Raw genomic sequence first — 103937 nt, forward strand, 5'->3', positions numbered from 1 at the left:
TTAAAATCCCACTTTGACTTAAGGGATATAACAAATATTAATGGGTCTTAAGGGATATTTAAAATCCCACTTTGACTAGGTCATTAGGACTGAGAGTATTACATGTAAATAAAGGTAACTTATACAAATTTCCCAAATCTATATGCAGTTTTGTAAAACGTGAATGATATATCAGTAAATCTGTATAGATTTGAATGTAGCAGGTTTTGTTGCATACTTTAAAGTATAAAATAAGGATCCTGAGAGCAGTAAATAAAAGTTTATTCTAATAAGTTGTGATTGAGTTCTTTGAAGTGCAAATCAGTAATCTTGAAATAGCAAGAACTGAGTCATTTTTATCCTCCTAGGTAGGCCATGGCAGTAGTTCCACCACAACATGCTGCTGCTGCTTTTGCAGAGCAGTGAAGATGCAGCAGTGCTGTCTCCTGGTGTTCTGCTCCCGAGACATGCAGCCTTGGAAAAGCACACATTGTGTTTTTGTAGAGGCTCTGGGTCACTGTCAGCCTTCAGTGCTGGCCAGCCTAGAGCTGCTGAGGGGAGGCCCCTGGGCAAGGCCACTGACCAGGTGAGGCAGGGCCAGGCTCCTCCCTGCTCTGGGAACCTTCCTGGCAGGAGCACAGCTGGGTGGGGAGTGGGAGAGGGGCCCTGAAACCCTGACCAGCAGCACGTCCTTTCTGTGGGCTTTAAACTAAGTTTGTGGGGGAGCGGTGACAGCAGCTTGTGCTTAAGTAAAGGAGAGCTTGGTGGTGCTGAGTATCATGGGATGGCCTAGGTGGGGAGGGGACCTTGAAGATCATCCTGTTCCAACCCCCTGCCACTGGCAGGGACACCTTCCACCAGACCAGGCTGCTCAGAGCCCCATCCAGCCTGGCCCTGAACACTTCCAGGGATGAGGCAGCCACAGCTTCTCTGGGCAGCCTGTGCCAGCGATTCACCATCCTCACAGTAAGTTTGTCCTAATATCTAATCTAAACCTACTCTTTCAATTTGAACTCATTCCCTCTTGTTCTGTCACTACATGCCTTGCCCCATCTATCCTGTAAGTTCCCTTTTGGAATTGGAAGGCCACAATTAGGTCACCTTGAAGCCTTCTCTTTTCCAGAACAATCCCAATTCTCTCAACCTTTCCTTAGAGAGGCCAACCCCTGGTCAGATGGGACAGGGTGATGGGGGAGAGGCAGCCTTTGTGGAGGATGGCACAGGCTGAAGGGGGCCTGCCTTGTGTGCCTGAGCACAGAGGCAGCCAGGAAAAAGCCAGGGAGGAGTAAAAGACGTGGCTCATGTTGCTGGATGGAGTGAGGGCTGCAGAAGGGCCAAGAGGCGGGTGCAGACCCTTGTGGGAACATCCTGGTCAGGACTTGCGCTAGGCTGCTGTTTGTCATGAGCAAGGGAGCAGGGTGGGGTTTGTAGCTTGTCAAGGAATTCTGGAATTGTAAACCCTGGCTCTTAGGGGAGACTGAATTCCCCCACATCTGTGGGCAGGGCAGTGCAAGGGGAAGCAGCCTGGGAGATTTCTGTAGGGGGTCATGGACAGCCAAACAAGGGCAGTCTTGGGCAACCAGGGAGGTGCTCTTTGGGATTTGCTGCATGACTCTTTGCACTTGTACTTTCTGCACAACAACCTCTGTATTCCCTGAAGCACATACACAGGAAGAGGGGGAAACTCCAGAGACACTCCTATGAACACCCATTTTTTTTCACCAGAAACACAGTTCTGCATGCCCGCTGCAGATTTCTTACTGTGCCATTGCAGAGGAGAGGTTAACAGCTGCTTCCTTGTGAGCCAGCAGCCAGCTCTGTCTCACTGATTTCATTGCTCTTAACACCCAGGGGAGGGGTAAGGAGGAGGAATTTCTCAGGTAGGTAAAAGCAAATCTGCTGGGGAAAAACATGGATAGAGAGTTGATGTTTGGTCTGACTTTGTGCAGATCTGGTTAAGAAATATTGATCTATGAAGAAACTGAGAGATGAGAAAGATCTTGAGAGAAATGTACATTCTAGGGCAGAGGATGGATCACAACAGGAGGCAGAGGATGACTGCAACAGGAATAGTTTTGCTTTTCTCATCTTTAAAAACACCACACTGAAAATTTAGGTGAGTTTGTGGTTGCAGTTTTCTGGGCTGCTCCAAGCTGGAGAGCTGTAAGCAAAAAGTTTCCCTCCTGTTGGTTCTGGTTTCTGCAGCTCACTACTGATTCCAGGAATCTTGTATAGAACCTGGAGACTCCAGTGGAGGCTCTGCCCAGGATTTGGACTCTTGGCTGGGCTGGGAGTGGCCCAGGGCCTCCCTGGGCACTGGAGTTGGCTGTGCCAGGCCCCCTGGGGTCAGTGGCTGATGGGGCACAGCAGGGATGTGAGCTGCTGGAGCAGGGGTTAGGTGTGTTAGGATGGTGTGAAACCTCTGGGAAACTTTTCAGGGGCTGAACTTCCCTAGGAAGTTAAACTATTCCTGTTGCACATTTAATAAGGCTGTTGGTGGTGTTTATTTGTGTGTTAATTTTTACAGTTATATAGTAAAGGGTGTTTCTGAATAAATAAATAATAAATTTGTTTGTTTATGATCCTTTTGAAGGGAATTTATTTAGCCTAAAAAAGGTAAGTATGTAGATTAACCTCAACAAAGACTTGTAGTGGAAACTTTAAAATTTCTCCTTTACTCTGAAGGTAATGTCTGCGTAACTCTCTGCAGTCTGGTGGTAGGGAAATGAGACTTTAGGCATGAAGGAGACACATTCAACACTCACTTGGAGCTTTGGGACACTGGGTGTTGTCGCTTTTTCCCTTCAAAATTAATTGCTCTCAACAGGCTGGGTGTTACTGGATACAAGTCTCTCAGTTCTCGAGGTGGTGCAGGTGATTCTTCAGCACTCTGGCTGCATCATGAGGTAGAGCTGTGGGTTAAGAGGAAATGAAAAACAATTTCAATAGAAAGTGCCACTGAGTCTTCACTTATGCAGTTTGAAGAGCACATGACAAATTCTTTTTAATTGCTATTAAAAAATCACATCTGAAGCATATCAAACAAATTGGGTATTTTTTAATTAGAGACTAGGGCTAAATACATTATAGAGTGGGCAAAATACATGAGTGTAAACTACTAATTTTCATTCTTTATCCTGTTTCTCTCTCTCTAACCTCACTATTTCATACATACACTTACTTTTTAAGCTATGTAGTGCCTTGACATTTGTTCTGTAGATCCATAGCACAGTTTGGTGCTATTTCACTAATTGATGACATCTTTACAAAAATCTGCACACGTGTCCTTGAAATGCATGGCTGCCTCTGGCATACTGTCAGTGTGGGACGTGTCCTGGATCAGCACACATTTCCTTTTTTTTTTCCTTTGTGTATTTTTTTCAGTGCAATTGCAGCATTACTTACCAAATACATGATACTCATCAATTCCCTAGGCTGGGAATTGCATTCTGGCAATGATAACATGCTAAAACATATGAAATACTTAAAACTGAATGTGTGTACTTTTAAATATTGTCTTCATTTTACTAATTTCTTGTGGGGTCAAAAATAATGTCAGTTGTTAAGAGACAAGAATCTTCTATCTGTTATTTTTCATGCTGTCTGTTCATGTGTGCTTTCTGTTTCTCATTAATTAGTTTGTGGTGCTTGAGTTCTTCACATAGGGTCTTATGATATTATTTTTCTATGAGATTTTGCTTTTTATCAGGCAGTTTATTTTAATATCTCCCCTTTTTTATGAACTATTAAAAGACTCACTCTGCAGTTCTAATGATGTGAACTGTGAGGAACTCATTTATCTGCAGTCTGACCACCACCAAGGAGCCATACCTCTGGTGGCCTAGAAGCATGTTTTTGAAATGTCTATTCATTTAAAAGACAACCCACATGTACTATCTTCCGTGGTTATAAAAGGGAATTAAGCATTTAACAGCTGCCATTTTGCTCTGCAGCATCACAGAATCAGTAGGAGATGCAAGCACAAGCTTTGGTGCTCTTATACTAAATCATTTTTCTTTGAAGTGGAGACTTAATTGCTTTTTCTCTGTGGAACATATATCACTAGCACGCTAATCAGAATACAAACAACTCACAAAGGGGATAATGAGGGAGAACTTCCATGTAATGCTTGGTTTATTGTCCACGTGATTCTGTAGAAAAATGTTTTGTTTTGCTGAGCTGTCCTTAATTTGAGGTTTCTTGCTTAATGAGACTTGAAACAAATTTTGCATTGAAGGTTTCAGGTTCTCATCCCAGAGAGAGGCTTGGGATTTTGGGGAGGGGGAGGCCAAGTGGCTTGGAAAACCTAAACAGACATTAAGTAAGTGAGCCTGCCTCTTGAAGAAAGACAGATAAGGCAGCTTTCCCAAATGTGACAGAATGTGAAACTTCCCATCGAAATACACCAAAGTCTAAAAACATACATTACAATTTGTTTTTTTTAACCCATTTTGAGCTTAATTCAATGGCAAATGTTTTCATAATTGTTGGCTTTTCTGATATTTTCTACAAGCTGAAATATTTCTGATAGGGGTTTTGTTTTGAGGGCTGGGAAGTATGACCTTTTAGAGGCTGTGAATACACTTCCTTCTATGCACTGCTGCTTGGGAGTATGCAAAATGCTAAAGGTTTAAATCAAATTGCCCTGAGGACTGCTTACTGACCTTTTGAATGCAAAGCTGTCAAAACCTTCAACTAGACATCAGCTAGAGAAGAACATTTAAGGCAGATCAATGCAAATAGAAAACAATGTGGTTTTGACTTTTAGTAATTCCTAGTTAGTGAGAAACAGTTCCTGTGCTGCAAGAGCTGCTGGAAGCAAACCTGCAGTGTGAATGAGTTGCTGTGAGTAACATGTAATAGTTATTTTTCAGAGAAAACCTTTCATAATCTACTTAAGAAATTAGAAGTTTTCATTAATTGCCAAATCCTGATGTAGTTATCTGAGCAGGATGCTTCATTGACTTCAAAGGGATTTTTGTCTACTTAAGGAATGCAGGGTCAGGCCCTTAACTAGTGATAACTTTCTTCAGTGGGTTGTCAGATATGACAAACTATGCCACTTTAACAGAAGTTACCCAGGCCAGGCCATGCCATGCCATCCCTTTATCTGGAAAATCTGCTTTCTTCCTTTGCCCAAGTAAAGGAATTTCTCTATAGAAGATATTAGAAATTACTCTCTAGCTGAAGCTGTGGTTAATGAGAATATATTTTACTTATGATGAAGAGCTACAACACATTATTTTCTAGTTATGATAACTATATAATAAATTCAGTTTCAGAAAGTGTTTGATGGAGTTATGAGCCTCTCCATTCTATGTATTGCTGCCCAGCAATTAGTTGTCCATCCTTAATAGATTTATGCCTAATTAGTTGTTCATGCACTATTGCTCACTGTAATGCAGAGTTTTAAATAAATGCCTGCCTCTCTATGTAGACCCACAGAAATGGGCCCAAACCCAGGGGACTGAGAAGCTGTTCATTCCTATTTTGGGTCTCAGTCCGGTAGTTAGAGACATCCTGTGCTGAAGACTCACAGAATAATTAATTTCACAGGTTAGTAAAAAGTAATTCTTTGTGCTTTATCAGATTGTTATAAGTGCTTTTCTTAGTATAATTAAAGGTTAGCTATCAAAATGTGAGGTGCTGCTTTATCCAATATAATACAATTGAGCTCTATTAATATGCAGATAAAAAATATTATTTTGCAAATTAATTAATTTTGCTATTCTCCACACTGAGAATTTGGGGTCTGACTGTAAGCCCTTCTAAGAACAGGTTTTCATTTATATAAATGTCTACAATTCTGTGAAGATAAGAGGTGAAGTTGAAATTTTGCATACTTACATAGACCTGAATTTGGAAAACAAACAACATTTCAGTAAATGCTTTTCTGTACTGGAAAAGGTCCAGCTATTTAATTGACTCTGAAGGTGCAAACAGGCTGGATCAGTTGATCTCCAACTGGAGAAAGAAATTAATCTTGATCAGGCTGTGTGTGATGGAAGCAGCTCAATCAGTTGGTGTGGGGCTGGGCCGTGGTGGGAGTGGGCTCCAGGATGTGGCTGGGGCTGTCCTGCCCTGGAGCTGTTAACGGGGCAGGCTCCTCCTGAAGCCAGCAGCAGTTTGAAAATCCAGCAGCAGTTGGAGGGCTGCTGTCTGTATGTTGAAGGTTTGCTCTGGTTAGGCATTGTGCTTTGGGTGCTGCAGCTTGCTGAGGCTGGTGGGATGGCCCCAGCTGCTCCAGATGGGACTTGCACTTTGTGACTTGAAGTGTCCTGGTCCTCAGTGAGCACATTAGGCCAATTTAACTCCCTAACTTGTCATGACCACCCCACACACATGGCACACATCCTTTTTTCCCCTAGTTACTTAACATGAACATTTTGGTATGTATTCCATATGTGTATTATTTAAACAATACAAGTTCTTTCATGTGCCAGCATCTGGCCTCTGTGGTTTTACAGAGGTATCTGAACCCAAATAACAGCAAAATGTTATTTAGCAAACATAATCCTGTATACTAAAGATTATCAGCACAGATAGCAGCACAGTTACACTATGAGCAGCTTTAACTGCTGGTTGCTCTCCTGATACATTATGCAGCCATACCTGTGTATACCACACATTAAATTGAACCAGGGAATTAATTCCAGCCAAACAAACAAAAAAAAGGTTGTAATTTGCCCCTCAAGTTATTTCTATCAGGATTAGTTCTCTTGATTCCTCACTTGGCCACACAACCTCTTTGCAGCTGGCAGTGCCTATGCTGGGATGGAAAGTGCTGCATTGCATTGAACTGAAGGCCTCTGGGGATGTGCTTCCAGCAGAGCCTCTGATCTCCTCCTGCTGTGCTGGGCAGAGACAGCTGGAGACCTAAGGCAGGTTAGTAACAATGCAGGGGAAGGAGGAACTGGGGTGGGCTGCTTTGTTTCCCCACAGTCCCTTGGGCCACGCAGGGCACTGTGATCCAGCTGTGTCTCCTGCCTTCATATCCTGTCCAGCACTGGGCAGAGCAGAGCCTTTAAATAGGGGAGATCCCCACAGGCCCCCAAGTGACTCCTGCAGCCCAGCTGAGATAAAATCCCAGCAACTGCAGCTGATGGAGGCAGCAATTTGGGCATCAAAAGAAATCAGGCCTACCATGGCCAGCTTTTGGCTCCCCTGGGTTCCCCCCCTCAGCTCCTCCTTGCACCGGGGTGTTGCCTTTAGCGGCTCAGCCCGAATTCTTGGCCAGGCCGTTTTGGTGCGAGTCACAGCTTCGCGTGGCCCTTCACAAACATCTCGGTCTGCATCCCCAAAGCCGCCTTGTGCACAGGGGCATTTGCAGGCTGAGCCTCTGTGTGCATCTGAGGGGGGAGGAGGTGGTGGGAACATGCCTTGAAGCCTTCAAATCTGTTTATCTTCACACTCCTGAGAGGCGATCGCTCTCCCGTGACAGGGCAGCGCGCTGGAGGGAGCAGCGCTGGCAGCACCAGATAAACCCATGGGGCACAGCCTGCTTTGGCCAAGTGGCCTCTCCCTGACCAGCAATTCCTTATGTCTCTGGGAGATGAAATGGGACAAGAGCAGCAGGAAGCCTCCCCCAATCCTTCTTTTTAATAGTTCCTTGGGATAAATTGTAGATAAGAGGAGAGACCACATTGGTAACATGCTGAGAATGCAAAGACAAAGGAAAGGAATCTTTCACAGCAAAAATAAATAGGTATCTGTAGCACGGTATATTCAGCAGTATATCCAAGTACTAGCTAGCCTCTGACTTGCCTTGTTTTTAATTTATTTTATTTCTAACATTTGTTTTATCATTGTAAACATATAGAGGAAAAGAGGAAGAAATTATTTGCCTGTTTCCTGTTGTAACAGCAAAATGAAGGTAACATATAGGGATGAAAGGAGACCATATTTCATGCCTGTTGCTAAACAAATAGCTGCAGAACAGTGGGTTATCATGATAAGCATGACAGACTAACAAAAAGCTGCCTCTGAGAGATTCTTTTGTAGATTGAAACATAGAAAAGGGTAACCTAGGAGATATTTTCTTTCTGTTGAGTTATTCTTGGTCTGATACTTATTGTATCGACCCAGTGCCTAAACACTTTGATTTATGGAAGATAACATCAGAATACAGTACTGCACCATTTCCAGGATTTTGGTTGTTTCCATGCTGTGGAAAGGGTTGAGAGAGGGGACATGACACTACTGAGCCAATTAAAAAATATATACATTGCAAATGCATTTTATGGGACAGCTCCCATAAAATGGGAGTCTCCACTTACTGGCTATTCCTGTGCCTCACACTTTCTATGTGTGCATATAAACCCTTTATGAAAATATTCTATGTGTTTCAGTGTGCAAATTCCAGCTGCTGCTGCTGCCAGTCTGCTGTCACTTTGGTCCCATGCCAGCCAAGTGGCTGGCTATTCCTGTGCCTCACAGTTTCTATGTGTGCATAAACCCTTTATGAAAATATTCTATGTGTTTCAGTGTGCAAATTCCAGCTGCTGCTGCTGCCAGTCTGCTGTCACTTTGGTCCCATGCCAGCCAAGTGGTGAGGACCTTCCTCCCAGGAGTCCTGAGCACCCATGAGCTCAGAGGAAGTAAATGGTGCTTAGCTCCTTGTTTGGAAACCCAAGGTGGCATGGCAGAAGTGTGCAGGCTCTCTGGCCTGGGAAATGTTCATGGTGGTTTGGCTGACCTGAGCTGCTGTCCCACGCTACTGCCATACCTTCTGCTCCATGTTGCAACCCTGGGTGTTTCTACACCTGAGAGCTAGATTAAGGAGATTAACCAGGAAAAAAAACAAGCTCTACTGGGAAACAGAAAGGCTTTTCTGGCAGGTTATGTCTTCAGAGAAATTCACTGAAGCACACGAGCATCAGCTGTAGCATGAAGGCCAGGAGAGAGAGCTTGGAACTGAAATAAATCCAAACTATAAAGTCTTTACACTGTATGTGAGGGCAAGAGTGCATCCAGGATCAGGTATGTCCCTTTCTCTGTAGCTCTGTGGTTTGTTAAAAGTACCAACAAGATCTGGTGCCTTGTATCTAGGAAACAGCAGACTCACTGACCAAAAATATTTAGGTATTTTTCACACCTTCCAGTAGCAGAAAATGGGCATGGGAGAGCAAGGGAATGCACTTTGCCAGATCCCTGTGAGATTGCTCTTCCAAACTGCCTGTGGTTACCTCCGGCAGCAGGGGAGAAGATGATGGGATGCCATGATGGATGACAATCCATCTCCTGCTGTAATTCATGGCAGGGTTCCTCTTCATTCTAGTGTGATGAGCCTTCAAGGGTAGGGGTAAACATCTGGAGGCTGCCTCTGGGGCACTGTGAAATAATCTGGCAAAGGTACACCACTGATTTGGGCCAGTGAAGGTTCCTGGAAGGGGAAAAAATGCTAATATAGCAAATAAAATCATTGCTTTCACTTTGGAGTTGTTTTATGATGAGATGAGAACTATGTTAAAATCCCTTTGTCAAGGTGTGCTTTTGCTATACATGAAGTCTGCCTGGAGAGAAAGTTCAGTAGCATCCCAAGGGCTCAGCCCAAAGTGTCCTTGCCCATCTGCTCATGGAAGGACTGACTCTCTGCTGAGAAGGTAATGGAGATGGTAACTGTACACAGGTTTAGAATGAAACAGGAATCTACTAAGTGACCAAATGTGCCAAAAGTAAACATTTTTATGGTGGGTCTTAATAGACTTAGTGTAACATATTTGAAATCTGGGAATACAGTTGTAATTGGGCCAGGAGTTTGGCATGAGAAACAAGAAAGTGTCTAAACATGCTTACAGTGACACCAGATCAAAAACACTCAGAGCAAGAGCTGAAAGGACAAAAGGGGCTACCCTGAGAAGAAGAGTTAATGACACCCTGCCAGGAGTGCAGCGTCGTGGCAGCCCCTTAGCTGGGCTTTGGGGACTCTGAAGGCAGAGCTGGCTGGTGCAAATTGCAGTAATTCCCCTGCAATTAATGGGTTTCTGGCAATTACCACTGCTCCCAGCCTGCCCTGGGCTCCTGCACTGCCACAGCCACGCTGAGCTGCCTGTGCTGCAGGAGCCTGTGGTGCCTGCAGCTCCAGCTTCTCCACACCAGCAGTGACACCCAGCAGCTCCTACCAGCAGAGCTGGAGGATGAGCTGGGACCTGGCACTGGTAGCTGGGAAGGGCTGAGCCTGTGGGGGACTAGATAATGATTATATGTCCATTTAAAAATGGATTTGGGCTCTGGGACCCCACTTCCAAATCTTATGGGCTACAGCAAATTGAGGATCGTGATTGCACATATTCCAGTGGGGACACTTTAAACTGCTGTAAATAACTCTCTCCCCACCTCTCATTTCCCACCCATAGGTGCTCGTTCCCCTCCTTTTCTGTTCCATGACATTGTGGTGTTAGAGCACAGCCATATGAAGCCAAAACAAGAGAAAAGATCATGTGGGCAAAACCCCTTTCCCATTTCTGAGCTTGTTAGATCAGGTGGGATGCAGCAGCATGTGGGAACCCAGCTCCATCCATGCTGTCTGTGACAGCTTTTTCAGACCACAGGGATGAAAGAGCTAGCATGATGCTATTCATTTTCTCAGATAGGGGTGAAATGCTCAGAGCAAAACTGACCACAGACTAAACAGCTGGTTTAGTCTGGTTTAAGCTGAAGGAAGTGTAAATGTTCTAACATCAGAAAAATAATATTCTAATGTGGAAAGAACTGCATTCTCCATCCTGGGTTTGCAGTGATCTCATAAATACAGAGTTCACATTGGGAAGGTCCAGATAGTGAATTTCCAGCTTCCTTCCTTTTCCTGAGGCTGCTACATTCCATCCCAGGGAAGACTCCTGGCTATCAGTTTGCTTTCTAGAGATGTTGGGAACACTTTAGACAAAGCATATAAGCACCACAATCATGAGATTTCATTCATGTTTGGAGAATCCTGGTCTTTGGTTCATAATAATACCAAAATTCTGGATTTTATAGCCCTAGCTGAGTTTAGCACTCCTGGATGTATTGACAGCTGCCCATGGAGCAAAACATTGAGTCAGATCTGTTCAAGTCAATCTGATTTTTCAAATCTTTCTTTCCAGGAAGCATATAGATCAGTCTGGCCAGGGCTGAGGCTGAAATGCAGCATAAGGTAACTCAGGTTATTTACAACAGCAACCTCAACAGCATGCTGTTGTTCCAGCTGTTGATAGCACTTCAAAGAGAGTTCTTACATAAAAAAGAGTTTCAAAAACTGGGGAAGTTTGGATAACTGAAAACGCAGCTCGAGTCAAGCAAAAAAATCTGTGTTGGTGACAGAAGAAAAATTGCCGAGGTGCAGCAAAGTAGGCATGGCTTTGTTTATGTTGGCTGCAAGATTTTGTACTTCTGGACTGCCTTTCTGTCTTTCTCAAGATGCTTGAGAAATGGTTGGCCAAGTAGATAATTGTGTTCACTGGCTGCATATTTACAAATACAGTGTGTTTGATAAAGTTACAACTGGCAGTGCCTTTATGCTGTGGTTCAGTGAGCTTATCAGTTCTGTACGAATTTAGATATGTTATCACAAGTCTGCACTATCTCTTACCCAATTAATTACTGGGAAATGTGTTAAAACAATGAATCCTGACAAATTAAAGAGGGAGAGTTTATACTCATCTAGATATTGAACTGCTTACTTCTAGTAGGAATTGCATTACTGATTTTGTTAAACAGAAATGTGAAAATGAAAATATTGATGTTTGTAGCTGCCCAGACACAGGCACAAGGAGCGTTCCAGAGGGAAGCACTTGCTTTGTTAAGCCATTTAAGACAAATACTGCATTTGATCTCATGAGTCAAAATCTCCTGCTGGCACAGTGTAGTTCAGGGAGATAGTAAAGCACATTGCTCATCACAGCAGAACACAGCAGTGAGCACAGATGACAGACAAGGCAAACCAGCCCACAAGTAGGACAGGACTACAACTTGCTCTCTCTCTGCTGGCTTTTCTTTTGTCCCCTGCTCAGCTCAGACCAACTTCTCCTTCAAAAAGGGCTAGTGAATTGGGCAAGGAGGTGTTCCCCTGGGACAGGTGGGATAGTGTCCAGTGCTGGGCAGTACAGCTCAGCCACCTACTCATGCCTGCAGGAAGCAGTGCCAAGGTCTGCAGGGAAATGACCTTACATCTCCCAGGGACAGCTCCAGCCACCTCACCAACTGACTGAGGCATCTGGCATGGAAATGTTACTGGACATTGCATTCTCTACTGGGTTTTTCTTGTAGGTGTGCTGAGCTCCTCTAGTAAATCTCAAATGCAGGTCACACTGATGAACCAGAGTTTAGCATGAACTGCAGATGAAAGTTTTGTGTTTAGCACAAGAAAGAATGAATACTTAGTCCTTAATGCTCAAAAAATAATATAAACAAAACTGCTTGTGATTTTTTTTTCATAGTTCACACTTTTCTGATTAGATAAATTAAAACACCAAGGAAAATTGAAAAATATTTGCTTAAGTGGATCCTGTTTCTGTAACTGGTCCTATTCAGACACCAAAGCAGTGCAAAGTGGATGCTTTTTGGGTAAGTGATTTGCATGTAAAGCAAATATTTCCTAATTGTCTTCCCTGAAAACTCTGCTTATGTATTTCTGACAAGTGAGGAAGGTGATGTAGATCAACCTATGGTTTACATCACATTTCAGTAGTTCTGATTTTCTCCTGAAGACTTTCAGAGGAGTCACTGATTCAGGCTGTAGCCAGTCCTGGTGATGATGCAGCAGAAGGGACTGGTTTGGCTGCCAGCTCTCAGCTCTGTGAGCTTTGCAGGAACAAAAAGCAGTAAAAACTTGCCTGTCACTGAAGTCAGCAGCTCTCACAATGAATGCAAACATAGGGCAAATCTGCTGAGTAAGAAGATGCCTTCCTACACGGTAACTTTAGAAACTAGAAATCTGAACAGACAAAAAAAGGGACTAGAAATTGCTGGCTGCAAGCATGGAGTAAAATCAGGGATGGAACTGAAAGCTTAAATGATAGTGGCAGCATCTGATGCTATCTCCCATACACATAATCCAGAGGGTGCTGATAGCATAAATTCTGAAGCCATGTGTTCTGTTTAGGTTGCATTTTTGCAAGCTAGTTCGAGGCAGATGTAAACTTAAGGCTGTTTTCTGAGGATGTAAGTAAAGGGCAGCAGCTCGTCCTCGACAGCACAGCGCTGTCCCATGTGGCCTGCTGGAAGTGGTTTTATTGGTGCTGTAGGATGTGCTCAGTGAGAATCACTAACAAAACTGGCCTTTTATTTCTGATCAAGGTCCATCCTCATGTCATGTGTGGGAAGGCCGGTTTTAATCTGGGTGTGAGGATGCTCTGGCACACCTGGGCAGCTCAGCACCTGCGCCGGGCAGTGCAGGGTCCAGGACTTGCCGGCTCAGCACTGCTTCGGTGCTCTGGGCGGGGAGCTCCGGCACAGCCCCTGGGTACCGCACGTGTTGCCGATGCTCGCCACGCCGGTGAGCCGCGCGGTGTCCCGGGGGCAGGCATGGCCGGCAGCTCCAGCCGCGGCTGGAAGGCTCAAGTACCACAGCCGGCAGCGCCTGCCCGGCTCGGGGCTCGGCGGCGCTGCCGTCGGGTCCCGGTGCCGCCCGGGAGGGGCCGCGCTCGGCCCAGATGGCGGCGCGGCCCCTCGTGCGCGGCCGGCCCCGCCGCATTGTCCGCCGCGACCCCCGCCCCGCGGCCCGCCCCGGCCAGCCCGGCCCTCCCTCCCTCCTCCGGCCGGCCCTGCCCCTCGCCCCTCTTCTCCCCAAAGGCCAATGGAGACGAGATGCGGAGAGTAGGGCCGGGACGGGCGCGCCGGGGCTGCTCCGTCCGTCCGCAGTCTCCTCCCCTCGCCCGCTGACCGGTGTGTGGGGCGGCCGGCGGGGCATGCCAGCCGCGTCCCGCTGAATGGCGCCGCTCCGCCGCCGGCCGCTGCTGCTGCTGCTGCTGCTCCCGCTGCCAGGTGAGTCCGGCCGGCCCGCGCCCCATTGTCCGGCCGCCGCACGTGGCTTTATTTATCCGGGACCGGCGCGGAGGGAGCGGGAACCGCGGCGGCTCCGCGCTTTGTTCGCGCCGCGACGGGGCGGGGGGGGCGTGAGGGGCGCGGGCGGTGCGCGGCCCCTCCGCGCTCTGGTGAGAGGTTTTTGCTAACGATTCCTTGTAAAATCAGCCTTTTTACGACGCGCTCCGCTCCGGCTGCTTTGGCAGGCTTGTAAAATTAGCGGGCGGGCCGGGCGGAGCGGTCGCACCTGTGTGGCCGCCCCGGCGCTGCGCTGCCCGCGCCCTGCGGCCCCGCGGTCACCGCGCCCCCGGCCCGTGCCCTGCCGTGCCCGGCTCGGTGTGCAAGGCGCTGCTTCTCTGCTCCCTGGCTTCTTACAGCCTGGGGGCTTCCCGCCGCGTGGAGTCAGTACCAAGTTTCCGCAGAGTTGTCGGAGTTGGGAGCGCTCGGAGCGTGTGCGGGAGCGATGGCTTCACCTCGTGCCGCGGGTGGCTCGCAGCGCGCTCGGTAGCTTGCATGTCTCTGCTTACATGGCTGTCCTTACAGGCAAAAAAACTTTTTTTTTCCCTTTTTTTTTTCCTTCTCTCTTAGGAGTGCTCTCTGCTTACATGGCTGTCCTTAAGTCAAAAAACCTTTTTTTTCCCTTTTTTTTTTCCTTCTCTCTTAGGAGTGTGGTGCTTTAGTGAACTGTTTTTTGTGAAAGAGCCTCAGGACGTTACTGTGTCAAGGAAGGATCCGGTGGTTTTAGACTGCCAAGCCCGTGGTGAAGCTCCTATAACTATTACATGGCTGAAAAATGGAGGCAAAGTGTCTGAAAATGAACGGATCTACACTTTATCCAATGGCTCGTTGTATATCAGTGAGGTAGAAGGAAAGAAGGGAGAACTGTCTGATGAAGGATTTTACCAGTGCTTAGCTCTGAACAAACATGGGGCCATTCTCAGTCAGAAAAGTCACCTCACACTAGCAAGTAAGTCCCAGCTCTTGTTTATTAACGTGCTCCTGAGTTTGTGACAGCAAATCCCTGAACAGCACACCACAACCTATCGCTTTGTGTACCTGAAAAGTTAAAATGCAAAATTATAGAGTAATTCTAGAGAACCTTTATTTCTTTTTAAACATATAACTACTATGGAAAAAACTTACGGTGGTCCCTTTTTCAGTCCCTGGTGTGGCAGAAGTGGCACAGGCACCTGTGAGACCTCTTGGGCAGTGGTGCCTTGTGTGGGTGGCTGATGTGTGTCACCAGTCTCTGGAGCAGGTTGTGAGGCAGAGTCATGCTGGCTACAGAAGTCCTGGCTCTTGTTTCCCAAGTGCTGTTCTAGCAGCCTTACAAGGGTTATCTACAGATCTGATTAAAAAAAAAAATTCCTTGTTCAGTAGCTTGACGTTGTGTTGTGCCATCTTGGGGCAGGGTGGAATGATTAATGTAGATGTTTATCTCTGGGAGAAGAAAGAGGGGAAAAGTTTTGTGGGCAACTGTAAGGTCTTGCTTTTCTGACTTGTGTTCAGCCAAGCAGATGTGGGTGCTCTCCCTTTTGCTTCCTCTGGCACCTCCCATAGGGGCCTGTTATGTGTTTTTTTCCTTCCACTGGGAAGGGAGAGGTGCATTTCTGGAGTGACTCCCTACTGCTGGGAGGTGAATGGTGAAGGAAATAGTTGTGTCTAAGTGCCTTTATGGCTTTAACAGACTGACCCCGGGTGTTTGTTGCCCTCCATTTTCCTATCATCTTTAAACATTGAGCAAGAGATGTGTGTGAGGGATGGAATGCTGTGCCTTTTTCCATGGCAGAGCAGAGCTTTGCCACTAGACTATTCTATAATATGATCTCCCTTTGCTTCCCAAAAGTACATGGGAATGCACTTTTCAAAGAAAAGTAAATTTTGGCAAAGTAAAGAAAACTTTCATTTCAAAGAAAGTATAACACAGAGTACACAGTTTATGTAGTCTTCTCATGTTCCCTCTATAATGGGACTTAACTGATGAACTTAATCTAATAGGAAAAGACTTCCTATGACCTCTTCGACCCTGTTCTTAGTAGCAAGTTGAATAAAACTAGTGCTGGTACCTCAGTGAAAACCTGACATTAATTCTAAGTTACAAGTTTTATTAAATTCAATCTGAAACTAACTAATGAAATTGGTATATTTGATTACATTAGAAAATGTGTGAATGTTGACATTTGTTAGTTTTTTTATGTGTGCTACTGACCTGATTCGAAGTACAACCTGATTCTGTCCACGAGACCCCCAGGAAGGTGTGAAAAGCCTTGTTCAGTGAGCCAGAGCACTGGGTGGTTCTAAACCATCCTGGGAGCAGGTGGCTCCAAGTGAGTGCTGAGTTTTCACGTGCTGTAAGAGTGTGAAACTCTGAAGTCTCAATTTCAAAAACCTGCCTACATATTACTTTTTGACTTGCTCATGCACAGGATTGAGAGACTAAGTAATTTGTGGGTGCTTTTGGTACAATGGTAAAAAATGAAGTATTACAGTTTTTAACATTTAATCTCACTAAGTTTCAGAGTCTCAACATGATCAAAAAATTAGACAAGAAAACCCTCCTAAAGAGATCAGGATTTTTTTGTTGTTGTTAACCAACATAAAGCTAAGCAGTGGCTGAAGGATTTTGTGGGTAGGATGGAAAATTCAGGGCCACATTAAATTGGAGACATTGCAGAATGAGCTCTAAGCTTTATACCAGAGAACTTCTGGAATAGTAGAGAGCATTATATAGAATAGCTTGGTAATGCAATTGTAGTGTTTGATTTTATTCAGACAATACTGGACTTCTGTAAATATTTGTTTCTCACATGCACATTATTTTGTCAGAAAGGTGGTTTAATTCTGCTGATTTTCACCAAGAAGTTCTTGTGAGCCAATAGATTGCATGCTGTGGAGTGAGATTCTTGTTTTGCAGCCCTTTTTTTTTCCTCCCTCCCCTTCTCTGTAAGACTGTGACAAAAGGTTTCTTTTTCTTGTTTGAATACTTGAAAGGCTTTCTATGGCTGTTGGAGAAAACTGGAAGAGATAGCGGATCCATAATGATCACAGTAGGTGTTGTTGACTTAGTGATTAAGTGGTTAACTAGTGGCCAAACATGAAGTTATCCTGTGTAGCAGTCTCTTCTCTTTAGTCATGCACCAATCTGACCCGTTTCAGAACGTCAGCTTTACTGTAAAGCTGTGAAATTGGGCAATAATTTGTATTGTGATAATTTGGAGCCCATAAAACACGTGCAAAATTAGTTTTCTCTCTCATTTTCAGTGTTTCTGCCTGCTCCCATGAACTGATTGAACTTTGCAGACATTTAAAGTGAAATAAATGAAAGTCTTGTGGGGGATTTTGTAGCCTTACAATTTTTCTTTTTAGAAGAAGTTGTCGGTTGCTGCAAAGGCAAATTACCTTGTGGTCAGAGTACAGAAGGAACTATACATATTAAACAGGTGGAGAATAGGCATTAAATGGGCATTCTTTCTTTGGAGGAAAAAAGCAAATGCTCTCTTCAGTTACTGGTAGCAGCAGGGTGTGAGGATGTTCTTTTACTTTGCCTGGTCAGAGGTTTTGCCAATAAGCTTATCTTTTGCTTCAGAATTGTAATGTTTAGTGTTGCATTTGGAAATCAAAAACTTTAATCTGTCCAAGAGTTTAAGATGTGAACACACAAGGAGATCAGGTCTTGGTTTCTAAAGTTAGAAACTGGAAGCTGAAGGTTGCACTCTTAGCAAGAATTCCATTATTCATGTGCAAATTAAGAATTCACAGGGTTAAAAGGTTAGAAACTGGCCAGGATGAGGTTTACCCTTGTGATAAAGAGCAGATGACCCTCATTCATTGGCCAAAGCTTTCATGTAGCTCCTCTGCAAAGTTAGTGATTGCCATGAATTGTTCTTGAGGAATGCAGAAATTCAAATGTGAGCAGGCCTTTCCTTAAGTGTCACTATGGAGCCTTATCTCCCGAGCACATCAGAGTAGGTCTGCAGGGACAGGGTTCCTCCCCAGAGGCCCCAAGGCTTTGCTTTCCTGTTGTTCATCCATGCACAAAAGAATTTGACTAATTTAGGGCTTTTTTTTTTTTTTTGTGAGATCCCCCTACTTTTTTAAAAGGAAACTCTGGTGCTGAGGTAGTGCTTAGGTAAAACTAAATATTAGTTTCAGTACTTGCTGGTAGCTACTTCCAAAGCCGGCTGATTGATGTGGGGGCAGAGGAGGAGGTCCTGTCTGCTTCTTTGTGAGGGGAAATTGGTACTACTTAAGAGCATGACTTACTCAAAATTCGACTTTTGCCACTGCTACTGAGAGAGATCTCTTTAAACAGAATATAAAGGGAATGTAGATTTCAGAGAAAGTCCTTTTGCTACAACTTTGAATCAGTAAAAAGTACACAAGCTGAGATTGTTTTCCTGCATTTAAAAATTTTGATTATTCAACCACAGTTAACTAAGATTCTGTCTAAAAATAGAGCTAGACTTCCAATAAAATATTATTCAGGAGAAATGGAGAAGGTAGATCATGTTCTGAAGCTGGTAGCATGGGCATTGTGCAGTGATGGGATAGGTCACTCACTGTTTATGTACTTTTCACAAAAATAGAAATTGATGTACGGGTTTCTACATTTGACAAGAGTGAAAGGTGATGCAAGCAGAAGGTTTCTGGGAACATGGGCCTGGAGGGGAGCTGTGTGTGTGCCCACTGCTCTGCAGCTTGAGGGATGCTGGGCCCTTCACACAGAGCAGGCTGTACTTGGAGGGAAGTTCATAGCTTTGCTTGCCTGCTGAGGCACTGATGTGACTTCAGGTCCCACTGTCCTGCCAATTTTTGGCCATATTTATGTTTTTATAGCCTAACAGCATCTTTTGCTCTGCTTTTAAATATTTGCACTGAAGAGTGCATGCAGCTGAGCCTCTGTGACAGTCATGTTTCCGTAGCAGTTCCAGCCGTTTGTTCCCACTTTGGCATTGTGCTGTTCCTTGTGTGGGCACGGCTGCATGTGTAGCTAACTGAACAGGGAACTGGTCTGGGTTAAAATAATAGAATTAAACCAAAAGATGGTGTTTAACCCAGATGAGTTCCCTGATATGGTTTGTCTTGGAGGCACTCAGTGACTGCGCTGGTGTAACTGAGAGGACTGAAGTGGAGGTGGGAAGACTTAGTGGGGACAGGGGAAGGTTAATGAAACTTACACTCATCAAACTATGGCCTTTGTGAAAGCTGTAGGCAAAACTTTGCCCCTCTGCTACTGATTTTTTAAAAAAATAATCTTCATATTGCCTTCAAATAACAGGATTAATAGCTGTGGTCTATCAATACAGTTTTCGCTTTCCATGGAATCTGTCATTTCAGGTGTCTTCCAAGTGCATATAGAACTCAAAGTTATGTTTAATTATTTTAAATAGCAGTGGAGAGAGGTACAAATTGTGAGAAAGGGAGGTGGTGTTAGGGGGTAGAAGTGGTTTTGGACTGAGGTGGAAGTGAAATGGCAGATGGCAGCTGTAGGCAATATATTGTATTGAAAGAGAGCAAAGTCTTAGTGCTGTAGAGCTGGTGTGGTTACAGACAGCTCGAGGAACCTGGTGGTCTGGGTTTTGACAAGTGCTGCCCTACTGCTGTTGCTTTGATTAGTTGATTGAATATCCTGAGAGGAAAATTTGTTTCTAAGCTGAGAGTGCACACGGCTGACTGTTAGTGCATTTAAATTTCAGTGCTTTTAGGCAGGAGGATGAGGTTCCAATGTCTTAGTCAGCAATGTCAGTTGATAGCAAGAACAGTAAGATTTTTGTTCTTTAACTGAGATATCCTGAAGAAATAAGAAAAGTGGGAAGTACTATCTTGTTAACCCATTTTATTGGAGTACTTTCCTCTACAACTCCCCAGGCGTCTTTTGACCTGAAGTCCTGCAGCACCTCGACAGAAGACAATTATCAGCATCCTTTTAAGACATAACCATTAGTTACTTTTTTCGTTGTCGGTGCCAGGGCATTCCCTCCTTTTTCAGCAATGATTTGCTGCACTTTTAAGAGCTCTTCCACAGAATGAGGAATGGGCTTTTATATTGTTACCAAGATAAAAAAAATGGTAGAAAACTTTGCTTAGTGCACATGAACAGTGTTTGTTTCCAATACCATGTCACTTGAGAGGTGAGCTTTTTATGGGTTTCCTCAACACCTCAGTTTCGAATTTGTGTCAAGCCTAATGCCAGACTGAGACCTTCCATGCCTTGCTTTTCTTCCTAGCTAGTCAGACCAAAGCTGTTAGGGTTTATTTACCAGTTTTTATCAGGGTAACTTTACAATGTATAAAGTTTTTACTAGCTTCTTTGTTAAAAGAATGCTCAATCTTTTTGGCAGTACACTCTGTAGCTAATAAAACCTGAAGGAAAGGCTGAAGGAAAACACGGTGCTGTGCTAGATGCTGTTCAGAGCTGTGGCCAAAAGCACTCACTCCTCACCTGGTGTGAGCTGTGTGTGCTGTGTGCACAAACCTGTGGAGATTCCTTTCCTACTTGCAAAGCAATGTATGGCAGCAAAAGATGCTGTTCTGTTCCTGCAGTGTGGTGCTCCCCCCCCCACTGCTCCCTTTCTTCCCCCTCCCTTTTTCTCTGCATTTCTTGGTGTAGAAATTGTTGAAAGGGCATTCAGTAAGGCCCCCTTTTGTCAGCCAGCTCTGATTATCCTAAAGAAAAGGATCTCACTCGGAGCAGTTGTTTGCCTAGAGACTTGTTGTCACGTCTTCACAATTTAACAGCTGTGGCTATTGATGGTGTGCAGAACAATTTAAGACAATGACAAAAGAGAATCTTGGAGGAAGAATTTAAAAGTTACTAAGCGTTTTCCTACAGAAATATGTTCATGCTCATTGTTGGACAAACTTGTGCTTAGTATTTGTTTGTTTTCCTCAGCATTTTGGGTTTTTTCCACACTTTATCTCCAAAATTGTGAACATAATCTTTATTTAGTTTTGCATTTTTTTTGTTTTTGTTTCATCAATAGGCCCAGCTGTTAAATTGGGATTGATTACTTCCAGTCTTTATAACTGGTAATCACCACCTAAGTGAAAAAGTAATCAACAATGTCAAGACTCCACATTTTGTTGAGTAAGTGTGGGTTGTATGGTCAACATTAGTTACTAAGGTCAACCTCTAGGTAGCTTTTAAGCAGCAGCATTTTAAGCAGTGTCTACATTTTAAAGTTGATTGTCTCAGCAATTGAATTAGAGGTGGAAAAAAAATCGCTCTAGATCATTTGTGTAGGGAGTTAGATATCCATCTGGCAGCCTTCCAAAACCTGCATCTGTAGTGGAAACAATTTTTGGTTGTATGGATTAAATGATTACTTTTTAAAGACATAAACAGCAGACTTAGGGAATAGATGTCTGTTAATCCACCTGAGCATGGACAGTTTGCTTTTGCCTTAGTGTATGGAATTATTGTAAAGTCCTCCTCTGTTTTTTTGTATGTAAAAACTTTGGAGGGAGATGGCCTTCCTAATTTATTAGAGGAAAATATAAATAAGCATTGCTAGATAGATTTTTTTTTTCTGCTGCTTTTACTTTGTTTCATAACTCTCAATAATAATTCAATAGGTTTTGTTTTTTTTTTTTAATGAAATCAAATTTGGTCTTAGGTGAGTGGAAGTTTTTTTTTTTTTGTTTCTAACAACATAAGACATCAAAGACAAAATGAACTAAGTTGCATCCGGATAATACAGTTAACATCTCAAGGCCCTGTTCAAAGTGCTTGTTTGTCAAGTGCCCATCTCTTGTAGTTCTGGTAAAGGTTTCTGACATACCAGAGCATCTGCAGCATAGGGAAATAGAATCTTGGTATCATTTTCCCAGAGGCAGACAGGTCTGCTCCTGAAGTTCACTTAGATTCTTATTATCAAAACCCAACAATGACAGAATGTGTAATCTTTGTATTTTATCGGGTAAACATTTCAGAGTTCCTGAGTCTTTCTGTGCCAGTATTGCACTAAACTTTTAAAACTCCAGATGTGGTCTTCTGACTTTGGCTGATGAGAAAACTTATTTAGTAGCTAAGCTTGAGCAAGTTTGGTTCCAGCCTGAACATTTTAGCAATAATATTCAGTAAGTAGCTGCTTGTTTACTGGATGTCAGAGCAGTAGAATGCAATGTGAGAAATGAAATATTGAAAATGAACTTGTTATAAAAGACATAGGAATGCTGACAGCAAGCTTTATATCCAAACCTTTTATTAGGATTTATTAATTTGAGGCAGAAGTTGCAATGTACCAAGACACTACTTCTCCATCTCTGGCAGGGTTACTGGGGAGGGAGAAGGTCAGCAATGAATTGTTTAACCTTCTTGTACTGAGGATTCTTGCATTTATACCTGTTTTAACTGACTTCCTCTTCTGGTTAAAGTGGTGAGAATACACCCTTATTCTTGTAAATTATTGAAAGTTTTTTTATAACATTGTTTCTGCATGTGGGCAATGCTCTGAGGAAAGGAATGACTCCTGGAACACAAAAAATTATCAACTCAAGACCTCACAGCCACATTTTAACTTGTATTTTACCAATTTTTTTCAATGGTAGAATACTGCTGAGCAAATGACACCTCCAGTCATGGAGAAAAACTCCAAGCAGTGTCTGCCATGAGAGTCCTGGTACAATTCTCCTGGACAGTGAGGAGTAGGATGGTTGTTGTTTAGAATGGTGGCAGAAATGTGTTGTGAAAAGCATGAAGCCAGCTGCACAGAGGGTCTTTGATCTATTTTCCCATCTACAGAATCTTAGGAAGAAAACTTCCTATGTACCAATTGATATCAGGGGGCTGGTGGTTGGATGGGTTTTATCTCAAAACATTGCCACTCACTGTATCTGTATTCTGGTGTGGAACATCTTTGCCAAGCACATGTTTGAGGTAGATGGTGGTGTGGGCAGCAAGATGTGTGAGACTTTTGGAATTGCAGCTTTAGGTGGAGCAAACAGAGTGTTTCAGAAAGGAGAAGAGTCTGTCTTAGCTGCAAGCTGCTCTGAATGGTGTATTGATGACAAAGCAGCAAACTCATCTTGTCCTAGTCCTCTAGCCTCAGAACATGCTAAAATTGTGATTTAGATTTTAATAATAGCAATAATTTACCTTGGCTGACAAGTGTGTTAGAAATTTGCTCTTTAGCTCTGAGTAGTTTAATTTTGAAATTATTTGCTGATGAGAGGGAGTTTTAAAAGAAATAATTACTGATTGACCAGGCTTAAGAGGTACTTTATTACAAGAGGTAATAAGAGGTAAGTTACTACAAGCATTAAACATGTCATCAGGTGTTCTTTTAATACATAGCTGGGGGAAAGTCAAAATAAGTCTTTACAGCTTGTGGTGTGCATCTTGTATATAGTGATGAATGAATGTTGGAAACTGGAGAGAATTCCATGAACAGAAGCGTCTTTATATTTTTATACTTGATTTTTGTTGTCTTCAGATAATAATCCTGATCACATTGATTGATTACATTGTTTGTTCTCATTGCAGTAGACCAGAATTTCTTGTGTAAAACCTTCATCATTCCCGAGATTTTCTTGGCTCTACTTTGAGCCATTTCAGATTAAAGTCCAAACAAGTTAAAATAAGTTTAGAAAACCAGGTTACATCTCAGCCTTTGCAGCATGTGCAGTAGCAATGCTGTCTTCTCCCTCTAAAATCATAACAGTTATGTATCAGCATGTCCATATCACCATATGGTACAAAGTGGGTTCATCTGCCTTTTAAACTGTATCAAGACACTTTCTGTACACCTTAAAAAGGAGAGGAAAACATCAAATAGCAAAGCTTTTCATTGATTTGCTGATCTGTTCTAACATTGAAAATTTTCTCATAATTTGTGTTCTCTCCCATGTTCCCACTCTTTCTTCTTTCTCTTGTCACGTGCAGGCTGATTTTTCTGCATTTAGTTTTTGATTTTTTTCCTTTTCTTTTATGAGTTGTCATGTATGTGCTACATCATTGCTTTGGATCTACAAAACAGCTTCTGCTGACCCTCCTTCCTTATTCCTGTCTGATGCCTGGAAGGAGGTGCTGTTTTCCAGTGGAGCTTATTTTCACAGCTGTGGCAGAGGAGGGAAGTGTCATAAGATACTTTGAGGTCAGTTTTGACCCCAAATTTAGATGAGGTAAAAATGATTCTACAGAAGTATAATATCTTGTCTCAAGTGGTCTGCCTGTCACTTAATCAAAATTATTGCCTGATTTTAAGAAAAAGCTGTTTTAATAGCCCTTGCAATAATGTACAATAAAATCAGGTCAGTGTTACACAGTATTGCTTTTTGCTTTACAACTTGTTACAACTGGAAGTTTTCAAATAACCCGTTATCTTTTCAAAGAAACCTTAAAATTCAAGTCTTTGAACATGCAGAAGAATTTTAAATGCTTACTCCTGCTTGTACAATCTTGAACATATTAATAAATTGCTTAGATGACTTATCAGCAAATTAACTAGGGTAAATTATTAAATTACCATTTCACCGTCCACATCAAGATCTCTAGTAAACCTCTAATAACTGTACCATGTGCCTCAGGCAGAGCTGTGCATTATGTATGTTCTTTGTAATGAGAATTCGTTGACTTTATGAAGCCATTGACAGCCATTTATCATTTTGTTCATTAAACTTGTCTGTGACATCCGGTAAATTGATGTTAACTGGAAATATTCTCTGGGAGTTCTGGCACGGCTCTGTCATTTTGCCTGAGGAGAAACTTTGTACCTAGCATGTCCCAAATTACAAGGGTGAAACTTCCTTCCCCCACCTCCTCTCCTAAAGCCTAAGTGAGCATATGACCAGCTCTTTTTTCCCCTCTTGCTTTTAATGCTTATTTATGCAAACACCCCTGTAGCCCGCAGTTTGCAAGCAGATTTATCATTGATCTTCAATAGAGGTTGAAAGTGGATCCTGCTTTTATTAGTTCAGCCAGTCTGGGCCAGGAAGGCAGCTCAGTTTTATCCCACAGTGTACAAGAAATTAACTGTGGAATTCTTGGTAGCACTGATGGGAGCTTTGTGCCATTCCCAGCACGTGGCAGTTAGAACTTGTTTTTAATGGTCATAATCTTTACCCAGTGTTGCTTTACTGCTGATTCTTAACAGTGTTTGGTAGGTGACCAAGTGCATTGCTGAAAGCCTTTATAATCCTGCTTTATGTGGTCTTTTGAAATTCCTTTGTTTGGAATGATGAACAATATTTCATTTTTTTTTTCTGCTCCTGAGCACCCAGTATGGAAAAAAATGCCCACTTTTAGCACCTGCCAGTGTGTGATTCCTGTGGGATAGCTGTGTCTGGCAGTGGTGGAGGTAGTTAATAGGATATCTGCCCCCCTTCTAGTGCTCCTGTTGTGCTACCTGAATCCAGCTGTATCAGGGATCTTTCGAACAGAAATGAGTGGACTCACAAATTGTGCTGTAACTGACCAAAATATTTATTAAAGGGTCTAAGACACCATCAAAAAATTGAATATGCAAAAAATCCATTACATAAAATTTTTGTCTTTTGAGCGAAAGAGTAGAGCAGTTGGCTCTTGAAAATATATTGTGTCTCACTACATAATAGTTCACTGGATTAAATGAATTTATTGATTTCTGCTTCTTTACTGACACACATTTATGAGCAGTTTCTTTGGCACCATGGCCACATGTCAAAGGTCATAACTTTCCTTCACTGTGGAAGAATAAAAGCTTTCAGATGGTGAATCCCTGAAATCTAAACAGGGCTTTATCGTCCCTTCCCCCCTCAATATAATTACTGGTTTTGCATGGATTTATTTAAGATAAATACACAATAATAATAAAAAAAACTGTACATACTGAAGGAACTATATTAGCTATCATAAAATAGCTGCAGGAAACTATACATGAAAGGCAACATATCTAATCTTCAAATAGGTATCATTATGGAGCACATGGTAGTAGATTAGGCTCCTTTATGGTCAGAGATTTTAGTGAAAATAGTTCCTTTTTAGAACAGAATAAATATTTTTCATGAAGGATTTTATTAGCTATAGTTTAGAAACAGTATTTCTTTCCCTTTAGAGTTGTGTGTACTTTGTGCACCAGAGGAGATCCTGGAAGTAGATACTACTGAGAGAATGAAGCACGTTCAAAATCTGTGCTTTGTGTTTAGATGAATGCTTATAATGCTGATATTTTCTTTAATGGCCTTCATTAGTAGTAAGTAGCCTGTGGGGGTTTTTGTGTGTACTAGGTATGAAAGTCCACTCATGATGCAAACATGAAGTTATTAAAAAAAAGAAACTGCAGTGAAACACAAAGTTAAGTTTAATCAGTGCACTAGTTTGTTAGAGGTGAGTAGGCAGGAGTAGTGAGCGAGGCTTTGGGTCTGTCTGGGAAGAGCTTGTCTTCTCTTTTTGGCAGCTACTGACTTGTAGATGAGCTCTGACCATCTCAAGAAATAGCAGTGTGAAGGTAGTCTCACAAGGTGTTGATGTAAAATAATTGAAATATTTGTGCCAGATAAGGCAATATAAGTTAGAATTGTTAATGTGGTCTGGCTGTGGTCCTCTTAGCAAGGATGTTTCTGAAGGAACAGCACAGCCTAGAGTTCTATCAATGGGAAAAATACCCCATGGTTTTCTAAGAAGGCATAAAAAGTAACCCCACTGTCTGCCCTAAGAAAGAATAATTTGCCAGACTTTATTTTTGCATAATCGAGATGAAACCTTTTGATGCTTTTAATCATGTTTCTTAAAAATAAATATCAGTGGTAGACTTTTCTTCTGCTCTAATATTTGTGTGTGTATGTGTACAAATGGTCTTGTTCTAAGTGGGCTATTGGCACCCTGATCTTAAATTTACCAAGTATTTATATTGTAGAACTGTAGTTGTTCATTTTCTGACATGTTAACTTTTTCAATAGAAATTTGTCATGTCAGTATTCATTTCTGGTTTTTAATTTTTCTAGTACAGTATATTTCATGAGGACTGTTTATCCTGTTCCCTAGAGCAAATTGAAGATGAAACTTTTCTCTGTATTTTTTTTTTTTAACTAGGACAGCATGGAAATGTCTACTTAGGGAATGGAGACATGGAACTTGTTGGGGTCTTTGCATCTGGAAGTTGTTTTTGTTGTTGCTATGACTAGAATTGGTTGTCCTGAAAGTTCTTAGGAAAAATCTCGAACTTTTTTTTATTTTGGCGTATGTTCACACATCTTTACTCAGCTTGATTAGCTGAAGACAAGAGGTGACGTTTGTGCTGAGCCTGTGGGTTGTGAACACCGAGCTGGGCTTTCCCTCTAAGCAGTGCTGGACAGATGCAGACCTGCTTTTTTTTCCTGTTCTGCATTAATGAGGAGCTGAAGTGTGATCTAACACTGCCTGGAGAAACCAGCTGGCATGGAAGGCTGGAAACAATGCTCTAATTACCTGGAGAGGAAGTTTGGCAGGGGAAGGGGGTGAGGTGGAGGTGTGAGTGGTCTCATGTGTCTAGAGGTCAGGAAGGGGATTGGTGGGAAGAGGCGAGTGCTGAGGAGGAGAGAGGGGACCTGGGCTTGGCAGATTGCCGTGGGTACAAGTCCGGAGTGGAAGAGGGATCTGGCAAAGGCAGACCAAGAGAGTGTGCCCATCAGAGCAGCTGATCTTGCAGGACCCAGGAGGCCTGGACTTCCCTTGGGAAGTCAGAAAGACAAAGAATAATCTCCTAGTGATACCTGAGCATCACTAGTCTGGGGATCATTAGAGTGTTAGAAATGCATTTCTGCTCCAGCCAGAAGCTTCTGCAATATGTGACACGAGTCCACTAGTCCCAGTTTTTCATGGGAAATATTTGATTGCATATTTCTTATGGCCTCAATGTGTGATACGAGTTTCTGAGCTCTGGTCAGTTGGAGCTGCAGCAAGCTGGGGGAGCTGTCCATGAATGCAACACACGGAGCACTGTGATGGATCAGTGTTGTGTCTTGCATGTCTAAATTTAGTGAATATTTCAGTCCCCCATCCAAATGTTTGTCCATACCCAACAGTAGAATTGAAATAATAATAGAACATAATCTCGAGGTGTTGTGAAAGTGGGTGCAGTGACATTTGTGAAGAACTGTAGTGCAGAGCCCTGCAGGAAGGCCAGAAGGAAGCTGGTAACTCTGTTGAGGGCAGTGTTTAACACGTGTAATAAACAAGGAATGAGGCCACACACTGAACAGCGAGGAGAAAACAAAATATTGAATAGATGCTCAGTATGTGAGCACCATTCATTTGGTGCTGTGAATAGTGGGGGAAGTGTGATTGTGCACTTGTATTGTTTCCTAAAGCATGTATATAAACAGAGCAAATCAGTTACATAAACAGAGTATTTTCTTCAGTTTCCCAATTTCTGAGCATTTGGGAAATTTTCATCATGTGTATATATACACACATGTAAGAGATATATTGAATGTCTGAGTGGGAAAGTTTAGGGATTAGCTTCATGTAGCTAATGATGTATGCAATAAAAAAATGAAATAAATATGCTTGAAAGTACTAGAGCTTTATATGGGCAGGATGCAATGAAAAAAGGTTTGTAACAGAGTGTCTTGTGACAACTTTTTAAACGAGTAAGTTTGTCAGAACTTTTTGATTCAACCAAAACGTGGGCTGTTATCTGAGCATGTATTCAGCAATAACTTTAACTTAACAATACTAGTCCTCAGTTAATATTTTTATATATATACATATGTATACTCATTTATGCACTCTCTGGTGTTTGTCAGTACAAAATTTACTTTCTGTCATCTGACTGAGATGAAATCAGGTGTATTGCTGGTGCAGAGGAGAAGAGCTTTTTTTGAGGTGCCAGGAAGGACTGTGGGCTCCAGTGCTGTGGAGGAGTTTGCCCCTGTGGGTTTCACCTCCTCTTTCATCTGCTCTGTCCCTTCTCTCAAATATTTACTCCCCCACATAGCATAGACTACCACCTGCTTGCTAGACTACAGGTCTTATGTAGAGCCATAGGGCAGTTTTTTGGAAATACAGCCCTGCAGTCATGACAAGAGAAAAGCTCCAGTACTTGTTTGTTTGTTCTTTGTTTTTTTTCCTCGTTTTGTTGCTTTTCCTGATACATTTATGTAAAGAATCTCAAAGGCAGTATTCAAGACCTCTTGCCTTTGATGCAACATGTACATCTAGGTCCTCTTTGGGATCTGTACCTTTGGGTGCTGGCACCTTTTTTCTCTGAGGATGTTTTTCACAGGCCTGTTCAGAAGCTGGAGTTATGGGGAAGTTTAAAGCATTATTTTTATTTATTTTAATTGTTCCTTTCCTCACTATTTAGTTGCTGCTGCGTTCACCATTGTCTTCCGTTTATCTAAATAATGGTTGCCTGGCCTTTCACAAACTTGTGATGGAGAAAGATGGTGACCACCTGAAACAATAATATCTGTGGCAGAATAGCCTGAGAACTTTAAATAACCAAAGGGGACCGTTTCCAAGGCAGCTAAGTGACCTTTGGATCCCAGGAGTAGACTATTCATAGAGGCAGAGCCTTTGTCCTGCTTTGCCCAGTGGTCAGTGAACTCTGGCAGGCCCCTCGGCTCACCATCTTGGCCCTAGACTAGCAGCTGGTGATTGATTCATTTAACTGTCCAGATTCACATTCTTCTGTCAAGGACTTGTCAAGGAAGAAAAAGGTTCTATGGAGGGCTATTCATTTTACTTAAAGGAAGGGGATGCATTATATGATTGAGTGGATTACTTTTGGGTCAGAAGAGTTCCTGCATTGCTCCGTTTTAATTCGGCCTTCAATCAAAGAGAGATTTTGTTTATCAGTATAGTGTTGAGCTCATGTAGAGGGACAGATAATTTCAATTCCATCAGAGCAATAGGGTTGTTTTGTTTTGTTTGTTTTTTGTTGTTTCCCCCTGTCCTTTCTGTGATTGTCCACCCCACTGTGTTTCTGCCAAAAAAATCTGTAGATTTTTGTGGTTGGTTGATATGACAGAGTTGAGTATTAATTACTATTAATCTCACACTTAGATTTAATGTGTGTATTATGTGAGTATTAATGTTCCTCACTACCTCTCATATATGGTTTTGAGCAATCCAGGAAAGCATCGAGTAAGTAAAAGATTAATGTGTTATCTCTGTTTTGGATGAAGAGAAAAGTGAGAATAAATTCAGGCTCAAACAAATAAATTACTTTCCTCTAGAACAACACAAATGATGGTAAAGCTGAGGGTAGAACCTTGTATTTTTTATTTAGTGTCTGTTTCCACCTGAAATAATAGTTTGTTGTAAAAACTTAGCATTTTCTGAATGCTCAGGGGAGCTGTTTCCTTCTGCTAGTTTAGGCTGCCCTTTTTTGTAAAAATAGGAAGATGTTTCCATGCATTATGAAACTTGAATCGTGTTTTCAGTTCTACAACTAATGTGTCCAAAAAAACAACTTTGAGTTGTGCTAGGGAGGTGTGTTTCAGCTTTGGTGTGTTCCCAGCTCCTCTTTCCATCTGCCCTCCAGCTGGGTTGTGTTTCCTTAGCATTAGGATTTCCTTGCTGCTCCTCTTGAAGTACTGAGCAAAGTGTGTCGTTGCTTGGCTCCTTCCACTGGAAATAACAGGCATTAGCGAGCAGATCCTGCCAGTTAACCTTCTGCCTCCCTTTGAATGAGCACCATGAGCTGCAGCAGATGAAATACGACCTTCAAGTTTCTTTTCCCCACTCTCATAAGCTATGTATTGTTTTGATTTGGCTTATTGAACGTATTATGGGGGATTTCTGATTGGCTCCAGGCCAAGGTACTTCTACTGATGGAAGAACAAGTGCATAATTTAGAAGAAAACACAGTGAAGCTTGATCTATCTTTTTCTCTCCATCTTTTTTTGGGGGAAAAGGGAGAATTTTGTATTTGTCAAGGTAAACGAATGGCTTAACTACCTTAAGAGCACGGGGAAGATGGAAGTCAGAGATAATCTAACCTTGCTAACGCTTCTCTGTTACACACCTCTACATATGTGTCAGAAACCTGGGATAAGTAAAACACCTGTTGAATAGGTGGCCTCCTTTCATGGAGGCCTCGTGCTGTTCCTCTCCTGCTTTTCCCAGGGAGCAGTCCCCTTGCTTGGGACTGCTTGTTCCAGGCTGGAGTAGGATGTCTGAGGTGGGGACACCAGCTTCTCTGGGCGCCTGATAACACTTCCCTCAGTGCTTCCCTGGTGGCTTTGGTTCATGGCCTTGAGTTAGAGACAAACAATGTGCTTTTCAAAATCATGGAAAGGAAAAATGGGTTGTCATTTTTGTCTTGGAAAATATAAGTAATCTAATAACTAGATGTATTACCTACTTAGCAGAACATGGCTGTTTGGTTGTGCTATGACTGAGCAAACTGGAAATCCGAGAGTCCAACAATTGTGTCCCCCCCAAGCAGTCAATACCCATAGCAAGGTGATTTCCTCTAAAGACATTGAAGGCAAAATAATTTTTTCTGCAAGCTGCACTTCTGATTTTTCACATTTGATTAATGTGAAAATTGCAAGAGTTGTAAACACTTCCCCCTCCTGTACCTCTAGAATTTTTCAGGTAAACATTTAATTTGAAGATTTAAGTAGCTTCAATAAATAGGTAGTACTGACAGTGTCTTTTGTTGCTTGTTTTGTTTTTGTTTTTTTTTGTGTGTGACATTTGTTTTTGATTTTCTCCCTGCTGCTCTCAAAGTTTAGGACGTTCAGATTTTAACTGTTAGTTACTACCCTGAAAGATTGTTCTTGGGTGAGATCTCTGGGCTGTGTAATGCAGTAGTGGGGCATTTGGTGACAGGGAAATGAGCTGCAGGCATTTGGCCCTTGAGAGTAGAGGCATTTCTTCTTTCCTTCCCCGTGGGAATGAGGAAATGTTGACATTTGGAGAGGGGGCTGAAGGGCTTGAATTCCCAACACCCCTGCTCAGCGTTTTGCATTGAAATGGTCTTTCATCCTGGGATGCTGATTCCGAAACGCTGTAAGCAAAAAATGGAGAGTGCTCCTATCTCTCAGGAATAGCATTTCTGACAGTCTGGAGACTTAACAGCACCACCATATCAACTTACACTCATTCATATGGGGATGGTGTCAGTTTGCCACTGTATGAAATGGAACCCCTTCCTCTGCCTTCCCCCAGATGTGAGCGGAGGCGCAGGGTGGGTGGTGCAGCACAGGAATGTGTGGGGCCCCTCTCCTGGCCTGGGATGTGCTCTCTGGTGCTTCCTCTGATTGATGAGCTAGGCAGGGTGAGGTGAAGAGTGGGTTTTGCATTCTGCTTAGGGTCTAGTTTTATTTTATGCCAGGAGTAGCATTTATTTATTTATAGTGATACAAGACCAATAAATGGAGGTCTTACCCTTCTGCTGGCATCTGCAGTGAAATTCATTGGTCAGAATGGGGCAGATTTATGCTTCCAGTGCTGCAGATTTTTGTTGCAAAGTGCTGAAATTGTCTTTTGTGTGTTGCACTGAGTGTTTATTAAATTTTTCTTGTTATTTGAGGAACGTTAGAATCATAGCAGTCAATCTTTCATGTTCTATTTTGACTTGTGTGGGTTTATTTTGGTTTTGTTTGGTCTTGTGGGGTTTTTTTGGTTTTTCTTTTTGGATGCCAGATTAGGTTAGTTGTGAAGGGACATGTCTTTTGTTGCAAAATCCTGCTTGTGTTCTGATCCTTGTCTTCGTGTTGTAAAGTGCAAAACTGCTGGATGTTCCCCATGCAACAGTTGGGCTATTAAGCAGAACTAATTCTTCACAGAATGGCAGCAACTCCAAAGAAAGGCATCTGTGGGATTAAGTATAGATACTAGAAGGCAATCACTGGGCAAACTGCTGAAGGAAATCAGTCCTTGCAGGGAGAAAGTGGTGTGTTCTTTCTCCTGAATGCATGCAGCCACACAAGTAGAGCAGCTTTGAAGCTGGTTAATGTGGCTTACTGTGTGCCTTTTCTCTCCTATTTCCTATGCTTCTTGTCTGCAGAAGAGCAGAAGGGGATTCCTTGATAAGTGCATTAGCATTTATTGTGCCTTCTGGGGCCACACACTGTTGCCTGGATGATAGATAGACTGAGAAGGGAAAACCCCAGCTGGGATGCCTTCAGAAGTGAAAAGATCAAATCTCTCATGCTTGTTTACATGGTTTGGTAAGGAATGGCAGTCACACCATCAATAAACTGTTGAATATATAGAGCCACATTTTTCAAAGCCTCAAGCTTTTAATTCCTTTAAAACAGTGCTAGTGATAACTCCTGAGGTGATATGTTTGTCTGCTTTTGTTGGGAGGGGTGGTAGTGGTACATTTTTTGCCTCCTATTAAGTGATTCAGGTGTAGTAAGGCAATATGTGTCCTCATGTGAGTACTTGCACATAGCTGCAAAAATGGTGACATTTTTGCAATATTGGTAGCTGCTTCTACCAAGGTAAAACAGCAAGACCTGGGTGTATTACCCTGTACTTTCTTCCCTCACAGGTTGAGAATTCTGATGCATGCCCTTGCATTGCAATATTGGATTCTCATCTCAGTGTGGCTCTAAGAGCAGCTGATGGGCAGGAGAACAAACTGTAAAATAAGTGTGTCAGTGAGGAGCCTCCTGTTATTTTCTCTGGCACATTGCTGCTGCCCAGGGTCCCATTTATTGTCACAATTATGTTAATATGGCATGGATAACAAGCTCTGTGGCTGTTCCAGTGGTTTGAAGAAGTGAGCAGGGAACAATACATTCTAATAGTCGCCTTGTCAAATTGTGCCTTTCTGTTCCTGCATGTGTGTTTTTGCATTGAAGAGATCTTCTTGATGAGTGATTATCCACTTCTGAGGAGCCAGTTTTCTTCAACTGTTTTAAGATTTTTTTTTCCCATAACATACTGAGTGGACATGCTGATTATGAACTCTTTCTGTTGCTAAGGTTAACACTTTCCAAATTTTAGTGCTGTCTGTTTAGCAACAGAAAAGAGTATCTTTCTTAAAGTACAATATATCCTGAGAAGAAATTACTGCTTTTAGCCTTGAAAAAATTGATCAGTATCAGAGAGATTCCTGATGTATTGTGATGCATTGAGGTATTTCTTCTTAACTTGTCAAGGTTTTCCTTCTTTCCTGTGAACTGTCTTCAAGATGCATCCACTTGAGACCTCTTGACTTTCTGCACTGGAATTGACCAGAAACTTGCTCACAAAACTTCTGTTCTGTATGTGGATATCATGAAACTGGGACAGTGGAGAAGACAATATATTTTCCCACTTTCTGAGAATACTGTAAGAATGAAGGAATAAGGATATAGTGGAGCAAAGAAAGGATAAATGACTACATTTCCCTAAAAACCTGGCCCAGAATAGCCCAGTTGACTTCCAGGATTTCAGGAAGAGAAAATACTTCATATGAAACTTCAGACTGGTCCCAACTTTGAGAAGCTGGTGGTGCAAACTGCCTGTGTGTGGCCATAAGCACTTTTATAGAATCTAGTCCCAGCCCAAACGATGGAGAGCTGAATGATCTTCAGTGACAAATTCAGACTTGGTTATTCCTGTACAGGGATTTTTAAAATGATCATTTGTCAGCCACTGAATTAGGAGCTTTAAAGAAAGGAGCAGGGGGACCTGAAAGTGTGTGAGGAAACAAATGAGATTGCAGCTGACATCTCCAAGGGAACTTTTGTTCGAGGGTGCTCAGGCTGTTGACCTCTTTGCTTCTCCATTTCATTGCCTTTAGATTATAGCATTCTTCAGTACCAGAAGAGTAGTGGGTAGTTTGTGAATAGACAATTTTAAAATTTTTGCCTTTTAAGCAGAGACAGTGAACATTGCTGTACGAAGGCTTTAATGCACAAAGAAGCAGTTTTGCTTTGTATTTTATATAAGTAGGGTTTTGTATAGGAGGCAAATGATTTCTTTCCACCCTTGTCAGAGATTGGAGAGTAATTCCTGGTGATCTGCATCTTAGTTTGGAATTCACTGACTCTAGTCATTGCACTTCTTAGATACCTGTGCAAGCAGGCAAGAATATGAGGGAGGAATGGAAAAATGAGAACAAACCTTTGTTTCTTACCTTTTCCATACTTTCTTTGTTGCATTTCTCTCTCACTGCTCAGTTTAGTGTGGAAGTAAGTATGTGATTGGCTTGGAGTAATTGTCTTTGCAAGGTGACCATAAGTTTCAGCAGAGCAGTTTCCCAAATTGTCTGGCACTATGTTGGAGGCAAAATGCAGTAAGCTGTGCAAAGGAGTTCAGCTTTTAGCTGAGCAGTCAGGGCTTTGGAGATTTGTCCAGAGCAGAAGTAATGAGTGGAGAGTAGCAGAAAGGACAGATGCCTCAAATCCTCACTCATCACCTCATCTGGGATCTTCTTGGTATTTATCAGTGAAAGCTTTCCTTAATTACCCCTATGTGCAGAGCATTTTCTGGTCCCTCCAAAACTCAGAATGTGATTTTGAAAGGGTTTTGCAGGTTAATGCTTCAGAAAAATTTGCGTCTTAGATACAGCAGTACTGTTCTGTGAACTGAAACGTGAGGAGCACATGGTGTGAAGGATCAGTTTTGTCTAAAGGGAATGTCAATTTTCAGAATGTCAATTTTCGTGACCAAACGTGGCTCATATTCTGTGCTTGTGTCTTTCATGCTGTAGAAATGGTGTTTCTAATCTTGTTAGCTTCTTTCAATATTTGGACTTTTTAAATTTTTTTAAAAGTATTATTATTATTGCTTAGGTTTGTGTTTACAGGAATCCAAGTTGTAGTGCTAAGCTAGCAGCTCATAAAAATGCACTTCTGTAATTTCCCACTCTGCAGGATTTTCCAAAGCATCAGAATGATTGCTGTAGAATATCATTGTGTTCTGTACAAGCAGTAATTCTGGTCCAACTTCTCTAAAATGTTAAAATGCCTGCTAGGAGATTCTAAATGGCAAATGGTTAAAACAGTTGTGAGATAGAGAGATCATTAGGTTTCCCATATAAATTATTGATAGTGTCAAATCAATGTGGCAGTTTCAGTCTCATTTCATTTAACCTCCCTGTTATTTAATTGTGAGGTAATAGTTTGAGTCTGGACTCCTTTTTCAATGCAATTCTGAACCATCATCCTTAAAACTGCTGCTACAGTTTTCATACTAAAGGGAAGGATTTTCTTCCTCAGATTTGATATCAGTAATTCAAGGCTGCTTTTTGATTTGGTCTCTCTCTTATTTTTCTTGCTTCCTTCAAGTATTTCTCTTCTGTTGCATAATATCATCATTTCCTTCCACACTTTTTCTGTGTAACCTCTGGATTTCCCAGGAAAGTTATTTTGTTTTTCATATTGAGAAATTATGTGTCATAGTCATGGCAAACCAATGTGTTTCTGTCATATTGTCTTGGGTCTGTCTGTCCTGCCTTCTTTCTGAGTTTGTAGTAAGCAGCTTCAAAGAACAAAGGAAAGGCAGGAATTAAAGCTAAAATAGGAAGTTGGGAAGCAACCCGGAAAGGTAAAATGAACCCACTTTAGCCACATTTCCAGGCAATTTGAGTGCATACTGATTTTAAAGTCATGTCTAACCGTTTAGTGTTAGTACCTCATGAAAATCCAGGGATTAATAGCAGCAATCTCCTTGTTGTACATTAAAAGGATTTAGTTTAATTCAGGATTAGAGGGTACAAGGTGCCATTCTAGCAAAGCTTTTCCCAAGGTATCAGTGAGGTGAAGTGAGAGCTTCAAGACTCTGGTTTTTCTAACTATTGCAGTTATGCTACACACACACACGCATGTATGGATTTAAAAACTGGTGAACTGGTTCATTAATCCTTTAAAATGTATGCTACCTTTGGAAGTGAAATTGTCTGGAAAAGCTTGTTTGAAGTGTAAAGAAAGGCAGTTGGAGTTGGAAAGGCACTGAAGGTGTGGTGGGACCTGGGTTACTTCAAGGACATTAAAATCGGTGGGTCCTGGTGTTGGAGATTCCACCTGTAATCAGGACTTCCCTGTGCATTAGATAAGGATAACGTGCAGCATTCTGCTCTCCTCTCCTGCAGCTACAGGGGTTGGAACAGGATGGGTCATTGTTCTCCTCCCCTTTTTCCCTCCTACAGGTGTTTCTCAGCATGCAAGTGAGAACAACCACCCTGAGAGCCTTAAGTTATATCTGAGAAAAGGCTCATGAGCACCATGGTCCCCTCCCTGGTTTTAGATTTTGGGGAGAAGGACAGAACAGTTGTCGTTTAATTGCTATCAGTTGCTTTTTCTTAGGCTAGCACAACTCATTAACATAGCAATATGTGATAGCATTTACTGCCAGGGATTATTAATACAGAGAAATACAAATACAGTTTGAAAATTCTCATGTAATAAGTTAAGCACCTCATATAGCATTCTTCAGAATTTTCATTGAGTTTTTAACATGTGGGCAGTGATGTCAGCAGCCAGTATGATTTATCTGATTATTTATTTATTTAGTGCTGCCTCTGATTTTTTTTTTAAAAGCAACTAATTTTGTTCCAATTAAGTTTAAGTATTAGGCTTTCAGCATGGTTTGGTTATTAATTAAAACTAAGTATATTAAACCAAAGTTTTAGTCAATAGTATTACAAAACCATGCAATTTCAGAATATCTCTTTAAAATGGAAGGTTATAGAAAAAGTGTATTTTAGTTAAGCTTATTTTTCCAACCAATTGGCAGAAATGAAAAATAACAGTAACTTTAGTGAAAAAGCCACACTTCAAATTTTATCAGAAGGGTTAAATCACCAATAATTTATAAGAATGCCATTACCAGGATGCTGTTTGAATTACAGTGTTTTATAACAGTCAGAATGAACTGACACTTTTCCTTTGTGCCTGAAAGGGCCAAATGTGTTCTGGATGGTATCACTTCCTCTTACAGATGGAGCTCAGTTCCATCTCAGCTCAGTTGTTTGCCTTAAATAATGGCCATTAGAGGAGGGAGATGTGCAGACAATGAGTGAGATAAAGTCTTTGCAGATGCAGTTGCCTCCCTTGTTTGCCTGCTCCCTGCCAATACATTTCCATTCAGCAACCTCACCTGAACTTCCCATGCTGGAGCTAAAACCTCTTCTTGCTTTTTCTGGTCTTCCAAATATACAAAGAAGTATTAGGGAAAACAGGGAGCAATGACTCTCATTAATCAGTAAGACTATCTCTCCTCTCTTGAGATTCCTTTCCCAGAGCTAATCAGATCCCAGCACTTTTGAATTTTCCTTACAGGTCAGGTTCTTTTTCTCCTGAAATCTGTTACTTTTATGCCTCACATTTTAAATATAGTAATTCTAGGTCAAACAACACTTGATTAAATTTCTAAGGGTCAGTATAAGAAACCACTCTGCTTTTGGTAGAGCATACAGGATGCCCTTTTACAGTAATCCCTTTTCACTTACAGTTATGAAAATATTTACCCATATTGCTGAATTTGTGTGACATTCACCTCTGAACTGTATGTAATAAGCAGAACTTGGACTCAAAAAACTTATTTTTTTACTGGTTCTCTTGGGAGCCTCAGGGAAGATTCACCCATTGTATCCCTTGATGACAGCCCCAGCTCTGTGTATTCCACATGCTTGTTCAGAAACGAGGAGAAGGGCTGTGTGTCTGCAGTCTTGCCAAGTGTCTGGATCTGTCAGTGTATACTCATATAAAGTTTATTCCAGATCCAGATCCAGACCAAAGTGTGTCATTTGAGCAGCAAATCATTGGAAATGTGTGTCTATGTAGCCAAGAGACATGGCAGAATGCCTTTCATAATCTCTTTAAAGCCTCATTCCTACAAGAACAGAGAAACTGCAAAAACTCCAAGAAAATATGTGCAAATTGGCTTTGGTGTTAAAATATAATACACATGTATATTTCTTGGATTTTTCAACCCTGTTTCAGAGAGAGTGCGTCACAAAAACTAGATCAAGACAAGAGTTGTCATGTGCTTCCCTGAAATGTATTCCTTGGAAAAAGCCATAGCTTATCTTTAACATACAAGTTTATTTTTCTCAAATGAAATCTCTTCACCAGAGTTTAAAAAAATGGGAAGATTCTTGGCTTCACTTGAAGAGTTAGGGCTGTTGTGAAATTCTCAATAGCATTAACAGATGCCTTGTACAAATGGCATTATGCACTTTTGTTCTTTCCACCTGAGGAATTCATCTGTCTGAGTGACCATTATCTCTTGAGAAAGACTAAAGCATCATCATTGTGTGCTGCAGTTTCTCAGTATTTGGTGTTGGTTGAGAACTGTGCTACTGTTTCAGTTCTGGGTTTATCTTTCATTCTTACAGGTTTTTTATTTCACAGTTGTAGTCCAGTCTTGGGCTAGGGTCAGCTGTAAAACAGTAATCAACATGTAGGTTGTTGGAATTTCTTTTGCCTCTTAGGAAAATTCATTCAGAAAATGAATTCATAATGGCATGAAGTGTGTAAGCAGGAAGTGCAGTGTGTAAGGGAACAGGTCACTGGATTTGTGTTGCAGCAAACTTCAGGACTTCATTTCAGGAGGGAATGAAGTGGGTGTGTGTTGTTCTTTTTTGCTTGATTGCTTGATTTGCTTTGGTCTTTTTCTTTTCATAATTAAAGTCAGTGAAGGACTGCTGCTGCATACAAACAAACAAAAGGTGTGAAGCATGAGCTTCTTAAGTTTGACTTCTTCATACCTTAATGTATTCAATCCATGTGCATCAGCAGCAGTTCTCTAATACTTCATCAGCGTGTCACAGAATGCATCTTTTGGGTTTTGAACCTGTGGATATTTGCCTCGATGGTAAATGAAGGAACTCATACCTGAACTGAGGTCTGATTTCTCTCTGCATAGATAACATTGGTGGCATAAATCACACAGTTCTGCCCAGTAAAGATCTTCATTCTCAGAAGTAACTGTACAAAAACCTATCACATAAATTTCAGTAATTTATGCAAGTAAATGCAGTTTCTAGTTATTGTCTTCTGCTTCTTTAAGCAGCGTTTGGTATCTTGCAAGTTAAAAAGGGTGAGAGCATCAGCTTCTCAGAGTAGCATTAATCATTTTCTTTTGGCTATAAATCTGGGAACAAAATGATTAAATAGACTGGAGAGGAGAGGGGGAAACTCAAATAAAAAGGCACTTACATTTATTGCGTTGCAGGGTTGTTTTTGGGAGCAGGGTATGTCTCTTGAGACTTTGTTTCTTATCCATTTTATAGAGCTCTGGCCTCTTAACAGCACGGCTTTAATGACTTATTCTTGGGGTTCTGAGTTGGAATCAGTGCTTGCCAGGAAAACAAGCCTGTTACAAAGAGGTCAGATTTCATGAGACAGCAATAGACTTGTAAAAACAGATTTTACTGGAACAAATAAAGTCAGAATTAAGAAGAAACCAGAGGTGTATGTAAAGAAAGACACAGAGGGAGCAAGTATTGAGCTAAACTGATAAACAGTGTATGAACTTAGATAAGAGGTAAGCGGGGATTTTTTCTTTCTAAAAATTCCATTTAGTAGCATTAATAAGTTTTTTTTGAAGATTTTGTGTAGTTCTTTATAGTTGTGAATTTTGCTGTCTTTAAAGATGAATTTTCAGGGGAAATACATCCTGCTCAGGTGGAAAAATGTTCTTTGCATATCAGCTTATATTAACAACTTGCACTGGACTTTCTATACAGTGTAGCTGAGCCTGTTCTTGCCTGCTATTGTGATGGCATTTTGTGGTCTGTGAAATTAATTGCCCTCAGTTTGTTTTGTAGTTCTGGACAGTGTCACTTCTTCTACAGCTGTAATGTACTGAGTGCATGGAAGTAAATATAATTATTTTTATATACATAAATGAAAACCTGTATTGTGTTTCATTTGTCTCACTGTGTCTCTGTAAGTAAGTGTACCAATATAAGAAAATTCTAGGTAATTTACAGTTCCAATGTAGATGAAACTTAAAGCTGTGAAGGAGCTTTGCTTCAGTAAGCCTGTATGATTACCTTTCTGCCTTGTTGCAATGATCCTTTTTCATGCCACTGGCTGTGCTGCAGCTGTGCTACAGAATGGTTCTGAAACTCACATTGCATTGGTTTGGATTGTTCATATCATTTATGCCTTTATTACATTCCTAGAGATTCTATTTTGAAATGTGAGCAGACTTGTCTACTTTGCTGCATCATACTTTCAGTGAATAAATGAAGAATGCAAAGCATTGTATTTTTTAAGAAAGAAAATCTGTTAAGAATGGCACTAGGGAAATATTATTCTGAATCCAGTTGAACATACATTTGTGTAGGGAGAAATTAGAATGAAGAAGAAGGGAAGGAAGTAACACTTCTTGTGAAGCTTGGATTCCTTTTATTCCAGTTTCTTCTTCACTTCCCTCACCTCTCTACTTTGTGGTGGAACACTACAGGAGAGCTGGATGGCATCAAATCCATCACAAAGCAAATCCAGAAAGTTTAGAGATATGGGAACAACCTGCTCTATGTGTAGGTCATTTGCCTTGTACTGAATCTATTTTGTGAAGTGAGCTTTTGTAAATAAGTCTCTTTTACTTCTGATGATTCCTTTGCAATCAAAAGAAAACATGTTAAGAACTGCTTTTGTGTCTCTCCAACAGGCTTTAAATGTGAGAGTTCTGTTGTAACATCTTTATGCATGTTGTGGGGGTCTTTATGTGTTCTTGATTGAACCTGGTACTGCTAAAAAGTGAAGGAGCAGAACAAGGGGTACCAGGGGCATCTCTGCTCCCTGTGTCCAGGGGGCTGAGCCACGTTCCAGTGCCAGACCTCACTTACAGTGGCCGCAGTGTTTGCAGCATGTGGCTCCAGCTGCTTTCAGGTGGTTTTGCTGTACAAGGTGGGTCTGTGCTTTTGTTATCCTCAGTCTTTGGGAGGTCTGTTCATGAAGCTGCAGCACTTTGCTGGTGTGATTAGAACACTCATTCCTGCAGTGCTGATGCAGCTACAGGAATGCAATGCAAAAAAAAAAAGGGGCATTTATTCACACCTGGAAAGTGAAATAGGCGTGTAATAGGAACCTTTCAGCTGTGTGGTTAGGCCTGTGCTAGGAGTTAATTTGTGCGTGGAGCGGGGGAAGAAGCCAGGTGAGTTCATGTTTCCTTCACACCCCAATGTTCATCTCTCAGCGCTGTGCTGTACCATTAAAATGATGGGGCTAGTAGAATGCCTGGTGTGCATCAGTGCTGTCTGTATCCCCCATGGCATTTTTGAGGATGTCTTGGGGTCAGTAGGATGAAAAACCTTTTCCATTAATAAGCAAGTAAAATAGAGAAGTTATTTAAACACAAAACTTGAATATTAAGAGACGGGTTACTTTCTACTGTTGGTTTATCTATTGCAACCATGCTTCTGTATCATTTATACAGGAGTAGAAATTTAATTGGAATCTGATTTTTTAAAAAACAACAAAAAAGTGCCATTAGGTTTACAGAGATTGTTCCCTCTGCAGTTACAGGAGGTAGAAACGTGTGAAATTATGTGTGTTGAGTTATCCAAAAGGAGTTGCTTATGAAGAATTGTTCTGTTAGTTGTTCTGTAAGTAGCAGTAAATAAGCAATTAATTAGCAGGGTTTTTATTACTTTCCCTTGTTTTTGAGCAAGGAAATCCAACAACTGATCAATTTCTTAGCTATTAGCTGCAGAGTATCTATTGATCTGCTGCTTCAGTTGGCTCAATATTGTGAACTCCTCAAGCTGCAGATGCTCAAAATGACATTGATGCTCTGTGCATCAGTTGTTAGCTTGGTGACTGCTCAGACTGTTGGGGTAAAAGTGTTTTCACCTGCTTAAACTTATTTTGAGATATTTTTTTTAATTTCGATTTCTTTTTCTTACCACACATGAACATTTACAACTCTGCAAATGCTTTGTTTTATAAAAGTGAGTCAGGAGCCAAAAGTTGTTTTGGAAATTGCCTATTGCAGTCAAATTTTTTAAGGCTGTCCCAAACTAGTTAAATTGACTTGAACTTTGTTAGTCTAATAATTGATATGGTTTCCAGCTGCATGCCTGTCAATTTGTGTGCTTAATGCTATTTGAGCGTGTCATATTTATTTTCATTGAAACATTTTTTTACTGAATTAGGTTAAAGCAAAGTTTTTTTAAGCAAACCTTCAACCAGTGAAAACAGGCTATTGAGCTAAGCTGACAAAGCAGTTAAATCCATTTTTCTTTGCATACAGAAATAAAAGGGCAATGTGAAGTATTTCTGGGTATTTTTACAAGTTGATCTATGAACTAGTTTAATTTAACCTGGAATTTTTTCTCACTTTAGTCCCTTAATATTGATGTTCTCTTGTTTTTAGCCATTTCTGCATTTGAAGTCCAGCCACTTTCAGCTGAAGTCCAAGAAGGTGGAGTAGCTCGATTCGCCTGTAAAATAACAGCAAACCCTCCTGCCACTGTGACATGGGAAGTGAACAGAACAACTTTACCCTTAGTCATGGACAGGTATGTAGGGTTACACTTTTTAGAATGTATTTTATTCTTTGCTATCATTCTGATCCTGCTACAAGAAGAACATCTGAATACTTGCAATGCCATTACAATTAAAAGCTTCCATGTCAACTCTTGAAATAGCTGGTCATAGGTATGTTGCTAATGAATTTTAAATAGGTGTTATGTGTGCAGACCAGAGTCACCCACTGTTATCTGCACAGCAATCACTGATCTTTGAATTCCTATTGATGAATTTTGTATGCAAGTCATCCTCAGGAGCAGGCATTGCAGTGGGGAATGGAATGGGTGAACTTTGGCTCTGGGAGTGGCTTGAACTAGTGGGATGGCTTTCACTGAAGAATTGATGCTGAACTTGTTTTTCTTTAGAGGGACAATATAGATTTATATATACAGAAAACTGAGTTAAAACACTGCATACCAGGAAAATTCTATGCAAGCAGGTCTTCTCAAGAACTGATGAACTTCAAGAATGCAGTCTGCTCTCTGCTAGATTCTTTTCCATGTCCAGTTTGTGTTCATTGAATTGACTCCTGTGCTTTTTGACCTGTAACTCCATTTGAAAATGTCTACGATACCCCACATGCAAAAGAAGAAAAAAGGAGAAACTAAAAGTTGAAACCCCAGGTGGGTTTCTGGGAACTGTACACCAGTTATGCCCATATATCAGAAACTGCTGTAAAAAATCAGCCAACCTGAACAGTATGAATGTAGTAGCAGGCTAAAGAAGGCTGGGATGGTTGATTCTGAGGGTGAGAAAGACCTGCTTGTTGAAAGTAAATTCCTCTGCTCTCATTGTGGTGCTGAGGGGAATTTTGCCTGTAGTTCAGAAAGGCAGGAAGGTGAGTCATGTATTGGGAATGTTTTTGAGTCTCCAGCCTGCTGTTTGGGGTCAGTGTAGCAATGGCTGTTTGTAAATCAAGGAGTTAATTCTATGACTGTGTTCACTGGCTGAATGTTTGTCTACATTTCTTATTTTTCGTTTCTGTGGCAGGATAACTGCTCTGCCTACAGGAGTGCTTCAGATCTATGGTGTTGAGCAGAAGGATGCTGGGAATTACCGATGTGTTGCCACAACTGCAGCCAACAGACGTAAGAGCACCGAGGCAGTGCTGAGTGTTATTCCAGGTATTTACCACCAGTGGCACCATCTTCTTTTTCTTACAGTACAGCAAAAACACTTAAGAGCTTTGAAAAGCTGTAGGTGAGCCATTTGTCCAAATAATTTTGCTTTTATCTTTCGCTAAAATATTGTTCAATGCAAGTTTCCCCACTTACTGAAATAAAGCTTTGGTGTAAATGGAACTCTCAACATCCCTAAAAAAATCTGTTTTATTTGAGGTTTTTATTCGTCTGTACTCACTTTTTATCACTTTTTTTTTATCTCTGCAAAGCCTCAGACTTGAAGCCTTTTCACAAGCCATCTATAATAGCTGGTCCTCAAAACATTACAGCATCTCTTCATCAAACTGTCATACTGGAGTGTGTAGCCACAGGGAATCCAAAGCCAATCATCTCATGGAGCCGGTTAGGTAGGTCTTAAAATTACAGCATGCGACCTTCAGCCTGTGGAGAGGAAGTAAAACTGGAAAGAAGGGATTTGAGCAATTAGGTTTCTGTTCTGAGGCTTCGTGCAGTAGGGAACGATTAGTAGGTTAAGGTAGGATGAGTGAAATACTTTCAGTTCTGTGCTTCAGTACTGCTGTCAAAAAGCCCCGAGGTTTTCTGAAGCTTTGGACTCCCTGCTTCTGCTGTCCCCCGGACACAGGGTGGGCACAGGGACAGGCAGGGTGGTGACTGGAGTAGAGCTGGTGGTGAGGGCAGGCTGGGATGGCTGCATCCATGAAACAGATCTGCAAGAGTTCCTTGTATTCTTCTTAGAAGCCCTGTGAGAATGTGGTTTGCACCTTGTGCTAATGGGCCATTTGGACTATGAATAGACAAACCCAGGACAGTCAGCCTGGAAGGAGGGAAGAGGGAATGCAGTAAGAATAATAACATTGAGCAGTGCATCACATATTTTTCATGAAAACTACTTTCTCTTTTCATTCCAACATGTACCTAAATGTGGAAGTCAGGACTGTATGTGTAGAAGCAAACCATGAAAAATTTCCCTTCGTTTCTGTTTCTCAACGTGTAAGAAATAAATGTGTCTTTCCTTGTTTATTCAGTGGCTCTTACAGACGAACAAGTAGGAAAAACATTCACATTATAGTCATAGAGCATTTGCTATGAAAATAGGAGAAAATGCATGGTAAGCAAATGTGTTAGTTTCATCTGCAGTGTAATTCAGGAGATGATTGATCACTGTTTGTAAAGATGATGTGGATGTTGGTGGTGATGAACTGGATCATAGTGCTAGGCAGATGGGAGGCTGACTTCAACTGAGGTGGTGAATTCCAGATCTGAACCACTTAAGAAGTGATGAGGCCCAACCATCTGAATGGTCAGGTAGCTAGTGAAGAGCAAAGTAAATGCAAAATGGAAACCTCTGAAGGCTCAGCTGTGATTTCCTTTGCATTTTTTGACTTTTATACTCTAACCTCACTGCACTGACAACCCAATTTAGTTAAATCAGTTAGATGAACAGCCTTGTAACTCAGCTCTGCTGCTCTCTCACAGACCACAAGTCCATTGACGTGTTCAACACGCGGGTCCTTGGCAACGGGAACCTGATGATCTCTGACGTGAAGGTGCAGCACGCCGGGGTCTACGCCTGCCGGGCCACCATTCCCGGCACGCGCAACTTCACCGTGGCCATGGCAACTCTCACGGTGCTGGGTGAGCTGCTTCCCTTGCAGGAAGGACAGCCTCTGTCTGTCCTTCTGAGCTCTGCTGGGTGCTGGGCTGTCTTTTTATCTCCAACACCCTGTGCCAAGGGCTGTAGGGAGACTGCAGAGATGGAGCAGATCACAGAAGTGTGGCTGCGTTCTTCCGTCTGTTGTCTTAGATGAGAAGTGTCAGATGCTGAAGATTTGAGTTGTGAGCTGGCACCTGGAGATACCCAGGTGCAATGTTTGCTCTGGGAAGACAGGCTTTCAACATGGAAAAGGACCCTGTAACCCAGTAGAAATATGTCACATGTATCTATGAGAGAACAGTATGTCATAATCTGGAGTTTGATTTGTTTGTATTCATAAATGCCCAAACGAAAATACTATCTGTGCAGATAGGGTGTCTAAACAATTGTGCTTTGTTTACAAGGAATGTGCTTTCTGCTTGTGTATATGTGTGTTTGAGTGGCTTGAGGAGAGAGGTTTTTATTTGGAAAAGTAATTATTATTATTGTTATGACTGTCTTTGCATGTGTAGAGGCTTGATTTTTAAACTATTTTTTCCTCTTGTAACTTATCTGTAGCTCCACCTTCATTTGTGGAATGGCCAGAAAGCTTAACAAGGCCTAGAGCTGGTACTGCTCGTTTTGCTTGTCAAGCAGAAGGAAATCCTGCCCCCAAAATTTCATGGTTGAAAAATGGAAGGAGAATACACTCCAACGGTAGAATAAAAATGTACAACAGGTAAGATTGCAATTGCTGTAGGAGAGCTGTGCTAGTGATGTGCTGCCAAAAGATGACACTACAGTAAGTAGCTATAGAAAATCAAGATAGAACTCAAGTCAACCTGAAATGGGCCATTAAATGTAGTGATGGGTGCACATTAATCAATGCCTAAAATCAGTAAAGCTTATATGGTAAGTGCCTTGCCTGGCAGGGAGGGTGGGCAGGACTGAACTGAAGAGTTTCACCACAGAGTTACTTTAGATTTACAGAGTAGCAGAATCTTGCTACTACTTCTGTTGAGTGAGCAGTTTATATTAAAGAGTTGGTTAAAGGGTCTGCTTTAGCAGGAGGGAATAGATGTTTTGTTTTTACTGTGCCTGGCTTTGCAGGCACAAACAGAAACATGGCAGGTTTTGCAGAATGCTTCAAGGTGCTGAATTTCACTGCTGAACATCCATTTGTAATAGAAAAATTTGTGGCATGTAAATCAATTACACTAAACTTAGGAAGCAGAGGCAAACATAACTTGTTTCACTTACGTGAAGCTAAGTTTATCCAAGATGTGAGCTTCTTTTCCACCTTTTTCTCCCTTTTGGATGCAGTAAATTGGTGATTAACCAGATCATTCCTGAAGACGACGCCATTTACCAGTGCATGGCTGAGAACAGCCAGGGCTCCATTCTCTCCAGGGCCAGGCTGACTGTGGTTATGTCCGAGGACAGGCCCAGTGCCCCTTACAACGTCCACGCTGAAACCATGTCCAGCTCAGCAATCCTGCTGGCCTGGGAGAGGCCACTCTACAATTCAGACAAAGTGATTGCATACTCTGTGCATTACATGAAGGCAGAAGGTAAGCACTTTGATTTCAATGCCATCTAATGATTTCAGTGTGACAAGAACTTGTATGTCCTTGCAAAGACTGTCAGATTTGAGTGGTTCATATTCTGTGCTGCATCAGAGCATTCCAGAATATAAATGCATACTGTAATCAACAGAGGGGGAAATGTTTTTCCCCCATAATCTCATTTTGGGACTGAGTGTTCTTACCTGTGTCTGATGGCTCCAGTGAGCAGATTCTGCAGGACAGGACCTTGGAACCTGGGGCCTCCATAGAGCTCTCTGGATTTCCCTCTGTCCTCGGCAGGAATTTCTGCCTTTCCTCTTCAGTGTGTGCATGGCAGGGAAGAACAGAGCACACAGCATTGTCCTGGAGGCTTACAGAGCTGAACTTCTCACCACAGACTGCTCTTTTGTCTAGATCCCCAGATTCTTGTGACTTTACTGGCTTTGATATATTTTGGAGTAAAATAGCTGATACTCTGTCTTCACTACCTTCTCTTAAAGGGAAAATTGGCCAAATGGTAAAATCTACTCTTCTCTCACCCCTTGGTCTCCTGTAATGAGAAAAGTCTATGCAAAACCTGCATGGCCATGAGTGGCTTATCCCAGTCTCCAAAATGGTATAAAAGATCCTGGTTAGAATGGAATAGATAGTTGGAATAAAAATGAGTAACTAGACATTTTAAAATCCCTTAGTATTATGTAATTGCTTTGCATTAAGGTAATTTAAGGTGGTAGAAAACAGCCATTTTTCAAAAGCAGAAGGTGATGGCTTAATGACTTGAAAAATTATTACGTGTATGGCTTCAAGTGAGGTGCATTGCAGCCCTGTTTTCTCAGAGTGATTTCTGTTTCTGTTGCTATTCAGTAAGTGGTTTATTCAAGGGCAGGACTGCAGATGCTCAGCTCTGTGTGGAATACCAGCCTGCCATCTGCTAAGCAGAGGACAGGAAGGACAGCTTAATTACTCTAAAGCTGATGCAGGAATAGCCACATTTGCTTTTGCAAGTGGGATATTTCGGGACACAGGAGAATTTTGTCTGAAGGAAGGAAGGAAGGAAAGAGTTTTAAAAGATAATGAGAACAAGAGGTGTGAGAAATTACCCCCTACTCTTTCAGTCACTGAGGTATTGTGCTCACAATCCCCTCTTAGAGCTAATATGAATAAAGTCACACTGGATAATTTATCTGGGTAATTGTGGAGAGCAGAGACCAGATAACTTCAAAGAAAACTGGGAAACTGTCCTTAGGGAAGTTTGTGCAGGAAATAATTTTGAACGGTAGTGAAAGGAGGTGTCTTCTGTATGTTTTCTGCAAAACAATTTTGCAGTTCCTGCCTTATTTGCTTGCTTATCCAAAGGTTATATTTTGTGAAATGAGATTATAGCTTGTCTTGGTGTAAAAAACAAAACAAACTTCAAACAAAAGCAAGCAGCCAAACAGAAACCTCTGATTTATTTGAACATACTTTCCCAAATATCCATGTTTTCACCTTTCCTGACTGTCTTGTGGAATTTATTTTATTTAATCCTTTCACATTTAATCCTTGCATCCTTTCACATTAGTGAAACAATCCACACAAGGAGAGTGGAGAGGGCTGTGTAAAGAGGAGTAATTACAGTGGTGGGATTCAAAATGTAGGTGATCTGCTTGCATTTTAAATTTTGTAACATGATTGCACAGTATCAGAAATTTGCATCAGAAGTTAGACATTGCTTTTGTCTTATTTTATAGAAAAATGTTGAACTTCAAGGGCTAGTGGACTGCACTTCTGTAAAAATAATAACTTTCTAAGTGATAGAGTGGTAGTCTGTAAACCTTTCTGAGGATCTTGCTCTCATGTTGGAGGCATTATTCAAAGTCTAGAAAATGCCTTTGGGAAAAATTATTACATCAACCATATCTCTAATGTAAATTTAGAAACAACTGCATTTAAAGAAATGAAAATTAAATATTAAGGACAATATTTTGGTGAGATTCACACTGTACCAGGTCAGTTCTAACATACACTGTTGACATTGTCAACATCTTATTTACTCTCTAAGAATTCTAGATAATTATCAGTTAAAGTAAATATTATGTATTAATGTATTGCTTTCATTATTCCTTTCAGCTTGTCTTTCCCCATTCCACCCTCACACCCTGTTTCTGACCATAATGAAGGTTAAAAATTTTCTCAGATACATCTGACCTGACTAGGTTTTATCTTTGCTTGAAGCTTCTTATGAACATAAATGTATAAACAAAAAAGTTATGGATGTATTACTCTCTTATTTTAGTTAGGAAGCTCCTTTGCAAGTGTGAGGAAAGAACATAGTATTGCCAAAGAAAAGCAGTGCTAGCCAAGTCTCCTAAGATGTACTGATGTTTATGATTCCATACACTTTAAACAGAAAGCAAAACTGGATAATGCATGAATTGTATGCAGTTTTAAACGTTGTTTTAATAGACATCACGATGTGGTAGGTGCTTTGAATACAAAAGATGCCATCACTTATTGTTAAATTTCTCAACTCACATATTCTGATGCTTCACTGTAAAAACAAGTTCGGGTTTTCTTCCCTATATAAAAAAAAGTTAGTGTTTTAATCAAGCTAGTTGAAAAAACTAACAGGTGTGGGTTTTGTGTGTTTGTTTTTTGTTTCTTTTAGCAGAATATTTTACATTCAAATTGGGGTCATAGTAGCAAGAAGAATAAGGGTCTGATGAGCGTGCATGTTGGAGTGTGTTAATTCCTTGTTAGTGATTTAGAAAAGGCACAAAGGGGACACTGATTGTGGTGGAAGGCAAGCCTTGTTCTCTATTATGGCTGTTTCATTAGGGCCTCTGCATGAGGCCCAGCAATCCATTCAATGAGAGAACAAGTCCTTTTAATTTGAGCTCAAGGATCTTGTTTAGCAGGTCAGAAATCGTGCCTTGCAATTCCTAATTAACAAGTCATTAACTAGTCTGTTGTGAGATGCTCGTAATCTTGTCTAATTAAAATGCTATCAAGTTAATTCATAAATGTGGGAAAACTTAATGGTGGAATTTGCCTTTCGTTTTGTTTATAAAATCAGTTGTGAAGAGGAGGAGCTGGCTCTTACAGAGTTTTGATTAAGTTGACATGCACTTGGTGTGAATTGTTCCTTAACACAGCAGCTTTCACCACACTTGGTCCACTTTATAGCCTTCCTCTGTAGGAATAAAGCCCAACAAAGACAAGGACTGCTGCATCCATCACTGTGCATATTTTAGTGTGAATTGCTGACAATTTTTTTTCTTTCTTTTTTTTTTCTTTTTTAACAACTTGCTAAGGAGCCAAACATTTTTGAAGATTATTCTGGTCTGTTCTTATTGGCCTTTCTCCAAATTAAAATAAAAAACTTGTCAATCAAATGTAATAGCAGTTGCAGGGCTAAAATGAGACCCTTCTGCTGAATAAATTCTTTTTGTTTGTTTCTTTTGGGGGGCAGGAGGGTGTTTGTTTTGTTTTTGATGGAATGGAGCCCTCACATTCCTCACAGTCTGCTATAGAAAGGCTCTGTAAATAGGTTTGGAAAAAAAAAACCCTGACTCTAAACAAATAGATTTAGAAGCTGGGTATGAATGATAAGGCTATTAGAGCTTGTCCCTTGTGTTACTGTACAGTGAGCACAGTTTGTTGTGACTAATGCTAAATAGGGTTTAGAGTTGCATTCAGCATCCCTTATTGAGGAAAATCCTGAAACACCACAACCTATACTACAGCAAGACACAGTTACTCCTGTGCATAAAAGAGCTTTTGCTGAACAGGGTTGGAAAAATAGAGGCAGTCTGGGGAAGAACATGAAATTAACTTCATCAGATCTTAAAGCCAAGATATTGTGGTGTTCGAGGATTTCCAGCAATTTTTGTTTGTCTAACCCTTGTTTCACACCAGGTTTAAATAATGAGGAGTACCAAGTGGTGATTGGAAATGATACAACCCATTACATCATTGATGACTTGGAGCCAGCCAGCAACTACACCTTCTATATTGTAGCCTACATGCCTTTGGGAGCCAGTCAGATGTCAGACCATGTGACTCAGCACACCCTTGAAGATGGTAAGAAGTTATTTTGGTGAATGTTCTTATCTGCACTGAGTCAAGCTGTGCAGTTCAGTGGTAGCAGTTCCTGAGGGTCTTGAATTGCTGTTGGTACCAGGGAGACCTCTGGATACCACAGTGCAAGACAGCAGCTCATGAAAGGAATGAGAATAAAATAACATTCTGACAGAGCAACAATGTGTATTACAGAGTCTCTTTCTATGCTAAAAGACTTTTCATTAAATCATGTCAATAACTATTCTAGATCTTTAAGAACTCCTTTCATGATGAGAATTTGACAGTAGCATAGGATTTAGGCTACCAACAAATATTTTTAGGATTAAAAAAAAAAATTAACCTGTTGTTTTGTTTTGGGGTTTTTTGTGCCTATGTGCCTTTTTAGTATAATCAGAATTTAGTAAAAGACCCTGCTGACTTATTTCTGTGCAATGATTTAATTAATCTGAACATCATGGCAACAACACACTGTTCAGTGTAGATCATTAGCTCTGATTAATAATTTCTGACAGGGTTAAGCTTTGGCAGCATGGAACACAGCCATTTCTGGTTGTCTGCCAGTCTCTTTATCAGAACCCTCATTACATGGTAAGTGGAAGAAAACATGCACCAAGTGTTGGACTGCAGGTTGCTCTCTGGGCCCTCAGTTGGAGCTGCTGCATCTAACCTTGGCAGGCAGTGTGTCAGACCAGCCAGGTGCTGATTGCCTTTGATTGCTGCTGGCAGCAAGAAGAGAAGAAAATGTTGAGAGCCTTACAGGAAAAAAGCTTGCTGAGGCTGTTCTGCATGCAGCAGGTGAGAAGTGTGAGAAGTGTCAAATTATCCTTAAAGAAGAATCTACGGAACTTGTTGGATTATTTAGTCTTACATTACCGGCATCTCATTGTGGGCTGAGGTATCAGACAAGAATTTTCCGTCTTTTTCTCTGAGCTCAAAAGCTTTGTCTTTGCCTTTCTAGTTCCCTTGAGAGCTCCTGAAATCAGTTTGACGAGCAGGAGCCCTACGGATATTCTCATCTCGTGGCTGCCCATCCCTGCCAAGCTGCGGCGCGGCCGGGTGGTGCTGTACCGCGTGTCCTTCCGCCTGAGCACCGAGAGCAAGGTGCAGGTGCTGGAGCTGCCGGGCACGGCCGCCGAGCACCTGCTGGAGGGGCTGCGGCCCGACAGCCTCTACCTGGTGCGCATCACGGCTGCCACCAGGGTGGGCTGGGGAGAGGCGTCCCTGTGGACCTCGCACCGCACCCCCAAAGCGACCAGTGTCAGAGGTAACTCTTGGCGTGCTGTGCGCTCAGCAGCGAGGGATTCCGGGGTTGTTGGGTTTTTAATTTTTCTTCTTAATTCAAATTGCATAGGAAAGAGGAAAATGAGGCTAGAAGCTAAAGCGTCTGAGCAGCTCACATGCATGAACTAGATTTTCCCTGCCATTTTGTTCAGTGTAAAATACATTTCTGCAAACTGGAACATGCTGCACATTAGCAGCGTAATGTTCTAATTAAGGATCCGAGTTGTTCCATGTGTGTCTGTATTAGTAAAAACGCATATATATTTTGAATATGCAAATTGATATTTGAAGTCTAATTTGTTATAATTGAGCTTCGGATTTTATTATTATTTAGTAATGTCACGCAGAAGAACAGATTCACAGAAATAGCTTGAAAACTAGTCAGATTTGAATTTTTAACTTTATTCCTTAGCTGTAGTCCACATCCTTCTGCTTTGGATTTAATTGAGTTTTGATTACTAAAGTGAATTATTAATGCTTGATGAAGTGTGATGGTATTGTTAATCATATTTACTCTGGCTCACTTTAAAACAGGAAGTAACTTTGTAATTATATTTGAAATGTTTTCATTTTTGCTTAAAAATAACTACCTCATAGATTTATTTATTTATTAAGATGCAGAATTAAAAGCTGCTTCTATCCTGTTGTATTCCAAATTAAGTTGTTAGATTTAGGTTATGGGGAGCCAGACATCATAAGAAAGAAATAATTACCTGACTACACAGATGAGTTAGAATCAAAGTCTGGAGTGAAGTTTGGGCTGACGGACATCCAGATTGTTACCTAAAAAATAGCCTTTTCTAGAATACAAGACATTTTCTGTATTTCTCAACCCCAGCGCCGAAGTCTCCCGAGCTGCGTTTGGAGCCCATGAACTGCACAACCATTGCAGTGCAGTGGCAGCAGGACGCTGAGGACACTGCAGCTGTCCAGGGCTACAAGCTCTACTACAAGGAAGAGGGGCAGCAGGAGAATGGACCCATTCTGCTGGATGCCAGTGACCTGGAATATACTGTCAGTGGTTTGGGTGAGTGTACAAAATACTTCTCAGCTCTTTTGGAAGACAGTGACACCTTAGAGAGCTTAAATCACTACACTTGTAAGGCAACAGAATTAGGTTTGGCCACCTATTTTCCCAGCAATAACCTTTGCAATCTTGAGTTAACCTGTTGAGGGAATCATCCTCTCACAAAATATGTGTTGCACAACACTTAGATAATCAGATTTTGTAAGTCTTGTATAAGTTGGAAGGACTTACCCAACTATTATCACGAGATACAGAACTTAGTAAATGCTGCTAGTAAATGATGTGTCTTTTTAATATTCACTTAAATATGCAGGTTTTAAATATTTTTGGTGTTTATGCCTGATCTAGGAAGAGTGAAAGGTTAATACAAAAGACCAAAGATTTTTCTCTGCTATTTTTAGCCTATTGCTGTCTTACTCATAGTCTTTGTCACAGATATACTGCATGACAAGCACTGCTTGTTCAACATAGAAGCAAGTAGCTCTTGTGCATGTTACAATCCTGTTAATATTTTTAAGGAGCACTGGTAAATATTTGCAGGACTGAGCACAGAGCTTGCTGAGTACCACTGGAGTCCTTGCACTGGTCACTTGGCTCTTTCCTCCTGTAGCTCTTGCAATGTGTATTAGTACAGATGTGTTGGGATCATCCCCAGGTAGAAGGTACTTTGTTTACATGCAGAACTGAGAGTTTCTTTCGTCAAAATATGCAATTTATCACCTAATCAGCAAAGGTAATATAGGACTTGCCACTTGCTGTTTGAAATGTGTTGAGATGGTTTACTTGGCGGTATTGTGGAGAGTTGGTCTTGACTAAGTTATCAAAGTTGACCTGAAGTCCTAACTAGGTCAAATGCCTTCCTGACCATGCTCTGTAAATCTGCTGCATACAGTTGAGATACAATTTTAGGGGAGATTCGAGAGGAGTATTCTGGTCTGTTAACTGGACAACTGACCATCTGTGACCATTCCTAGCCAGAGCATCTGGCAGTGGCTGACTGTTTAACAGAGCTGTGAGACAAAAGAGCACTTCTGAGAGCACAGAAAGGATGTGGTGTCTGTGTGTCCTAGGACAGAAGTGCATAAATCTTTTTCTTATTATGCAGTAAAAAGCTGTAATTTCAAACATGTGCAAACTTATTAACAATGTGATCTACATTATATGGATTTTCTCAGTACACTAATACTCCTCAGATGACAATACTATTTTACAGAATTATATTAAAATATATATTATCTGTGTGGTTTTGTTGGATTTTCTTCCTAGTAAGCATGTAGACAGATGGGAAAATGAAAGAAAAGTGAGTTGGGAAATTACAACTTTCACATGTCACATGGTCACAGTTGACTGAATTGCAAGAAAATTGCAAGGAGGAAGAATTCATGTGCTTGAGTTAAGCATTCAGTCATGGTGCATGTGATGTGTTGAGTGTTTATTCTTTATCATAATTCTCAGTATCTAAATATGGTGACCAAAACATGATACATTCCATATACTCTGATTGCTGTAATTTATATTTTTCATATCTACATAATTTGTGCTGCTGCAGGCTGGTTTCTCTCAAGAGTAGTTGTTGTTTTTGGTTTTTTTAAATGGGATGTATTGAGTTATTTGAAGTGTATATCAGATATGAATTTTCCTAATTTTTGCTGGTTTCTTTGTTTTTTTCTTTATAGCATTTACAGTAAAAGGCATTCATCACTACAGCTACAAAAGACTCAGCTTAGGAAAATTGATTAGGTCATGATTTTCCACTGCTAAGATGATTACTTACACTGCAGCTTGGAAAGCTCACAGAGACTTCTCGTAGTGATAATGCCTGTCTGACTGCTCTGATTGCCCTTTGCCAAACTGCCTGCTTGAAATACTTGAGCATGCCAAATTATTTCTTAGAAAACAGTACAAAGCCAATCTTCTGCCTCTGGCAGCTGCACTCGTGGTGATTATAGCAGGTAGAATTGTGTGCAATATATAAATCCACAAAGACTGTAGCCGCATCCACTCATTAAGAAGGTGATTTGTTAATTTTTTTATTTCTTGTGAATAATTTATTTATGCATTTAAAAATTAAAACTATTAGTTATTAGGAAGTGGTCCTACCTGGTACAATTTGAGGTGTAACAAGGCAAGCCAACATACTGGGGTTTGTGTCTATGGTAAACTGATTTTTCATGAACTGGACAGAAGCTTTGAGGACTGATGTTCTGTCATCCATTTGCCTCTCCTGAGGACACTAAACTACTGATTTATTGACAGAGTCTTTAAAATAAATGTCTTCATTATGAGCTACAGGAATGAGAACACTGCAAGTGTGAAACTTGAAGGGGAAAGGTGTGTGTTAAGACTTTTGGTATAATGTATGTTGGATAATGTGGTCAAAAGGAAAGGTTATTCCTAATTTGAAAGAATATGCCCACAGCCCTAGGTGCTTCCCAGTGCAAAGAAGGAGCAGTTTCTCATGCATTATCTGTTGCCACAGAATTTATATGACTTCCAAACACTCCCTCTTCGTGTCTTTGTCTTGACCTACAGCTGCCCTACATTCCCTGTTCCTTTGCATAGTTAATAAACTGCAGAAAGACTTCTAGTGACATTTAGAGCATGGCAATACATCTGTCCGTGGAACTTCTGCAGATGTTGGTACAAATGCCAGTTGTGCAAGATATGTGTATTAAAGAAGACATTTCACTTACCTGTGGCAGTTAGAGTGCATCACAAAATGAGAGTTCATGATTGTCTCTAACCAGAGAGAACATTGTTATTACAAGCACTGTTGATTACCTGGTTGTTGGTAGCTTTGGTATAGCTACTCTAAATGATTGCAAATGTCTACAGGAGGACTCTTGATGGAAGTATAATTATAATAGATAAAGCAGAATCAGCCATGCTAGTGCGAAATAGATTTCAATTATTAAACATAGAATGTAGCAATATGAATATTATGCTGCATATTTTTAGTCTCTTGTTGGTTCCTACCTTGTGTTCTGAGACGTGACCTCTCTTTCTCCAGTGTAGGTCTACTCGGTTACTTGTGTGTGTTTTTAAACTGGATTATTTACATGATAGTCACCATGTAAACAGAATAAATGATCTGATCATTTATTCTCAAAATAAATATCCACAGTTTCACATAGACATTTGTTTGTGTTAAAGGTCTTTGCATTTATTTTTCAAGAGCAGGCCATTTCCTAGTCCAGTGTAAAATTCCATTATTACTTGAATATGCCACAGGAGCAGACCCTTGGGTGCATACCATGGATTTTTGCCTCTATTTTTAATTCCTCCTGGTCTAGAAATTTTTCCCTCACAGCAAGTCTTTCATTGTGAGGCTTGATAAGTCTGCTGGTACCAGGTAATTGTTCAGGATGTGTGTTCAGAAGTTGAAGTGAATTTTGCTGGTGGAAGAGTTTGTTAGGGAACCTTCTGGGTGTGCAACAGGAGAGGGATTGGAAAAACTTGAAAGTTAAAACAAACACAGACAGTGTCCAGAGAAGCTCAGCTCCCGCTTCGAGTGTGTTCAGATTATTATTTTCAAAGAGTACTGACACCATGTGCATCTGTGCCTCCATGAAACTGGTGTCACTGCTGGACTGAGTGGAGTTTGTCTGTCAGAGCTCACGGGGTTTGCAGCTGTATCACTGGTAGGAAAGGGGAGCCTGTACAAGGATGGCAGTGACTCAGAAGAACCCATCTGAAGCTTATCTGAGAGGATACAACCAAATTCAGCTTCTTGGATAACAACTCAGGAAAGCCTGATCAGTTCTGGTGCTGTGACACGAGAACTGTTTTTCAATCTGCTCGGAAATCTTAATCTCTGGACTTCATTGTTCAGTTCTTATCATGCTGGCAATTAATTAAATGAATGCCACTGGTGATTGTGTGCCTTTAGCCTCTAAGCCTTCTATACTTGGAGGGAGGGAGGAAAGCAAGAATTCACCCTGCTAATTCATTCTTCCCTGGATGCTGTGTGGGAGCTGTACCACCCTGGTGCTGGCAGTTACAGGAGGGTGTCAGGAAGTTGCACTTTGGTGACAAGGCAGATGTAGGGTCCCAGTAAATGCACCCAAAACCCTGAGGCCAGGAGGTACTGGCAGAGATGTGCACATGTTCTGTAGGTGCTCTTTTGTTTTTTGCTGCATGATGATATCAGAGTGGCACATCTCCCACAGACACCTTAGGGGATGGAAAAACGAGTCTGTTTGCTTTGGTGAGAATGCCTTGAGCCTGGGAGCCCAGAGCTCCTTGGCCTTTCCCTGAGAGTTCCCTCCCCAGGACAGCCTGGGTGCAGTGTCCTGTGCTGGGAGCTTTGCTGCCTCTGCAGGGCCTGGGCTGCAGGAGCATGGAATGGAGAGTATGGAGTGTGTTATAAAATGAACCAATCAACTAATAAATTGGTTGATGATTCCTGAGAGGGCTTGGAGACACTGCAGTGCAAGCTTGCTCTCTGGGAAAGCTTCTCCTGTGCTGATGGGGTCATCTGAACTGTTTAACATGAGGTGCATAATAGCCCTGGTACTTCTCCTCTTACCCTGGTTTTACATTACCCATTGGCATTTTTCCCTGCCCCAATCTGGTACTTTTGGGAAAAAAAATTAGATTCAGTCAGACTCATGTGTGTGATGTACTCCAAAAAGTTTGGTCTTAATCAGAAAAGCTTCCCTGTCTGAAAGCTCTTCTGTGTTCTGCCTCTTCCCAGTTACAGAGAGGAGAAATAAGGCAAAGTGCATGTCCCAGTGTTCCTTGACTTGGACAATATTTCCAAGTGAAGAATTTGTCCAAGTCTGCATGACACAAAGGCACATTTTGTGACCCTGCATGGCACTCCCCTTTGCAAAGGGAGCTTCTGCTGAAGAATTAGCCAGCTACCTACTACACTTAGGATTCCCCCAGAGACTCAGCCTTCAGTTGTTTAATTTCCCTAGGATCTATTTATATTGTGTTACAGCCATGACTGTAGCTAAGCTTTAGTCCAGGGCAGCAAAGATGACAAGGTCATTCAACAGTCTATAGAAATTGAATAAGGGTGTGTAAGAAGAGTCACTGCAAAGAATTCCTCCAATTAAGCTGCCTGCTGCACATCACCCAAGCTTCTCTTGTAATGATCCTGTTAAAGTGCTTTAAAGTTTCATAAAGCAGTTGATAGGGTGGTGAGACAGCACACAGCAGTCTCATTTGCACCATATTGCAAATGAATCTGCTGGAAAATGTAAGTTTAAAAAACTTAATGGCATCTCTGACAGTGTTGATGCTATCTTTCTTAGGAACTGCAAATGTTTAAGTATTGAGAAGGAACACTAAGTGCATTTCGTGTGTTAATGCAGTCATTTCTGAAAGCTGGGGCTATAATTTCAGTTTTATCCCATGTTTTGTTGGTGTCAAAATGTAGTCTCACATTGCTTGTATTTTACTGTTCTGGAATACTGAAAATTGTGTATATGGGAGTTGATATTGCTTTTTGTTTATAAGTTTCTGTGGAAATTTAGTTTGGAATTCCCATACAAATTCAAGGAGCCAGACATTCCTACAATTATATGAAGTGATGTGAAAGAAACACAGATTTCTCTTGACAAATACTCTTTTTTTTTCTTCATTGTTAATTGTTCTCAAATGGCATTAAAGAAAATATAATTTAGTATAACAGATGTGCTTTTTTCTGCTTGAGGTATTTTACATGATATCAGACATCCACAGTTAGTGAAACGCTGATTTGAGGAAAAAGACAGTCCTGTTAAAAAATAATCAGAAATTGCTTTAATTCTTAAAAAAGATCAACTAAAAGCTCAGTTTTCTTGCTTGGAAAGCCAGATGATTGCACTGCCTGCTGTATATACTGTGGTCACTATATTTACATTGTTACATAGTGGAAAGTGTGTAATAGCTCAGTAGGTGACCAGGACAAATATTATCATTTATTTCCACTGTTTACAGCTGGGTCAGTCTAGTGTTTACTCCTGCTGATTACATCCTTAAACTAAACCTCTTATCTGTCAATTCTCCTGATTGTGTGTAACAGCCTTGCTACTACTACTTATCAGCTAAAACATAAGGGATTTGCTGAGAGGGGAGGAGGAATTGGTCAAATTGCACAGGAATAAAACCAAAAGCCCTGGAAGTAAACTGGGTATGTTTAAAATCAGCTCACTGTGACCCCTTTCTCTTCCCCAGCCATGGCAGATTATGTATATTTGTAGTGAACAAGCCCGAGCTTTGCCTAGTCCTGCTATGGTAGTGCTTCTGTGGCACCTCAATAAACAAGAGACACGCATTCCTTGCTCCACAGTCATGAAAGACAGACCTGTCACCACTCTAAATGAGTCTGTCTTCCAAATGCAGACATGGCATATCTGCATATCGTTTTTTCCTGGTTTTTTTTTTCCTTTCAGGTTTTGAAAGTTAGATTATAGATTAGAAGAGAGAATGGAGGGAGCTTTATTACCCTGTGACTTTTTTACCTGTAAGATATCAAAGCAAATGCTTCTTTATAAGCTTTTACCTCTCTTATATAAGAACCATATTGCATTTTACAGGCTGTAAATGCACACAGAGAGATCAAACTGGGTTTTGTGTTTTGTTGTGATTTACAAACTGCTGCATCATGCTTTGTTTCCAGTGTATGGCAGTGCCAGTAATTTCTCCAGGGCTGTTTGTAGCAGAGAGCTCCCTTTAGGCTCAGATTTACCATCCATCCTTGTGGAAGACCAGACTGAGTGGCAGAGGCAGGGAAGGCATCAGATCTCTGTGCTGTGGCATTTGTGCTGGTGTTCTTGTTGGTCTGTGTGCACTGGGCTGTACTGGGGGAAGGAATAGCAGGAGGCTGCTCAGTGCAAACACCTGACACGAGGTGAGCAGACACTGGTTCCAGACTCACCCACTGGCTTCATGCCCTCCTTGTGGAGGAGAATACTACACTGCTCTGCTTAGGTGAAAAATTGATTCATCAGGGGTGTAAATTGAATTCTTATTGGGCAAAACTGAAGCTGATGTTGAAGTCTGTGGCCCTTTGTTGGAGCTTGTTGGCCTGGCTTCCATTACATCAGCTGTGTCTTGGGCAAAGCTTTATTCAAGCACTGAGTGGGAATCCCAGATAAATATCAGCTTGTTCTGAGTGGATTTGCTGGGGAGTAGCCAGTTAACTGTCAGCTGCTAATGCTGCATGCCTTCTGTGCAGTTCAAGTGACACATCTGTAAAAAACTGTAATGCCTTCCTTCCTGTGTAGTTCTGCCATTATTTGTTTTGCATTGTGCAGTATTGCAGATTTGTATCATTATTGCCTATTTTCACTTAAATGTTTGTTCTTAAAAAGATTGTTTTGTCCTCTATGTTTTTTGTCAGAATTTAAATTTACCTCTGTTAAAGAAGTTGGATTTATATGTTTTTTCAAACCACATCACAGTTACTTCTGCCCATGTTTGTTTTTTTTATTTAAAGTAAATGTTATTTTCATACAGTTAATTTCTAGTGGAAAGCTTTAATTAATTTTTTATGTCTTTGCCAATTTTAAATTACATCATCAAACCTCTCTAGGTTACCAATTTAGTCAGTAATCAACTGCAGTAGGCACTGGAATACTGGCACTTGTAACATCTGCATTAGCAGCATAACTTGTTTTGGTGTTGATTAAAATGTTATGTATGACAGACCCTTATGAAGAGCAATCCCTGTGTTTTCTTAACAACAGAGTCGTGGTACGGCTCTAAAACTTGTGGAAATATATTAATTTGTCAGCATGATAAGCTGTTAAAGGAATCACTGTGCTTTCTTTTACTTAACAACATAGTCATGGAATGGCTCTAAAACTTGTGGAAATATATTAATTTGTCAGCATGATAAGCTGTTAAAGCTAACTAAGCCCAACTTAATTTTGGGTCAGAAAGATGCATTCTTTCTCTCTTAGTTAAGATCTTTCATGAACAGGTAGATTGTATTCTGAAAGGATTTTTATGTCCAAAATATTTTTATGTAACCTTCTGGAACAAGCTCTGGTCCAGTTTAAACTGGATTATCTGGGAAAATAGCCCTGATATCCTCATTTAAACATGCCTTGACTTTCAACTTCCCAAGCTAGTGGCCCTTTAAAGGGAAAGGACATGGCAAGGGAGTAGATCCTCAGTGCAGAATAAACATTGAGTGTACTGTACTTAAAAAATCAAAATCAAGAGTGCTAAGACAAGTTAAGCCCTGCTCTAAAGAGGTACTGTGAGCTGTCAGGATGGGGAAGTGTCATTGTTTGGGACAATGCCTCGTAGCAGTGTTAAAGGCAATAATGTAAAAATATGGGCTTTACAAAAAGATGTGTTTGCCAAGGCAGCAGGAGAGATTATGTTCCATGGGCCCACTCCAGCAGCATGGAAGGGTTTTGCCTATTTTTGAGACTTTTGCCTCTTTATCAACTGTCCCCGTAACTGAGTTGGACACACGTTTTTCTCAGGGGATCAGATTAATTGTGTAACAACTCAAAGAACTGGAATCAAGGGTGCTTCAAAGTAAGAGGAGAAGATTTTTTTGCAGTCTGGAAATAGCTTGCTAGCCTGTAGTGAAGCAAAATGTGTTGTCTTCAGGGTATTCAAAGGTAAACTTCTCCATGGTGGGAAAGCGATTAGAATCTTGCAGGAAATGCTCTCTGCTGCTCTGCGGTCTGGGGTAGGAATTCCACCATTTAGAGCTAAACCTGTGTGGGAATTCAGCTGGGAGATTGTGTCATGTTGATTGAGTAACAGTTAGGATGCATGCAAATAGTGTTGCATTGTTCATTTGCTGGAGCTGAAGGTTAAAATTTGCTTCCTGAAAGGACATACTGATCACTCCTTACAATAGGAAAGTAGTAAATAACTTTAAATCCAGAATCTCCAAATGTTTTTAAGTATTACAATGAATAAGTATGTTTTGATAGCTATAAAGTGAAAGTGACCACTAAATAAAGACTTCATTTCTTGAAACTGGAAATTAAGTTAAATGTATACCCCCTGTTTAAAGCTAAAAATGAGCAAGCAGATAATGATAGCAGGAATGGCCAGATAAGTGATAAAGTTTCTTAAACAAAACAACAAAATAAACCAAACAAAAGAACCCCAGAAATCTGAACTGTTATTTACATTCCTGCTGTACAATCCTTTTTAGATTTAAACAGAACTTTAAATATGGTGGGTGGTTTTTTCCCCCCTCCTTTTTTTCCTGGAATGAGAGGATTTGTCTCTGGGAGACAGCATTATTTAATTTGCTATTTATTGGACTTCATTAGTAAAATACTTAAGTCCTGGATTGCAAAGAAACTGCTCCTTGGAGAAAGCTTAGAGAAAACTCCTGTTATAGGAAATTAAATCAACATTGTCCATTAATCATACTGCATGTCAACCCCCAGACCTCTCTTGATTGTTCTTGGTGAATGTGAGGAACCATTAGATGTGTGAGGTCCTTAAAGGTCTGAGTAAGTCAAAGGGGAAGAGTTTAAAAAAATGCCACCATTAGCACATGAAAGAGACTTCAGAGTGGACAGAAGAAAACATTTGCTGTACAGGGCTAGTTACATTTCTTATTTTTTTCCCCTTTTTTATTTATTATTTTCTTCCGTTGTTAAACAACAATCCAGATGTTGTGATCCAAATGTTAATTTAATTCATCGTGAAGCTTTTTTTTGGGGTCATGTTACCAGTTGTAGTTGTATGGGAAAGGTAAGAATAGGGAATCTTTGTAATTTCTGTGTTAGTGATAAGCAAACACACTTTTAAAGCTGAGCTAATACGACTTCTGGTAGCTTGAGTCTTGAGTAACACCTTGGTTACATATTTGCCATGAAGTCATTATTGCTAACAGAAGCATTTTTTTAAATTTTGGGAAAAGATGCAATTGTGAAAAAGTGTATGTTTGTTTTTTCCAGGCTTCCTGGAGTCACACTTTTGTGGCAAATGAAGGGGGGGGGATGCAGGAAGTGGGGAAAAAAACAATCTTGTGTTGGAAGAAGCCCTTCTTGCTGTAAAACATCTCTTCCAAACATGGGGGTTTAAGTTTTTTTGTTTGTTTTGTTGGTTTGGGTTTTTTCCCTTTTGTTGTCTTTTCTGTTTGTTTTGTTTTGTTTTTTGTTATTGCTTTGGGTTTGTTTTGTTGTTGTTGTTTTGTTTGTTTGGGGTTTTTTTGGTTTTTTTTGTTTCTAATCTAGGAAATAGGTTTAGTATAAATAAAATTTGCATAAAAAGTGTATTTCAACATTTATGCTCACTTTCACAGTGGTTTTTTTTTTCCTTTATCATACTCGAATATTGTACCCCTGTTCGAGCTGGTTGTCATTCCAAACAAAACCACTGCACGTGCTTGTAGAAACCAGGACAGGGAAATCATTCTGGTCCTCATTGGTAGGTCTGTGAAAGATTTGAGTTTTCTGCCTCTGGTGGCATCCAGTTGTTCATGCTGGGGGTCTTTGTACAACTGACACTTTTGTGTACTCAGACAAAGGAGGAATATACAGAATCCTGTATGCAAATACACCTTGAAAATGTGGATTTTTTTAAAGGTAGTTGAACTGGAGATGTTTTAGGGTGGTAGGTAGGATGATGTGGGAGAAGAGAGAGACAAATGAGTAGATATTGCACTACTGTGCCTTTAGTCCATTACCAACTTGTCCCTTGTATATTCGAGGTGCAGGGAGGGCTGTGCTCACATCCTGCTGCCCAGCTCAGCGTGTGTGTCTGTATTTGCATGTGTATATAGACATTGCTGGGAGAAAAACAGGATATCTTTTTGATCCCCTTTGTCTTAGTCTAGCTCAGCACTTCTCCATCACAAGCATACCTCTCACTGTGTTAGTACTTTGTATTCATTGTTATTTCCATGATAATTTCTAGTGGCCCAATTTGGCTTTTTTCTCTCTTCATGTCTTGGCTGCCTTCTTACAGCTTCTCACCTGCCTTTATTTAATCTCTCATAGTTTCCCATCAGCCTGTGTTGCCTTGGTGACAATAACTTGCCTTAGAAGTCTATCTGTAGCACTCCCAGTTGTTCGTGCTGGAAAACTTTTCTCAGAGGTGGCTTGGGTGTATGAAGTCTGTGTATGTATAAAGTCTGTGTGCTATCCAGGCAGAGCAGGCTGGCACACATGGGCTGTGTTTGATATCACTGTCAGGCAGGGATGTTCATCCCTCTCCTCCAGAACTGACAGCCAGATGTTGGTTCTAAGCCAGTCAAATACCTGGAGAAAAGCACCAAGCACAGTCAAGTTGCAGGACAGAAAAGTGAGCTGCTCGGTGTGATTCAGAGTGCAGGCAGGAGAGCAGGGCACTCCAGCTGACCCAGCAGTGCCTACACCTCCCTCTTTCCCTTGAGCCTCCCTGTTGGAAGATCTGTCTCTCAAGGGTCATCTTCCCCCTTGCAGGAGCCTGGAGGAGTCTGCCAGTGGCACCTCAGAGCCTGTGCTGTCCCTTGTGTCCCTGTGCAGGGCAGCTCTGCCTGCAGCATCCACCTCAGGCAGTTATTCTTATTTCCACTTTTCTAATTATGCATGTTCATCTGTCTGTGCTAAGAGTACGTGCTGTATTCTTCCAGCAGTTTGTAAGCATTCCATGAGTTTCACAGGTGAGTGAGTGTTCAGTGTCCCATAGTACACACTGAGTACCTGGAACACAAGGAAGAGAAGGGGCATTTTCATGGACTGCTCAGGTACTGATGGTTTAAGCTGAGTGTGACAATGATATCCCTGCAGTCAGTGACAGAACTGAGCTGAGAGTGTCCAGCTTTCCAGCTTTGCATTCAGTCTATTAGATAACAGCTCCCCCTTGAGGGAAATGTCTTTTGTTAATAAACTCGTAGCTCTGGGATCAGTGGAGTTTTTTGGGTAGGTTTGAGGGTCACAGTTTCACCAGGCTGATAAAACAAAGCAGACTCGTGGTGGCTGTGCTGAGTCCTGAGCAGCTGCCAGGGCTCCCTCTGCTGCCTTGGGATGTTCTTCAGCTCTCAGAATTCATCCAGGTGCAACTCAGAGCACAGTGAGGTAGCAAAAGGTGGCACTTTTGGAAGAAAACACCCCACATTTCTTGTGTGCTCTGTGAATCCGTGCTGTGCTCTCTGTGCTTGCACACTGGTGACACTTGTGTCGGGGCACAGGGGTGGGTGGGAAGTGGCAGAGGAAGGCAGTGGCAGCAGGGAGTGCTGAAGGGTGAGGGGAGCAGGCTGGCTTCTTTCAGCAGCAGCACAGCTAATGCTGCTTTAAAATGCTCATCAAACTGCAGGCTCAACAGAGCATTTGTAAAACTGAATTGATGATGGGAAACCCTTTCAATTGTACAGAGGGAGATAGCTAGCTAAGAGTTAAGTAGCTGTGTGTTTATTTTACTTAAGCAATCAATCAGTCAGACTGCTTTCCACTTCCTAAGTGTTGTATAAACTTCATATGCAGAGGGATTACATCAAGATAATGTTCTTCTCCTTTTTTCAATCAAGATATTGATATAGGTTGAATTTAAATCTTGAATGCATTAGAAAAGTTAACAAAAATAACTTTCATTATTAATTGTATCCTACTTGTTTGCTCTGTACCTTTCAGTTTGTTAATACAATGCTTGACAGGTATTAAATGCTTGTCCTTCACGAAGCTATTAAATAATACAGTAGGTAAGGCAGAAGATTTACATTGTAACTTGTCTGTAGTCAAACATCTGGACAACAGTAGCATTGCTTCCTATGAAAAGTGATTTTGTGTATGAAAAAGAAAAGTTAAACATTTTGAAGGAAAAATTTAAACCAGAACCAATTCCCCTGTATATAATTGTGGAAAATATTTTACAGATAAAAGAAACTTCCTAGAAGAAAAGGACACTGTAATTTAAATCTGCTGCATTTTCTGCAGAGGTATACTTTCTTTCCTACGTTGTTATTGTTATCCTTTAAAATGCAATAGTTTTTATGTGTAGTAAATACTATCTATATTAAAACCATGTAATGTTGTAACCCATTTCCATGTGGGTTTGTCTTTATGAAATACCACAAAGTGTAAAATAAATAGTAGCAGCTGTGTTGTCAGCCAGAAGAGTGAAAGATTTTCAGAAGTTTGAGGAAGCCTGACCTGTAGTAAATACTATCTATATTAAAAACATGTGATGTTGTAACCCATTTCCATGTGGGGAAAGATACACTTCTGTCTTTATGAAATACCACGAAGTGTAAAATAAATAGTAGAAGCTGTGTTGTCAGCCAGAAGAGTGAAAGATTTTCAGAAGTTTGAGGAAGCCTGAAATCTTTTAGGCTGCTCTTCTTGTTTAGATGCTTCTTCTGTGGACATTAAGCATCTTTGTAGAAGGGTACTCAGGCCACAGTTCACTGAGTAAAGGATTTGAGCTCCTGAGAATATTAGGCCCAAATTCACATTGCACATGTTGGCCTCTTTCACACCACCTGCAAGATTTGTCTGTGGTACTTTCAAGAGTTGGTGTTTCAGAATCTTGGTCTTAATTAAATAGTCTTCAAATAAACCATTAACATATATTTAACTAAAGGCAACAACATCATTAACTTGCACAGCTGCTGCCACTAATATAGACTGAGTAATCCTCCTGATAAATTATCTTAGAAGAGCAGAGTCTTGGCCTGGAAGGAGATAAACACAAGATGTCATTGAAATACTGTTTTGGGAGAAATCAATGTGGAGATGAAAAGTTATTATAATTTTTACAGAGAAGCAGGTTGTCCTGGCCTTCTAGATGGGTATTTTCAGCATACTGAAAGCACTCAAAAATGAGTGTAAGCATGTAGTATATCAGGCTTCATTGCCTGCTGACAAGCTGTCACTTACTGTGTTCTTTTAATAAATGTTTCTGTGCAAATTCATAGCACAACACTCATAATGAATAGCTTCTGTCATTGTGCCATTGGATGTAACAGTGGTGAATATTAGAGCCAAGGATGTTATAGGGTCTTGGATATTTCTATTGTCATTACAACTGCAAATTTTCTTTAGGGCATGTTTTAGAAGTTTGGGATATGCTGTATGAAAATGTAAAGGGTAAAAATAATACTGCTGTGCCAAACCATTAGGGAGATGGTTCAGCATAATCTAAATGCAATTAAAATGAATACCCTTCCTAAATGTCAAAGATAGTCAACCAGTCAGAGCCAGTGAAGGGAATGAGACCTCTAAGAAGACAGGGAGGGAAAAGTAACAGACATGTTCATGTATGGGAGAGATGCTGCAATGCATTTCACAGCTGAGGAAACAGAGCCCTGTGTCCTCAGGCCATCACACTTCAGGTGGAATTACATGCTGAGCTAAGGCAATTGGGATGAACTCTTTACAAGTACTGTTAGCTGTCTTTCCTGCCTCATGCTTTCCTAATGTGTAATTGGAAAATATTTAGCATTATATGATGGATTTTCAATGAATAATTTGTATTAAAAATAGTGTAGAAGAGAAGGCACAATGCCGCCCCTTTTGTAATTGTGGGGTTTTTTAAATGCATCTGGATTTAACTTCTCCAAATTAAGTATGAGAGTTGTAATATTAGCAGTAAATGTATCAGTCTAGCTGGCAGCTCATGACAAATGGGCCAGTTTAGGAATTTCACTATAAAATCTGTCAGCTGTCTAGGTTAGTTTGCTCCCTTTCTCCTGTATTTAACCAATGAGTGCCAGCTTTTGAGCTTCCCTGAGAGGCTGCTTTATTTACATCTGCAGACAGTCTGCATGCTAACAGTTCAGTGCCACACAGCCGTGCATGCCCCCGAGCCTGTGAGTGCAGGTGGTGTCCGTGTGTCCTGCAGGGTCCCTTGGCTGCCTGGTGTCCCTGCAGTGGAGGGAGCCCTGTGTGAGCAGCGCAGGGCCTGTGACACCTGCAATAACAGAACATCCTGCTGAAGGTGGGGCCCTAATTGTAGATGCAGCTGGATAGAGCCCATGCAGCCAAAATTTGCTTAAGAAAAATACAGTGGTGGTTTCCCCTCGCATGTATCTTGTTTGTTTTCCTGTCACGATGGACTTGTTTGACACCTAACAAGTGAAATGTGTTTTAGTGCAATTCTTTGTTACCCTCTGAAGGAGGAAAGAGCCAGACAGATTTTTAGTTGCCCTGCCTGAAACTTATGCATCTTGCAGTCATGCTTGCAACAGCACAGATCTTAAAGCTTGAGATCTGAGTCACCAGACCACAGATGTTTTTGCAATGAAACCGTGCACCTCCTACAAAGTCACTGTGGTGCAAGTAATGATAGATAGTGTTTTCATTTTGCTGCACAAAAGGGTCAAAATGGCACGGGGAGTCCATGACAGACCAGCAGAAAATGTTGGTTCTGAAAGAAAATTTATATCATAGCTCCAGGGGAAAGTTTGGGCGCTGTGAACAGATTGCCTTTGTCACTGTGTGCAAATGTGTTGTTTGTAAGGTGATGCTGGATGTCAGGCAGTCAGTGCATATGTATGATAGATCTTGGTAACTAAACAAATGTTAAAACAAATTTGGTAAAGGGCTTATTGAATTGTGTTTAGGTGTGTATTCTGGAAGCATTCCTCTTAGCATGAAGGCCAGGCAAATTGTCTAAACATTCTTTCTATCTGCAACCCAGAAATGTCGGTCTCTATTTGGAGATCATCTTTTCAGCAGCCTCTTGCATCTTACAGAAAAGACCTTTTAGAGCATGCTCCTGTTTTGTAGCAGCATTTCTGTGTGGGGTGTTTCTTTCCCCTTTTCCTGAGCCACTGTAGTGATATTTTATTCACTGCCAGTGTTCCGTCACTTGTGCAGGGCTCACTGCTGTGTGTAAGGGAACCTGTTGTGTGGGGTGGCACATCCTGTTTGGATCACTGCATGAATTCCCAGTGGACATGTGTGTGTTAGTAACTGGGTAATTACAGCTCTGCTGGCTCCTTCGGACACTCTCCCTCCCCCCTCACCCTCCCTTTCTTCTTGCAGAGATGGCCTCTCTACATAATTCCATTAAAGTGATTGTGCTCGGAGGGGTGGACTCAGGGGCAGTGCTCTCATCTTTCAAAGCAGCACCAATGAGCTATGTGCTTTCCACTGGGCAGCAACAAAAGAAAAGGTCTCTTAGAAGAAAAGAAGAGCACAAAAGATCAAAATTAGGTGTTTGTCCAGGCCTCTGGTATTGCTTTCAAGTTAGCTTTTGAGGGCTCACTTTGAAAACGGTGAGCCAGGCTAGTTAACATAAGGATGTCTGCTGGTTTAGAGAGCATTGTTAGAATAATACTGGAAGAGAGCTTTTTGCTTGTGCAATTGAACAGTTCCCTGAAATGCAGGAGAAACAGGGGGACTGATGGCAGACCTTACAGGCATGGTGGGAATGTCCTACACCCGTGAGGAAATAGAGAAAATTTAAAATCCTTGAGATTTGCTTCACTTATTTTAAAAATATTAGAGAGCTTTAGATAGTTCTTATTTCTGCGGCCCCAGAGGCTGTGTGCTGGGAGCTCAGCCTGCCCTGCCAGCCCTCCCCCAGCAGTTCTGTGTGGAGCTGCTATTGCTGGTGGTGGGCAGAGGAGAGGTGATGTTTTTACTGCAAGGGGGTGTGAGGTGTTGTTTGTCCTGGGGCCCTCTGAGGGATAGCACCAAGCTACAAAAGGGATACAGACCCTTTTCAGATTTAGACAAATAAGCGAGAGCCATCCAAAGCCCTGGAAAGCCAGACTGTTTAGCTGGATCAATTCACATGTGTCATATGTTCCAGTTTCTACCAAAATAAACTTTTACAATGTCGTACAAAGAACAAATTGCTTAGTTTCTACTTCAGTTATTTGGTTTGCAAAGGAAAACATGAGTATTACAGACAGTCTTTGTTCTATCTAAATGTTTAAAGCTACCTTTAAATTGAAAAAGAAGTCACGGCATATACAATGTTGGTAATTTGTAACTACGCAAACTATTTTAATGTGATATTAAAAGGTTGTTATTTAAAATTTGATCAGTTCAAATTGTGCAACCAGTTGCAATTCCAATTAACTTAAAAGAAATTAAATATTAGTTGAAGCTAGTAATAATGCTTAGAAATTGCATGTCCACAGCTCCAACAAGTTTTTAAAAACTGGAACAGAACATGGTTGCTTAACTGTGTTTAATTGTTTAATGATATGTATAAGTAAGGTAAAAGAGCATTTTTTAGAAAAGTGAAATAAAATCCAGTACTGAAGATCTCAGAGGGAATACCTGCTTTGGAGAAGAACAGACCTGAGTCTGTGTCATCCTCCTGCCTCCCAGCTCTGTTTCTGTTTGCCTTGATGCGCTTCTCTCTGTCCTTTTCCTCTGCTACATTCGAAATGTATTTGCTTATTTTCCTAATAAGTTTCTGCTGTATTTACATTACTTTGCTTCAAAAGTACATTTTTAAGGATAGTATTTCTCAGTGCTCTTCCTTTCCCACCCTTCCCCCTTAATAATTCCCCTGGACCTCTGTTGCTTGGAGCAGACTTTGGCTCGCCCCAGATTCGGTGTCAAAGGCCGTGACCCCATGTCAGAGCAGCCCATGCTGCTGGCCTCTTCTTTGAATAATTATCTGCACTTTATTGTGTTCAGGGGATGGGCTTGGGGGCAGCACAGTCACCCTGGCAAACCAGACCAATGAGCTCTCCAGCCAGACCACTACCCAACAATGGACCTGTAGGTTACACAAAAAAATCCAGCAGCACAAAAGATTAAATTAAAAATGGACATTTGGACACTGAAGTTTCGTCCTTAGAACAACTATTTTTTCAGTCTGCTGTGGGTTTGATACTTGCAACTGAAAGGAAAAAAGTATTATTTTAAATTTTGTGTGCAAGCTAGAATAAAGTTGAAATATTTTCTTATCTCCTTCCCTAACTGTTAGAATTGCCATACTGGCTGTAGCTTAAGAAGTTGTTTCTAGGTTTTTAGTCACTGAACTCAGCTTAAAACATCAAGACACCAAGCCTTTTTTTTCTCTAGAAATTTAGTGCTGTACCAATTATTTTATAAACAAGAGCCCCCAGTAATTTAATTTCTATCAATATTTTCTTTTTAAATTTCTGAGAACAAGGATGTTCAAAACAGGCACGAAAGTGTGTTCCAACAGTAAATGATAGTAAAATGTCCATTTTCTTTCATCTTCCCTATCTTTTCCTCCCTGCAAAGAGGACTTAAAATGTCTAAAATCCAGATTGTGGGTGCTGTCTCTTCTTACCAGGATTGAATGAAAGGCTGCTGGAGGTGGACTCACTGTTCTGGAGGGGTGGAAAAAAAAAAAGTTCTTTCATGGTCTGACCTCGGATTCTTTCTTAATTTTATCTAGCCCTGACCTGTTGGCTCTGCTCTGGCTCCTTTCAAGGCCTTCAGAGCTTCACAAACATGCAGCAGCTGAAAGAAACAATGACAGGGCTTTTAGGGGCTGCAATATTACACTCTCTTGTAACCTTGGCTAAGTAGCCTGTAAACAGATGCTTTCTCTGAAGCATTTGCCAAAAAGCCAAAATTTTGGCTGTGTTGATGTCAGCAAACACTTTTTAGCACTTGTGGTTTAGGACTCCTGATTTTGTATTCAATGTAAGCTTCAGCTGAATGAGCAGTTACCCAGAGTGTGCCTCGTGTGTGCAATCTATAAAAAACTTGCTGTTACAGGTTTTATACTTATCTTTAATACTGTAAATTTACCTAGGACAGAAGAATCATATGAATAGAAATTATCAAAATCTGAATGGGATAAACTGGTTTGAAGACAGTGTTAATATGCAATCAGGACATTTGTACTTCTCTGTATTCTTTTGAGAAGGGAGGATGGAACTATACATTGATTAGGATTTTTCATTGACTGTGTTGTTAGTGTCATGCTGCTTTAGTCTTAGAAAGTTTTAAAAATGTATTACAATATTGAAAATGGAGGGCTTTTTTCCTGTGAATGTGGAAGTTACTTTATTTTTCTCAGTAACTTTTTCTAAAAGTTTAGTCTGTGCAATCTTGGTAATTTAAGAACAAGGTGGCTGCATTATAAAGTGCTTCCCCAGCTGCAAAGTGATTAGAAGCACGTTTCTTCTTTTTAGTGGTTTAAGTGCAAACACAGGCATTTAATCTTTGGTGCCTCCCGTTTTCCCAGCTGTGTCCAGTGGAAGTGCATGAGGACACCACCTGGCTGCCGTGAGCTGTAGCTCTGCCAGATGGAGTGAGCCTTCCCTCCCCATGCCACCTTTGTCACTTGGGAATGGCTTCAAAGCAGAGAACCTCGAGTTGCCTCTGCCTACCACTGTGTACATATTTACCACACCATTTCTACTATCCCAGGCTTTGAAAACTAGGCTCTGAATGTTGAATATATGTTTAACCAACAAATAGACATGGTTTGAATATACTAAAATCTTAAGTGTTGGAAAATAAAATGGGAGTATCTGAATATGAATACTTCTGACTGGCAGCTGTTTTGCACTTGCAAGTTTTCCCCTTCCTGAAAGAGAGATGGAAGATTTACATAGGAGCACGGCTGATGGCAGGAGTAAATACTGAATAATTTCAAGCTGGTGCAATAAAATGTACATGTTCCAATGAAGTATAGTAGAGCAACAGACCTGCTAATCAGTCAAGTCTCAGTTCTTTGTGATATTTTTGCAGTTTCTCTGTTTCTCACATCCAGACAGATAAATAGCTGTGGTTTTCCCTCCATGCTGGGAAATGAAATGAGTTGTCACCAAACCAGGTTGGAACATCTGAGTGCACTGTAGAATTTTTTAAAGAATCTGTATCTGCTGTGACCTTCCTGTCTGCTTTCCGACAAACTAAATATAATCTCTAAGATTATATATCAGGGATGGAGTAAGGCAGTAAAATACACCAATAAATCATTGTCATCTGAATTCTTACTGAAATTCAGCTACTGCAGTGTTTAAAGCTTTTCCAAGTTACAATCCATGTTTTAAATTATAGTTCAACTTATTTTTTTTGCTCATACTTGCAGTACTTAACTTTGCTCTAGTTTGACTCTGAGGTGTAGAACCCATTCGTAGACTCACAAAATGAAGGCAAGGCTCCCCCATGTGTCTCTCTGCTGAAAGACCTACCATGGCTGGTTCTGCAGGACTCACTGCAAATTTTTATGGGAGAGTGAATGACAGGATGTGGGGGTCCAGAGGAATATCACCAGGGAGCACTGCCCTACCTACAACAACTGCCATGGGAAGATGAGGCTGATCCAACATAAATTGCAAACCAGTGATTTTTGGGACAGTATCTATTTGGATATTTCAAGCTAATCAAAAGAAGGCATAGACAGAAGACATAAGATACTTCTTCCTACTTTTATTTTATAGGAATATTGTTACCAGAAGCAAGATTTGTGCCTCTGATGGAAGTGTTATTCATGTGTTCCTAATGCTGATAGTTTTTGTTACACAAAAAAGTGTGTGCAGCAGATCCCTTGAACTGTGTGAAGCTACTCCAACCTATCACATCCCCTCTGTGATGTCTTTTAAGTCAATCTCTGTGTGATCCAGAGACGCTCTTGTAATAAAATTTATGAATTGGCTTTAGTGTGTTACTGTCAGCATCAATGCCAACCCCCTGAGTTGTACAGTGTACATTTTTTATCCTTTCCACCAGCTGATTTAAGTAATAACAATAAAAAATGCCTATTAAAGACCTCTAGGTGCTGTTACAATTTTAACACAATCTAATTCCAACAGCATAAAAACCCCCAAATGATATTTAAAAGAAACAAATTAACATTAAAAAATTCTGCCAGTTGGTAAATTGGCTGAATTGTTCCTGATCACCTTAGGAGTGGGAACAAGACTTCAACCTCTACACAAATGCTGGCAATTGCAAGAGAATTAATTGAAACAATTCACTGTTACCAGTTATTTAGAGAAATTTTGAAAATGCAAGGAGGAAATCTTGATGTGTGTTTTTTTTTACTCAAGCTGAATTTATGTTGAGCAGGCTGAGTAAATCAGTGCACCTGCTTTGTTCCTGAAGAGCTGGGATTTTCTGTGGAGGGACGTGTTCCTCCTGGGTCTGTAGGAGCAGGGCTGTTTCCTCCGAGCCTCCTGTGCACGGATGGTACACACTGGATTGGAGACTGTCAGTCCCCAGGTGGCCATGCTATCCCCAGTCTTTTATCAATGATTTATGTCATTTATGTGTAAACTACTCAAGATACCTGTGCTGGTTAAAGATAAAGCCCCTGAAGTTTGTTTTCTCTCTACGGATGTGCCTGGCTTTGAGTGTTTGATCCAGCTGATGAAGTGTGAGATGAAAGTGTTTGTGCCAGGTGTGTGTTGGGATTGCCACTGAGGAATAAATCATATCATCAGCCTGAAAATGAAATGTAAAATTGTAAAAAATATTCCAAATGAAGGCTACTTCAGATGAAAGATATTTCCCACCACCTCATAAAACAAATAATGAGCAAATAAGTGTTGGAACTGAGGCAGGGCTTTGGCAAAGCTTTGGTTACTGTGTTTGGTACATGGTGAAAACTATCAACGTGGATCTGCATCTTGGTGGTGTTTGGATCTGATCTTTCCTTTATGTGTGTACTCTGTAAGTTTCACATCAGTTTCTGTTGCTGCTCAGTACACTGCCTTTAATTCTTTTAGGTGACTGTAGCATTGGGCATTCCTAGGCCAGTACATCACATACTCCTCCGTCGTCACATGCTGTTTCAGTTCTAGAAATCAGCAGATGGGTTTAACCATTAGGGTTTAACCAACCCTAATGCATGACAACTTAAAAATTCTGACATTGCTTTTGGCTTGAAATGGTCCTGCTATCAATTAAACCATGATATGAAGTGGAAATAACCCTGTTTTTCAGATGGTGTGGACTAGTTGGGAGACTTCACTTTTAAAAAGGTTTTTCCATATAAAGATAATTCTGCTTGAAACTTTTTGTGTTATACAGGAGTAAGAAGAATAGCATTCAAGATTGTGTTTCTTCTACATGTAAAGTGTTAAGGATACATAAAGTAAGAATTTAAAAATGTGCTTTTTTCAAAGACATGTGAAAATTTTTTTGTGGGAGTAAGATTTTTTTTCCCTTTCTTCCACATCCCATTATTCTTCCTTTTCTCCTCAATCAAGTGTTAATGAGGAATTCAGTTAAAAAAAAATGCGGTGAGGATAAACAGACCTCACAGGCTCCTCATTCAGCTCAGCAGGGCACTAGAGCTCGGCTATCCCTCATTTCACAGCGAAGATGATCAGTTCTGGGTGAGCACTTTCAAAGGGCAGGGAGTTTTTGAAGGTGCTGGGCAGGATGATGGATGGATGGCCGTGCCTGTCAGGCTGTGTCCTGCGGAAATGCGCGGGGGCAGCGGGCGGCGGGGCAGGAGCCGCGGCCGGAGGGCTCCGGGCGGCGCCGGGGAGCTCAGCCCTGCCCGGCCCCGGGCTCTGCCCCATCCCCGGGCTCTGCCCATCCCGGGCTGTGCTGAGCATGGCTGGCACAGGGCATTTGTTAACAGCAGCCGCCGGAGCGTGGTCCCAGCGAGGCGTTAAAGCTGTCCTGGTGATCTCTGGTTTAAATTCTGGCTCTGTTTTGAATCCCTGGTTGTGCCCTAATGTGTGTGTTCCTGCCGCAGGCTGAGACCTGGGAAGGTGTTTTTGCTTTTGTGAGATGCATGCTGTAATATTCCTCAACAAGGAATCCGTGATTTTGGTGTATTCAAATCACTTGGGACTCTTGAAACATTTTTATCATTTAACCTTTTGGTTGGGCCTAGTGTTCTTAAATTCACCTTGCATTTTGACTATTTTTAAAAAAAGATTGCTATTTTTTACATATGACATCTTACTATTTTTATGAATTTTCAATATTAGAATTCCATATTTTCGTTTATTACATGCTTAAGATTATTCTGTGTGTTTGTATCCATCTCCTTTTTTTCTGATTTGTATTTGTTGCCTAGGAACAACTGATGTCATCTGTTGTAAAAGTGCTATTGTAAAGTGGAAAAAACCTTCGAAGCAAATCAGAATTTTACTCTAGTTTAAAAAACCATGGGGTTTTTTTTTCTTTATTTTCTTCTACATTTTATTATTTACATTGTCTGCTTGTGATGTTAAAGTCTTCAAAACATGGGAATGGCCTCTTCTTGCCTATTCTACCATCAAGGTTAAACACATCAAAGAAATACTTCAAATATAATAATCCAAATACAGGAGCCCTTTTGCTTTTGCACCTATATTTGGATTTTGGTAAAATGACCTTTCAAAAAAACCATAAAATACATAGAGATGTTAACTCTACCTGGTGATATCTCATTTACACCTGGTATGGGTAACTACAGCACAAAAAGTATCTATTGAAAAATAATACTGAAAGATTTTATAAAGGGCGTTACTAGGAATTTACTCTGCCACCTTTACAGAAGAATCCAACCATTTTGTTCAGATAGTGTTGCTGGTGCAGTGACTGCAGAGGGAGCCAACGATCTGATGGAAACAACAGTCCTGTTCCTGGTTGAGAAATGTCAGGACTTTGTGTTCCTGTTTATTTCATGAGAGGCCACATCAAATCTCAGCTGAAAGGAGAAAGGAAAGAGTTTATTTTGAGAAAGGAATATTATGGTATCTTAGAGCAAGGAAAAAAGACATGAGCAAGATCAACAAAGTTACATAACATCTGAAACTTCTGAAAATCTTAATTAAAAGAAATAGGTTCATGTCATCAGAAAATGAGAATATCCCAGTGCCTGCTTTAGTACTGGGGTGAAGTTTAGCTCACATGAATTGGCAGCAAATGCTGCCCCCCTGCAAATCATTGTTGTGTGCAAGGGGCTGGTTGCAAATGCAGTTGCAGGGGAGTAGCTGCAGGAAGCAGAGCAGCATCCCTGGTGCCCCATCCCCATCACCACTTAGAGAGCTCCAGGGCCTTTCCCTCATTCCTCTGCAGCAATTTTTCACTTGGATCAAGGCCAGCATGTCATCAACAGAACAAAAGCAGCAAACTGAGATGCGGCCACCCAAAGGTGTGGGCAGAGAAAGGGAATGGGGAGATCCTTACAGCTTGGAATGGTGACCCTCTAGGACTGCCAGAACCAGCTCTCAAGAAAACATATTGATGCAGAATTTCCTAGTCAAAGCATTATTAACAATGCCTGTTGTTTCACTGTTTATCTTCTTCAGAGCCTTCAGAACCAAAACATTTCCCATTTCTTTGCTGGGTGCTGTCTTGCCATTGCTTTGACTGCCCCTGTTTTTTTCACAATTTATCTCCTTCAGAGCCTGGAACCAAAACATTTCCCATTTCTTTGCTGGGTGCTGTCTTGCCATTGCTTTGACTGCCCTGTTTCCTTGCAAATTGTGTGTCCAGAAACAAAAGTTGGTCTCTGTACCTCCTGCTGTTTGTTTTAACAAATCTTTATTAAAGGTCTGAAAACAGCATGCTGAATGTACTATTAAACCTAGCTCTGTAGCTGTGAAGGTGTGCCTTTGTTACAAATAGAAATATGGTATTTGTCCTACTCCAATTGATTCTGTTACAAACCTTTGCTTTAGGCTATTGGAAGTGAGACTGGGAGATAACTGACTGTTTCTGGGAAAAGAACTGGGGGAATTTGAAGGACTGGAGAGAAAGACAGGCTTCCAGGCATCCAGCCTGTCCATCAGTCCACTGCTCGTAGCAAACAAGTTTTGAAACAAACTTTCAGGAGCATCAGTTTGCCTCATTATCTGTAGAAGTCCAAATGTCTTTTTTTTCTTGAGCTTAATTATTCCTTTCCTCTTTCTGCAGATCCTAGAAGAAAGTATCACGTAAGGCTGCTGGCATATAACAATATGGAAGAAGGTTATCAGGCTGACCAAACAGTCAGCACTCCAGGATGTGTCTGTAAGTGTTGTAGATGCATGAAGAATTTATTGAGAGCTGGGGTGTTTCAGGGTCCCAGCAGCTCTGTGTTTTTAACTTTTAAATAATTAATTCTGTGTAAAACAGAGAACAAGAGAGATCATAATTTCAGGGTCCCAGCAGCTCTGTTTTTTTAACTTTTAAATAATAAATTAATTCTGTGTAAAACAGAGAACAAGAGAGATCATATCAGTGACAAATACTGCCTTAGTCATCCTGCAACTGAGACAGAGTCCTGTGTTCATGAAACACAGCTGAAGAAAGAAGACAGCCCAAGCACATTTCCTTCCCTTGCTGAACTATCTGCATCCTCTAACATTATATATCTGTATCTTATGAGAGATTTATCTCTTTTTCTTGTCTCTGCTGATAGTTTTGACTTCATTTTTGAATAAACAAGTGGGATTGCAGAAATTATGCGGGACATGTATTGGGTTAGGAGGGGTCTCTAATAGCTTTAACCAGATTCCTGGGTCTGGATACCAGGTAGTGCTGGGTCAGGGAATATTTGTATCTGAACTGTGGGTTCAGACCTGTTCATGAAGCCAGCATCTGCACACAGTGCTGTTATTAACTCCTGCTCTGTTTTGTTTGAAAAGCTGTCCGTGACCGCATGGTGCCGCCGCCACCGCCTCCTCACCACCTCTATGCCAAAGCCAACACCTCCTCATCCATCTACCTGCACTGGGGCAAGCCTGCCTTCACCTCTGCCCAGCTCATCAACTACACCGTGCGCTGCAACCCCGTGGGGCTGCAGAATGCCTCCCTGGTTCTCTACCTGCAGACGTGAGTGCAGCTGGGGGGACTCTTGCATTGCCAGTTCCACGTCCTTCCCACTCACTTCCTACTCTTCCTGCTCTCTTCTAATTTTCTTTCACTAGGAACAACTTTTATTTCCCTCAGACTGTGTGTTTTGCCCATTGACTGGTAGGGGTTTTTTAAGATCTATTCATGGAACAGCTTCGTTCTCTCCCAGTGATCCGTGTGTTGGGTCATTGGGCTAGATCTTTGATTGTTTAATGTCTTTTTAGCTGTCTAGGTTGAATTTAATTCTCAGCTCTTTTTCAACTATACAAATGACCATACCTATTTTATAGGTAGTCTGGGCAAAGATGGGACTTAGTCTAGTGTCTGATTTTAAGACCGAAAATGAGAATTTTTGAGGCGTTGAGCATTTCATTGTGGGAATGCCAAGTTCCTGAGTGTGTGGCACCCTGCCAGGGGAAAGCTGAGTAGGATTGCTTGCTCTGCAGAGAAGCAATGTGTGAAGCACAGCATGGCTGAACAGGGAAGGGAGCCTGCCTTGGGCTGCTGTTCAGCCTCTGTCCAGGTGGTGTGGGAGCAGAACACTTTGCTCTGTACTCAGGGTCATGGGGCTGGTGAGGGAATCCATGTGTGTAGCTCCCTCAGAACTAAAGTTTACTCAAGCCTCTAAATAAGAAAAATTCTGTCTTAAAGGATAAATAGTTTCCATCCTTATATTCATGGATTTCTCTTCCAAGAACACATCTGCTGCTGTATAACTCCCAGCTTAATGATTAGACACAGTATAATCACCATGTAAAGTTCTTAGTGTGCAATGTGGAGCATAGCAATGAGTGCTGCTCTTTGTGATAGGATGAGGCTATTGCAAGTACTGGTTACTGCCCCTGCAGTACAGAAGATGAAAATACTAAATGAGATTTAATAAAGCAATATCTGTAGAGTAAGACCATTTTAAATTGAGATTTAATCTTGATGTGGTATTATCATCCAGAATTAACCCTGGCATATATGAAAGATTTCCCTCTGCCCCAGAATCAAGTAAATTGAAATGTCTACAATTGACTATGTGATCAAATTGTAAACTGCAGTATTATAATTAATAGAATCAATTCTGCAATTAATATATTACTAAATATTGCTACCAGATCATGAGGAGCATTCATATTCATCCCCTAAACATGAGGTGGGGAGGCTGTAAGTGGAAGGAATGTTGCCCATATAGCCTCTGTGTGTGAACTGGGAAGCAGATCCACGTGCCTTGTCAGTTGTGATGCTGGTTGCAGTTTGTTACTCCAGCTTGAAGCACAGTGTCCTATGGACAAGTGTGGAAAGAGCTGAATTTGGGATACCTGCTGGTGATCCCAATAATACTGTTTGTGCATCAGCTGTTCAAACAACATTTAAAAAAACTTGAGCTCACATCAACTGACAGCAGATACAGCATCCTCCAGAGAGCTCCAGGGCTGGTGCAATTGCATTTCCATGTCCAGGTAGGCAGCACAGGTGTGCCCCGTGTCTGGACTTGGACTGGGTTGTCCTGTGTGGAATTGACAGTGGGAATCTCCTCATGTGACTGAGACATGAGATCTTCAAGTTAACTGCTGCTGTTTAATACATTTTATTTCTTCATCTGTCCAGGTCAGAGACTCACATGTTAGTTCAAGGTCTTGAGCCAAAAACCATGTATGAATTTGCAGTTCGACTGCATGTGGACCAGCTCTCCAGTCCTTGGAGTCCTGTAGTCTACCACACTACCCTCCCTGAAGGTAAGGAACCTGGAGAGGGACCCTATGGTTCTAAAAAGAACATTTTGTAAACCAAATGGCCTGAAAAAGTGCTTATTAATTTTAGGCTGTGTGTAGGAGAGGGAAATCTTTTTCTCTGAGACACAGATAGTGCTCTTCATGGTGAGAGATAAAAAAATGCTAGCAGTGAAATCCCTGCTTTGGAACTGTGAAATTATTTTTCAAAATCCACCCTAAATCAGCATTGATTTTTGTATAAAGTGTGATGCTTTCACTACTAGCAGCAACTAACTAGAAATAACTTGAATAAAAACCTTAAAATATGTATATATTGAAGAGGTGTTGCTGATTCATAGGCATTTATGAAAACATATTTTAAACCCCAGAAGTTTTGGAAACTGTAAGAATCTTACACATCTACTGCCCTAGCTGCTGGTTTGATTTACTGTCAGCTTGGTAGGGGAAAATCCACACCTGCAGTTCCATGTTCTCACCAAAGCAATGTTTGGGAGGTATTTGTTCACAGGATAATGAACGATAATGAAGTGGGAGGCTGTTTCTTTCTGGAGATCAGGGAAAAATACAAAACTTGCTTTTACAGAATCTAAGCTATTGTCAGGCTCAGAGGTAACAGGAGAGTGTCTCTGAGGAGCAGTGTGTGCTTGTTTCAGTGTGGTGTCTGGGATGTAGCAGTGGCCATTAGGACTGCACATCAGTTCCTTTCTGAGCAATTTAATTGCATGTAAATTGGGTTAGCCTAATAGCATTGTGTTACTGTTCTCACAGCACCATCTGGCCCTCCAGTAGGAGTGAAGGTGACTTTGATAGAGGATAATACTGCTTTGGTTTCCTGGAAGCCACCTGATGGTCCTGATACAGTTGTCACACGGTACACTATCCTCTATGCATCCAGGAAGTCTTGGATTGCTGGGGAATGGCAAGTGTTGCACAGAGAAGGTAAACTAAAATCATGAATCTATGAATTGGATAAACATTGATGCTACTTACAAGATGCTTTGTTACTTTCAGCAACCTTGGACTCCACTACTACTATGAATTATGAAATAAATTCATATAAATGTTCACATGAAAGTTCCGATTTGTTTGGAATTATTGCCATGGGAAGATGTATTAAACAAGTTCATATTCAGAAGGTGGGGGGAGAAGGGGCTCTCTTGTGTTGCTTTGGAGCTCAGTGTGTGCATGTAAACCAAAATGTCTTGTAAATCCGATTACATCAGTCTCAGTTTTGTTGTAACCAAGATTGTGATGGTTTCATTTTGTAAATGCACTCTTTCAAATCTGAAGTCTCTGAGATGTTTAAATGTGGCTGTGTGGGTTTATATGTTTCTGTCGATCACTGCCAATCCAGTTAGCTCAGTTTGCTTAATGAACTTTCTCCTACTTCCAGTAAATCACTCTGCAAATTCAATTTAACTCTCTGGCTCTATTCTACTGCTGAGCCCCAGCTAATCTCACAGTACCTTGGGTATGCTGATGTGAACTGCAGTCACATCTCTGTGATTAAATGTGGAGATAGTATAAATTTTTGTAGGCACTTTTCTGAATAATACTGGGATTTGAAGAGCTGAATCAAGAACGGATTTCTACTGTTGCCAGAAAAAAGTAATAGGCATTTATTGTTCTATTGATAGTCAAAATAGACAGAGGTAGTTCAGAATAAATAATGTTCCAATAATGTCTTAAACCAGAGAGGAAAACTCAGTGTTACAGAGTAAAGTCATATGCTTGAGTAGCCTATTTCAGAGGATTGCCCTGGAAGAGTTACTGTTTTGTTGTTCTCTTTTGTTACCTGGCTGGAAACTTAGCTGTCAGCAGAGAGTGAGGCTGTAAATCATCTGTGGAGATAATTCTAAAAACGTAATGAGTATGCTCTCACAGAGGATAATTCATTCACCATCATGGAGAGTGAGCTGTTGTAGTTCAGAGCTGCTGTTCTTCCTGCTGCTGCTGAAGAGAGGGCAAGGGACCAACAGCCCCTCTGAAAGGTGGCAGTGCCACTTTGTCTGCTGCAGCACAAAGGAGTTTGTCAGGCTGGCCTCAAAGAAAATGGGCAGCCGTGAAGAGTAACAGGAAAAGGACTATTGAACTAAATTGGTGAAAGAATCTGAAATATCAATCAGGTCTAACTACAGGGGAAGCTTGAGCCCACAGGTTTTCACTATTAAAATTGTTCAGTGAAACAGTAATTTAAATAAAGTTGTCCAACTAAATTGTTGGAAGAAACAGTGATATTGTTATATTAAAGGACAAATTTACTTTTATTTTTTACTCAATAAAACCCCCAGCACATATAAATTCACAGAGAGCTGATACTTGAAGACTAAATCTTGTCATTCTGTTGATGATACACTGTATTTGCTGCATGCAGCAAAGTGGCTGAATTGCTTTCAGATGCATTGTTCAGCTCAGTCATGCCTGTGAAACTGAACAGCATCTCTGATAGTATTTCACCAGAGATTTGGGATGGCAGGATGGCAATAACAGTAAACATTTTCATGTGTTCCCATACTGAAAGTGTTGGAGGCAATGAGCAAATGGAGAGCTATAAATCTCAGTGTATTACTGTGTCCATCAATGTTAGAGCCACAAATTTTGCATTTTGACAGATATATTGGGGTTTGAGGCATGGTGTGGAATTCAGGCATCTTGACACACTGGGACAATCTGTTATGGTCTTAGTTAAAGTATAGATGAAAAAGTCTGTAAAAGGAAATTAGCATGTAGAGATAAAATTGGGCACATACCATGTGACAGTCCTTTCAAAGGTAATTTTAGGTAGAAGCAGGGTTTGGATTTTTTAATGCATTTATTCTGATTAGATCAGTTAACCCTATGCAATAAATAGCATTGTTTTGTCTTGATGCTAAACTTTTCTGCAGAAGATTTGTGAAATCTTGACTCCATTCCATTCTCATACCTCCAGAGAAATCCCCTCAAATAAAAAAAAAAATTAAAAAAAACACCTAACCAAACAACCACAAACCAACCCTGTCACTTATAAAAGTCCTAGCATGGGCTTTAGTTTATGTAGGAAATTTTCTCCCAACCCACCCCCTAATTTGACTGAGTTTGTGTTAGGCCTGGCAAAACCAGAAAATATAACTGCATTTTGGTGCTGATTCATGATGTGAGTTATGTTCCAGCCACCTCCCCCTTCTTCCCTCGCTCTCTTCAAGTGGATCAGAAGTTACAGCCCCTGCACACTTGGTGTGCAGTAAATCAGTACCAAGTGCTCACTTGCCTTAGCAATGCAGCAGATTGGAAAGGAGCTGGTGGCAAGGAGCCTGTGATATTGAAATGTGACCTCTCACCCTTGCTGGTGCTAAATATTACAGCTCCTTTGGTTACAGATACCTCACATTTTACTTCAAATGCTTTCAGCTAATGTTTTTTTTTTTTTTGTGGAAGAACTGAAAGAGGCTTTTAAAGTAGCTTCCTTTTTGCCAAATGTATAATCTTTTCTGTCAACAAAACAACCTTATATTTTATAGGCTCCCATGATACTATACATTTTGACTTCTCAAACTGATTAAAATATTTTGACTTCAGTTTGAGAAAGTAAATTGACTATATGAAAGCAAAGAGATAGATTTAGTGCTGTAACTGCCACTGTAGGGAAATAAAAGCAGCATATTTCTGTGGTACCAAGAAACACAGGCATTTTAGAAATGAATTGGAATTCTAAGCAGTAGTTGCAGTCCCTGAGCAGGCAAAGCTCTCATTGACTTTGATAGGAGTTTTGCCTGTCTAAGGACAATGCTAGTGAATCCTATTTGTGTTCTTAATCTTTTTTCCTGCCTTCAGGGACTTTAAGAAATGAATCCCTAGCGTACGAAAAAGACATTTTCTGTAATATTCTTAGCAGCACAGCTTAGATGAACAGTAATCAAGGAAGCCTACACAAGTCTAAATAGGGTTTAATTTTATTTTAAAATCATGGTATAAGGTACTCTGCAGAGCTTCCTGTTCATTTAACTAGACTTGAAATTTGATGAACTGAACCGGGATTCTTTTGTTATGCCAATTTTCGCTCATGGTACAGTAGGTGGGGGAGAGGCACATGTGAGAGAGGTTTAATGTTCTGGTTTATCTGCCTGAGAGTCTGGTTAATGCTGGGTGCATCTCCTCACATGTGATCACAACATAAAGGCTGTCACACTGAAATGCAGCTGTGCTAGATTTAGGGTTGGTGTGCTGTGTGCCACAGCCAATACTTGGATCTTGGTTTTGAACAATACTGGCACTTCACAGTGTCCTATGTTCAAACAGAATGCAGAGAAAGGAAACCAGGGATGAGAAGGCAAGTCCATTGTTCATTCTGTAGCTTGTACATGCAGGGTAGAATGTATCAAAGTGATCACAATCCTCAAGCAAGTTTTTAAGGTGCTATTGGGGAAAAGTGTAGGTCCCAATGTCTAAATCTGAGTCTTTCCCCAAAATTTTGTCAAACTGGAACTGTTTGTCTATCTTTTCCTAGGAGCCATGACCATGGCTTTGCTGGAAAACCTTGTAGCAGGAAACATCTACTTGGTTAAAATAGCTGCCTCCAATGAAGTAGGAGAAGGACCCTTCTCAAATGCAGTGGAATTTGCTGTCCTGCCAAAGGAGACATCAGAGTCTAACCAGAGACCTAAACGCTTGGATTCTGGAGATTCCACAGGTCAGGAGCAGTGTTTTGATTACTCTGTCACAAGTGCTGGGGAGAAAAGATCCCTGTTTGTTTTAGCTGTGACCACTTTCTGGGTAAACCATTCTGTTTTATGTGAGGCAGTCCTAACAGCGTAGCATTTTCTTCTAAATGAAACAATTTTGGAATTTTTATCTCAGTTCAACTCAGAACTGGTCTAGTTCTCTTGCTCAGAAACAGGAATACCTAACTGGTTTGAATTTTACATCAGTAACTTTGCAGCCAGTCTTCTAAGGCATTTCCTTTTAGTCCTTTATCTGGCTTGAGATACCAGCAGCACTGGGTCTGTCCTCTTCCTCCCCTCCCAGGACTGCACTGACCAGACACTCCTCTGGTCTACAAGTTTTATTTTCAAAAGTATAAAAATGTATGACAGAGAAGGCCTGGAAATCTCATTAGAAGGAAGCATTTGTCTCTGTGGTTGTAACTGTAACCCTATTAATTTCCTGACAGGGAGCAGGGGTTAACTCTTCTTACTTACTGAGCCTTTCTGTGTTCCTTTTTGATACAGCTTATTCTGACTATTACCATCTGGACCAAAAATCAATGACTGGCATTGTTGTTGGGGTTTGCATAGCCTTGACCTGCATCCTTATCTGCATCCTGATCTTAATTTATCGCAGTAAAGCCAGGTATGTTTTTGTTCTCAAAGTCTGAGCTAAGTTCTCTGAAGTACTCTGTCTCTTCACCTGTTTCTACCAGTGTTGTAAACAAAGCACTTTGTTGGCTCTTCCTACTCTGCCTGAGCCCCCTCTCCAGTGAAAAGGAGGAAGAGCCCACAGAGTGAGTCAGTGGTGGTGTTTTGACAACTCAGTATGAGGCGTGTTTGCAGCTGAGCCCCTGTTTTGGGTCAGATAAGCATGCTGCTGTTCATCTGCTCCTCCTGCTGAACCCTCCAGCCTGCCCACACCTGGCTGGCAAGGCTTTAACCCCCTGGTGCTGCTGGACAGGAGGAACTGCCATAAAGGAGTACCATGATGCAGATTTTAAAGCAGATCCATGATGCAGTTTCTCTGCAGTGGTGCAAGTCACCATCTGTGTCTGTCATCAGCTGCTAAAGGTTATAAACTGGCCCAGTGACTCTGCCCAAAACTTTGGGATCAGAACAAATATAAGTCACTTGAAATAATAAATTTAAAAACTCACTGAAAGTGTTTTTCAGTAACAAGGGCTTTTTAGCTTACATGCAGGAAAAAATATGAATTGGGAGATAGTGTCTGTGTAGTATGGTAGAAAGGTCTTAATGTAATTAGTGGTTACTTCCTCCAAGTAATATTACTAATCATGACAATTCCTGTCTGCACATAAGCTTGTAGCCTACTGTGTATGATTAACTGGAAGCAGATGTTATTTTTATCACAAGCAATAACATTTAAATTCCGTGTGAGTTAGGAGTATCATATAACAAAATGTAAATGCCAAGAATATACCAGGATTACTTGATTAATAATAGCTTTGAAGTTTATCCTTTATTTTTTTTCTTGTATTCCTGTGGGTCAATTTTATTCCTCCTTAACATTGTGTAGGAAAGCATCTGCTCCTAAGCCTGTGCAGCAAAGCACTGACCAGCTGTCACATACCAGCATCTCATTAGCCAGTCCTAATGAGGTGGAGAAGAATATTGAAGGAATTGCAGAGAATGAAGAATCCCTATTGCCAATGATAGTGGGAAACAGCTTCATTGATGCTAAGGTATTGTGAGTTTTGCTAACTCCCAGGTCAGAAATCTTTCTTTAGAATTCATTGTTATAATATCAGAGTCCTTATCAAAAGTAAAATATATATCCTATGAACCTCCAGGAGGCTGTTTTATTAATGGGACAAACACAAAGTTGGCAATCCAGGCTCAAATTTTCAAGGCTTATCTGCAAGTTCAGCTGGAGATCTGGTTGAGTATACTTGTCTTCAACTGTACTCTGCAGATTGCAGAGTGTGGCCCTGGCACAGCATCAAAGGATAAAGGCTCCACAGACTCAGAGCTGCTCGGTGGCCTCTGCTGGTCCCAGGAGAAAAGGGAGAGTTCCTGTCAGCACCTGGCTCAGTCAGTGCCTGTGCACAGTCCAGTCAACTATGGCACTAAGCAGGTGTTCAGAAAAGTGTTGTTTTTCCCTATATTTACTGGTAAGCCATTGTTGCAGTTTATAAACTCATACCCAGTCACGTTATAAATTAGCCTCGATGGCCGAAAGTACCAGTGGAGGTGCAGAACCTTCAGTCCAGGAGTCCAGTGTGACACCCCCACAGTGGCCTTCCTTTCACATGCAGACTTACTGTGTTCAGGCTTCTTCTGCTCCCACTGCAAACTTGAGTGCAGCTGCTCCCTGAGGAGATGTGTGAGAGCTGAGACATGGAAATGGACCTGGCAGAGGCAGAGACACTGCCTAGGAATGGCCTCATTCTAAGTACTAGAGCAAGAGCAGGAGCTGGAATATTTTGCTGTGTGCCTGCAGTACTGCAGCTTTGGGTTGGACAGAAAGCTGCCAGATTTAGTGGGTCTGCTCTTGACGTGTCTTGAGCAGAGGCATACCAGACCACGAAATGTGACTCACTACTGAGGCTTCATTTGTCTTCATTTTCAGTATGAAACCAATAGGTAGGAATATAAAAATATTTTCAGTCTCTTAGAAATTTACTTTATTAAAATAAATGTCTGCATTTTCCTCTGTTGTAGGGAGGATCTGATCTGATTATTAACAGCTATGGGCCTGTCACAAAGACTAATGGCAAGAAAAGGTGGCTGTTCTTCCAAGATGCTAAGAAGGCAAAGACTGAAGAGGTAATTGCTCTAATGGGCAGAGGTGCACAATCTTTACTGTAATATCCTCTTTGCAAAGGAAGATACATAGTTTTCTGTTTATGGAAGAACATATTTAGTGGTATTAGTATTAATTGGACAGTTTCAGTTGTGTAAGGCTGATGGTGTTCTACCTCACCATACTAAAGTCTGACAGAAATTCTATTTTCTGACAGATATTGTTGTCAGGACACTGTGACTCTTTACAGTAGGCAGACACTGTTAACTCTGCTGTTAACTGATCGCTTACTTGCCTTTGTCTTTGTATCTGTGAGCAGAAAGATTTCTGTGTACTTTGCATTGCATGAACTACTTCTGCAGAGACTCTGTATAAATATAAACACAAATTAAATATGTATTTACAAACAAAAATAATATTAAAATAAAGAATCCTTTCTTACTCTGGCAGCTAAATTTTTTTTTTGGCTGAAGAGAAACAAAGAAGGGACAGTAGGCAGACACTGTTAACTCTGCTATTAACTGATTGCTTACTTGCCTTTGTCTTTGTATCTGTGAGCAGAAAGATTTCTGTGTACTTTGCATTGCATGAACTACTTCTGCAGAGACTCTGTATAAATATAAACACAAATTAAATATGTATTTACAAACAAAAATAATATTAAAATAAAGAATCCTTTCTTACTCTGGCAGCTAAATTTTTTTTTTGGCTGAAGAGAAACAAAGAAGGGAAACTAGATGATATACCCAAAGTACTGAGAAAAGTGAGAACCTGAATAGAACAGTCTGGCTTCTGAAATTGTTGGTCTGGACATATTTGTTATTTGGCTGAGAAAAAGAGCAGTTTAAAACTGAAGTGTTAAACCAAATCTGGAACATTACTATGCAAATTCATACCTATGGAGCATATAACCATCCTTCATTGCATTTTAACTTGTATTGTGCTCCTGTGTGTTTAAGAATTAGAAAGTCTTGATATCCATGTTGTAAAATCATATTGAACACATTTCTACAAACAGCTGTTTATTTCTGCTGCCTCTGTATGAAAAATCTTTGCTGTTGCCTAAGGAGTAATGCTTATGAGGCGATGGGAGGGAGCTCTACCAAGTGTGTTTTTAAAATACTCTTCCTGTCTCCCCAGTGAAATAATTTTTTATTAGCCATGCTTATTTAGAAGGTTTATTTCATCTACTGAGGAAGAGAAAAGTATGAGGAAGACTTGAGATTGATTATTTTTAAACTTCTCTAGGAAAACCCTGAGAGAAGCATTCTGGTAGAATATGAGACAGGAAATGCGGTAAAAATTCCAAATATGGCTCAGCTTTTCTGAGGCTCTTTTCTCTGTGCTCCTGTGCAGCCGCAGAGGAGGTTCGTGTGTCTGTACCAGCCGGGCCCCGCCGTGCTGCTGGGCCGGGCCGGCCCCCCCGGCTCCCCGGGCCAGCCGCCCAACTTCGCGCTGCCCTTCGCTGCGGCGGCCGACACCGAGCACTCGGCCAGCAGCGAGGGGAGCCACGAGACCGGCGACTCCGGCAGGTTTTCCCACGAGTCCAACGACGAGATCCACCTGTCCTCCGTGCCGGGAGCCACCCCTCCGGGCAGCAGGGACTCGGGGAGCCCTCAGGGCGCGGGGAGCCCTCAGGGCGCGGAGGCCCCGGGGCCCGCGGCCGCTGCCCCCCGGCCGCGGCAGAGCCTCCCCGCCGGGCCCCGCTGAGCCCGGCCGCGTTCCCAGCCTGTGTCTGTTCGAAGGACAATGAACAGGGAGCCAAAGTTTCGTTGTGGAAAGCCCGGCTGACCTAGCGGGTGATCCATAGTTCTGTTGAATGTTGGGGGGGTTTGTTTCCTATGTTTTGGGTTGTTTTTTTTTAAAGCTCACTCATTTTGAATGTTCGGTGGTCAAAAAATGTGAAAGGAGTGAAGATTTCTGACGAAGGTTAAGAATACATCACTGGAGCAAAGGGAAGGCTGTTGGCCCTTTTGCTGACTATCTACCTCAGTTTGCCGAGAGGTGAACTCCGAATGACGACTGCTTTACCTCATTTGTGTTCTAGTTGGTCTCAGCTATGGAACTGATGATACTTCCTAGTAGTGTTGTTTTATTTTGGAGTTGTTTGTTTTCATTTCCCCGCCCCAAGTTATGTGTAGAGAGCGTGTGCGTGTGTGTGTATGTATGTACTCAGTGATCAGGGAGTTGTATAGGTTGGTGGACAAGATTGTTTAGCTGAAGCTCTGTCTTTAAAAAGAAGGAAACCTCAGAGTATAAAATGGTATGATTTCATGTGGTTGACACCGAGTATGTTAAAAACTGGGAGAACTGGGACTTCCACATATACAGCCACATGAAATCTTCTGTACCTCTTGATTTCTTAGACCCTCAGTAAGCCTAGGACAGTGCCTTTCCTCAGAAACCTGTGCCAGCAGCTGCTGGCAGCATATATGCTGTATCCCTGGGGCTCTGGGACATGCTGGATTCCCCACAGTGTGACAAATATTGCCCCTTTATTCACAGTTAAGGCTAAAAATCATAGCAATATGAAGAAGTACTCAGCATTTTCAAACAGCTTGGCTTGGTCTGAGAGTTATGGAATAGATAATAACACTGAGTATTCCAGTATCACAGTACTTCTTAGCAGTAGTGCCTTGCCTTATATATTATGAAATTACTGATTTGCCTTATTCCTTTTTAGCATTCATAAAGTTCCTTTGGAGTACAGAAAGATGCCTTAAATGCTTCTTAGATATTTTAAATAAGCTGTTACATGAGTTTATAGTTCATTTCTACTCATCTTTGAGTGCTGATAAGCAATGCTAGCATTGTAGGATATTGTTAGGATGCAAACCTGCTCCTTGCCTTCACCTAGTGTGCTATTAGCCAGGAATTTTAGCTCAGGGAGTGACTTCACCTATATGCCAATCTAAAACTCTGATTAGGCTACCATAAGAGATAAAAAAAGCCAGAGCTTTAGTTGAAGAGTCTGTTGAAAGAGGTGAGTACTGCTACTGCCTCGAACCCATGCAATTCCTGTTTTATACTACCTCCTTAAAAAATTATTCTAGTGTTTTTTTTATTTTGTTGTTGTTGTTTTTTCCTGTACTCAGGGAACAGTTTGTTACTTTTAAGCTGCCTCACAGAAACGTGGAGCAAACTGACAGGGTATCATTTTGTGTTTTAATAGGAGAGAGCAAGAGACAGGGAGGAGGCTGGAATCATTCAATGTTATAAACTTGCCTGTATCTATATCCAGTCCTCTTCTCACTCCTCCTCTTTCCCTGTTCTACTTAAAAAAGTAAGAGAGAAAGAAAGAAAAAAAAAATTAGGAATATGTTTTTACTTTAAAAAAAATTGTTTAAAATATAATGTTGTGAGAAATCAACCATAGGAACTCCTGGCTCTATTTAAGTCTGTCAGAACTCCCACTGACGTTACTGGGGCTGAGATGTCACCTCCTGCCAGGCTGATGTCACCTCCTGTGTTGCTCCTCAGTGTCAGTAGGTGGTCAGAAGTTGTGGGTAAGCCCTACTCTCGTGGTTGCATCGTGCTGAGGAATCAGGCTCTGGTTCCTGGAGTTCTTTCCTGGAGCTGTTGCCAGTCCTGAAGCACGCAGTACACACTCACCAGTGGCAATTCAAATGCTTGGAGAATGATCTTGTACCAAAGACTTTTCTGTAGAGGAGAAGGAAGCCACATATTACCCAAAAGGAATTGAACTAGTTAAAAAGCTATAGGTTTGAAGAGCTGAATACATTTTATTGTATAAGTAGTTACTAACAAAAACCAATAGGACTTCTTGGATTTAGTAGCCGATTGCATAGGTGAGTTGTATTGAACAATTTTAACTACCTTGTTGTTACAAGAGCCTTTAAAGAAACTTAAAATGCCAGCAGATATCTCCAAAGAATTCCAAGTGTAATTTTTTTTTCTCCAGCTTGTAGTTGATGAACAGTACAGTATTAAGAAAAATATTTTTAAACAGTTTTTTTACTACTTGCTGAAGAAAAAGAAAACTTTTCACCAAAGATTTATTTTCGGTCTTGTCAGGCAGAACGTGTAGTGTACAGCAGAGTACTGTTTTTAGTTAGGTAGAGTGTGAATTAATCAAAACTAGAGTAAGAATGTGTAACTGTAGCATGAAGTTTCACACTTCATCTTTCAGAGTAGCCTCTTGTGTTAGTTGCATTCAGAAAGCGCTGATATGCAGATGGTAACTGCTTCTCCAAAGACTTGTTTGCTGTAAGTACTGGCAATGGGGTATAATTTAATAATCCTCGTTACAGGTAAATACTATAAATCCTAAACTCTTCCTTCCAAGGACCCATTCTGTAGTTTAACCTATGGATAATCTGAGAGAAACAGACTTCATATAAAATCTGCCAATCTTATATAGATGCTTGAAGTTCAATACCAAAGAGTTGAAAATACTCAGTGTATTAGAGAGCAGTGCATCCAGAACTGGATTAATCACTTAATGTTTTATCAAGGTACTTCTTATCAGCAAATAAAGAAAACCAAAGATATTTAAGGTTACCTCAGCGTATAGGCAAGTTTAGTTAGGCATTAATTATTCTGTCTTTTTTCTTTATTTTTATGTTAACCAAATACAAAACACTTCTCCAGAACCCAGTCTACATTCATGTGCTTCCCTTTGGCATAGTCATGATTTCTACAGAACAAAAATCCTCTCCTCAAAATTCATGGCCTAGTACTAAAATATCACAAGATTTTGTGAGAGAAAATTTGTCTTATGATTGAAAACACCAACAAGGTAAGCAAAGGAATATCCAGAAAAATTGTAGAAATTGATAATATCTCTATTGAACTTAATAGCAGAATCAATCCTTCATAATTGCAACAATGCAAAATTTAAAAGTTTAAATGCTTCATAGCCTTGAAGCCAATGCATGTAATTTATAAATATGATCTTACAGATTATAATTTTTTCAAAGTTTATACCCATGGCTGTCTAAGGGAATGAGTTTTTCCCTTTGTTCATTCCATTTGCCTAGAAAGAGCTGGCAGAACCCAGCAGGCAGACTGGTTTCAGGTTTTCCAGGTTTTTCTTCTAGGTTATGTCTGTAGAAACTGGGTCCTGGAGAAAAAAAATATAATTTCTTAATTATGAATTTTGCTAAATATGTTCTGGAAGATGAACATAAATGTGGAATTTAGTGTTACACTATGTGAATTGATTTTAAGTGTTGTAAGAACTAGGGCCATGGCAGGTGCAATAAGTGTATGTGCAACCCTTGTGTTTAAAAAAAAACAAAGCAAAAATGTTACCATTGATGTGACTTGAAAAGCATCAAAACTTACAGAGGAAACCTCAAAACTGACTTACCATGGTGATGGTGTTTGTAAAAAAGAATCTGCCCTTCAGTGCCACAGCAAGGCCTGGAGTCAAAACTAAATGCTCCATCTGCCCCCAGCTACACTTGTGTGCTTTCTTCATGTTTGACAAATAAAAGCTCTGCCATCTTTCAGGAGTTAGCCAGGACTGGGAATGTGTGTGCTGTGCAGGACAGGGCACATCACTTGGTTACTTTTTAATAGCTCTGCTATTGCAAGAGAAACCTGAAAAATCTTCCTATTTTCAGGAATTTCCTATATTAGCTCTCCATTTTTTGGATAACTGATGACATTTTTAACAGAAAAGAGTATCAAGAGGTTGCTTTGCCTGTTTTTAATTATTCTCATAGTTCATTCCTTCTCTGGGTTTAATCCCAAGCTTTTGATATGAGCTTCATCTTGTTTGTCTTACTCAAATCAGGGTCCTCATCCTGTTTCTTTTTAAGCCAATGGGAGAATTAATTTGTATCTCAGTTTGCATAGTCTGGACAAACAAAATAAGCTTCTCTTTGTTTTTTAAATCTTTACAGTACTATTATTTTAAAAGGACAGAAGTCTTAGAACTCTCCATGAATCCAGCATTAGCCTGTAGTAAACACTGAGTATTTCAAGTCAGTTTACCTCTTTTTCATTGCAAATCAAGTCAACTTGAATGATTCTCATTTGCTGCAGCCTGGGTGTACACAAGCATATCTACTGCTGGCTCTCAGTAAAATGTTACTCTGAGCAAACTCTGAGCTTTTGTTCATTTTATGAATTTTTGCTCGTTTAATGAAGTTCATGCAGGGAAATTCCATCTCCTGACATGGGGAACATTGGTAGGATTTGCAGGGCACTCCATGTTTAGCCCAAAATCCCATTCATGGCAACCAGAGAGAGCTGCACACGTGTACTGCTGGTGGGATTTCACAGAAATCAATTAACTGACATTATTCTCATAAAATTGAAAGCAGAATTACACTTAGTAATTGGCTAAAGTGGTGGTTCTTAGCTTGGGCAATTGTTATACACTTGCCAGTTGCTGCAGATGTGCTAATGGCAGACAAACTCTGCAGCAGAGGGATTCCTGTCTGCAGGAAATACTGAGCACCTTTCTACAATAACACTGTGTAGCATTTTGGAACATGTGCTTCAAAACCACAGCTCTTCAAGTCCACATCACTTTCTGCTAGCAGAGAAAAGAACACAAATTCAGTTTGGCTCAAATGTAAGTTCATTTGTTTGAAATTCCTCTAGATTTATGCTGAGCCCACTCCTGACTGACTCAAAAGGGATACAAAAACATGCTTAAGGCTTTGCTGTGTTGGGCCCTCTGGTTCCATAGGGCTCCTTCAAAAAGAGAAGTTTTCAGCTTTTCATGGTTGCATATACTCACATTGCATCTGCCTGGTGTGTTTTCAGTGAAGACTAACTGTATATGAAAAACTGATTTATACAAATGTTGCTTTTTGATTTTTTTGCTTCTTTTTTTTCTTTTTTTTCTTTTTTTCCTTTTTTTTTTTTTTTAAAGTTGTGAATGACTTGCCAGTGTAGGAGCCAGGTGTGTATCTGACATTGTGGTGGTCTGGATCCTTTCACTCTGTGTGCCATTTTCTTCTAAGGGCAGCAATGGCTGACTGGCTAATGGAGGATGGAGCTGAATTGTATTAATTTTATATTTGTCTCAGGGGATCAGCTCCATGAATTCCATTGCATGAGGGAAGCTACACACTTGCAGTTGCTGCAGCTCTGCCAATGGCAGGCAACCTCTGCAGCAGAGGGATTCCTGTCTGCAGGAAATACTGAGCACCTTTCTACAATAACACTGTGTAGCATTTTGGAACATGTGCTTCAAAACCACAGCTCTTCAAGTCCACATCACTTTCTGCAAGCAGAGAAAATAACACAAATTCAGTTTGGCTCAAATGTAAGTTCATTTGTTTGAAATTCCTCTAGATTTATGCTGAGCCCACTCCTGACTGACTCAAAAGGGATACAAAAACATGCTTAAGGCTTTGCTGTGTTGGGCCCTCTGGTTCCATAGGGCTCCTTCAAAAAGAGAAGTTTTCAGCTTTTCATGGTTGCATATACTCACATTGCATCTGCCTGGTGTGTTTTCAGTGAAGACTAACTGTATATGAAAAACTGATTTATACAAATGTTGCTTTTTGATTTTTTTGGCTTCTTTTTTTTCTTTTTTTTTTCCTTTTTTTCCTTTTTTTTTTTTAAAGTTGTGAATGACTTGCCAGTGTAGGAGCCAGGTGTGTATCTGACATTGTGGTGGTCTGGATCCTTTCACTCTGTGTGCCATTTTCTTCTAAGGGCAGCAATGGCTGACTGGCTAATGGAGGATGGAGCTGAATTGTATTAATTTTATATTTGTCTCAGGGGATCAGCTCCATGAATTCCATTGCATGAGGGAAGCTAATGTTTGCCCTGATTTGAATGTAACTTTTTAATGTCTTTTTAAAACTATTTTGTTTAATAATGTGGATTTGTTTTTCTTTTTCTAGCATTCTAGTAAATGTTACCTAGTGTGTTGGTTCATTTTTCCCCTCCAGGGTTGTTTATATACTACCCCAAGGTCATGCCAAAAAATAATAGAAGTTTAAATGCCAAATGTTTATGAAACTGCTGTCTAAATACTGATTGATTGCACAGTTGAAATAAAAGTTTTCCTTAGTAAAAGTGTCACTTGATATTTTATTTTCAGTGTCTCTGAGGAGTGGCTCAAAACAAGGAAGATAGAAACTGCAGCACCTCATTTCAGGCTGAGCAGATAGGGTATTGTTGGCACTTGAAGTCATAAAAAGAGGTAGACAGTAAACTGAACTTGTAATTGAATTTCATAGAACTTTCCCACAATGTATTAATTTATCACTTATGTACCTGGAATTATTTCTTACCTAAATCTCTGTGTCCCACTGCTGAACACCCATGTTCTGCTGAACACCTCTGTTCTGCTTTATTTTCATGGGGTGTGAAACACGTGGTTCTCAGTGCCTGGAAAGCTGCTGACAAAGCTGCACTGCTGAGTTTGCCCAGCACATTTACACCTCTTGAACCCCATGTTCAATGTATGGCAAGACTGAAAATGCAGCTGCTGTTGGTCAGGAGGCAAACTGCTGCTCTTACAAAGGACTGCATGCTAGATGGAAGTCAATCAAGTTCAGTTAGTGTGGAAGTTGTGTTCTGGAGGGATTAAATGGTTTCTGTTCTAGCAGGTTGATCACTGATTGCCACCCGAGAGCAACAAAAGCTTGGCTGGGCAGTTCAGAGAGTTAGGTTAGAGCTGGGTTTAGAGTAATGGTGCCCATACAAACTACTGGAAGTGAAACCACAGAAATGACTGCTGTCATTTACAGGACCTCTAGGGAGACTAAAGTCAAAACATCCGTGGAAGTGGAATCTTGCAATGCTTGGTAAGTTTGACTTCAGTTTTTGTCTATGTTGTTCCCTAAGAGATATGAATTCTTTACTGGCACTGGATATACCTAATGGATAAGGAAAGATATTCACAGGTATTCACAAAGCTTTGAAATCACAGTAATGGGAATTGAAGATTTGAAATAAATGTCTGCTAAATTTTTTCCATGTCCAGGAAATGACTGCTCCTGAATACATTTACTTCTTATTCTGACCATCTGTAAGAGCATGGGCCCTGCCACTTCTAGGTGCCCCTAAGAGAGGGCCCACTGTGAACACCCTGGGAGTCAGAGCTTTTCTGCTTTGTCAGTGTCTCCTGCTGGTCACTTGGGATGCCTCAATTCTGCAGTAGAACCCTGAAGTCTCTTTCCTTTTGAATTCTCAGAAGACAAAGGAAATCCCAAAAGCCTCATCATGCTTCTTTATGAATCACAGCTGTTCCTACCTGCAGAGTCTGCTTATAGACCAGTTCTTCCTAGCTGATATGACATTTATCCCTGAGAGTTTTAGAGCAGCAGCTGTGGAGATTATTTATAAAACTGACTCTAATCCAAAAGTCTTTATTCCTTATGTTCAAATATAGGAGCACTGAAATATAGTTACTGAGAGATAATTGAGAAAATCAGACCAATGCTGAAAATATGATCAAGTATTTTAAGGAAGTATTTGTAAAAAATGAATAAATCCTAAATAGAGTAAATAAATTACATTTTAAAAATATAACCATTTCAAATAACTAGGGAACAGTCAATCTTGGACTGTGCAGTGATACAAATGCTCTACCAGTGCAATCCACCAGAGATGTTGCTCTTATAATTCAGGATCTAGCTGTGCTCAGTGACAGGGATGTTGTTCATGGATATCCCTGGTCCCCAGGATCCCCCTTGGCTGCCAGCAGAGGCCTGGGCTCTGACCTCTGAGAGACTCCTGCCCGTCCTGGTGGCTCTGAGGCCCCTGCAAGAACCAGCTCAGATGGTTTTCTGGCAGTGCTGCAAGTGGCCCAAGTTCCTCAGGGTTTCTCTAGAGAGACAACTCAAGTGTCACTGGAAGTTGACCAAAATTCCAGGTGGGTTCAGGGGGTGCTGGATACTGTAATTATCCACAGTTTGAAGGGTGAAAGTAAATTTTTATGGGCAATGGAAGATAATGTTTCCTATTATACTCTGTGGGACATTTTAAATCACTGCCTAAAACACTGGATTCTACTTTAGCTGGAAATAAAATAGGGACTCCCCAGAGCTCCTGTTAATAGAATGGTTTTGAATTTCCTTTTATCTGCATAGCAATACACTGGGAAAAAAAGATTTTCATGAGTAAAGCTGCAGATTTCTGGCTAGGCTGCCAGGCTATTGCACCACATGAAAGCAAGAAAAGTGTTGCATACACTGCAGCTCACTACAGCCTTTTAACAATTTGCAGTTTGGTGTGCTGGTCTAGGAGATTTACCCCCCTGTTTTGCTGAAAACTATCACCAGGGGATGAGTGACAGACCTCAATCTATTCTGATTCCTCACTTTTTGCAGATTACAGACACAATAGCATAAAACAATCCCACTGAGCTACCTGCTCATAGCCTGTCTTACGATAGGTTATACAACTGAAGTTGGAAGTAAGATAGTTTACAGCACAGACTGTAAAATAATAATAATAAAAAAATTCCATTAAAATTATTCATGTTAGCAACCATCCTGCTTTGGAATAGGTCCTGAATATTTAAAAGTCAGTAACAGCTTGCTCGGTCTCTACCAAATAAAACAATCTGGCTTTGCTTTACACAAAACCCACAGTCAAGGCAGAATGAATCCCTTGAGACTGAGATTTCCAGCTTCAAAGAATAAGTAAAGCCCAGGCTTGAGTTTCTAAGTATTTCAATTAAAATTCTTCTGATAAATCAAAAGCAAGACAACCTCGAGTTCATTACAGGAAGAATTCTGGCTTTTAAAACACTTTACAGAAAAATGGCTGTATTAAAGAGGAAAGCACTCTCATTTCTTATAAACTGCTTCTCCACCTCTGTGATGTAGGCAGGATAGGGTAAAATCAGTGGAGAAGGTCAGTGTGTCAGAAGCCATTGTAGCACAGCTGACAATCCCAGCCAGTCCCCAGGAGTTCCCCTGTGCTGGGGAAGGCTCAGAGGTCACCTCCATGCTGGGCTGCTGGGCACGGGCTGGGCTGGGACCCTGGCACCCAGCAGTGCTGGCTGCTGCCACAGCCTGGGCTTCAGAGGTCTCAGCCCAAGGGAGGAGGTTGCCATTTATAGTGGGGATGACTGGATACAGCCGTTTAATAGGAGCACTCTGCAGTTTGGTTTAGCATTCAACAAGGTTTCAAGAGTTTGTGATGATGTTTCTTTTCTGTACCTCAACTGGGCCAAAACGTAGAGCCCAGCCCTGCAGTTGCAGATAAGAAAATGACAGGATCCCCAGAGGAGCAGCTGTATAGCATCCTAAAACCTCTGCCTCTAAATTTCTGATTTGGAATTGTCCCCACTAAACATAATACATGCCAAGTAATTTAATCCATTTTGGTGTTTGCAGACAGATAGTGCATATCTTTTAAATAATTCTACATTCTTTTCTTGAAATCCTGGATTTCATGTGAATTTTAGCCTGGGGATTAGGGAGGCTCCTCTCAGATATAATGGGTGAGTGCAGCATCTATGTAACTAGGTCACGGTGTACTTAGGCATATTTAGTTATCTGTTCTTGTGTTCTTCCCTACTTTAGTGGCACAATAAACAAAAGAGGGAATGAAGTTGGATTTGTTATCTCCTTTCCAAGGATGGCAGAAGAGATTTCATAGTGGTGGTTTTTTTGCTGCATTTTCTAACAATGTTTGTGATTTTTTTTTTGATTTTTTATTTTGTAAGCAATGAAGTGCAGGCATTAAATGCTTCCCTTCTTTTCATCAGACCACAATAAACAGGAAAATGCAAAGGATTCAAGATGATGATCCAGAAAGAGCAAGAAATTGCATTACTTTCCTTTCCCCACAGAGTGTCCCCATTTCACTGTTCGTTGCTCAACAGGCGACCACCTCTGAGTAGGCAGAAGTCCATTTTGCAGAGAAGCCTACAAAGGTTACTTACACACGTATTTGTCACTTTCTCAAAGGTATTGTATTGCAGCTAACAAGGCAAACTTATCATAGAGTTTTATCTGTCTTGGTGACTTGAAGATCAAACAAGGTTTTTTAATATACACACACACTGGATTTCTTGTCAAAACTTTTGTTCTTTGGTGTATATATAGCTGTAAATACAATACTTAAACTTAAGTTCCTAGATAACCAATATAATATTTATATTTTAATTATTTAGATACTAATTAATTTTGATATATTTGATATAAAATTTTATCGTTTAAAACTAACGGAAAATTGTAGGTTTTAACTTTGTAAGTCTTGCATTGTTGGCAAGAGTATCTGAGTGCATGAAAGCTGCTTTTTCTGAGATACTTCAGCATATACATGTTTTAGATGTAAGCTGAAAAAATAAATGTGCATTCAAAAAAAATCAATTCGTCTCACTAGATTTCATAACTAAGAGCTTGCTTTGAACTTTAAAAATTTTGTTCCAGTATAGATATGACACTAGAGTGGCCTTTGTACAGCTGAGACTTTTTTTGATCAGTTCACTAATAATTTGTCTTGCAAAGCTTAGAAAAATGTGTTTCATCAGCCTGTGATTTGCAATGTAACTAGACAAAGGCACGATCATTCTCAGACTTGTATCACAGGAAGAAAACTAATGTAATGGGCTACAGATAAAAACTTACATTCTTTCATGGATCGATTCATAAGCCAATATATTTTGCACTTTTTTCCTACAAACAATTTTGTATTCATTTCAGACTGAAGTTAAAACATGAATAAACGATTCATTAGATTCTGGTTTGTATTTTGTACTTTATATTATGTGGCTAAGTGGCTAGTGCAGAAGTTTAGACAGTCCTAATTTTTGCTGATTAAAAGCAGAAAGGAAACAGACGTGTGCTGGTGAGGCCTGGTTTGCATCACCAGAACAGATGCAGCATTCACCAGCAGGCAGAGCAGTTTGCACTGAAATGGCTTCAGTGACTCATGCTGAACTGTTTCAGCTACAGCTACAACCCAGTCAGGTCGGAGAGATGCTCTGCATCTGACAGAGCCAGAAGGGACCTGCTTAACACATTTTCCCAGAGTAGTATCAGCTGCGTAACCAGCCAGGCTAAAAAAGCATAAAAGCACATCTTGGTGTAACTTACAAACATGCACGTGTTCAGTTCTACTACCAACAAAGGGAGGTGTGGAGGAGGAGAATAAATGAGTCTGGAGCAGGGGTGTAACTCCAGCAGAACAGCAAACCCAGATTTTCATCTCAGGCCTGACGGAAACTCCCTCCAGCCGTGACAAACAATCCTGTTTATCACAGTGGTGCTGTGAAACACGTACAAGGTTGCGGAATTAGCACTTAAATTTGTTTAACATGAAAAGGGCCCTTTTAGAAAAATGAATTGTCGTATTTTTTCCCTCATAGTAAGTGGGGGAATCAAATTTACTGATGCTGGAATACTGTTACAAGCTAAAATGATTGCATTCAAAACTTCCTTAAACGTGTTCCTTTTTTTCCAGAAGAAAATTATTTCAGAATGACAGCATCATTACAGTTCAAAAGGACTTTGGAGGTCTTGACTTTGAGTCCAGCCTCTTGCATAAAGCAAGTCTAATGCTGAACTGGGGCCAGGCAGTTCTGGGGTTTGCCTCACTGGAAGCTCATTTCAAATTATGGGTCTAATTTTTCTGTCACACTGTTCTGTGAAGAGCTTTGTGTCTCTCTTCTTGGTAACTTCCACTTAGGTGTTGGAAGGCTGCTAACTAGCTACCTCTAAGTCTTCTTAATTAATGCCAGCTTTTGAGAGGAAGAAATGTTGGAGTAATTTTAAGGCCAACCAATGAGCAGTGAGGCTTATCAAGTGATGAATTGTGTGTCATAATGAGAACTTCTGTAGATTTTTGGGAAATATTTGGGATGCTGGTGTAGCAAGCACCTGAGCCAGTGAATTAGTTCCTTTCAGACACCACATCAGCTGTTTCTAATGAGAGTTTAGAAGTGAGTCCAACAGGATTCTCACAGACTGCTCACAAAAGACCTGAGCCAGTTAAAAGCTGAATTTGGATGAACAGCAAAACAGACATAATTTTTTGCAAGTAGAGCACTGGGTTAAATCTGAATTCCCAGCTCCCATTTCTGATGCAGACAATGTCCCCGTAGGAATCCTCACAGACTCAGTGACATCAATCTGCGCATCCATAATTACAGTCTACATGCCATTACACGGCAGCCGTGCACAAAGCTCCTGCAGCCCTGGGAGAATCAGCTGGGCCTGCAGCAAGCTCTTTCACAGAAAATGCAAATCTCCTCACAAATAAGGCACTTCTTCCTCCAAATATAGACAAGCTCACACCCACCTTGCTAATAACAGGCTCTGCTTCTCTTCAGTAAGATTACACAGAATCAAGCAGCACATCCCATGAGAATACTGGCGGTGTGCTGTACTTTGAGGTACGTGCATCTGGGATCGCTGCAAAGTAAGAGACTGTGGACAAATAAAAATGATGTCTAGGGAAGGACAGAAATCGACATAAATTGAATTACTTTCTTCACTTTACTCTTGCATTTTGCATGTCTAACTAAGTAATAGCCATACCAATATCTTAACCTTATATGAACATAACCTTTTCCCCTCAGAAAAAGTGTTTCAAGTACTGGAAAAGTATCAACTATCCATCTAACAATAAAGTACATAAAGAAATAGCACTGACAAGTATTTCAAAGTCAGGCAGGTGAGCAAATCCCTTACTGTACAGCTGGGCATTTTTTTATCCTTATAGGGAGAATAAATCTTTATTCAAATGGCACTTGTAATGCAGTTGATTAACAATTTGATCTAGATCAAGAACTGCATATGTAACACCTCTAAAACGCAGCCACTTCAGAAGATGGGAAACTGAGGCAGAATGTTTGTACAAAATTACACGAACACCGGCAGCGATGTATCTGTCCCATGTGTTTTTTAAGGGTTCGGCAGGGTTTACCGACGCCTTGAGGGCACCGGCTGGGCCCAGCGGTTCGTGCGGTACCCCCGGGCCAGAGACGCGTCTGGCAGGTGACACCGGGTGTGGGGAGCCCCTCTCTGCGGAAGGTGCCCCCGCCGCCCAGGAGCCGCCGGAGCGCGTTGCTCCGGCCCTTCAGACACCGGCCCGCGTGGGCTGGGAGAACGGGAGCGGCACCCGGAGGCGGGAAGCAGGCGTGAGGCACGTGCCGCACCGGAGCCGCGCCGTGGAGCCCCTGACGGGCCTGGACGCGGTCCCGGCCAGCGACTCCCCCCGCACGGCGGCCGAGGCGGCCCCTGCCCCGCTCCTGCCGCGTCCCCCGCGCTCACGGGCA

The 103937-nt window shown here is 41.0% G+C and overlaps 1 protein-coding gene across 1 annotated transcript; it reads left to right on the forward strand.

Moving 5' to 3' along the window:
- The first annotated feature begins 13790 nt into the window (after window positions 1–13790).
- PRTG (protogenin) lies at window positions 13791–90730 on the forward strand. Its single transcript, XM_039723265.1, has 20 exons — window positions 13791–13941; window positions 14645–14947; window positions 43160–43304; window positions 44305–44438; window positions 44705–44842; window positions 45933–46091; window positions 46669–46828; window positions 47413–47660; window positions 51552–51716; window positions 52675–52980; window positions 53836–54024; window positions 78678–78773; window positions 79391–79577; window positions 81195–81322; window positions 82088–82258; window positions 85803–85985; window positions 86524–86644; window positions 87539–87704; window positions 88684–88788; window positions 90122–90730. The coding sequence occupies exons 1-20, from the start codon at window positions 13887–13889 to the stop codon at window positions 90473–90475; spliced, it is 3513 nt and encodes a 1170-aa protein (XP_039579199.1). The 5' UTR covers window positions 13791–13886; the 3' UTR covers window positions 90476–90730.
- Window positions 90731–103937: the final 13207 nt, after the last annotated feature.

This window comes from Passer montanus, unplaced genomic scaffold, assembly GCF_014805655.1.
Source record: "Passer montanus isolate IOZ18808 unplaced genomic scaffold, ASM1480565v1 scaffold5, whole genome shotgun sequence".
NCBI lineage: Eukaryota > Metazoa > Chordata > Aves > Passeriformes > Passeridae > Passer > Passer montanus.

Coding starts and splice junctions, on each gene's coding strand:
- PRTG (XM_039723265.1), top strand. CDS start 13,887: ATGGCGCCGCTCCGCCGCCGGCCGCTGCTGCTGCTGCTGCTGCTCCCG. Junction 46,829..47,412: donor AGAATAAAAATGTACAACAG/GTAAGATTGCAA, acceptor TTTTGGATGCAG/TAAATTGGTGATTAACCAGA. Junction 47,661..51,551: donor GCATTACATGAAGGCAGAAG/GTAAGCACTTTG, acceptor GTTTCACACCAG/GTTTAAATAATGAGGAGTAC.